This window comes from Phalacrocorax aristotelis, chromosome 5, assembly GCF_949628215.1.
Source record: "Phalacrocorax aristotelis chromosome 5, bGulAri2.1, whole genome shotgun sequence".
In the NCBI taxonomy this organism is placed as follows: Eukaryota; Metazoa; Chordata; class Aves; order Suliformes; family Phalacrocoracidae; genus Phalacrocorax; species Phalacrocorax aristotelis.
The window spans coordinates 13,603,364-13,725,259 of NC_134280.1; the positions used below are offsets into that span (position 1 = coordinate 13,603,364).

General features: G+C 45.6%; 5 protein-coding genes across 8 annotated transcripts; 3 read left to right on the forward strand and 2 right to left on the reverse strand.

Annotated features, from left to right (window-relative positions):
• Nucleotides 1–11,835: 11,835 nt before the first annotated feature.
• On the reverse strand, nucleotides 11,836–26,525 carry EAF2 (ELL associated factor 2). Of its 2 annotated transcripts, none has more exons than XM_075093049.1 (6): nucleotides 26,381–26,525; nucleotides 22,698–22,792; nucleotides 21,883–22,019; nucleotides 21,018–21,163; nucleotides 17,202–17,468; nucleotides 11,836–12,690 (listed from the first exon to the last, which is right to left on the reverse strand). In XM_075093049.1, the coding sequence occupies exons 1-6, from the start codon at nucleotides 26,505–26,507 to the stop codon at nucleotides 12,644–12,646; spliced, it is 819 nt and encodes a 272-aa protein (XP_074949150.1). In that variant the 5' UTR covers nucleotides 26,508–26,525; the 3' UTR covers nucleotides 11,836–12,643. The 2 variants fall into 2 exon arrangements, with proteins under 2 accessions (XP_074949150.1, XP_074949152.1); XM_075093051.1 differs by lacking the exon at nucleotides 26,381–26,525 and adding an exon at nucleotides 25,536–25,747.
• On the forward strand, nucleotides 25,906–46,940 carry IQCB1 (IQ motif containing B1). Of its 2 annotated transcripts, none has more exons than XM_075093048.1 (14): nucleotides 25,906–25,990; nucleotides 26,526–26,799; nucleotides 27,607–27,769; nucleotides 29,523–29,652; nucleotides 31,871–31,964; nucleotides 33,046–33,145; nucleotides 33,517–33,689; nucleotides 37,265–37,377; nucleotides 38,475–38,584; nucleotides 43,485–43,627; nucleotides 44,055–44,203; nucleotides 44,670–44,798; nucleotides 45,170–45,326; nucleotides 46,433–46,940. In XM_075093048.1, exons 2-14 carry the CDS (start codon nucleotides 26,682–26,684, stop codon nucleotides 46,660–46,662), a joined length of 1,809 nt encoding a protein of 602 aa, XP_074949149.1. In that variant the 5' UTR covers nucleotides 25,906–25,990; nucleotides 26,526–26,681; the 3' UTR covers nucleotides 46,663–46,940. The 2 variants fall into 2 exon arrangements, with proteins under 2 accessions (XP_074949149.1, XP_074949148.1); XM_075093047.1 differs by lacking the exon at nucleotides 25,906–25,990 and adding an exon at nucleotides 26,033–26,122.
• Nucleotides 46,941–52,008: 5,068 nt separating this feature from the next.
• On the forward strand, nucleotides 52,009–98,801 carry LOC142057299 (uncharacterized). 2 transcript variants are annotated; one of them, XM_075093053.1, is made up of 8 exons: nucleotides 52,009–52,333; nucleotides 82,781–82,899; nucleotides 84,514–86,253; nucleotides 92,123–92,297; nucleotides 93,069–93,273; nucleotides 93,716–94,338; nucleotides 96,073–96,218; nucleotides 97,070–98,801. In XM_075093053.1, exons 3-8 carry the CDS (start codon nucleotides 84,683–84,685, stop codon nucleotides 97,863–97,865), a joined length of 3,516 nt encoding a protein of 1,171 aa, XP_074949154.1. In that variant the 5' UTR covers nucleotides 52,009–52,333; nucleotides 82,781–82,899; nucleotides 84,514–84,682; the 3' UTR covers nucleotides 97,866–98,801. The 2 variants fall into 2 exon arrangements, with proteins under 2 accessions (XP_074949154.1, XP_074949155.1); XM_075093054.1 differs by lacking the exon at nucleotides 84,514–86,253 and having other exon boundaries at nucleotides 52,011–52,333.
• An 8,012-nt stretch (nucleotides 98,802–106,813) lies between these two features.
• Nucleotides 106,814–116,810, reverse strand: TSN (translin). The gene is made up of 6 exons (XM_075093056.1): nucleotides 116,372–116,810; nucleotides 116,198–116,291; nucleotides 109,865–109,961; nucleotides 108,948–109,063; nucleotides 108,179–108,258; nucleotides 106,814–107,826 (listed from the first exon to the last, which is right to left on the reverse strand). Exons 1-6 carry the CDS (start codon nucleotides 116,435–116,437, stop codon nucleotides 107,590–107,592), a joined length of 690 nt encoding a protein of 229 aa, XP_074949157.1. The 5' UTR covers nucleotides 116,438–116,810; the 3' UTR covers nucleotides 106,814–107,589.
• A 42-nt stretch (nucleotides 116,811–116,852) lies between these two features.
• NIFK (nucleolar protein interacting with the FHA domain of MKI67) lies at nucleotides 116,853–121,639 on the forward strand. Its single transcript, XM_075093055.1, is given in 7 exon segments — nucleotides 116,853–117,005; nucleotides 117,098–117,223; nucleotides 117,971–118,079; nucleotides 118,783–118,994; nucleotides 119,724–119,804; nucleotides 121,057–121,207; nucleotides 121,210–121,639. Coding segments are annotated over 7 exon segments (870 nt in total). The 3' UTR covers nucleotides 121,248–121,639.
• The last annotated feature ends 257 nt before the right edge of the window (nucleotides 121,640–121,896 follow it).

Here is a 121,896-nt window from a genome sequence, read left to right on the forward strand (position 1 = left end):
TGGGCAGACGTGCCCAGCCCTGCGACACAGGATTAGGGGAAACGGGTACAGGGTCACTCTCTGAGGGAAAACACCAGTTTTTTGTTATGGCAGCCTTCAGCAGGCAGGATTAAACCTTGACCTGTGGAGACCAGAACATTTGCCACCCACAGAACAAGTTTTCCAGCACCAGACAGAGCAGTCCAGGGAAACGGTGAGGTGGCCTGCAAACACCTACCTAGGCCTGAACCCACAGCCAGGAGGATATTTATCTTTCCTTTGGATCAGGCTGCAGAGGAGTAACGCACTCTCCCTGGTGCTCTTCTCAGCCGTCACTGCCTTTACATCTTTAAATCGCCGCCAAGCAATTGCCAAAGCCAACCTGGTGCCTTCAGGCAGCGGCAAAAATTTTGTCAGGGAAGGTTTGTCATGACAGCTGGGTCTAGGTGCTTGCAACAGACCTCAGGAAATGCAGGAGAAAAGATCCACTTAGAAGCAACAAAAATGCAGGATAAATTTGCTTATTTTTACATGGCTGGTTCTTTCTAAATGTTTTTCTTTCAGGGCTGCTCTTGGGAAGGTGATCCCTGGCATGCGTGGCAGTCTCTGGTGGAACTGAAGAAGGAGATAGTTCCCTTCAGAAGCTCCTCTCATCTCACTCTTGCATAGACGTACACATATACATCAACAGCAAAGGCTGATTTCTCAGAAATGGCAAACAGCATCACAAGATGAACTGAAACATCAATAGCGCTTTTAAAAAGGGAGTCAGAGATCCCAAACACCAGCATTCTTCAAAGACAGCAAAACTCTGGGCACTTCCCTGAGCACCAAGGCATGTTATCCCCACTGGAGGAGTGGGGCAGGGAAAGGTCCTTGAGTGGGAGCTGGGAGAGGCGGGGTAGCAAAGCTCACAGGCATGGACATCTGGGACCTGACGGAATCGAGCCCACCCAATACAGGGCACATGCAGCTGCCATCTGAGTGTTTGTACAGCTGTTGTCCGAGTTCCCTGGGGGGAAACACCTTCTGTGGTAGATGTTTCAAAAAGCTCCACTCTATTTGTCTTTCTTCTTTTCTATTTTTTCTATATCTGCTAGTAATCAGCTTCATCTTCTAGGTGACCAATTCCCAGTGTCTTGGTTAAAGGATCTGGCACCCAGGCAATTATTAAGAAATCCTTTACTAAAAGGTCCTGCTCTGGACTGCTGTGTAGAATAACCTTGGGAAGCCCTCTGAGCTCCGTGAGGCCTAATCAGTACCAACACCAGCTCTCATGAGGCTGGTTCCTGTCACAAGCCTCAGAGGATCTGTCCACTCTCAATCTGAAGTCGTGGAAAAACAGTCTGCCTTCCTTGGCAAACTGTGGTTGCACAACAAGGAAAGCATGCAGCATGCAAAAATAACAGATTTAAGACTAGAACACTGGGGGAAGAGGCCCCAAAACAAATTGCTTCAGATTTCCTTGCAAAGCAAAAGTCCAGGGAATCAAACTATTCCTGAACACAGGACCATCTCCTGTCTTGCACAAAAATCCCCCAGCGCCGTGTGCTGAAACACCAGTTTTAAGTAATGTTATTTATGTGATTCACCAGCATGCAAATGTAAGTCAGGGTAAGACAAGCTCCTGGAGAAAGGTGTGTATCTGCAGGAACTTAAACTTAAGTAAAGGCTTGCCCAGAGAGGGTACAAACTATACTTGGGGGCAGTCAGATCAAATCAGTTGGACTGTTTGGGATGCCAGTGTTTAGGCTTTTGGAAACCTGCAAGCACATGAAATGCAAGTACTTTCAGCAGCTGGGGTGTCTTTTAATTGCATGGGGTTTTTTTTTTTTTTTTTTTAAAAAAAAAACTGCTTGGATTTAAACTTCCTCTTTGTTGGGGAGCAGTGTGGGCTGGCTGCTCCTCATGGGCTGGGGAGCCAGGAGCCGAGCGGGATAACGCAGCTGGCAGAGATGGTGGCCTTGTTAGCAAGTTCCTGCAGCACTGTCTGGGAGACTGTCCCCACGGTCACCAGAGGAAGGGGGCACTAGCTTGGCTGAAGGCCAGGTACCAAAAGCCCCAGGAGAGGGGGTGCTCTCAGGACCTTCACACTCTTTCCACTGACAGCCCAGCTACACTGGTACGTAGGGGTGAACCGTCCTGCTGGCAATCATTAGCAGAGTGAAGTGCGGAAGGACCAACAAAACCACACAAGTCATTCAAAATCAGTTGGGGAAGGCAAATCTGGAAGGTGTTGTGCGTGTATCTAATCCCTGTACAACTTACTTTTCAGTGCCCTGAAGAATGCCACTTGGATAGTTGTAAATTTGAGTTGTCATTTTGGCCACGTTGAAGTCAGTTAGAATTTTGCAATTAATTTAAATGATGGTCAGAATTTAAAATCCATGTTACTACCCTGAGGCATTTAAAGTCGTCGTAAATGAAAAATGAAATTTATTAACCATTTCTCCCTCACACTGAACAAGTATCCTTCAATGAACAATTGCTGCGTAACGGTTGTCTTCATCCTGTTGAGGTTAAGACCAGAATCTATAGCACCAGATGCTCTTTCTTTAGAGCTGTCTGTATCTCAGCACACACACACAGAAGAGAGTTAACAGCAGGCCTTGCAGACACAAGGTTTTATCTTAACACAGCTAATACATTACCAGCTAATTCCTGGAAACTCAAAGCAGCCAGGTCTCGGACCCCCCTCACACATGTTACTTGTGATAAGAAGCCACACTTTTGTATTTATGCATCAGCTGGTCAGCGTGACTGAACAGGTAAGCTGGTTTACTGCTAAATACGTCCAGACCATCTCATTTCCTCCCAGCACAGTGTCAGCCAGCTGCAAGCCTGCCTCTCTGAAGAGTTATTTTGGCACTGCCAGTCGCTAATAAACAGCCATCAGGCTGTTGTCTGGGGGAGGCTACACTGTGGCTGGAGATGAGTAAATTTTATGCTGTCCATGCAGGGCCTCACAATTAAACGCCTAATTGTATCATACCCTGAAAGCCTCAAATAAAGACATTTGAGAAGGCAGTGCTCTGATTTCCAGTTGTTTTGTTGTTCAAGAACTAGAAATGTTAAAAGCAGGAACAAGATTCTAGTCAAACAAATGTCTCTCTGCAAATACCCAATTAATCCTAAACTGTCATTAACCCTGCATACAGCTTTACAAAGCAGACTATAAAATAATCCGAAATTGTGTCCTTGCCACATTCATCGGGACATGCCTTTTCAATACAAAGACACCGTTTGTTTGAAACAGCTCCTAATGAGTCATTTTGGGCCACAGATAAATTGTTTCTGCCCCAAGGGATTCAACTCTCCTTTGTCAGATGCAACAATAGCAACGATATGTCCCTGGTTTGCTTTTTATCATCAATTTTGTGATGTCTCCATGTAAGTCCAGCCAGACTGGATGCTATTTCAGCAGGGTGGCCCAGAATCAGAGGTCAGACGTTTCTGCACCAAGCATCACCTTCCAACACCACCTTGAGCTTCAGCGCAGCCAGATCTGTTTCCTTCAGGACAAATGGGGAGCAATACTTGCCTGTTGCTGGGGTGGGTTAGTCAGCACAGCCTCACCTAATCCTACTCACCCACCCTTTGTTTGTGACTCAAACATTTGCATTTTATGATTTTTCTTTCCTCACGGATGGTAGTGCTGGAGGCTGGTAGACCATGCAGCTGGATGGGTTATGCCCTGACAGGACTGTGAGCTTGGATGTGTGACTAACCCAGACCCAGAGGGAAAAAGACTACCCCATGTGGTTCCCATGGCTTGGCTCCCTTCTGAGATGTTATTTATTTATGCCTTGAAAGTGGCACCTTTAGGAAGACTGGGCCTAATTCCCTTTTGTCAGAAGGGACACAGCAATGACATAAAATACTACTGCATCAACTGGACCAATATAGAGTAGTAGCTACATGAAGAGTAGGGTGAGTCATGCCCACTGATTATGGACATAGGACCATCACAGCTGTGTGTCTGCAAGGAAGCAGTGCCGCACAGCTACAGAGCTCCCCAGGCCAAGTCAAGGAGATGGGGGGACCTGGAGAGGGCACACAGGTGCCCCATTTCTGTTTGCATCGCAGGCACACACCACTATGCAAAGTAACCCAGATATTCCCTTGTGCCTCCAACTTGACTTCAGCATGGACACACTTCAGCCTTCAGAGAATGCACCTGATATGGTCATTGCCACTGAGGCTGGGGGATGCAAGAGTTGTCTCCACCTGCCCCAGTCAGAGGGAGTGCAGCAGCTGTATGCATCGCAGAGGTGCTTTTAATTTCCTCCCCAGATGGAGTGGGAAGGTGGAGTGAAGGAATTTCAGTGGTTTACCCCATGAGACAGGCTACAGAGGCCTCAGCAAAACCAAGAAGGAGTAGGGGCATATTACCATTTCCCCATAACAGATACAGTTAACACACTCCTAAATACCCTTTCCCATGAGAAGAGAGGAGGAAAGCTCATACTAGCATGGGGGGAAAGAAACCTGTGAGACCAAGTGGCCTGATTTCACTGGAACCATGTTGTGTGGCAGTCTGGGAAGGCTGTAGTAGCACATCAAGCTGGCTGGGTGTTAAATTGTGCAGCTTTGTCACCTGAGCAGAGTCCAGCTGCGAGGAGTCCTGCTGCTGAGCCACCAGGCTACCTTGAACAGTCACCTCACCTTCTTGTGGGATGACCAAAATATCCCCCTCCCTGCCAAGCACCCTGCCACTATCCCTGTAATTTGGAAAGGTGTGAGAGGTGCCAAGGCATGCAAGCTTGAAATTAGAGTTTTCATTTATCTTGGAAAAAAATTTTACCATTTGTACAGCCCCTCCTCCTTGTCAAAGAAGTACAAGGTGAAGAAAACACAGCTGCGAGCCAGCCTCTTGCAGCTGAGCATCTATATCAGGCAGGAGGTCTCTGTGTGGTGCGAGCTGCTGATAAGACCCAGGATTCACAAGTTACCATGCAGTAGGGAGCAGTTTGCAGTCTCTGCGTTTCCAGCAACCAATCCACCTGTCTGGGGGTTGCTGTCAAGCTCCCAGTAAGTGTCAGATCAATCCACCAGCACCTTCATACACATCCCACGGAGGCTGGCTATTTACCGACCCCCCATCCCAGAGCTGCTCCCATTTAGCAGCGGCTGAAGTTACCTGACAGTTGTTGTTCTCCAGTACAGCGCTGACAATCTCACACATATTTTTGTTAGGTTGAGAGAGATTTGTGCAGCATAAGCACTTCTCGTTTCCAGAACAGAGGTCATTTGGATCAAAGGCTCTGATGTAACATGGCAGATTCTTTGGCTTGCTCAGCTCAGAGTCTTTCTACAGAATTATAAATATAGCCGAGACATTATTAAAATTTTAACAAGTTTCTCTTTCAGGGACCTCAATTATTCACCTGTGAGTAGCTGTTGTTTCATCACCAGGAGGGAGTCAAATGGAAAGTACAAAAGCAGGAATGGGTTTTAAGCTTTTAGCAGTCATTTTGTTTTACAAATTAACGGGGATAAAAAGTCCCCAGTAAGCTCAGTATGCTCCTTCCAGGTGGTGCTTTCTAAAATGTACTCATTGTGGCAGGAACCTCTTAAATAGATTAACGGTCTTGCCTCCTCAGTCGAATAGAGCCACGGCCACTGATCAGTATCCTTGACAAATACCATATCCTGGTGAAGTTACTAGGCAAAGTCTGGCTTGTAAGGGGGAAAGGAGCTCAGCTAAGGGAGCAACACTAGTGTAGCTGCTAATCTGCACAGAGTTTTCCCCACCTACGTTCAGGTCACATTTGGCAAACATTTTTGATGACCAGTATTTATAAAAAAAGTATTTATGAAATGTTAGCTAAATGTTTCTATTGGTAACTTTTGCACAGGGCAATTAAAAAAAAAAAAACAACAAACTACAAACAGGTTATTGTGCAGCATGGGAGTGGAAGTTGTTCCAGACTGTGGTGGGAGAGGATTGTAAAGCGCACAAGCCTTTCCGGAAGAGTTGCTGAAGGGCAGCTAGTTCCAAAATGGTTTGTCTGACCCTGATGCTCTGAAGTGGCCCATTAACTTTTGCTGCTCCTGTTGTGCCCTCGTTATTCCAGCGAAACCAGAAACTGGCACAAAACCCGTTTTTATTGGAAGGGGGAACCTCAATTGGACTGTGGCCTTTAAAATGGCCTTAGCTTTTAGGAACACCTGGTGGTGGGAGATTTTTTAAAACTAACGTAAACACTTGGATCAAAACTCTGGTCAAAGGCTAGATCTTTTCATAAATTGTAAATGTACAGTGAGTTGAGTGTAAAAAGGAATTTGGTTAAGGGATGATTTGACATCTCAGGCTGCAATCAGCTCCCGTGTCTCTGAGAGCTACATGTGAGGATGTCCACCAGTATTTGTTCCAAAAGTTGTGGCAATGAAAAGGTGCAGGGAAAAAGTGGGGGAGGGAGTTGCAGAGTTTACTGGAAACTCAATACATTGAGGGTCTTAGAAAAGGTACAGCCAATTAGGTAAGCTCAAGTTTAATTCTGCTGGTTGCTAAGAGGAAGTCATTGTGCAACTGTTTTGCAAGAGCATTGAAACTGGTAGAACAAGATACACAGCATGTGGAAGTGAAACTAAAGAGATTAAAGAACAGTTTGGGTTGTTGCTGGGTCTTCTTTAATTACCTTTTTAAGACACTCCACTTTTCTTTAAACAACAGCATGAAGAAGGCCTCATCTCTTAGAGGGAGCAAATAATCCTCTGTCATGTGTAAGCACACTTATGAGAACAAGCCAGGTCTGAATTTTCAGGAGACAAACCAAGCTTCGCAGAAAAGACAGCATATGGGAGATGAGAGATGGAGAACAGGTTCTGTAACAAGGGCCCCTGTTCAAAGCAAGTCAGGAGAGGTCTCAGCTGCTAACTCACCAGGTATGCGTTATACGTCAACAAAGCCTTCTCTGTTGAATGAAAGGCTCCTTCATCTTTGCCTCTAACCTCCATTCCTTCCTCACCACAGCAGAGGGATTTGCTTTTCAGAGCAGGAAAATCTGAGAACACACTCATTTCTTCTATGGATTCAGAAAACCACAGAAACAACTGGAGCCCAAACCCTCCCTGGTCCCAGCAGGCCAGACCCTCCACTACAGCAGATGTAGCATGGGTTTTATGAAAACCCAATATGAAGTTGGCATCTCTGCTTAGGAGCTGAATGGTTCTTCCTGGTGACACAAACCCTGAGCTCTGAGTCTGCCCTTCAGGAGCTTTTCTCTAACACCAGAATCTGCAAGTGGTGAAATAAAAGCCACGCTAACAGAGTCTTTAGAGTTTTCCACTAATTCAGCCCATTCCTGTGTGTATAGCCGGTAAGCAAGGAGCTGCTGCCTGCAAATACCCAAGCCATCATAAATTATTCTTATGCAGGGTGACCAAGATCACTCGGGACAGAACTGCTAACCAGTTAACAACCAGCAGAAGCTGTCACCACAGTTTCATTGAACTGGGCACAGTAATAGCTGAGACACACAGGTCTTTCAATGCTCCGCTCAGATGTGGATGACTACCCTTATCAATTTTTACGTCTAAACTGTGAAAGAAATTATTATTTCATACTTGTTTCTCCTCATTTCAGTACATCTTCACCTTCTTTTCACATTTCCCCTACCTCCCCCAAAGCAGCAGGAACATACATATTTTAAAAAATTGCAAACACCCTTATTTAAAACCTCTCTTTGCCTTATTCTTCTTTTTACATCTCCTCAAAAAGCTGGTCTGAACTCCATATCTATTTTGACTGTCCTCAGCACGTTATGTGGTTAGCAGAATGAACTCAAAAAGTGGTGAGAGGAGGAACTCACATGTACTGCAAGCATTCAGCCTTAGAACCGCCATGTTCTCTTTCCTCCTCTGGGCTTCTTCGTTTCTGTCCAGCCTAGGCATCCTCATCTCTTCTGTTTAATAAGAAGGATTCAGTGGTCTGCTTGGCTATTCTCAGAAACCTTCCTGTAGCAATTCTAGAGAAAATAAGAAGTGTTGGCCAGAAGTGATACAAGTTTTGTGGGCCAAAATCTTGAGAACCAAAGCTAACTATTATCTGAGATGATCTGTTCATGTTTGGTTCCCCAGAAATCAGTCAAGAAAAGACCCAGCAAATAATTCTTCTTAGAAATACTGTTGCTCTGTTCTCAGGATGATTCACTGTCTGTTAGCACAGAAGTGACTTACTAAAGTCTTTTAATCTGAAAAATGTTTATCTCCCGCCTTTCTCCAAAGTAAAAAACAAAGGTCATACAATAAAGCTGATATTATCAGGTGCCTTGACAATAAACTCTGCAATGAGCTCTGCTCCAGCTGACGCTGATACCATGATTTTGGTGAGCAGCTGTTTTCAGTAACCCATGCCTAGGCATCAAAATAGTTTTCAGAGATTATGCAGGAAATAAGATTATTACTTACCAAATAATTACAAAATGCATGGACATTATATTATATAGAGTTTGATGCTTATAAATTAGAACTTCCTAAAGGCCCATTACAGCATTAAGGGCAAGGATCTCAAGAGGAAATTACAGACAGACAGAAAATCCCAAGTAAATGGCAATTCCAGTGTTAGTCGTGGAATACAGTGGTGCCAGGGCTGCCCTGAAGAGATCACCTCAGCCTGTCCGCCTGCCCCAAGCAGGGTTCATGAAAAACAAGAGTAGGACAGAGATCTTACAAAAATTGGAAGCTGCCAGGCAAGGTAGTTACAATTGCCAAGCATACATAACCACCATTTCAGGACTCGACAGGGGTTGAATACTACAACCCAGAAGGGGCAGTTACTAGACAAATTGTGCACGTACCAGGTGCCATGCAGAGAGAAGGGCTCAGGTGAGCTGTGGCTGCAGTGGTCCTTAGCACTGCAGTAGTCAGAAGACCAAAAAAATGTTGAAGTTTCCAGCTGCATTTGGAAGATATTTTTGATTTATCAACATAAGTGATACGCAGATGGTCCTCAAATTCAGAGCATACACAATAGCTTAATTATAATGTCACAGTAAAATATTCTTCAAATATATCTGCTGCTTAGAGATATACACACACACACATGCTTTAAATCTCTGGGTGTAAAGATGAAATAGCTGAAAGCAGCAAGATAGAACCAGATATATTTGAGAAGATTACTTCAAAAGAGACACTCAGATTGTAAGAACAGCAGTCGTAGGAACCTATAGCCATTGCTGATTTTATTCATTGCTAGTTAAGTCGACATGATGGGTATAAAACTGTTTTTAAAGGATAGGAAAAGAATTTTCAAATCAGGGCCCCAAGAAAATTTTGAAGACCAAAAAGACAACCTGATCTGTTTTTCTATTGCTACAATACCTCCCTTATTCACACTTCTAAATCTCAGCGCAACCTACCACTTTGTCACTCCTGCCATTTGAGAACACCCTGCAGTAGGAGGTGTGGGGGTTCAGCACAGCTTGGGGCACACAAACCAAGCTGTAGGGCAGGAAATACCCCCAGTAAGTCACAAATGAGATCCAAGCCCGTCCCCTCTGTATGATGACAGGCTCAAGCAAGCTATCGAGAAAAGTGAAACACACTTGCCTGTTTGACACTTACATGGAGAAGGGGAGTCGGCTCACATACATTTGGGCTGGAACTAGCATGCAGTGCTTTTTTCTTCACACATTTAAGGTCTGTTATCTTTTTTCCTTTATCATAGAAACACAGAATGGTATGGGTTGGAAAGGACCTTTAGAGGTCACCTAGTCCAACCCCCTGCAGTGAGCTGGGACATCTTCAACTAGATCAGGTTGCTCAGAGCCCCATCCAACCTGACCTTGAATGTTTCCAGGGATGGGGCCTCCACAACCTCCCTGGCCAACCTGTTCCAGCACTTCACCATCCTCATTCTAAAAAATTTTTTCCTTATATCCAGTCTAAATCTACCTTCCTTTAGTTTAAAACCATTACTCCTTGTCCTGTCTCAACTGGCCTTGCTAAAGAGATTGTCCCCATCCTTCCTACAGTCCCCTTTTAAGTACTGAAAAGCCACAATAGGGTCTTCCTGGAGCCTTCTCTTCTCCAGGCTGAACAACCCCAACTCTCTCAGCCTGTCCTCATAGTAGAGCTGCTCCAGTCCTTGGATCATTTTTGTGGCTCTCCTCTGGACCTGCTCCAACAGTTCCATGTCCTCCTTGTGCTGAGGGCTCCAGAGCTGGACAGAGTACTCCAGGTCCAGGTGGGGTCTCGCCAGAGGAGAGTAGAGGAGCAGAATCATCTCCCTCAACCTGCTGGCCGTGCTGCTTTTGATGTAGCCCAGCATACCATTGCCTTTCTGGGCTGCGAGTGCACATTGTTGGCTGCTATCTCTATAGGAACTCTGTTTCAGAATCTTATCTCCTGTCTTGATATTTAAAGGGAGCCTTTCCTGAATTATCACAACTGTGCATTTGACAGAATATATCCAACTAGGTCACAAACTTTTTTATACTGGGTAGTGCCTGACTGGCTACTAATCACTTTGTACCACATGCTATACAAAATGTTAACTGAGACTCTTCCCATACTGGAAAGCTTTCAACTCCAAGATCAAATCCTAAAGATAGCACAGGCTTAGTTAGAGTCCTGAGACTCAGGCACTTGGAAATCTGCTTTACTCCTAGATCTAAATACAGAGCATGTGTACTATAAACCTGTATACATGCAAGTGCAATTATATACAGATACAGGTAGGTTGTACTCACTAGCTTTATTGCTGAAGGAGTGATTATAATCCACGAGTACACACGGTCTCCATGATTTAAACCCTGTCCTGGTCAGTGTGTCCACACATCTGCTTGCTGCCATATACCCTGAATTCACATTCAGAAAAAACCAGCAGCATTCTAGCTAGAATTAGAATTTAGCATTGGCCTAAAGGAAGGCTTTAATGCAAATAAACCCCTGGGGGCAAGCAAAAAGAGGACATTTCAACTCAGGACACTGCTTTATCATGCACCCTCTCTGTTTAGCACACAGGGCTGCTCCTTAATCCTAAGGTTACCTGCAACATCTCAGCTCCTCACATCACCCTAGCAGACTCTATTAGCAGCAGGTGCCAAGAACCAAGTACTCTGCTAGAGTTCCCATACCAACAGTAATGATCCATCAGAGAACTCAATACCCTTTCCCTTGAGAAAGTTCCAAGTATCTTATGGTGGTTATTACATAGCATCCTTCCTCAAGGTTGCTCATTAGCCCTTTTCTTCTCAAAGACCTGTTTGCCTGTGGTTATTAACTTGAGCTTTTTCCTTTGAGTATAAAGAAGAAATGTTTTGCTTCTTATGATACCAACTTTAGGAAGCTTGAAGACTAGAAAGGTGTTACCTGGTGCAGAGCAATGACCAGAGCCATAGTTTGGGGTACAGAGCACAAGGTGGGGAAGCATCAGGAAGCAGAATTTCCAATATTTCATTTCTGCCTGGTGGTACCAATAAAGGTTCCTTTGCAAGGGGTAGACATGGTTTTGGCCTCAAACTGTCCAGAGGTAAACATGGGCTGATAGAGCACAGTCAGGAGAATAAGCTAGCCTAGCACCATCTATTGTATACATTTCCTGAGTGTGCACTTTTTCATGTCTGCATAATCAGTCTTACATACAGAATTCAGTCCTCACGGTTACCACTTACCAATGGCATTTGGATATAATATGTAATAAACATTCACCAGTACACTAGCACCGCCATAAACTTTAGTAAGCTCTTATTAGAGCTTGTCTCAATGAAGGCAAAAGCAACAAACACTTGCAGATGGGGTGGGGAGCCTGTATTACCTACTGTTTCACTGCTTTCTATTTCTTTACATGACCCTTTCACTGGCATGACTAATACAGGTAGAAAGTGGAACACTTCACCAGCAGAAACAGAATCAGATGCATGAAAATGATAAATATTGCTTTATTAAATTATTTTTATACTCCTACAAAGAAATTTTCTGATTTCCGTTACAGAATTAAATGAAGGAAATTCATTGCTGTCTCTGCAGTTATCTAAATTTAGATACAAAAGGTTGTAAAAAGACCAGCCTATCCAAGTCAGGTAAAAAAGGCAGAGAATAGACAAGTTCCCTTAGGAATCTTGAGGCTCAGAAATATAAAGTCCTATAATACAATGAAATTAAGAATTCAGCAATGTGTTGAACAATTGTAAACTGTAACTGCACTAGTGGACCACATTATTCAGCAGTTTCCTTAGAGGTATGAACTGTGAGCTGAACAAAAAGCATAGCTGACACAGCAGACCTCATTTAGTTGTTCTCCCTTTCACTCCCTCCAAGTAAAAGTTGTGAGATCAGCATTCAGCATTTAAATGATAGGAAGGAAACTTGCCTCCATAAATATCAGAAATTCCTCCATTCCATAACTATTTATATAAAGTAACTTGCTGTTACAAATCAGTTTCAAGTAAAACAGGCGGCTGAGGCAAAAATAATCAAAATCAGATCATACACTATTTTACTGTAAATACAGTAATTTGAAAGATAAACACATAACCATAGCACTGACAGGATATCAATGCTGCTGTATGATAGACATGATGTGTCAGTAGAAAATTAGAATGTCTATTATCAAAATCGAGGACATTCATACCAGTCTCTGGTAATCTAATCTTAGTGCAAAACAGATGCTAAGACATGTTTAGCAAAAAAGGTGATACATTTAAGGCCAAAAATTTGTTCAGTCATCACTATCGCTTCCAGATTCGCTCAGCTGCAAGTCATTTCCTAGAAGAGAGAGAGAGTCATCATATTAGTCATTTTCAAGGAAATACTTTTCTTCTTTCAAGATACTCCCTTTCCCAATTAAAGGCATACTAATACTAAACAGGTCTGGGGGATTGGACTACATGATCTTCAAAGGCCCCTTCTAACCCAAACTACTCTATGATAAGAGAATAATAGGTGTAGAACCAAACTCCCCAGTGACAGAACTTTAGAGAGGTCACATTTCTATGATTTTAAAACATTGCCAGGGAAGCCATTAGCTGCTTAGCCACCAGTGCATTTATTTAGTATCATCAGATCACAAAGACAACACCTAGCTATCTTTGCCACCCACATTTTCATGCTTCGTAAGTGGGAAGACTGCTGGTGAATGAGTTTTGTGAAAGCCGAGTTGGTTTGTTGTTTTTTTTTTTTGAAACACATCTGAATGCTGCTCAGCTGTGCTTGAAAACAAAGTGGTGTCTCAATCAAGAAGAGCAGCTCTTTGATGTACCATTTAAAGATGTATCAGCGACCTACTATTTCAAACAGGTTTTGGAACCAGTGAACAAATAAAACATCAAAAGAAATTTTACACAGCACTTTAATTTGGTCACTATATATATATATATTATTTCAAAATGGGGAAGTAAGAAGACGGACTACATTGTGCTTGCGATGGATGTCCATAAGCTTAGGGGGTGGGAGGGAGGGAGTCTTTCCAGGTTGACAGAAAACAACAAAAAAAAAAATACAGCAGCATGCTATACAGAATCTACATCTTATCTAGCAACTTTTCCCACACACTTTTAAGAATTTGTTCCAACTATTATGCTTTTATTCACACCTCCCTTGCCAAACAGCCATTTTAAAAAAAAAAAAAACACACCAAAAAAAGAATGCATCTCAGGTTGTGCAGAAATGGCCTAAAAAGCAGAAGAAAAAAAAAAGAAAAAAGTCACTGAAGCTGAGTAGGCACACTATTTTCACATGTCCTTCCTCAGCTGCAGCACCCCTCACAGATCACTTTTGCAGATGGGTAAAAAAGTAAGCTCAAGAGCGTAAACCCAAGACACTCCGATGCAATCTTTTGTTGCGAGACGTGTGATTTCTGCCAGAACACTGAAGTCTTTAACATGGCTGCATTCAGCCTTTCTTTGTTTTCCACTATGTCATCACTAAAGCTTAGAAAGTGGTACATGATTCTCTGCAAACAGAAAACACTTTATATAAGACAAGAATAGTGCAGATGGCTGTGTCCAGCAATCTTTAACGTCCTGCTCTAGAGTAATTTTTCCAATCCCCTATATAGAGACATTTAGAGCTGTATTATTTTAATATAAATTAAAAAGCAATTTTGAAAGAACAAAATCAAGTAATTTATCAATAATTATTCAGGACAATATATTATCCTGAGAAATAATATTTCAAGGCAGAGAATGGCATTAGTAAATTAAACTAATGCTTTTATCACTCAAAGGAAAACTTACAGTGAGTTCTGAGAAATCCCAGCCCTGTTATGTGCTACCTACTTTAGGAGAGGACTGGGAGTATGAACAAGAAGATAACCTTCCAAACAGTGATTCTGCAGCCTTCAAAAGTTATTTCAACATAGTTAATAGAAATTACACAAACCCTATAGCACCAGCCAAAAATACCAGTGCTTGTGAAAACCAGCAGATGGGAAAAGCAAGAACTCCAAGTTCCAGAGTCAGAAATCATGCATTACGATTTACTTCAGGGAAAACTTTCTGCCCCATTTTTATAACCCTACCTCCAAAAAACACCTTCAGAGAGATGACAAAGTAACACAGACTGGAGCTGGTAGTTTTCAGGTGGGTTTCATGCAAGAATAGAAAGTTCATTTAACTAAGACTCTGAAGAAACATCTAAAATCTATTGTAGTTGGAAGGCAGCAATAACGTGGGGAAAACTTGAATTCAGTTTTCAGTGCCAATTGCTCATTAGCAGTATTAATTGGGGTAATAGATTGCACTGCAAATTATGACATTTCCTAAACTTTTAAATTGGTGACTATAATACATTCAGTTGAATCCTTGCAAGTTACAGGGATGGGGAAACTGATAGAAGTGACCTGTGTTTTACAGATCTTAGTGGTCACATCGATAAACTAATGCAAGGGAAAATTATTTCATGACTAGCTGCTTGTACCAGCACCAGTATCAAAAGTGAAGTTGTGCTGCATACTATGTGCGTAACACAAGGCCCCAGAATGCCCAATCTGCACTGGTTTTTCTTTGGAAAGTTACTCTATTTAACATAACTCTTGTTTAAACAAAAAGTAGACATAAAGCAACATATGATCAAATATTTATGAAGAACAGATTTGCTAGTGCCACCATTTACAAACTTTCTTATAAGACAAGTTGTGAGCCTATATAATCAGCTTCTGATCGTAGAAAGGGGAAGAAACAGTATTTTGGGGGTGAGGGGCAGTCTTGAGCCCCAGATTCCTGAGGAGATAGATCATGTGCATCTGACAAGTATTTGGTTACCATGCTCTAGACACCACGTCCTGTGCTTTCCAAGTTCCACAAAACCTCAGCCGTATGATTTCTACAAGCAAAATGAAACTCTGCTCTCTAAGCCTTCCACCTGCACACAGCAACCCGAAGGAAAACTTCACTCGTTACCCAGCAGGGCCCTGATTTTACAGAGGTGCACAGAACTAGTCATGCACATAACTGGTCAAACCTCAAAACAGGATTAGACAAGCAAACAGCTTGTGCTGACATTTGTTGATTCAGTACTTTATTTTTGTAAAACATTATTTGAGATGGAAGAAATGACTGTACAGGACCCCGACTGAGAACTCCTGCCATTCAAGCTAGAACCATGCGCTATCCATTTAGTTTCTCCAGGTTTCACTCTCCTGCCAAATTCCCTCAGCAAGGGAGCTAGAGAAACACATTCTCCTTGAAAGTAACTATTTTAATCTTTGTCTAGTTGAAGAGTATTTTAAGTGTTAACTGTACTGGAAGTTGGAGACAGAATCATTTTGAGCAGCAAATAGATCTGTAACCATAACAGAAGTAAATGGGCTTAAGGTAAATATCTAGGCAAGCTAGGATAGTCAAGCCCAAGGCTTGATGTTATGGACAGAGGTTCTACCTGTCACTGTGGTTCATGAGCACCATCAAGCCACAAACTTCCCCTGTAAGAGTTGTAATGTTGTCATGTTTTAAGCAGCATTTTCTCACTATGACTGTTGAAACTGGTGGACTTGGCCACCTGTACTTGTAAGTGTATTTCTCAGTGGAAGCTTTGCCAGATGGGATTCTGTCACCGGGAATAGAGATTAATCTTATTTTCAGAACAGTTGTATTTAAAGCGTGAAGAACGGGAAATCCCATTTGTAAATAAGGGTCGACATAAATGGCCTACTCTAAAGTTACACAAATTATAAACATGAAGACATTGTTCTCTACAGTGACAGTAAAATGAAAGCAGCATTTGCACACTAAGTCACAGGACTTTTCAGTCTGTTCTTATCTTTTATCTTATCTTATCTGTTAATGCAGTCCATAATTAAATATCTGTGCTGGTTATTTAAGTATTTAAATGCTAGCTACAGGGAAAAAACCGAACAACCAACCCTCTTCATGTTATTCATTAAGTACTGAAATAAAATTAGATCTGCCAGAGTCTAAAATTTCAGTATAACAAGTTTACATATAAATGATAAACCTTAGAGACCTTAGGCTCCAAATCAGGGTTGATGAGAATCTCTTCAAACTGGGAGCCTGCAGCTAAGCACCTAATTAAAAATGTAATAATTTTCGAAGAGTCACCATAGCTGAATACTCACTTCTATGTCTGAATACTCCCGGTATTTAGGTAGCAAACTTAAGATTCTCTACCTAGTGGGTTTTTTTTCTGTCCAAACTCTCCTTTTTTAAATGCACTGAGAATTCTGTTCCAGGCTGCGCAGCAACCACTTCCTGAAGAACATCACAGCTACTTTTCAAATTACATTTTTAGTTGCCTGAATGGGTGGAATAAGATAGTATCACCTGAAAGCAAATCGCCTCCTTCCTTATATGCAAAGGACAGTTTTGCCATGTTGTCCAGTGGAACAGTGCCATGAATAATAGTAACTGAAGTAGCTAAGAATACACCATCTCTTCTGTAATTCGGAATATTGCCAGTATAGTAACTTTCCCATAGTTCTACCCAAGAAATTATAAGGGTATGTTTTGGGAGTGCCCTGTTAGTTCAAGTATTTTCAATACAAAATTACTGTTCTCCAGTCCCAATATATGTAACTGGGAGGAAGCCAGAAGAGCTTAAGAAATATTTTCAACTGCATCAGCTTTAATTTAATATCTCTCGGGACCGAGAACCTTCTAACCCAGCATCTAATTCAGACCACTGCTGAACAATCAAACCCTAGCATCACACTTCCCACAGTTTTAATTATAACAGAGACATACTTAAAAACAATATGGTTTCCTTTCGGAATCTTGATGTCTGGAATTGTGCACTAAGAAAAGAACAGCCTTTGTACTTACGTAGTGTATTCATCATATGACCACTGCTCTCTTGGGATCTGTTAAGACTGGCATCTTTGTCAGGGACAGCCTGTTGTGGTATGGCAGACACAGTAGGCTGTGGCTGCAAATATGGCATTGATATAGGAAGAGAGGGCTTCATTTCCTCGTCTTCAGATTCACTAGAACTATTTTCACTACTTGATGAAGAGGATGAAGAACTTTTAGAGTCAGAAGAACTGTCAGAGCTACTCAGCTGGTCCATGATACTGGCTTCTGCTTTTAGCTCTGAAAAAAAATATGATTTGTTTCTTAGTAACTAACTTGTTCATAACTGAGAAGGAGGAAAAAAGTAATGTAGAAAAAAAAAAATCAACAAAACAGATCAGGTACATGCATTATAGCAACAAAAAACCCAAACAAAACCAAACCAAGAACACCAAAACTCTCCAGAACAAAGAAAAGGGCACAAGCAAGCATTCAGCCTGTCATGTGCTTTTCTTCTCTCATAGCTTGGGCACTTTCTCCCTTTCAAGCTGAGGGTCAGAACAAGGGTGACTGTGAACCCAAATGCTAACCCCACATTCCACAGGGTGGTGCATCCCACATAGCCTTTAATTTCTGCAACCAGCAAGTCTTCTGTATTTTCCTTAGCACCCGTGAAGATGCTTTTCACTGATGGAAAACTGCAGCTACAAATCACACAGATAAGTCAGCTGTAAGAGGTCTGCAGCTGCACCCAAAATGCCTCCCAGCAGTTCAGCATTACAATCAATACACTTGTTTGGACTATGTGACATTTTGCTCAAAACCAGATTAAGCATGACGAATATCCAAAGGAACCATCCAGTTTACTATTAGGAAGATTTCACCAAATCCTTGTTCTCTTTTTAGATTTGGGAGCAGGGGAAAAAAAGCTATAACATGAGGTAGACAAGAAATACTGGAAATTAGCAGATCAGTCTGACTCAAACAACTTGCATTCTTGATGAAATAACTCACCTGACTACAATAATATTTAGAAGAGTATGACATGCTGCACAGTATGCATTTTTTTAATATATACTAGCTGAAGTCCAACATTTGGAGGAAGTGAAGTTTTGCAGAAAGGGTACACCTATTAACTGTGCAAAATAGGGGTGCTGCTTCAGCAGTGAGTAGTCTGAAACAGACCACTGAATCATGGTGAATGGAGACTTTATACAGTGACTGAAAGTTACCCAGAATGCAGAAGTTCATCATTATATAAGATTGTAACTACCCAGACATTTGTTAAGATGGTCTTACAAGCACTCAGAATACTTTGATAGAACAGCTTTGATATAGCAGACTTAAAAAGCATGTAGAAGAGTGGCTCATCTCACTCCAGATTTACCCAATACAGCAAAACAGGTTGAAGATGCAAGATGGCTCAGAGCTTAATGAGACGAAGGGAGAACAAAAGAGTAGGCTTCAACACAAACTTCCATGAAGCCTTCCAATTCTGAGTTATCAAAGGCCATACTAAAGGAAAGGTACTTAGGCCAATCAGCCTTATCAAAGGCCAGTCTAAAGGAAAATGGTGTTCAGGAAAAACGGCACCTGAAATAGCGTGGCTATGGCTACAAGGACAAACTAACCCAATGCCAAGGAAGAACAGAAAGTACAGTAACAGACCATACTGGTTGACTCAAACCTAGGGAAAGGGCAGGGGGGGCAGGCAGGGAAATAACAGAAGCATCCTCCTGTTACTAAGGTCACATATAAGAGACAGCTTAAGGACAGAAAAGACGACAGAAAAGCTACAGCAAAAATTAGGATGCAGCCAGCAGAACGATCAAGAAGTTATTTAAAAATTAATTCTAGAGAAGAAAGGCCAAAAGAACCCAACTGACCTGCCACACATCTGGAGCTGTAAGGTAACTGAAAGACACCAGTCAAGTCCTATGCAATTCATTCCATTTCCTCCCTGCTCTCACCATAATAAGAGAAGAATTTTGGGTGAAAGGCTAACAGTTAATACCAAAAACTGAGGAAAAAGATCTCTGCCTTGAATTTTGATATAATTTAAATCTGACAGAATTTAAATTAAGTATTTTCAAATGGTGAAGGAAGGGCTGTATGTGTACGAGAACAAAGGTAGAGCGACCTTTCCCCCATCCAAGAAAACAAAGCTAGTAACAAGTTCAGGGTAGTGTACTTAAGCAGGAATAGTCAGTTACACAACCATGGGATGAAGAACGATTAAGTAGGTAACACTGCTGAAAAGTCTGAGAGTTACAGTGGATCACCATGCACAGTTCTACCGCGCCGTGCTGTTGCAGAAATGACAAGCATTACAGTGGGGCATGGTTCTATTTGGTCTTTGTGTATAAAGATGAATAGGGCCTGTAAGACAGTCTTCTTGCTCAACTCAGCGCTGCTAAAACAGTAAATGCATTTAGGCACTATACTTCAGGAAGTTTTTGGACTTACTGTACGGTAGCTGAAGAAGAGTGTCAATGAATCAGAGATTTAGAAAACTTAACTTTTAAGGAAAGATTGAACCAGCTGGCATCATTTTGTGTGAAGAATGGGAAAGTCATAGCAGCTTCTGAGTGCATGAAGGACTGCTCAAAAGCATCAGAGTAGTCTGTTCCCTACTTGTGTGATAAATATTAAAGTAGTGATGGGCTTACTGTCAGATTATTTATTTGGAAGAACACAAACAGTAAGGAGAGCAAAGCCCTGGAATCAATTGCAAGAAAGAACAAAGGATCTGTCACTGGAAGGCTTTAAGAACAGGTTAAAAAATGTCAGAAGTCTGACTTAGGACAGAAGGATGGACAGATGACTTTAAAACATCCCTACCACCCCTATTTGTCAATTATTCCATGTTCTTCAGTAGTACTCAAAATTGGATTGGCACTACATAAGAGTTTGATATATGCTGGCAGCCACTTTGGTGACTTCCAATGCACTTGACTCCACCACTCCCCTCAAAAACAACAGACCACCAAGAAAAAGCATCATTTTATTATTTCATGCGCTCAAGCACTCCTTCCTCTGTGACCTTAGATGTGTTCTAGTACTGTTCTGTAGTATAGATCTCTGGTCAGAGTTTAAAACCAAAATGGAAAAAAAACCAAACTACCTTCATAATGACACATCTTACAAAATCTGTTTAAAGGAATTCAGAACATCTTGGGTGGCAGATGTCAATTCCAGTCAATGAAACTGCCACCTGTCAGCATTTCAAGTAACAAGTAATTACCACCTGCCATCTTGTCCTCCACAGGGAAATAAGGCCTCCTATTAAGTGAAATGAGTGTCACACCAAACCAGAGTCTCTCAAAAATACAGTACATAGCACTGTTCAAGGACTGATTTATGCAGGTTTTTAGCTGTCTTTTTCATTGGAACCTTATCTTTCACAGGCCTTATCTGGTAACTTAAAGTGCCTTTGAGTTGTAAAGCACTGTAACTGTTTGCAGAGTGCAAAGAAAGAATGAGGACTGATGTCAAAATAGATGCGAATCAGTTGGTTTCAGTACAACCAACTAGAAACTTCATTAAAATAGCAGTGGAAGACAGAATCAAGGGGAGAGAGCAGTGAGACCCTTGGCATTATTAAGCCTAATGGTTCACCTGATTTTTCTAGCCTAGCAAGTTTTAAAAAATACTGCTTTGTTACCCCTTGAGCCAGAGTGTCATTTTCATATGAGGGTGAAGGGCTTACATAATCAGCTTCTACTGTAAATCACAAACTAAAAGAAAAAACAAAACTCCAGAACCACACAAACAAATAACACTGGCCCTTAAAACCTAGTTGCTAGTGAAGAGCAAAGTTTCTGAAACTTACATGACACTGGAGCTTACCTCGTTCAATATCATCCATAGGAGAAGACAGAAACATATTTTCTTTTGGTGGAGAATTTTTAACATTGTTTGGAACCTTAGTTGCATTTCGCATTTGTTGCTGTTGCTGCTCTATACGAGACTGGACCTTACTGCTTCCTTCAGCTCTGTGTGTAAAAGCAAAAGATTTACTCTAGAAGACAAGATGCATGGAAAAAGGCAAAAATACAGGGGATACAGTACCTTAAGTTATGGAATTATGTGTCTTGCTTTTCAAAATAGCGTTGTTAGATTTCGAAGTACGTTATTATACTGGCATATAATTATATATAAATGTATTAAAATTTGTCTTTTAAAAGTGCTAATAAAGTTTTAGCCCTTTGTCAGTTGATTTGTTTTTATACCCAGGATCATTTAATAATAATCATCTGCTGGAAATTGCTTATATGGACTCAGCAGCAGAAAAAGCATTCAGAAACTTGGTATGAGAAAAACAAACCATTAATATTACTGAAACATGTCACAGAATTGATCTTTTTATTTTCTCATTTCGGAGTCAGAAGACAGTAGGCAAGCTATTTTCCAGATTTTCTGCCCTGCTCTAAACTCATCAGGAAATAGTTATCATCTCTTTCAACAATGTTACAGTTTTTAGTTTAAAAAAAAAAAAAAAGAGTCCTATTTTTTCTGCCAGTCAAGACTCAAAAGCTGTGAAGTCAGTGTGCTCAGAAAGCAGGCTTTTCACTCTATTGAACAAGGCCAGGTACCTTCTAAAAATGACATTTTGCTAAAATTAGTAATGGGTAGTCATGTATCTTAATTTAGACTCATTAACAACTCCATTTTCACAAGTAAAGTACAGTTGTTTCTCTCGTAAATCACCCACCTGGTTTTTTTCACAGTGATGTTGCTACTAAGTTTCTCTAGGCGACATTCTCCAGTGTCATGGTTGACAATTAAGATACATTCTTTTAGGTAAGGCTTCTTTGAGCCCTTGAACACAGTCACTGGTGGAGTTGAGCCCTATTAAATCAGAAGTCCAGTAAGTGTTACTACTGTAGTCTTTTTTTCCTTAGAAACAGCAATCCATGACAGTGATGACAAGTTCACTGTAAGTGATCTTTTCTAGCCTTTAAATAGGTTATCGGTTAATTCAAGTTGGATTCACAGTAGCCATGACCAGAAGCAGCTGGTGACTGACTGTAACAGAATTTCACCCAGCTTAGTTTAGTTTGAAACTGATTAAATGCTTATTCCTCAATGACAGCATGCTCACTGTAGGACTCTTTTTACCAAAAGGGCTTTCAGTTACCACATCAGCAGAGCTGTAAAGCATGGCAGGTAGTAAATTTTCCCTTTCCAGTCTTTCCTGCTTTAGAACTACACTCGAGCAGTAAATACCAAGGGGCGACTTGCACTGCCAACATCGACATGAAGCTTTTCTGTGTACGCAACACTTCTGGGTCACCCTACAGCATATTTCCAATGTGGTGAATACACTTAAAGTTACAGCGCAGCTGTTTAACCTTTAGGTCTTTTGTAATCTTACATCCTTAGAGCAATTGTTTTTCTACTCTAAAAATCACACAAGCAGCTCTGAAACAGCACTGAAGCTTTGTATCCTTCTATATTCAGTATATACTCAGGACAATAAACTAAATCATTCCCTTAGGCCTGGCACTCTTCAGCTACCCCACTCACCTCAATATTTGGCAGCGTTATTGTCACCTGTTCACCTTTGCCAACTTTAAGGTCTCCTTCACAGGACATATCAATAGATGCAGGCTTAAAGTCATCTAAACATAAAAAATAAACTGGATTATTTACAGACTTCTCAGGAATCTTATGAATGTAGACACCTTTTAATTGCAGTTGGAGGCTATTAAGTTAAACCCTTTTTTTGCTAGTGTATCATCTACCATTCCCCTGAGCAGATCTTCCCATAAGTGAGTAGAATTCAAAGTCAAGATGGCATTTCTCAAGATTCAGGGTAAGACTTAACATCTCTTTAACATTAGTTAAAGATGCTTTTAGTTTTTAATGGCTAAAGAGGCTGAAAGAGTCATGCTATATTTCAAAAGCTAAATCCTCACATAACCGCTTTCAGAAAAATCAATAAATAGTTCTTGAAAATGTTGATCCCCAACATGGGAGACATAGACAAGTGACTGAAATGTAAAGAACAACATCAGTCCTCAGATCCATTTCTGTATCCATTTCTGATTTTACTCTAACATGTATGTTAGAAGCCAACCAAAACTTGGGTTTCAGTATATTTATTTTTGTCAAAAGTGAGATTACTTCCCAATTAAATATTAATTTCCTTTTTGTGTTTTTCAACACCTAAAATATTGATTAAAATAAATTTTAACAAAGGAAGATATAAATTTCTGGTCCTTTTCAAAAATTTGAGACATTGAAAACAAGCATGTGTTCGGGTATCAGCACTGCAGCTATGTAACACACCATTATCTATAAAGTATTATTTCCACCACAAATTAATTGGGAAGGGCTACTGCTAAAAGGCCTGCCTGCACAGATCTAGAGAGAGATAAGATGGCATCAAGAGGCTCCACAAGGCACGTGGTAACAGATACGGGTTTGAACCTGTGGTTCCAGCAAACTCAGGCACAGGGCCAGTCTCGCAGCCCGGTGATGTCCGGTGCCCTGCCTCGCACGCTGGGGAGAGGCACCCTGTTGCAGCTGACGAGAGGCACGGAGGGACCGGGCGCGTAAAGGGGACACATTAGACGGCACGCTCCCTGGCCACAGCACAGCACGCGCTCCTTGCCTCGCAGCCTGTCACGTCACCCACCACTGGTCACAGGCGGCAGCGCTCTGTTACAGCTGGGGAGCTTCCCAGTTCAATAACACTGCCTGCAACCCACTGGCCAGGCGGCACAGACCACAGCTGGGAACGCTGGCTCCGGCTCGCACGCCAACCAGGCAAGAAACCAAGCTTCAAGAGCTGGTGGGCAGGACTATGCACACAGCAGAAGGCTTTGAGCTAAGACACAGGTGACAGCCCCTGGTAACCTTGATTACGGCAAAACCCCACGCGTCATCTTACAGGGATAAGCGTAAAGCAGTTGCAAAGTTTCTCATCAAACGAGAGAATGTTTGCTTTAATATATGGCCACTGGGTCGTTAATACTTTAGAAAATTAAGGTACTGATTCCAGTGTCCATAAACAGACTTCTGATCTTTTAACCAGCAGATGTCTTCCCCTTCGAGTAAACAAAAAATTTTGTTACCAAAAAATTCAGGTGTCAGAGAAGGATATTTTCGCATGTGCATTTGACAGAGCTGATGAGTGTGCCAGTTTCCATGTCTCATTTGTTGGAAAGGAAGAGAGATTTCAAAACAGATTTCAGAATAAATAATGAAATTACAGAAGTCAGCAAGAAATTGCAAGGGTAGGAGCTACCAGACATGGTTTCTAGTACTTTTTAAAATTAGAGTAAATTTCAAGTTATAGCATTTGTTTAACTACATTTATAGCTTTTGCCTGTTCCCTTCCCTCTCCTCCCTCCTACAGTTGCAGAGGATCCTACCAAGTGCCATTCCATTTGCTCACAGAAAGCACATTACCCATCTTGCTGCACTGCATGAAAGCATACAGGACATTCTCCAGAGAATGTATACGAGACTGAATCTTGGGGATCAGTCTATAAATAATGAGACATCAAAACCAGAAGCAGCAGTCCTAAATTACCAGAACTATAATCCTGAGAGCATTTGTTTCCTAGCTACCCTCAGAATCTTTGAGCACACACCTCTGTAGATAGTAATTATGTACTCAGGGAGGGCATACTAGCTTTGTGATTAATACTGCCTTTAACCTTTGATTGCTGAATTGTACTTAACTTCTAAAAACTAAGCGCAAGGAAAGAGGGCAAAGCCACAGCTTCAGCCCGATTCGGTTTTCAGAACTGCATCAAGATGCTATTCTGGATGCAACATGCATAAAAAAAATGAAGTTAGTGCCCAGGAAGCAGCGATGAGCAGCACTGGGATCCAGCGGCCGTGCACCCCACCAGCAGCACGCTCTCGGGAGCTGGTCTGCGCCCCATCGCTCCCAGGGCCCCGGAGCAGCACCCCGGCCGGGGGGGCGGGACACCCGCTTCCCAGGCGTGCGCCGGGATCGCGGGACGAAGGCGGGCGACGCACCCCGGCCTCCCGGGCCCTGCGTGCGCAGCTGCCCGGCACCCCGGTTCCCGCCGGGCTCCCTAAGCCCTGCCAGCAGACAGCGCCTGGTGCCGGCCCCAGCGCGGGGGGGCGGGCCTGGGCACCCCCGGTAGGTTTGCCACGCTGCCCTTGTCCTCCCTCAGCGCCCGGCTGCCTACCACGCCGCGCCACGCCGCCCTCCCCTCGCACCGGTGCCCGCCCGGGCCTGCTCCCACACACCCACCCTCCGCTCCCGCCAAGCCGACACCTGCCCCCTCAGCCTTCCCGCCCCTCGGGACCCGCGGGTGTCCGTGTCCCCCTGCCTCGCCCGGTCCCACGGCCCCTGAAGGACTGCGCCCACCCCACGCTCACAGCGGACGGTGTGGAAGGCGCAGCGCGGCTGCTTCTCAAAGCTTTCGCCCAGCTTCAACACCCGCTTCTTGGGGTCGCAATGCGACGGGACCGCTCCGTTCATCGCAGCAGCGGCGCCTCGGACCGCGCCTCAGACCATGGCGAGCCCAGGCGGCCCCCGCCGCTGCTGCCGCCGCCGCCGCCGCCGCCGCACATCCCTCGCACCGCCCGGGCACGCCCACACACCCCCACGGGCGGCGGGCCCACCCCCGGCAGCGACAGGCCCTGCCCACCCGGCCTCCCATAGGCTGCTGCTGGCGAAGCCCCTCCCCTGAAGGCGGTGTGTCACGGGCATCATGGACTTGGATTGGGCGGCGAGGCAGCCCTCTGTAGATTTCCACGAGTGGAACTGTCTGCGGCGCCAGCCCGCACGCGGATATGCAAATAACACCCTCCTCCTTCAGGGGAGAGCTCTGGTTGGTGGAGAGCGGCCGCGACCACGCAGCTGGGAGGGGCGGGGGGGGTGTGGGGGAGCGGCGGGGTTAGTGCAGGCGGGTTCGGGCCCAAACTCCCCCCCCGCCCCGAAGTGGGGGAGACCCCGCGCGGCGGTGAGAGGGGCCGGAGGGGAGGGGAGGGGAGGGGTTGGGTTTCGTTTCCCTCAGGGTGGCTCCTCTCGCGGGATGCCGCTGGCTCCGTGGCACCAGGGTCTCCTCGAGCGGGTGCCGTGGGGGTGCTGGGGCGGCTCCGATGGGCGAGGGCACCTCTCCCTCGCCGCCCTGCTAGCGGGCAGAGCCTTTCCGCGGCCCCTTTCTGCACCTGCCCCACGCGTGGCTGAGGCGATGCTGCGGCCCTTAGGGAGGCCCTACCTGGCAGGCGGCGTGAGGGGCCTCCCTTGGGCCGCCCCGCCGGAGCCCTGCGCTGCCGGCAGAGCCGGTCCCGCTGCCCGCGGCCCCGAGAGGCGTCGTGAGGGAGCGTGGACGGGGCTCCCTCCATGTTAATTTCCTCCCCCAGGGCAGAGCCGAGTCGCGGAGCGGCGGCGTCCCGGCGGCGGGGCAGGACTGGGGGCGTGATGGAGGTGGTGGCTTAAGGACGCCGCGCCTGCACCGGAACAATTAAAGAGGGGAAGAGGCTTGAGTCGATGGTGTTGGGGGCCTCCCGCCGTTCCCTATGGCCGCCGTGCCCGGCGCGGGGCCGGCGGCTGCGGATCCGCGGGTGCTGGCCCTAGCTGCTCAGGTCACGGAGGGCAGAGAACAGGACACCCCCCTGCTACTTCTCAAGTTAAAGGGTAATTAATACCGTCTCTAAAATAAAAGGATGAAGTAGTGGCTTGTGGGCAGTCCTTCATCCTTCTGCCTCCTTAAATACAGAAGGTTTTTCTGAATATTTCTAGCAGGGTTGGAAACTCCGTGAGCTTTTCCTGAGAGTGGTATTGAGTGGCGTTTGGCTTGGCGACAATAAGGAGGAGCAGCTGGGGAGCAAATGGAGGGGAAGCCTTTTCTCCCTTTCAGCCATCACCCTGTTTGTAAAACCCCTGCTGATGTGGGCCAGGAGCTTACGCTTGGTCAAATAATTTCTCCCAGTGCTTTTGGGTAGAGAGCCGGAGTGGTCATTAGTACTCAGTTTTTATGTCTTAACATAGACACGCAATCTCGAGCTCCTGTGTGACTCCCCCCATCTTTCCTTTTGCCGCATAGCCGCTGCTGGTAGAAACAAGTTAGGTCCTGTTCTAAATTGGGATGTAATTACAAGGAAGCTATGTTTCACGGTGGTTGTGGTTTTATCTGGCCTAGGAAATACATACAAATGGGCTATATCCCAGGTAATGCATGTTTTAATGCTAAGTGTGTAATGAGAAATTGGCAACCTAAGTTTAGCTATCCTTCCCAATTGTCATACAATCTAACAAATGGATTGTAGCTGTAGGAGTGAAAAATGCTGACAAAATATTTTATGCTGTTGTTAGCACTTTTAGAATTACCTTAATCCTGGCTCTGTGTACACATATTCCTCTCAGGTTTTGGAAAAAGAAGACAAAAATCTTGCACATAAGAACCTTACACGCCTCTTTGTCTCTCCTGCTTTCTTCCCACAGGAATTTTAAATAGTGCTTCCCTGGGAGGTGAAGAATCAAAAAAAATTAAGCAAGATATATACAATTATGATCTTGCTCAGTACTGCATGTTGGTCCTCAGACAAGACCACTCTCAATTGCGTGGAGGCTGGGCTACTGCTGCCCAGCTAGCAGAGATACTAAGGTAAAAAAAAAAAGCTAAGAAGTTTTCTTCTTGGGTTTTTTTTTTCTTCTGGCCTTTCATCTTGCTCTTTTTCTTTTCAAGCTGTAATACATTGGCTCCCATCCAGAATAAGGCTTGTTGTTCAGGAAAGGCCAGGGTTAAAGGGCAGGGATCAGTCAAGAGCAGAGGGGTCAGGCATAGCCTAATTGGTACTGTTTAATTCATTTGCATTGTGTTTCATTGAGCAGGGTGAACTGTTTGGTGGGAACAGTTTTTGTGTTGGCCTTACCTTTTTTTTGTGAACGGTACTCATTGGTGTCACAGTTCTTACCCAGTAATCACTAATTTTGAATTGCAGTTATTTTTAAAATTTAGTTTACTTAGATTTCATCTTGCAAAAATCTTTAGCCTGGTGGACTCACAGCTTGGCTTGACTCTATTTAACTATCGATTTAATAAATATTTAAAATAGGTATATTTACATATTAAACATAATAGAGGACAGTTCATACAGACTAGGTAGATTGATGTAGTGATATTGTGAGAATGGCATAAATATGCCATTAAATAAGCCATAATACTATATATATTATACATATAATATTAAATAAGCCAATAATATGCCATTTAAACAAGTAGCTAGTAAATAAGACAACTTTAAACTCAAATCTCCAGTGATCCAACCTCAAACTTTGATGTCAGGAAAAATAGTTAGTTTTAAATTTTCCCCAAGTTGTACTTTATTTTGGCCTAACTAGGGAGCAAAATTCTAAGGCATGAAGCAATTAGGCAACTATCTCTTATTTATGCCATATCTGCAGTATGAATTTTTAATGCCAGGAATTTCACTAAGGGATGCAAGATTTATCACCAGAGTTGTGTGATACTTAAATCATCCCCTATAAGCTATTTCAGTTTGCAGAGAAAACTGAAATTTATTTTAGCTATAAAAATGTCCTTTTGTAACTAGATGAATCTCAGCTTCACACCTAGAATTTACTTTCCAAGGGCTTTGGTAAGCAAAGCTTTACGTGTGCACATTCACAAAAAGATAACAAAGCCTAGATAAGATGCCAGACAACAAAATTCATAAAAAGTTAAGAAGACTCTTTTGTTGCACTAGTATCAGTGCAGCGTATAGAATTGAAAAAATTCCCAGTTGTAAAATGTGCAGTTTCTTGTAAAAAGTCTGCCAGAAACGACCAACATGTCTGTGGTGAGTAAAATAAGAAAACTGAGATCTGAAGAACTGATTTCTAGACCACATATATTCCTCGGTGAGAGGAAAGTTGTAGACAGACTCACTGAAGATTTTGTGGTAAGTAATAGTTTTTTATACATATTTTCGTTGCCTCATCTGCACCCCCTTCATCAGGTTTCATTTATCACGTTTTTGTCTACCTTCCTATTTTGCCTTTTTTTTTTCCCCTTTATGACCATCAGAGCCCTTCCCTAGCATGCAGAATGAGCATGAACAGATCCTGTGAAGCTAATGGGCTAATGGAGAAAGTGCCTTTGATATGTTTTAAACCGAGGCAGGCTATAATAAGTAGTAATATACTTGTTGTCTCCAGCCTGCCCCTGATTCCTCTTCCTTTTGAGGCAGCTACCTTGGAGCCAGTCACAGCAGTTAACTGCTGTTCAGCGTTGAATTGTCCCATGCCAGTGAAGCATTTCTTCTCTGATGATGTGACATTCATTTAAAGCTGTTCAAATAGGCCCTTGACTATTCAGGTTGATTTTTTTTTTTTTCTTCCTCCCCCCCCCCTTTCAGTCATTGTTGTGTAGGACTAGAGGTGAAAGAAGATCCTGAGGAATTTTACAAGAAATTTCTTCCTTCAGCTATAGACAACATGCTGTTTTTGGGAAGACGCTTGCAAGCACGATTTATCCGAGCAATCAAGGTATTTAAATATAATAGTCAAAAGAGCAGAGAACCTCTGTAAATTTTCCAGGATTATGTATTATGTAAGTAGGATATTATTCTAGGGACACTGTATTATGAAAATTTATTTTCCTGAAATTACAGTATTTTTTCTTATGCCTTGGAGCTTTGAAACTGAAATCTGTCCTTGTGGAGCATTCAGTCCATTATGTGTGCAAAGCTAGTTTGTTACCATAGCTTTGTTTAGAGACTTCGCCTGTTATTTTTGCAAGTTTTAAAGGCAGAGGGAAGGAATGCAATTATAAGTAGGATATAAGAATTCGAGCAGTATGATAGAAAAAAATGCCTTACAAAAGGCAGCATCCCAGTCACAGTAGTCTCTTTAACTCTGCATATAATTAGTTCAGTCTTTGTAACAGCTCTGTTCCCACTGCTTTATTCAGCTTTACAAAAAATGTTTAGGAAGTCTTAAGACTTAAATCAGATTTATTGACATTTGTGTTGCCGTACAATTTCTGCCGTGGAATTGGCAAAAATTCCAAAAATGCTCACTGCTTCTGAACCTGCACATTGGGAACCCCAGAGGCAAACTTTGTAGAATTTGTAGATGTGAACGCTTTCTTACATTTCTCTCCCTCTTTGCAGAGAAAAAGGGGTTTGCCCAGCTGGGTTCCCTCATGCATTTGAAGCATTCTGAGTTCCAGAATCAGAAGAAAAAAACCCAACAAACGAAACCCATGAATAATTTAAATAACCAACCTCATGGATTCTGATATTTTCTTTCAACATCCCTGTTTCCCCTTAGTATCTCATTTCTTGGCTCACTGGCTTCTTGCACTTAGTCAGAGTTTTCCTACGGAGTATTGTGCTGGGCGCCACAAACTCAATCAGTTCTCAGAAAGTATCAGTAGAGTAACATCTTTTCTGTAAGTTCACTACTTTAGAAGTGCATTTAGTGCTTAAGCAGGAAGCTTCTTGAATGACATCCCAGGAGACTCGAGTCTTATCCACAATATGTAATTTCCCCCACACTTTCTTATTATGTCTCAGCCTACATGCTACTTGAGTCATACTTGTGGGCAAAGATTTCTTTTGAATGCAAATGCAGTCTACATTATAATTAGTACTTTGGCTTTTAAACCTTGTGGTCTCAGAGGTGACTGGGCACCCAGACTTGGTGCTTGCTCAGTGGAACTTTGGAAATCCCACTCTGGCAGTGGAGATTAGTAGTTTATTCTGTCCTCATTTGCTTTTTGCACAAGTCTTTGAAGTCAAGGGAAGTACTGAAATAGCTTTCAGAAACCAACGTATTGCCAAAACACAGAACAGATAATATTACAGCTTAACTTATTACTGTCATTTTGTATCTCTCATTGTCAGTAGGAACCAAATACAAAGTTAAACCATGGCTGACAGCTGGGACTTACAGTGCAGATCTAGGAATAAGACTTTCCAGAGTCTCATTTGTGGAGGCTCAGTTAATGTGGGAGATATAAGGCAGAGTGCTTTATAACAACATTTGTTAGCAATGTAGCACTATCAAAAGCCCCTTTGCTGTCCACACACCAAGATTTTAGATTTCCAGTGGCCTGTGGCTCGCACTTGGAACACAGACTCTAGACTCTGCGTATGTATGAGCTTTCACATATTAAAAATTGGATTCTTCCTAGTCATTTTTTCTACGCTACTGTTATCACAGGCAAGCACATAGCATAGTCTATTTGGCAAACTGCTCAGACTTTATCTCAATAGTGGTTTGGTGTTTGCTTCCAGACTTCCAACTAGGAGGTGCTTCTGAAGCCTCACCATGGCAGTTTTTGGAACTTTTTCCATTTACACTGTGTTCTTGGCCACTTTGTACTTCCCCCCCCGCGTTCTTTAATCTTAAATAATGTGTTTCACGCTTTGTGGATTAAATCCATGATGCATTTGTACTGAGCTATTGTTTGTCATCTTAGCCCTCCTATGCTATCAAATATTTTAAGGGGTAAACAAGACTTCTCGCTCCCTGTTATGATGTTTTCAGGAATGGATGCTTTTTTTAGAATGTTTAGATTTTCTTGATCGATCCCTGGCCTTGAAGGACTTGCAAGTTATTTTTTTGACTGTTTCCTACAGTTTCACCAGCATCATTTGGGAATTTGATGGAGTTTTGGTCTCCAAATCCCTGAAGCATCAAGCTGAAGTCCTCAGTGAAGATATATACACATGCTTTTACCTACTTCTCTTTTGTTTAGGAAAAAGAAAAACAAGATTTTTTGCACTGGTTCCAAACAGTAACTGATGCCATCTGCTGGCTGTTCGGTGGGCATATTCAACTAGCAGCCTGTGGTAAGGGAAAAGTAAACCCATGAAACACCTGAAAATGTATTTGTGGCAACTACAGGTATCAAGAATCACTCTTAAGCTGGTCTCCACCTAGTTTTCTAAATTGGAGCAGATGTTAAATCAACCGCTTAAAGCAGTCCACTCAACAGAAACAGCAATATCTAAAATGGAAAAGATCCACTAAAGAGAAATACTGAAGAGTTCCCCTTCTAGTCTTTCAGAGACAGACATTAAAAGTGCTTTCCTGTAATTTCCCTTTGTAATTCTATACCTTAAAAAAATCAGGTTGGTGGGTTTTTTTTCTGATTAGATACAGTTGTTCTTTTTACCTGTGTGTTATTAATATATGCAGATATCTGACCAGAGTACATTGCTGGCCCTGAAAAGTGGGTAAACTTGAAAACAGATTTCTGAAGTTGTTGCCATGCCAGGAAATTTTACTAATATCTAAAAAACTTCACTATATACCTCTGACCACAATAAACTTTCAATTAAACCAATGTTAATAACAGAGATTTTAAAAAGCAGAATTTGTTTGTGTTTCTCATGTAGAACAAAAACCTAAGGATCATGAGATGTGTAACTAAAAGCACACACATGGCCAGAGAAGTTACTAACTATGTAGACAGTGATACACTAGAATAAAAAAGATGGTGCTTTAATGACATCAGTGGACTTGCATTAAATAAACCTGGCATAATGAAGTGTCAAGGTTGAAGTCCTTATCTTTTCCGGATATTGTTGCCCCAGTGCTAATTCCACTGTTGTAATAAGAAACTGATACTAGTGTAACATAAAAGGATTTAAACCTCTTATTCCATTGCAACACCAGTGCCTGAGGGATGTCCAAAGGCAGAAAAACAGGGCTCAACCTGTTTTTTGGATGTTGAAGTAGTTTACTTGTTCCAGTAAGTTTCAGTGTAAAAATAATAAGAGAGGAAGTTTGTTCCAGAAACAGTATCTGGTTTTACTTGCTGTGGCTTATGTTCCATAATGAAGTTTTTTTTGGTTGACAGCATTTTCAAGTCTGCTTCTGATTGTGTGATTTCTTGCTTGCTTGGATTTTTTGGTTTTTTTTTTTCAGTACTGCAAAATGATCACTTCCTGCAGTTGTTAATAACAGATGACGTTGAAACAGCAAGTATAATGATGTCTGTTTTACACAACATTTTGAGGGTCAATAGGTTAGTTATTTTTTATATCACTGATTTTTCTGAATTTTAAATTTAAAACTCAGTTCATTACTGCTTGGTAAAATATAAATTTTTCATATACAAGAATGTTTGTGGGGTTTTTTCCCTAGTCTTTGTTGTAGAAATAGAAAAAAAATAGTTATTTTCTTTGCTATGTTGTTAAATTGAGGGAATGGGAATCAGTTGACTGAAACAGTAGTATTGCCTGGATCAGATTGCTGGTCCAGCTAGCTGGGTATGTCAGCTTCCTGAATGCCCGACATAACTAAAAATAAGTCGCAGTTAAAAGCTCATAGTTTGTAATTAACACTTCAATTCTGTTCCCCCACCTTTTTTTTTTCTTTCTTTCTTTCTTTTTAAAGTTCTGTCTTGCTTCACGTTGATGACAAGACCCTTCACTCTGTTTTGGATGAACTTGTTTACAAGCTTTCATCTACCACCAATCCTGTCATAGGAAATGCTGCTACAAAACTGCTATTGTTGGTGGCAAAATTTTGCAGGCAGCTTGTGAAGATACTCACAGCTCGCTACAAAGGTTTGTAAACATGCATGGGACCAATCACTCAGCCTCCTCTTACATTCACTGTAAAAATACAAAGATGGAGGTTTCCCATCTCGGTTCGGTAACAATCCAGTACAGATGGTAACTGCAGTGCTGTGTTGAGATTTCCCACACCCCCCCTTCTGTTAACTTTCATTGTAGCTTAAGGTGCCGCACCTCTTTCTGTTTCCTAGATTTATTTGCTTTGGTGTACTAAGGACTCTGCATGTGGCAAATAGTCTCTTAAAGCTGTTTGTCACTTCCAACCTGATGGGCTTTACTGCTTTCTATGTGATGTTCTGCATCTTTTTTCCCGTGCAGGTTGGCTATTGAGAGATCCCAGTAGCAGGGTGCCTGTACTGCCATGTAAGAGCCGTGTGTCAGACATCTGCCAGTGTGCTAAGGCTCGCTAATCCAGAAGCATGAAAGTTTTCACTTAAAGCCAACTTCTGACCCTGGCTGTTACAGGTCTGCTGATCTGATAGGTGCTGTTTTCTTAGTGAGGAGCTGACTGTCTTCTGATATCCAAGTGATCAGAATTAACTCTTTCCAAGAATTCATGAAATGAATGCAGTGTTTTGTCCTGATGCCTTTAGATGAGGAGGCTGAGTGTGCATTTAATTTGCTGTATTGTTATTCATTATTTAATGATGTGTCCCATTTAATGTTTCTGTCTCTAGCCTAGCAGGGAGCTCCAGGAAACCCCTTTGTCCTCTGTCACGCCCACACAGACTAAGAAAGAGGCTTTGATGTTTGCCAGGTCTTTTGTATTCCAGATGTTATTGATGGTCAAAACTACTTGTGAGCAGCCCCAGTCCTTTGGGGACAAGAACAGTAAGAAGTCGGTATGCTAGACAAAAAGGTCCAATTCCCTTTTCTTACTCTTGTGCTGACTACTTATTAGGCAGTACCAGCCAGATAAATTTCTGGACCAGATGGGCAGTTTTGCCACCCTTTTGCCTGCAGAATTGAGGGAGGAGGGCTTTCTTTTGGTGTGAAATTAAGTATAATGTTTCTAAGGCTCATGTCACATTGTGGCTTCTTGTGAAGCTGCTGTGATAGTCTGATCATCCCCGCTGTAGTACGCTGGCTTGTCTGAAGAGGTACAAGTCTGCATCAAAGGATTATGCTTTATTTTGCTCTAGCATCACAATATGCCACAGTCATTTAAAGACTCTTCATCTCTCTTCTGTACTTGTTTCCTGTTTCCAGTAAGAAAAAAATATAACTTTTTTCCTCTTTTTTAAGTTAGAATCCTTCTCTTAGTTTTCATTCAGGCTTTGGAATCCTTTAGATAGTTTGAGGAACAGTAACAGCACAGAAAGCATTACAACTTTTCCACCATCTGGCCGTCTCACTGAAGTAACTTGGCTTCACAGCGACTCAGAGTTGTTGCCAGGGTGAGGTACTTCAGTGTAAGCTTTCTGTCAGTAAAGGCAGCCTGATGGAGGTGAGGATGTCATCTGAACCTCACATCTCAAAGACTGGCAGAATCTTTACATCAGGTTTCCAGGAGGGCCTGGTCTTTTTGTCTGCATGGGTTGACACATCTGAGCGGCACACTTGACGTGCTCCCTGTCAGTCACTGCAAGGTGTGTACTGCACAGTTGACACAGGTGTGTGGTCTGCACAGAAACTGGCACATGGTTGTGTCAGACCCACAGGACTTCTGCGAGGGAATTGCCTTGTGCAGCCAGGCTACGTGCTTTTGCAGAACTCAGCCAGCCTTAGGGCACCCACTGACTACCTTTGGAGTCTTGCCTGTTTCTCTCCTGAAGTGTTTAACCATCATCATCTTTCCAAAAGGGTGCATGTGATAGAGCAGAGGGGACATTTCTGTTTGCACGAAGGACTTTGTGCTCCATATCCAGGTTCTGTAAGTATATATGAGTGTTGGAGTTCCCCAGTGCGTGAATATGCTTATGGACAATGATAACGGGATCAAGTGTAGCCTGATGAAGTTTGCAGATGACACCAAATTGAGTGGGGAAGTAGACACTCCAGAAGGGAGAGCTGCTCTGCAGGGAGATCTGGATAGGCTGGAGGAGTGGGCCAGCAAGAACCTTATGAAGTTCAACAAGGACAAGTGTAAGGTCTTGCACTTGGGAAAACATAATCCGGGAGTGCAGCACAGACTGGGATCCACCTGGCTGGAGAGCAGCTCTGTGGAGAGGGACCTGGGGGTCCTGGTGGACAGGAAGCTCAACATGAGCGAACAGTGTGCTGCTGCGGCCAAGAAGGCCACCAGGGTGCTGGGTTGCATCAAAAAGGGCATCGCCAGCAGAGATAAAGTCATTATCCCACTCTACTCAGCGCCTGTCAGGCCACACCTCGAGTCCTGTGTACAGTTCTGGTCCCCGCTGTACAAAAAGGATGTGGACAGGCTGGAAGGGGTCCAGAGAAGGGCCACCAAGATGACCAAAGGACTGGGAAGCCTGTCATGCGAGGATAGGCTGGGAGAGCTGGGTTTGTTCAGCCTTGAGCAAAGGAGGCTCAGAGGGGATCTTATCACCACGTACCAGTACTTAAGGGGCAGCTACAAAGAAGATGGAGACTCCCTTTTTCCAAGGAGTCACATGGAGAGGACAAGGGGGAATGGACACCCGTTGCTCTTGGGGAGATTCCAGTTGGACATGAGAGGGAAATTTTTCACAGAGAGGACAGTCACCATTGGAATAATCTCCCCAGGGAAGTGGTTGACTCGGCCATGTTGGACACGTTTAAGATTTGGCTGGACAGGGTGCTGGGCCATCTTGTCTAGACTGTGCTCTTCCTAGAAAGGTTGGACTAGATGATCTCTGAGGTCCCGTCCAACTGGTGATTCTGTGATTTGAAAATTGGAAAGTTATTTAAACCCACAGTTCTTCAGTAGGCTATCTAAACACGTGTCTACTTCCTGCCCTCCTTCCTTTACCCTCCAGCTCCCTGCAAAACTCTCAGGCTCTGGGATTTGTCTGATACAAAGCTAAAAAGCATGTGTTACTCTCTACTGGCGTCCTGTGTGCAGCACAGGCTGTGTGTGTGTGGTGGGGGAGGACAAGCGTGCTTTTTAGCTACTGCAAACCTAAAAAGCTGTTTTGTCTCAGGGATTGGATAGTCACAGTTAGACTGTGCTACACAGATAAGACATCAAAGAATTCCAGTTATAAATAAATAAATTTTATTACAAAACATATGAAAGCAGTGCTAATAAAATCTAGCACTTGCGTGGTGCTTTATATCCTTTTAGTACTTTACAATGACTTACTGATAAGACACTGAAAGTACATTGATAATTTAACTGCCAGTTATGTAGACACAATAGACAGTAACTTGGACATGCAATATTACAATCACTGTGTAATACTTCTCTGTGATGGTTGGAGGACCAGATATTCGTTGGTAATATCCTACACTGAAACTCAAAGATGACTGATGGTGTTCAGCTCTAGTGTTCCTTTGCACATAGAATCAGATTTTATTTTTTTGACTTGAAAATTTTTAGTTTGAAATCCTGAAAAGAAAACATTTCATCATAGCAGTCTCACATACTGCTTCTCTCTCTCTCTCTCTCTCTCTTTCTCTCTTAGGATTAAAAGGGCTTTTAAGCAAACAGTGGACTGGCAAAGGATTTGACAGGGATCTCAGCCAACTCTTGGACCTGCTGTACTTGGAACAGTCCAATGGAAAAGGAGAAATACAGGTGCTGAAGTTTAGTGAGACTTTTGTATGTGAAATCCTAGTTACATGTGATTTATATATATTTAGAATGGATTTACTCTGTCACTTTGATGCTTTTCAAAGCCTGTGTTATTTTTTCACGATATTAATGGATTTTTGAATTTCCTATTTATTACATTTTCTTTTCCCTCCATCATTTTTGAAGACATCAAGAAATTGTCCAGTGATTAAAGTATGGGACTGTGATTCAAGAGATTGACTTTCTGTTGCAGATTCACCATAGATTTCTATACAACCATAGGGAAAAAATAGTTTTGCTCACTATAAAACAAAAATAACCGTATCTGCTTTTCTCGCATCAGTGTTACAAATTTAGGTCTCTGTATTCCAGACAGCATTCACAGAGAATTAATTCATATAGAGAAAATGTTCAGTAAGAACACCTTCTGAGCTGTGTTCCCAGTAAAAGAGACGATGTGTATTTTATAAACTTCTTACCATAATTTTACGTGCAGGTTTCTCAGGGACAGTACTTTAAAGGAAATCAGAGATATGTTTGTAGAGATTTGCTTTCATCTTTAACAGAGCAGGGTGGTTTCTGTTATGTTGTGGTTTTGTTTTTGTTTTTTTTAAAATTCTGTTTAAGAATAGAATTGATTTTTTTGTTTGTTGCATTTCAGTGACTTTTGATCATACTGCAAAGGTAACATTTTTCCTGCTGTTAATTCTCCAAACTTGTCTTTCTGTCCTTTCTAGTGTAGGTATTTTGATTGAATCACCATTTGAAATACCAAGTGCTTTAGGTGTTTTTAAAACAAATTTCTAACATTGATTAATGCAGTTAATATATATTTTATATTTGTGCTATAGATTTGTTTACCACAGAGACCATCAATCCAGATGATCAGATTGGCTGCCTTTGGAGCAAGTACAGGTGTCATGATATTAACTGTCTCATAGGACTTTAAGTTCCCCAAGCTGTTACAAATACTGTATTTTCATGCATCTGAAAACTGATGGGTTTTGGCCAAATGTTGAGATCATTCAAAATATGCAAGCAGTAATAAAGTGGTTTTATATGCAGGGGAAATATTCTACCAACTGCTTTATTAATTTCAGAGGCAGCATCAAGCAGCTTGTACAATCCAGGCTATGTGGAGGGGATTTCAGACAAGGAAAAGGCTGAAAAAACTACCCCAAGCAGTGACCACTTTACAGAGGAGCTTCAGGTAAATGGAATGGCTTTGTAAAATCACTGAAGAGAAGAATCTAGTAAGAAAGTTTGGTTTGGTTTGGTTTTTCTTAGGTCAGAGTCACAGGAAAAATTTAGGTCATCTAATCCAATCTCCTGCTTGAAGTAGGGCCAGCCTTAGAATGGAATCTGGCTGCTTGGGGCTGTATCCAGTTCTGGAGGTCTTTGAGGATGGAGATCCCACCATCTCACTTGGTGCCTGTCCTGGTGTTGCATGACTTGCCTCGTGGAGAATTATTCCATTACAGCCAGTGGGAATTCCTTTGTTGCAGCTCTTTACCACTACCTCTGGTCCATTTTCTGTGCATGTCTAAGAATCTGGCTCAGTCTTCCTTTAGGTAGTGGAAGACAGAAATTAGATTTCCCTTCCTTTAGCCTAAACAAACCCATCTCTTCACCTATCTCTGTATATCATACATGCCATAGCCCTAATTGTCCCTCTCTGAACAGTCTCTATCCCTTCAGTTTCTCAATATCTGTCTTCTACTGGGGGGCCCAATAGAGTGTGGCCAATATTCCAGGTGTGTCCTCACGAGTGCCGAGTAAAGTGAAATAATAATCTTCCTTGACCTGCTGCCTCTGCTTTTGCTAGTGCATCCCACAATGCAACTAGCCTTAGTTACTGCAAGGGCACGCTACTGGCTTGTGTTCAGCTTGTCACCCACTGGGAAGCCCAGGTCCTTTTCATTGGAGCTGCTGTCCAGGTAGTCCATGCCCAACCTGTCCTGGTTTGTGAGGTTATTTTGTACCAGGGGTAGAGCTCCCCATTTGAACTTCCTATGGTTTCTGTTGACCCATTTTCTGAGTTTGCAGAGGTTTTTCTGAGCGTCAGCCCTGCCCTGCATGGGAGACTGTGATGACACCCTTCATAAAGTCAAGGAAAATTACATCCACTGCTCTCCCCTCATTAACAGAGCCAGTCATTCATCACAGAAGGCAATCAGGCTGGTCAAACATGATTTGCTTGTGATAAATCTCTGCTGGCTATTCCCATTTGCTTCCTGTCCTTCCTGGAAATAGCTTCCCTAAGGATTTGTTCCCATGTCCCAGGGCATAAGTTTGGGCTGACCAAGAGTTCCTTCATCTTGAAGATGCCTTTTTCCAGTCAGCTGTTATTTCTAGAACATAAAGGTAATGTAATGCCAGTATGAGCTGTTTCACTACAGATTCTTTTAGCAGAAACATCCAAACAATGTACTTTTGCAGCAGTACCAAACTGCCACTTCTGGTGCCAAAAGCTCCAACTGTCCCCTTCCCAGCTGCCAAACTTCTCCATGAAAAAAAATGTATTTCTGTGATGCTTTTATATGTTTTCAGTGTGAAAAATTATTGCATATGGAAAACTAAAAGTGTGGCAAACTGTAGCATGGGATCGCACTAAATAGCACTAGAAGGTGATGCACTGGTGGTAGAACAGTTAACTGGTTCACAGTCAACTTGACACAAATTCCAGCATAAATAGAATGCGGAGCTGTCCTGGAGTTTCCAGTCTGCCATGCCAGAGTCCTATAGAAACCAAGGACCAGAGTGCTTGCTCAGTATAGTGCTTGCAAGACCTTGTTCTTCATTAATATTTGAAATCTTTGACTCTCAGAAGTGGAGTCACTTCAGTCACCTAGAAATAGTATACTCTGACTTGGAGCATCACAGAAGAAAGAAGCTATATAAATAATACTTGTCTTACTTGAAGTAGGATTTCACCAGTAATGTCAGCACATGTTAGGGTAACTCCTGAGAAACTGTGTGTGGATTTGACATAGGTTAAGGGATCTAAAGCAAGTTCAGACTCCATAGCAGGTTTTTTTCAACCTTTTTTTTGCACATGTTGAGCACTACTGTGTCAAAACTAGGTCTTAGAAATCAATTAGTTGAATCACATTGCATTATGATCAAGGTGTTAGAAAGCAGACAGTTACCATTTGTCATCTAGACTGGCATTAAGAAGACATTGGACTGTCTAGGGTGTAATCTTTAAATTCTGGAAGATTTGCAGGGGGAAGCAGTGTGTATGTTGAGGGCCACCTTGACTGAAACACCGAGAATGACATCCTTGTCACTGCTTTTTACTCCACCATACCCTCTGAGCCGATAATCCTGCCCTCATCGGGCACCTTGCAAGCCTGCAAGCCAAAATCATAGCCCAGAAAACTTGGATGGCGGGCTAGGACATAACATTGTAAAGCAGAAGGGAAAGAGCTGTGAGGCTACCAGCAGTCACAAGATACTTGACTTTCTTGTGTCATATTTTCAGCATTGTAAGTGTTAGTGCATGCCTCTTAAGTGGTTCTTTGGTCATTTAAATGGACTTGTGAATGTGTTTGTTTAATATTAAAAGGAATGGAAATGTATTAATATTCTTACAGTTGTGTGTTTGTGGTGCAGTCAGGCCCATTATCCTGAGTACAACATAGTAACTGTACAGCTCCAATGTTGGGTTTTTTCTGTGTAGGTCAAAGCTGACATTAAGTGCTATGCTGAAAAATAGTGTTTAGAGTAGTGTAAGCTTGACTTTAGTAAAACTTGGAAGAGGACTTTTGAATATTTAACAGTGAGGGTTTGGTTATATTCACAGTTTTATTTTAGAATAAGTGTGGTTAAATACTGCTGAGGTTGAAACTCCAAACTTGTCTCACCTGCAGCTGCAGTGGAAGATCTTAAATTCTGCAAGTTATAAACTTCTGAAACTCTGTGGTTTCAGAAACGTCACCTCAGTGAATATTAAAGCCTGTAACCTCCTTGAAGTGAGTTCAATGTTACATAGCTAATTGTAGAACTGTTAAAATGGCAATAAGTTGTATTAATCGTGTCAAAAATCAAACCACTGTATTTATATAAGGAGATCAGAGGGAGGCTGATCTGTGCCATGAACTGCTGAAGGAAGCTTGGATCTTACTCTGTGTGTATTCTGCTTCTGTTCAGAGGCATTTCCCTGTCACAGTGTGGTCTTGTGCAAACAAATGTGTCTTATCATTAGGAGGAACAGAGAATGAAGAACATATGTGTTGCAGCCTACATGGGAAAGAATCAGTATCAAAGAAACATTTAAATACCTGTCAGGCACTATTGGTAGTTTCACAGATGCACATCTGAGAAGTTCATGAAACATTCTTGTAGTTTTCCATCCACTAGGTGAGTGGAGCTGATACAGATTTCTAGATAAAATTATTACTAGTTTTATCAAGAAAATGTCATCAAAAGTCCTGTTTGATGCTGTGCCATCGTTCCACTTAGAAGTATAATGTGTGCCTACCTGGATTAAAAATGCAAACATTTACAGCTCTAATTTGCAGAAATGTGCAGGCTGAAAACCTCTATTTTCCTTGAGACCATTCTGATATAGTCACGTATATTGTGGTCTGTCTCTGTAGGTCGATGTGTGGGCACACTTCAAGCCTGCATTACTGTTGTAGAAGGATTATCGTCTCTTGGATTGTGATGGAGGTGGTTTTATCAGTTAGGACCAGATCTTTAAATCCAGAGCATCTCTTACATAACAGCTTCCATCCCATCTTTCCCCACCCAGTTACAGAGACTGAGGAGAAAGTATGGTTGGTGGAAAAATTACAACTCAATATATAGTAGTGATGGGAAACACACAAATACCTCAGTAGTTATGTGTGTGAGGTATGTGATGTGCAGCAATACCAAAATTGCTGGACATTAGTTCTAGTCTACGGCTTTTTTTGCCCCTTTCTGGCACCCCTTATGCCTGTGCTCTGTCCATTTGTTCTCTTTCCTAGTGCTTAAGGTGCTCCTTTCATTGCCCCTGGAAGAATGCTAGAGGAGAGCAGAACTCACAGCTGTGGGCCCAGTGGGGGTATTCTGGTCCTGAGCAGGCAGGTGATTTTGCTGCAGCAGGAGAAGAAAAGGAGTCACATCATTACCTCATTGTGGGGTAAACTCATAAAGTGTCAAGCATTAAGCTGCTAATGAGGTCAGGTCTCTTGGGACCAGAGAGGGTAGTGAAGGGAGGCGGAGTCCTGGCTCACAGCTCCTCATGCTTGGCTGAGACCATGTCGAAGTGGTCTCAGTACTTATTAGTATCAATAATCAGTATATTTAGTATTAGTCTCTATATTAATATGTTAGTGTATATATAGTTGATATACAGGCTATTATTAGCTTAAACACTCCAGGGCCAGTTACAGAGCTTTCAGTTGTCTTATCTGTGAAACATCTGTTCGGACTTTCCCGATGCCAGGCACAGCTGGGCAACATCCTAACATCAGATTACAACTAGTACGGATGAGGAAGAATTTGCAAGTGAATTCTTTCCTAGTGTTCTGTTAACAAAGCTGATGGAGAAAATGTGTCAGTCTATTTCCTGGGTTAAAGAAAAATTCCTCCAAATATAAGTGAGCCTTAACAGCCAACATTCTGACCTACTCTTGCAGTCGGTACCAATATAGTAGTATGTATTACGGGAAGCAGGTGCCATGCATGCTGATGGATGCACTGGAAAAGGTGCATACTGGAGCAGATGGCTACTGTTGCTTTACCTCTTCCCTAGATGATGGAATCAAAAGTGTTGTTCTAGTTCGTGCTGGCTGTGAACATCCCACATGGAGCATTTTTCCCTTCAGGGTCCTTAGAACTTTATCCTAAATTATATATCAAATTTAAAAATATATCCTTTTATTTGATACCAGATTGAGTGACTGGCTCAGATTTTTTTGTGGCTATAAATAGTGTGGTAATTTGTTAGCTTGCAGGTGATTTCCCATTGCTTGGTGTGGTCCTGCAGCCAACATCTGGGATGGCAGATTATTTTGTGGATTTCCTCCCTCGATGCTGGACCATTTAACACAAAGAGGAGGAGAGTCACTTTTAAGAAATGTACAACTTTAGGTAATTGTTAATGTACTTGTGTGTTGCAGAGCTAAACGGGAACAGGAGCTGCAGCATTTAAAAAAACAGAAGGAAGACGAAGCTCTACAACTGCAAATGCAACTTCAGAGACAGAGGGCCATGAGACTCTTCCATGAACGACAGCTGGCCTTACTGGAAATAATCCATGCCAGTATGATTTATATAAAACTATATCAGAAGATTAAACTGTCTGGGTCTCCTTAGGAGCAGTTTCCCCTAATGTATTTCCTAATCTTGCATGCCTGTTTGTGCTGTAGTTTTACCGTCTCTTCTCCTGACCCAATTATCTGACAGAGAACATGCTAATTCCACAAGGGCTCAGTAACTACTGATCAAGATCTGCTGCCTTCAGAATGGTGCAGGAGGAAGGGAGGCCCACTTCTCGTGTGTTACAAAGCTCCATTGCAGCTACAAGTCTCTGAGACATGGCCCACAGCTAGTGGACCTTGGATGAGGAGGGGTTTTTAACTGATAGCACCCAAGCTTTTTTGGTACTACCTAGTTTGAGGATTAAAAATGCAAATTTTTGAGAGATCCCAACCCACAGTCTTACGACTGGATTTTTGTTACATTTGTAGGTCAGGTAAATAAGTACATGGAGGAAATGGAGGGGAAATCAGCATTAACTATCCAGAGATTCTGGCGAGGGTATAGAGCAAGAAGAAATTTTCATCAGCAGAGACAATCTCTTAAAGAGTATAAAGCAGCTGTTGTCATTCAGAGAGCAGTAAGTAAATGTGCTTTGTTCTAACATCAGATAGGACTGAGTGGGCTATTGCGATGCCCCAAAAAGCTCTGTTTATTCTCTTACTGTCGATGTAGCCATTATTTATTTAAAAAATTATTCAGAGGATGATAGTCTAGAGCCACAAGTTGCTTAGACGGATTAAACCTTGCACAGGTTACGACGCCTGATACAGTCTTGTAATTAATATATAAGAGCTGCCACTTTGAAACCCAAGGCTGGAATTTAACCACGCTACAGAATAGTCACTAATTTATTATGAGTGTTCTTACTTACTATTTAGTATTCATGCTGACCCTTGTATGTTGTCTTTGTAGCATCATAGCTAAATTTATGCTTTAACAGATGCAATACTGAAAAGTTTTTCTTTCACTGATTGATTACAAACAAAGTGAGAAGACAAACTTCCTGTATGTGATTGTCATATTCTCATATGCTCTTTACAAAGGCATGTAAATTCTTGGAAAAACGAAGAAGGAGGAGACTTCTCTCTCCTTGGAAAGATCCCAAAGGACTGACTGATGAGCAGAGACTAGCTTTGCAGCAGAAGGTGGATGACTACATCAGATTGCATCCGGTCTGTTTCTTAGTCATTCAATAATGCACATTAATGAGGCAACATAAAATACTGTAGGGTTGAAATATATTCAGCTTCATAAATTCTGATCAAGATAATCCGTGTGAGGTATGCATATAGTAACCCTGCTTGTTTGAGAGCAAGGTATGAGGATGTTGGGGATTTTAATCATTAAAAAGGGTCAAAGCAAACCATAATTGTAAAATTTATGTACTTGATGATGCATAGTTTTGGAGAGAGCTGCAGAGGAAGCAAAATTATTGAGTTAACAATTAAGAACACATTTGCATTCCTTGTTTAGACATTATTCTGCCCCCAAAGGATTTAAAATACCCAGCTCCTAATGGTAATAAACTGTTATTTTCCCCCAGGCTCCCCAAATGTCAGAAGAAATGAGTAAAGAATTACATTTGCAGGCCCAGGAAAAGCTGGCACAGTTCCTGTTGAGGAGCAGACTGGATCAGAGAGCCACACAGCGGAGAGAGACATTACTGGCTCAGGTCAACACTGATGTGGAGCTGCTAATGAGTATGTGACTGCTCTGGTCATAGTTTTGATTACCGTTTGGATTAAACTAATTTAGAAAGAATATTAGAGGGAACAGTGGTAAAGCTTCATTTCAAAACTGAAATTTCTTTCTTTCTTTGCTGTATGCTGTATCTTGGAATCTGGGCTTTGTTAGAGATTATCCAGGTGTTTCTGTAGGTTAAGAATATACACCTGCTTTTCAAGGAGCAGCTTATTCTTCTGCTAGAAGTCTCTCTCTGATATGTTCACAAGAAAAGCAATGGCCTTGCAAAAGGGATTGGAATTTCTAAGAAGGGATCTCACACAACCTCTTCCTCTGCATTTGTTTTGCTTTGTTCTGTTTTCTTGTGTGGTAAGTAAGCTTCTGGTTGAAGCACTCTCACCTCTTCTAGATAGAGGGAAATCTTTGAGCTATGAATTCTGAGTTTCATTTTCTCTGGCCTAGCTTTATTTGAAACGGAATTCGCTATTGTGCTATCTTAATTCCAGACAAGTAGCCTGGAATGAAGGAGTGAGAATAGCAAACTGCAGCCACCAGAGAGCACCCAAGCAGGACAAAATTCAGCAAGTTACTGAATTCCATTACTTAGTCTGTTATGTGCTGTGTCACTGCAGCTCATTGCTCCCTGACCAGGCAAATCAGCAACACACTTATACCATGCTGAGTCCCCCAGGCAGGGAATATATGCAGCGCTGCTGCGCCAGAGCAGTGGAAACACTACACTGATGTCACCCTGTGCCAGGAGTGCTGATCCAGCAGTAGTGGCCAGTGACCAGGAGATCCTCTTTCTCTTAGGTCATAGTTGCACAAGAAGTCATTCCAGTGGATGCCACCACTGCACCTGAATGAAGTAGTCCTGTTTTCCCACTTCTCTTCCCTCCCCCATTATGTATTTATTTTTTTCAGATCAGTCTTAATTTGGATTGCTTCTCCAGTCAGGTTTATCATGCAGCCATAAAATTGTAATGCCAATGTGGGGAAAGGAGTGACCTAGGACAGTGGGAAGTGGGGGGTAGGCCTCCTTCTTTTTTTGTTTGAAATCATAAAACTGCAGAAAAAAGAAAAACAAACAAAATACAGAAAGCTCTTCTCCTTATTCTTACAGATGCTCCAGGGTTAGCAGAGACCACAGAAAAAGATCTTGGTGTCTTTATGAGTCGATCAATCCCCATAGCTACCAAGGCAAGACAATCCCACAACACTATGCTGAAACATGCTCGCTGGCCATGGTGGAAGAAGCTTGGGGATGAGTTTGGGGAGGACTATGTCATTCCTGATGATGCCCTAAATGCAGAACTGGGAACTCTGTTTATTGGTGGAAGGAAATCCTTTTAGGTAACAGGCAGAAGAGTTTCTTACTCAACAAGACTCGTACCTTGCATTATGCATTTGCTTGCACGTGTTTTTACAGAAGCAAAACACTTGAACTGTAAGACAAAGCACTGGAAAAGACCAAAGCCTTATTTTAGTGCATTTTACTTAAGAGCCTCTTTCTGTACATCAACGGTTAGATCCTATTGATTGTGGTGTTGCAAATAGGATTCAAATACTGTAGTTGTAGATGAGGATATTTTTTTGTTTGTATCACTTTAAAAGTAAGTTTATAACCTTTGGCTTTTTGGTTCTTATTCACAGCGTGTAAAGAATGACGCCATTGTAAAAGCCTGGGCTTTTACAGCAAAACATTTTATCAGCTGATGTGTTTTGAGATAAAGATGGGTTCAGAACAAACCAAGATGCCTGTAAGAGGTCAAGCAAGCACTGGGCAGGCTGGGTGCTTACAGCAGAACAGCTAACTCCAGTTAGCGCAGGCAAAGCTTGGCCTGGGGAACTGCCACCAGCCTCTTGACAGCAACAAGGGAAAAAGCACATGGAGGAAAGAAACGCCAATATTCTTGGATTTATGTGCTTTCCTTTAAAAGCAGGCAGTTCTTTCCACAGCCAATGCAGTGCATTGTAACACAGAAGCAGTCCAAACTGTTATATGGGGTTGTGTCTTTGGTGTGACCATCTGGACCATCAGCTCTGGCTCCTTAAACCATGCAGATGCTGTTTAACCTAGAAGGGTCTCCAGCACGGGGCCTCTGCAGTACGCAGTAAAACCCTACAGTCAAGGGCCAAAGGCTGTTGCTTCTTACCAATGTGCCCAGAAAGCATGGAGAACTCAAAGCTGCAGCTAGTGCAGTAGGTGCCTGCGGTATTTTTTGGGTGAGAGGAGTCTTAAGAATTAGACTTTACCTCACTGCAAAGGAGGAAAAAGTACAGTGATTTCTGCCAGTTGTATGTGGGCAGCAATACTGGTTCAGCATGTTTGTTTTCCATTCTCTCTAGAAGGTTTTGAGTTTTAATTTTAGTGAAGATGAATGGAAAACAAATAAATAGAAATAGTGGGCAGAAGCCCAAGCCCGTTCAGATGCAGTTGATACACTGAAACTAATAACTGGACAGCTGCCAAGAGGAAGAGCTGTGCTCTATGTTAATTTTTTTAGCAGAGCTGGGATTTGGAAGGCACTGAATTGGCTCTCAGTTCCTTTCGTGAAGAGTTGCCTGGTAGAACAATCCATTAAGTATTTGCCAGGGCGCTTGCATGTGTCTGAATTACATGTTTTCCTGCACATCCCTGCTATCAGTTTTTGGCCATGCCTGTAACAAGATGGGTGCCTTATAACCCCAAGAGCGGCAGGGCTGGGGGCAGTCACCAAGCGCTCCAGGGGATGGAAGCTGCCCCCCTGCAGCTGCCAGGCTCTGGCACTGAAAAAGGCCCAGCATCTCTGGATGAGGAACAGCACACCAGCTCTTGCCTTGCAGATACGTGAGTGCTCTGTGCACATCAGAGTCTTCTCTGCCATGTAGCCACTGACCCAAAGTATTTTGAGACAGCAGGCTCTGCTGTTACATTTATTCCTAATCACCCTCATAACAGCACTTTAGGGCAGGGGGATGTTCACAAAGGTGCTTTGCTTAATGTATTTGATGTAAAGAGATGAACCCCCCTGGCCAGTGTTAAATACCAAGTGAATTATAGAGCCATCTTACCAAAAAGCCATTTGTTATACTGGCCTCTGCCACTCACTGCCATCAGAGTGGATAATAAACTCCCCCTTTGGAATTTGCTGGATAATGGGTTTTTTTTTTTAAGTGAATGGAGAGCCTGGTGGAAGGTGCAGTCTTGCTGGAGGAATTCAAGTCGCTGGGTTGTTTATTACCAGTCCAGCAGTGCAAATTCTTCTGCCCCACCACTGTCCTCATAATTAAAAATGCCTCTTCCAGCTTCATACTTGTCACCAGGATATCTCAGTCACCTCTGTTTTATGGACCAGGGAAACTGAGGCAAGAAAGCCATGAGGGAACATGCCTATGGCCATATATAAAGGCATAATCTGTCGCTTGTTCCCATTACTGTCCCAGTCAGACCAAGCCAGAAAGGAGCCACTGCAGCATGCCAGGCCAGAGCAAGGAGATGCTCTTGGATGCCAGTCACTGTGGCCAGCTTGGAGCCTGGGTGCAGCAAAGGGGATCCCCAAGCTCCCCTGCTGCCCCCCTTTGCTCATGGGTAGGAGGGATTTGGCATAGCTTGGCTCATCCTCTTTTCGGGTCCTGTGCCACATGCAAGACACGTTACTGGCGATTTATTTCACTGCAGCCCTTTCTGGGATCACAGAATGGCATGGGTTGGAAGGGACCTCTGGAGAGCATCTCATCCAACCCCCCTGCTTGAGCAGGTACACTTAGAACAGGGTGCACAGGACCACATCCAGGCAGGGTTTGAATGTCTCCAGGCAGCCTGTTCCACTGCTCTGGCACCCTCACAGTAAAGAAGTTTTTCCTCAAATTCAGGTGGAACTTCCTGTGTTCCAACTTGTGCCCATTGCCCCTTGTCCTATCATTGGCCACCACTGAAAAGAGTCCAGTCTATCATCATGACACCCATCCTTTAGATATTTATAAATATTGATGAGATCCCCCCTCAGTCTTCTCCAGGCTGAACGAACGCCGGTCTCAGGGAGGATAAAATACTCCTGCCGGAGTAATGGGAACAGACGTAGACAGCTGAACTGAAGCCATCTCCAGCCTGCTACCAGGTGAACAGTCCTGTCTGGGTTATACAATCACCCAAAAGGACTGTAGGAGAGGCTGGGAGCTGAGATGGGTCCAGTCCTGCTCCCGCTTGTCTGCCTGCCACAGATGGCAGGCATGCCCAGAATGCCGGGAGCTGTTACTCAGGCACAAACATGCTGCATGGCTGGTCCAGCCAGGTAGCAGAAGGGGCACAATTTGGTCGTGCCCAGCAGGTCTGGGCTGTGCCACTTTGGAGAGCAAGCAGGCCTGCCCCGGCAGCCTGAAGACGGACCCTGCTCACCCCAGGGGAAGTGCAGGGGTTCTGACCCTGCCAGTGGAGTGACAAACCTGGTGGGGCACGATGTGATGCGAGGAGGGGCAGAGGTGAAGCCAGAGCCGCAAAGGCAGTGGCGCTCAGGTCATTAAATATTGATGCCATCTAAGCTGGCCTGTGGGGCCGATTTGGCTGAATTGCAGGTTTCTGTTGCTGTGATAAATTGGATCAATTTGTCATGTGGCTTTGTTTCTTCCCTCCCTTAAGTAAAGCTCTACAGTGTTGTTGCTACAGCTTCAGCAGCAGCAAACAATCTGAAAACAAAATGCTATGATGGATACGGATAAAAAAGAAGGGACAGCGACTGTTCTTCTGCCAAAGGTGCCACCAGAGTCATAGAGCAGGAAGAAGGCAGTAAAAGGAACAACAACAAAAAAATCACTCAGTCCTTTTAGGGCCAGAGACAAAGCAGTGTCCTCTGCTGGCTCCTGCAATTGAGGAAAATTTCTGTTTATGCAGACACTTTTTTTTTTCCAGCTTTAGCTGTAACTGGACTCTGCAAACAACAGGATGCGCATCTCCAGCAGAGACACAGGCATGCGCTTGAGACTACGCTGCTAAATCCGAAGGCATCTCCTGGCCTTTCTGAAGGGCTGTAACAGGAGCTCTGAGCTGAGGACAGGACATAACCCCAATGCTATTTCACCTCTCGCCTCCAAGTCTTCTACTGCTGATTTCCACGGGAGCAGAATCTGGTACAAACATCTGCTCTCCACAGCAGAGTGTCACATACATCAAATACATGAAGTGAAAGCTTTCCCCAAGTAGCAGAATCGGGGCTATTTATAAATTAGCATGCATCAGAAAGGAGGCAGCTCTTTGCAGGGGGAGCTGTAAAGATCATCACAATCGGTCTCCAAGTTCTCCTTATCGTCCTTCTTTATAGCACAGTAACACTGGGTCATCCTCCAGGCATCCCTGCGCACAGTGGAAAACTCTCCAATAAAAGAGATCATCTGGTGAATGAGTGACATCTGCTAAATGACGGACCCGGATTTACCAAGGGGAACTAAGGATGGGTGCCTCCCGTCCCCTCTCCCCTGCCCTCCCTGGAGGCAGGGCTGTCCCCCTCCGTCTGCCGCCTTAGGGCCAAAGGGCAAAGCCTGGCAGCTGAGGACCAAGGTCAGGACGCTGCGGCTCTGGTGATTTTTCCCAGCTGTGCTGGAGAGTTCTTCTGTGACCTTGAGCACATTCTGCTTCTGCCTTCTCTCAGATGAGGCTTACTGCGGAGGTTCATATGTTGCATTGTCAGTTGTTCAGAGCCTTCAGTGGAGGATGCTGCATGAGCCCAGTGCCACTGAGATCCCCTTCTGCTAAGGTGAAATGGCAGTTTGACAGGCCCCAAGAAGAAAAAACCATTTGTTTAATCGGATGTTGGAAACACAGAAAGAGCTCTGCATTGCCATGCTATTAATTCCTCTCCTAATTAAGCTTTTTTTCTGCAGAATTTAGGTGTTCTGTATTTAATTACATCCTCAAACAGAAACAATGTCTTTACGTCTACTCAATCACTTAATAAAAACCATGAAAGCGAGCAATTTGGATCAGGGAAGCTTCACACATCTCGCCAGTCCAGAACCTGCCTGATCTGAACAAGATGAACAGACACACATACAAGGTGGATAATAAGACCCAGTATTACAAGACAGAGCCAGTGAACTGCGACACTTAATCCTAGAAACAATCAGAGCAACCGTTAAGTTTGCCAAGTCGTTGCTGTCTGAAAGGGAGGAGGCATCCAAGCTGGCACTGCTACCCCTAAAATGAACTGCAAATTAAAATAAAATAGTTGTAAGCGCAGGGCACAACTCAGCTCTGTGCTCAAGAACAAGGCAAAATGGAGGCATTGCCATTGCCTCGGCTTCGTTCTCTGAGCAGCTCCGCTGCTTCAAGCGAGACTGCCCATCACGTCCAAAAGCCTGTGAAGGTTGAGATGGTGGCGGCAGTCACCAGGGCCTCGGGACCGCAGAACATGCGATCTGCGACCAGGCCGAGGGGCTCCCGAGGCGGTCAGTCTCAAGCAAATCACCTGGATGTGGCAAACGAGGGATCCCAAAGCAACCTGAGGGGAAGACGAGAGCTAAACCCAAACCCCAGCTTCCTCCCCGGCCGCTCAGAAGCCCTCAGGACCACAAGGGGAGCCGGGCTGGCGAGAGCGGAGGGTGGCTGGTTGCCGAGCCGAGCCGAGCCGAGCCGCAGGAGCCGCCGGGCCTGGCGCGGGGGGTGTTAGAGCTGCCGCCGCCTCCCCTCTCCTCCCCGCAGCGCACGCGCTCGCCGCGCCCCAGCCAAGGCCACGCGCCCATAAAGCCGAAGCGCGGGGCGGCCCCACCCGCCTCGCTCCCCGCAGGGACACCCGCCGCTTTCCCCCTCACCGCCCCCCCTCCCCCCGCCCTGGGCGGGCGGGGCCCCGCGGCCGTTGCGCGGCAGCCGTTACCCTAACCGCGCCGCACGCGCCGCCGCGCGCCCACCGTTGCCGTGGTGACGGGCTAAGCCAGGGCCTGGCTGCGGCTCGGCGGGCGCAGAGGGGACGGACAGACAGACGGGTGGTGGCAGGCGGCTGCCGGGGCATGCACAACAAAGGCGGGAGGCGACGCGTCCCGGCGGGCTCCGCAGGTAGGTGCGGGCAGGCGGGCGGGTCCCTCTGCTGCAGGACGCCTCCCTCCCGCCGCGCTGCCGGGGCCGTTCTCAGGGGAGCGCGGCCCCGGACCCGCGCCGCACCTTGCGGGTGCGGGGCTGCAACAAAGGCAAATGGCTGCGCGGCGGGGCGGGCTGCGGGGCTGGCGGCGGCGGCCGCGCTGCCTCTGGCCGCCCTCCGCCCCTCTCTCGGGGAGGCGCGGGAAGCGGCCGCGGCCCCTCACGCATTTATCTGGTCGTTGGGTCTCGTTGCCCCGGTCCCTGCGCGTACGGGCCGGGAGCTCCGCGGGCGGCCCAGGAGCGCTGGGGAGCTGGGGGACACGGGCTCTTCCCGAGCTCTCCCGCACCTTCACCGGCTGACACCCGCTGGCGGACCCGCATGCCCCCCGCATTCGCTGGCTACTCTCGTAGCCCTCAGAGATGCCTCCTCTTGGCGCAGGAGCTAATGGGTGGCTTCAGAGGGGCCCCGGCTTTTTCTCTCCAGGTCCTAAAACCGCAGCCGAGAGGCAACTTTGTAAATTGCCAGGTGAGAGCTTTGTAGATGCCACGGGGCTTTTGTCCTATGCAAGGTGCAACATTGTGAGCTCGTGTGGTATTAGCCTGAGTTTAATTGTTGTAAGGGGTGGTGGAGCGGCACCTAGCTCTTTAGGTCTGTGGGGTGTGATTAATTTGTTAATTTGTTTCCATGTGATTCATAACGTTTTCAACTCCAGGATGCATTTTCCCAATTTCATAAGAGGTTTTGATACCCGAGCTAATAGCAAGGGCATCTGCTTGAAGCCATAGAGGTTGAAGTTTTACTGCATTATTGAAAATAGTAGCTACGACAGAATTCCCTGGAGGGAAATCTATAAAACCTGCTCCTACCATTTTTATTCACACTGCAGCAAAGCAGTGCTGGGTGCATCTACACTTTTGCTTTCCCTCATTTCCTAGACATTGTGGCACTGAAAAGCATTATAAACAACTCTGCATTGTTTGTTGGTATTATAGTAAAGCCTGAGGGCTTGGTTTCTTTCATTCATGGCTCTCAAAACACTTCATAGACATCAATTAAGAGTGGGAGCCCTGCTGCAAATCGGAGAGGTTTTATTGATTCCATTTTACAGATGGAGGAGCAGATCAGAGACCTAGAAAGATTTAAGTCAAATCCAGAACCTAAGCCATCATCTCACAAATCCTAAATCCTCTATTTAGGGTGCTCTTCCCCACCTCCTCTAAGAAAATTTTCTCTTAATTTCACTGGCTGCTCCAGGAGTTGTTGTGGGCACTGACAGGCCGTGTATGCTTTGGGGTTTTGAGATACTGCTCTTGTATATTGCCAAAAATTCTATGCCTTTAGGACCATACTGTTGAGAAGAACGGTTTCTGATTAAAACAAGTTTCTGATTGTTCTTTGGTTTGTACCAGGGTAGAACCAAGAGTTCTGTCATGGATGAGGGTGTATTAGCCAAGGCATTGTAGAGCCAGACAGCAAAGCATGCACAGAGCTGATGAGCCAAATACGAAAAGCCTATGTATCTGCTATGACTTCTTTGACAGCCTCCCTCACAAATAGAGAGGGTCTCTCCTCACTAAGACTCTCTTTGAAGGGCATATTTCCAAAAGCAAAACAAGTGGCTCCTGTTGTGACTAACCCAGAAGACTCCTGATCCTAGCCTGTTTTTGAGTCTGCTTGTTTTCATGGCACAGACAGGAGATGGGTCATGTTTGAGATCTGGTTCCCATCCTTAGGCATTGCTTATGTTGATCACACTTAAGGCCTTTAACCAGAGAATGCCAGCTGCAGTCTCAGATTTAAGTCTTGCTGCCCTGTCTGCAGAGTGCTGCACAAGACAACAACAGTAGATCCAAAGCATTTACAAAGTGTTAAGCTTCATCTGTGAACAGAAAGCCTGCTGTAGACCAGGTGATGATGTACAGCTCCCAGCAGTCACAGAGGGAAGGGAAAGGAGCAGATTTAATGCTTTTATAGCTTTTCTGCGTTTAATATCCACTTGCTGAGTCTGATCTAGTTTTACAAGGTCTTACAGAAATCCTGATTTCTTAATATTTAAGTTTGTAGGAGGTCAAGGGCCGTGAAAATTATCAGAAGGATGGGACACCTCTCCTATGAAGCACAGGAAAGACATGGACCTGTTGGAGTGTGTTTAGAGGAGGGCCACAAAACAATCAGTGGGCTGGAACACCTCTCCTCTGAGAACAGGCTGAGAGAGCTGGGGTTGTTCAGCCTGGAGAAAGCTCCAGGGAAGCCTTATTGCAGGCTTTCAATACTTAAGCGGGGCTTATAAGAAAGATGGGGACAAACTTTTTAGCAGGGCCTGTTGCAATAGGACAAGGAGTAATGGTTTTAAATTAAAAGTGAGTAGATTTAGACTAGATATAAGGAAGAATTTTTTTATGCTGAGGATGGTGAAACATGGGAACAGGATGCCCAGAGGGGTGGTAGATACCCCACTCCTAGCACCATTCAAGGTCAGGTTAGGTGGGACTCTGAGCAACCTGATCTAGTTGAAGATGTCCCTGCTCACTGCAGGGGGGACTGGACTAGGTGGCCTTTAAAGGTCCCTTCCAACTCAAACTATTCTATGATTCTATAAGTTCCACTTTAAATACGCTCTCCCCCAAATACACACCCCCTTTCCCCCAAACACCTCAGTGCTGCAGTTTCAAGAAGCATCATTCATTGCTGGCAGGCAAGATACAGTACCACAGTTTGTTTCCTTTCCAGTGTTTCAGAGGACAGTTCTTTTATAGAAGAGAGCAAGCGTAGCTCCAGGGCCTCCATGGCTGGGCAGCAGCCAATTACTGTCATACCAGATTAGCTCTATGGTACATTAGCACTCGTTTATGTTAATACAAATGCAGCATGATTGTTCCATAGTATTGATGGAATTATTGTATTTACAGCTCTATAATGTGACTAATTGAAAGGGAGGTTCTGATTACAAAACCATGGACTTCCAAGGTGATTGCTTCTGTGGTTTCTGTATGGACCAGTTTTGAACCACTATGAAGAAACGAACTAGTAGAAGATGTAATCCAGTTTTTATTTTGGCAAACTCTAGGGGAAAAAAATCCTGTATCACAAAAGTAACAGGAAGAACTTAAAGGTTTTTTTCCTCCTTGCCATGATCCTGACTCAGTAGCATGTGCTACTGCAGCTGCTTCTTGGCCTCTGAGAGAAGCTCTTACCTGCCTATGCTCTGCAGGAATCTAGCCCTTGAAACTGGCATTAAGATTTCCTCAGCTGTCACTGCAGCGCATGAGCACGTTCTTGTCCAGAGCAGCTTGGCAGCAGCAGTCGTGGGTGTTTGTGAGATGAGGAGGCATCACAGGCAGCATGCTGTAGCCAGGATTGTAAAGCTCTCCACAGCTTGGTGACTTTCATGCTCACATGTCACCTGCCTAAATTCAAAGGATGTGCCCATTTGTCTCTGGGAATAAACTAGGCATCTCTGCCCATGATCTCCACAAGTCTTGCAGTCCCTGCTTCATAATTAGCTCAGCCTCAGCTTCCAGTTGCTTTGCAGTTCACAGCAGCTCTAACAGCTGGTTCCTGGTGGTCATTATCACCTTACAGCACAGCAACAGCTTTAGCTCTGAGTCTTGGGAGGATGAACAGGGCTGGCAGGATCAGTGATATTAGGAAACATAATGAAGGAGAGAAAACAGGTGCATGGGCACGGGGAGGGAAGGTAGACTGAGAACATGCGTGATGAGGAGGGAAAAATGAAGTGCAGGTGGGAGGCACTGCAGATCCCTAGACTTTGTGGGAGTCGCAGACAAGGTAGGACATGGAAGGAGACAGGGAGCTCTGCAGCTGGTAGGAACAGGGTGAGGGATCTCCTCTGCTGCCAGGGGTGAATTGTGTTACTACTGCCAGCCAGCTGCCCAGGCTTCAGAGCTGTTCAGCCAGCCCTGAGCCACTGCAGAGTGCCGTGTTTGTTGTTTTCAAAACACACTGCTGCAAGTTACAGCTACAAAGAGTGACTAGCTCTGGGAACTGCACAGGAGCGCTGGGGTCAGTAGCCTTGTCCACAGTGCCATCCCTGCTTAGGGAGGGCCCTGAGAAAACCTGTGACACCACAGCAGGCACCAGCATCAGTTAAATGAGGAGCAGCGATTTGCTGCTCAAGGACAGTGGAAAGTCTGTGATTTCAGGGATTACTTATGGAAAGCTGGGACCCTCAGGCTGAGGTAATAAGAATAGCTGGAGAGTTAGGCAATTCCCATAGTCATGAGATGACAGACTGCAGTCCCTTTGCCAAGGCTGTATTAAATACACTGAGGGGCAGAGGAGTTTCCTAGCTTTGCTAACAGCTGCTTCAAGGTGAAGCACAAGGAGGAAAAAGAAAAAAAATCTCCACTGTCTGCTGATATTCATTTTGCCAAGTAACAACTCAGGGCCCCCTGCAGACCTTTTGGAACCTGGACAGTCCACTCACCCTCTAGAAATCACGTGATCAGGAATTGAACAGCACCTGTCCAAAAGACTTCTCTCCAGGAAGGAACTAAAGCTTTTGAAATCCTTCCCCATCTCCTGTCCTAGACAGGAAGTCAAGGAGCAGCTGTAAATTTTTTTTCTTACAAAGAAAAAACATGGCTTTGTGCTTTTAGCTAAAGAGAGTGCGTATGCCCTTTCCTTCTCTGCTGCTGAAATGCTTAAAGATATGTGTAAGCAAAAATCCATTTTTCCTTTGTGATACAAAGCTTCAGCAGATACTAGTGGGAGTTCACAGGCTTGTTTCTTTGTCCGTGCTTGCAGAAGCAGCCAGACAGTGCACTAGCTGTGGATGCAGTGCTAGTGCTGCCCCAGTTAGACTCTGTGCAGCCCATCTTGTGGCTTCATGGCATCTGGGAGCAGCACTGGCAGTGTCCTGTCAAAACTCGTTTGTTTGCAACACAGCAATCTGACTGTTTCTGCAGGCATGTTTAGGAAGCCAGGTAGCAACTGAAAGATGACTGACTTTGACCACAAGCGAGTGATTCACAAGACTTGGAGTACGCACAGCTGAACTTCTCATGCAAGGTTCTTCCCCCAGGAAGAAAGGAATTAAAGACCCTCAGACACTGAGGAGAGACAGATCAATTCAGACCTGGCACAGAAGTGATACATGTTAGTTCCTAGTGTTGCAGCCAGTCAGAGCTGCTGAGAGATTTATCTGCAGGCTTTGTAGTTTGTCTCAAGGACAACTTGCCTACCATTCCCTCTAATCAAGTCCTCGCTCATCTGAAGGATTGTTGCATCTCAGACACCTCACTCAATAAACCCACCCTGCAGAGAGGTCTAGAGGCAAAGCAGTGGTTCAGAGTTTGACTGGAGCAGAGTTAGCACCAGCCATGGCTGGTACTGGATTGAAGCTGAGCCCTCTGGACTAACAGGACATTGGTGCCTGGGGCTATTGATCAGCTCTGTGCTGAAGTACTCCTGTCACTCATGGTAACATGGCTGATCCTTCCAGCCTGCTTCTAGGAATAGACAGAAACAACCCTGTTCAAGAGGAGGTCCCTCTTGAAAGACCCCTGTCAAGAAAGTGCCTTTCAAGAGCCAGGGAGGTAACTGCTTCTCATAAAGGATCAATACAGTTTCACTGCTAATCTGTGCTGTGGTAGTTTAACCTGGAAAAGCTCAGGCCTGAACTGAAGTGAAACCTCTCAACTGCAAGAAGATCTGAGAACGCTCCCTCAGGAGTCCTGGTTTGCAGTACTTAACTGTTTTGCACTGATGTGCCCCATTTTTTACCACAGCTGTTACAACAGCTCTGTTCTCTGTGGACAATGTTTGGGTTTCCACAACACAAGATAACCTGTCTGTGAGCCCCAATGTGGCAGTCCTCTTCCTAGTTCAAGGGCTAGGTGTGGTTTTGGAAATTTGTGCTTTATGCTTGCAGAAGCCATGCCTGCAGTGGGGGGAACCTCACAAGTCGTTAGTTCAGCTTATCTGAAAGCTCAGCATCGTTGAGAACAAACATCAGCCAAAGTCACAGGAGGAAAAAAGGAAGTCTGAAAGAAGAAGGATTAGGCCATGGAAGCCTTCCTGATAAGCAGTCCCTAATGAACTTTTTAATGTTAAGGTGCATCACTTGCTTGCTTCATCTGCCAGTTGAGTCTAAGGACATCTTCCAGCAGGTGTGGGATGAGCTGACATCCCATTCCTGGCTCTGAGAACCAGGTCGGCTAATACACTGCCAGTCGCATCTTTCAGGGAGGATCTTTGGCCCTTTATTCCAGGTTCTGTCCTACCTGATTGCCATATAGCCATGTCCCCAGGGGATGCGGTTATTGCTTGTCTACACAGCATCACCTGTATCTCACCTCAAATAAAGACTGTGTCAAAACACAGTCCTTTTTGAGTAAAGTCATATTCAGTCAAACTCCAGTTGTGCCTCAAGCTAACACTACCATGAAGAGTAATCCCTTTGAGAATGTCTGAATATTATACAAATCAACTCAAAGTTGTTGTAATAGGAAAGGCAGATGATATAGGTATGTTAAATAGCACATTGTTAAAAGTAATGTTCCTAGCCCACCATAAAGAGAAAAATTTAGACGTACTCTTCCATCTTGGTATCTGGAATAAACACTTCCCTTTACCTGGTCATGCCTTCTGCTTTCCGTCTTGACAGTAGCCAAGGTGAATGCACCTTCTTGCATGACACAGCAGAAGCTCATGCTGTGTATTTTCGGTGGGGTGGGTAAAAAGGTGTCCTAGCAGAGAAGTCCTGGCTTTCTGGACCAGGAGAGATGACCTGCTCTTTTCAGATGGAAAGTAGAGAAATGAGGGATGTTGGCTCCTAGATAGGTACTTATTTAAGGGGCAGATTTCCAGAGGGTCTCTGCAGTCCCTGCTGAATTCTTTTGAAAGATGTGAGTGCTTATTTTTGGTGCAATGATGTAGCACATTCTGTGATAATATGGCTGTGAATGTAGGTGCTGAATGTTTTTAAGAATGAGGCTTTTGTGCTGTACATTGGTGGATCTGAATGTGGTTAGAGAGGTGGATAGGTGTTAGCAGAGTGACTGAACTTTTGAAACGCATACTGAGGCAAAGCTAGGTCAAGGGAGATGTCCACCTTTCCAGACAGTGAACAAGATCATGTTATGTCTGGTAATGCAACTCTCGGTCCATGGTTCTACCTGCAGGACCACACTGCATCAATTTGTGAAATAGCATTAACAATCCACTTTGGATTTTCTCTGTAGATTATTGTAATTATTGCATAGTAAATATCCATGTGTAGAAGTCCTCAGCGCACACATGTGTGCACACTGGAGTTTGCCACACACGGTATTTAGCAGCTGCATAATCCTGCTGATGTCAGCATTGCTTCCATAGGTGGAAGCTGTGCACAGGGTGTGGTAACAGGAGATAAAAGGTTCATAAACTTGAAGGCTGGACAGGGATGCTGAGATGCAGTCTTTTGCTAGACACAGGCTGTAGGACTTCCCCAAACTGATTTCTTCTGTTCACTGCGTCTCTCCTTTAATGGCTCTTTCCGGCCCCTGAGCCCTGTGAACTAAACTTTGGCATTTACATCCCCAGGCTTGCTGGCTGTCAGCAGCTGGTGTCACCATCAGCTGCCTTTCTGGGTGCCTGTGTAGTGGCTGTGCTCTCACCTCGTGCTGCAGAGCCAATTAGTTGGACACAGTGCTGTGTGTGGTGATGAGGGATGTGCTTTCTGTGCATCACACGTTCTCCGTCCACTCCTTGGGCATCAGCTGCTGGACTGAGCTGAGACAGACCCATGTGGGGCAGTGGGGCCTCACAGAGGGGCAGGGTACCAATGTGAGGGCAGTGGATGCTGCTTCAAGTTGAATCCCTGCTTCGTAGCACAGCTCCAGCTCATAATTTATGTGGGGCTGGACCAAAGCTGTAATGGGAGTACAGGTGATAGTCCTCTTTCAGCTCTTCTTCAGGGGTGTGGGAAGGCCAAAGGATGAGGCGTCTATAGCAAAGCACAGAAAGATGGGTTGAGAGCCCTTTCAAGCAACAGGATAGCAGAGGGTGCCTTGTGGTAGGGAAAGGAGTTCCTGTAGCAAGGGAGAGAGGGTGTAGCAGGGGTGACTGTGCTGAGGAGTGGGGATGAGAGAGGAGCTCAGAGGGAGCAGGGCAAGGCAGTGGACCAGGGAAGAGGCATGATAGGGGTGTTAGCCAGAGCTAATGAATGGAAATTGTATATTGGTATGGGAAGGCCTTGTAATCGGGGTAGGAGTCCCACGTACAAACGCCTGGAGCTTTTGAGATTCAGCCCCATCAGTCACCAAAGCACCAGGCAGGCAGTGTGACTCCAGGTGAGGAAGAGCAAGAAGCAGAATGCATAACTCCTGAACAGGTTCCCCTCGTACTCTGCCCTATCCTCTCTGCCCATTTTGCCATTCCTACTGCTATTTGAAATGCACAGCATCTGGAAAAAGCAATGCCCTTGTACAGTGCCTCTGGCTTCAGGAGAGTTCTTCCAGCACTGAATTTGGCCCATGGATTTTAATTACTCTCCACTGTGATAGTAATGAGAGCCAGTGGAATTGTAGTGATTTTACTTCCTTTTAATTTGCTATGATGCTCTGGATGCAGATTAACTTTCCCAGCTCGATACATATTATTGATTCATCTTGCCTCGTGATGTGGTAAATGGCTTGAAGAGGTAGCTGATTTTACTGTAGCTTCCCTTGGTAGCTCTGTACTGCATACAGCGTCCTCCTTGCTCTGGCAGTAGCCAAAATCAGGTTCCTTTGCTTGCATCTGATCAGGTTATTTACATCCATGTAACTAAGAATAAACTCGGGCTTATGACAGTGCCTCTTTATGCAGTAGTCCAGGTCTGCCAGCTTCCTTTCTGTTTGAGGTACTGAGTGTGAGGTTTGTGGTCATTTGATGGAGATGAACCTGCTTCTTAGGCCCAGCACACAGGGGTGGTCCTCACTGAGGGGAATTATCTTGCGAGGAGGGAGGAGAGCCATAGTCAGCAATGTCTTCCAGCAGGACTCCTCCAAGTACAGACCACTCCGGGGAGCCCCTTCACAAGGCAGTGGCCAGCCTCTTGTCCCTGTCCCCATGTGCCAGGCTTGGCTGATGGGCACATGATAGACTGTACCACTGCCCAGTTGTCCAGCAGGGAGACTCTTGGCCTCAGGGCTTCCCTCCCAGTGAGGGAACCTGACAGCAAAGCTTGTGGTATGAAACTACACTGTGCTGAGGGATCCTCCTCCACTTTCTTTAGAGAAAGACCCTCCAGTCCTTAATGCAAAGTAATTAATGTCTGTCTTCCTCTGCTTTCACATCATTGAAGCTGTAATGGGGGTAGGGACAGAGCCTGAGTTCTCTCAATACAAAGCCCTACCAGAAGTTGAGATAAGGAGGCTGAGACAATGTCTTGCTGGTTTTAACAGGGGTGGCTGCAAGATAACCTGCAGCCACATTAGCAGGAATTTGCTCCACAGGCTCAGAGACACCCCAGTGGAGCAAGGCTGGGTGTGTCAGTGTATTGCTGCAAGTGCACAGCCAGCCCTAGCCTGGAACCGCATTTTGGCTCTGCACCACAGAGCCTGCTGCTCCTGGCTGCTGGTGGCTTGCGGGGCCTGGCTGCAAACCTGGTGTTCCACCTAATCAAATTAGCTCACAGGGCGGTGCAGCATTCAGAAACAGTGGGGGTGTTTTCTGTCCCCCATGGTGTTCCTATTCTGTGCCATCTTGGACAGCAAAGAGCCAAAGGAAAAAGGCAGAAGTCAGACTCGGCAGCCCTGCATCCCCCTGCATGCCAGCCCCTTGGCACAGACTGCAGCAGGAAGCCCAGTTTGCCAAGACCCATCTTAGAAAGCTACCTTGTCCTTAGCCATGCTCAAAACCTCCTAGCTCAAAACATTGCTTTGTGGTAACTGATGCTCTAGCTCCGTGTGTCGTTACAGCGTGAGACCGCTGTGTTCCTCAGAAAGTCCAGAGGGATACTGACTGCATTGCATGAGTGATTCATGTGTCACATTGTCAGAGGCCATCCGGTATCCAAGTGCAGTCATTGCATTGCTGATGAGTAGCCCTGCAGCTTGGTGATTATTATCTGGTTGCTGGTAATGGTTATTGGTGCCTTGGAGATGTTCCCTGGAGCAGAAACTGAACTCAGGCCAGAGTAGCTTTGCCTCAACTCAAGAGTCTGAACAGTCACTTCAGATGTAAAATGTTACTTGTTCTTCTTGCAAAAAAATCCATCAGCTCTGTGGGCAATTCTAATGCATGGGAACACTTGCACTGACCGTGGAGCACTGGGCAAGCCAAGATAAATGAGATAAAAGGTAAGTATCAGTTTGTCTTGTCACACAGCTGATATTAGGACTTTGAAGCCTATATCCAATTAAAGCAGCTGGGCAATTAACATCAAAACAATTGAGCCTGGTCTTCATCGAGTGCATGTTGACATGGCTTCTGTAGCTGCAAGGAAGCCTTGGATTTATCTGAGTGGGTTTGCCCCTGCCCCCCCTTATCTCCATCTTGCAGAAATTTTGTTTCCAAACCTTGTTCTGTGCGACTTGTCAATAGCATCATGGTGGCAGCAATCTTCTGTCCATCTCTGTCTTCCTTCACCTCCAAAGCTATCCTGTGCACCTACCTGCCAACTTCCTGCTCATGCTGGCCCCTGAACAGTGAGGAACTGCTGTCACCAGCTTCCTGAGAGATACGGGGCAACAGATTGGCAAAATGCTTTTTGGAAGAGTAGAAAATAGAGCTAGGCAGAAAATCTGAGGTAAATTGGGGCACAGTGAAGAGTCATACTGGGGATTAGATCCCAAACATCATTCTAGGAAGCTTGGGGCAGAATCCTGCAGACCCTCAGCCACGGACACCCATCATGCGTTAGCCCAGTGGTGTCACAGTGTCCTTGTACCTGGCAGCATTTCCCCAGGATACGTGGCACTCATTCAGGAGGAGCAAAAGCTTTGGGAACCTAGTGATTCCACCAGAGAAGGTGCTTATGCTGCCTTAGGCAAAGCAGTACAAATAACACACTTTTGGCTTGGTTCCACCATATGTGTAGAGAAAATAAAAAAGCATTTGTCTTCTTCCCCCCACCCCGCTTAGACTAAGCCAAGTTTAACACTTAGCTGGGCTCACCCATCAGCGGTACTGAGTGCACCTTCAGCACACCACCACTGAGGGCAGAACCGAGAACCTGGAGAAGGGCCCTTCTGTTCCCTCACTGTTGTAGCCTGGGGAAAAAAAGTATCTCTTCAAGCAATTTACAGACTCTTTTGTGGTCCCAGCCCAGCCACACTAGTGTCCCCAAAGCCCTAGCCAGCTCAATTACATCCATTTTATATATTTTAGGTTAAAAAAAAAATCCAACAAACAAACTTAAGCATCTAAATTGTGCTACTCTTGATTTACACCAAGTTTGCCTTCCTTTCTGCCTGAAATAAGAACTAGGCTGCTTTGTGCCCTTCTCTAACCTTTGTTCCACTGTTTAGGCTGGGAAAGTGGAAACCAGGTGAATGTTTGGACAGGCCCCAGCCTCTACCCTTCCGCAAAATGGTTTGCATTGAAATTGACTTTTAGTATCTTCCTGAAAAAAATGGGATTGTATTGGAACTGGTAAAACTCTCATTTCCTTACTTCTCTTACAGTCCCTACCTCACAGAATCACTTGGAAGGAAACGGCATTTCCTCCAGGATTTCTTAGGGGGTTTTGTGGTGTGGTGTTTTGTTTTTTGTTTTCTTTTTTTCTTAATTATAAAATCCTTTCCTTTCACCTCCCAGCTGGAATTCCCAGAAGCACTCTCACATGAGCATATCTCAGGGATGATGCCTTGCTCAGAGAAAATGCTGTAAATACCAACTGGTCTCCTGAAGGAACAAAGCGAAGGAAGCCACATAGCAACTGCTGTTGTCTGGCAAGTCAGAGGGGCACCATGCTTCTTAAATCAGCTCCCAGAGTGATTGTACATCATCGCTACTCAGGTGCCCTTTCCAGAAGATAACAGATGTCTGAAAAAAAAAAAACCCAACCAAAAAAAAAAAACCCACCACAAAAAGAGGGAGAAAGAAACAAGAAGAAAACAATAGTGAAAGGCCAAAAGCAGCTGCAAAGACACCACCACAAGGACAGTTAATCTGGCGGTGTGTGAAGAGGCACATATGCTTCATGGACAGGACCTTTGATACCACGGGCCTGTCCTTGCCCACATACCTCCATTTCCTTACTGCTTGAGAGGGGAAGGCACCCGTGTCCTTCAAGGTAGCTAGAGCCAATGCCACCTTGTGCTCAGACAGTGGCTTGGAGCTGCTACACTTGAACACAGGTCCCAGAGTTCAGGTAGTTCTGAATAATTACACTTCAGTTTTAGGAAACCTTACCTGACTTTCCTTAGTGCTCAAAGACTGCAAGGAGTGGAAGGCTACAGTGCTTGCAGATGCTGGAAGGTAGTTTTATTATCTCCTTTTGCAGATATCAGAGCTGAAACACAGGAATTGGAGTGTCTTGTCTGGAAGGACCCCAGGAAGTCAGGGAACAGACGTCAGTCTCGCATGTTACCAGGTTACAACCTGTTCACAGCATCTTGTACTCTGCAGCTGTAAGAGTTACAGTATTTGCTTCATTCACACACTTCAGGGTGAGAAGTCACAATGTCAGTTTGTGGCTTCTCCAAATGATCTTTACCTGTGTCCACAAAAAGCTCAGGAGTGTAGATCAATGTCCTGTGACCTCCTGCAGAGAGGCTATTAAAAGATAGCAAGAGGAGAAAGTGCTGCCTCCCTTTCAAGGCAAGGGGAGTTGGCTTTAATTTTTAAAATTAACTCACACAAGTGATTGATGAAGCAGTATTTCTGGAGAGGAGAGGAAACTGGCCATCTCCTGGGGCTAGGTCAAACATCTCATGATGCCAATTGCCTGCATAGGAGTACTTCTACCAAAATACTTCACACACTGAGGCCTGGCCAGAATCATCTGCTCTGGCTGAAGTGGAATGGCATCTGGAAATAAAATCTGGCTTGAGGCAATCAAGAAGGCATCAGAATCTCTCCCTGTTCATCAGGATCTTGAGTCAAAGGCTGTCTCGTTCAACGGTCTTAATACAATCCAGAGATGATGTACCATCAGAGTATCACAAATTCCTAGGTGCCCGGTGGGGGACAAAGGAAGGCAATGCAAACCAGAGCTGGAGCTGAGAACAGTACCATCACTGGACACAGTGCTGGCCTGTGAGGCCAGTTCCCATCATCACCAGCTGGAAAGAAAGGAAGTGATGGACTTCAGGGAGGATCTTTAGCTGTGGCTAGTGGAGAGTTTTGTGATTGCATTAGGAGACCCCGCACCAGCATCTGGGAGGCAGGAGGGTGTTAATTGCATTTATCTGTTTCCTCTTTCTTTATTAACTGCAATTCCTCTGACCTCTGCAGAAGGAGGACATACAGAAAGAGGAGTATCAGCCATCTAATTACAGTGCCCGATTTTGCTGCTGCTTTTACACATTTATCAAAGGTATTACCATTGACTTCAGCAGAGTTGAGAAAGAGCCCTTGTTTCATCAAGTGGCATCAGATTAAGTTAGCAGGATTCTGTTCCAGGGCTTCTGACATGCTTTCAAAATCCAGCCCTGATGCTGCCCAGGCTGCGGGTAATTTGATTCTGCTGGTGCTGATGGAAGCCCTGAGCAGCAGCAGAGATTGCACCTTAAGATCTGCATACTCAGATGGTAGTGCCTACTTCTTTGCATGTCTGGCTGATTTATTTTCATATGTAATGATCAGAAAAGCAAGCCAACACCCTCAGACATCCCTAGCTTATGGTAATTGTTGAAATCTAAACTTGATTTCAGTAAGAATTGTGGAAAAACAGAGCCATTACATTCTGCAGAAGTTGGTGCCTGAGGCAGAATGCTTCATGCCCTGGCAAAAATCAGTGATGTTAGCCAGCTGGTTTCTGTTTGAGAGACCATGTCAGTTTTAGCAGATGGCAGCTGCATCAGTGACAGGAGTCAGGGCCTCCCACTTCACATGGAGAAAGCCCTTCAATCTTTAACTAGCCAATCTTTGACTTCATTTTATTTAAAGATTTTAGGCACTGTGTGGTGCTAAAGAGGATCTTGCTGAGCTCCTAACCTCAGCAGCAGCTGATACGTAATGAATTATTCAAGACTAGCCAGTTCCTTCATTAATTTTAATAAATCAAGTATTCCACCATGATCTAGGCAGTGCTGCCAGCTGGGATATGATGAGGTAAGCCCGTTATTTCTGGGGCCTTTTTCATTTGATCCAGGTTTGCACACCTGTGGGCCTTTATAGTTAAGAGATTTGTGGCAGATGGTGCTAGTTTGGGGTAGATCTACAGTGGGCAGAAGAGGCAACAGAACTCCCCCATCTCTCAGGAGCTGGAAAAACTCTGTCTTTACACAGGGAATATGACTTTACATGTACAGAAATGGACTCAGCTGCTACATGCTGACATCCAGGGCCTGGACACCGCAGCAGCTGAGAGAGGCACTTCCCATCTTTCATACAGACTCATTCCAAGGAAATTGTTCCTAGGTCTCTAATATTTCTCCAGAGCAGACAGACCATGGTGTTTATGAACCAATCCCATTTAGTAAGCATCTACATGGATCAATCTTACATGTAACACATGCACTCATTGGCACGCACACCTGTTAATACATATGCAAGCAGCTTCTCTTGGTACATGGCATATAACCTGTCCAGGATGCTGATAAACTTCTTCACAGCGCAAAAACTGCTACAGCAAATGCAAAGTGACTCTGGTAACCTATCTTTCCCTCAGCTTCTGCTCAAACTCAACAACAGAAAACGCTTTCTGACACTGAAGCACTAGTAGCACTTTCTGTACATCTCTTGAGTAGGCAGGAATACACTTGTCTCCGTTCATTCGCTATCAACCTCAAAATTGCTCAGTCTGTTCTTTGCTTCTGCTCTCCTGGACAAATAAAAACCAATCTCATAATGGAGTCAAAGGCAAAAATATGCTGTATGTCCCCTATAGAATTTATTTTTTCTGTATTATGCTGTGTTGCGTAAAGAAGTCACATTGACCTATTTCCTTCTTTCTCTCCTCTTCTCTAAACTGTAGGTTACTCAGGGCAGGGGATTTTTCCAGCCCAGGTCTTGTTGAGGGTTTAGCACTGATGGCCTTTTTTCTTCCTGTACACAGGGCATGCAGTTTTTACTGGAGAGAATTGGAGTGTTCAGCCCAAACCCATTTTTACTGTGGCTGCATGCAGCCCTGACTTTTCCTGTCTTCAGAGAGTTTAAATTGTCATGAGGACATGATCAGATAGCTGCATGTTATAGCACATGCAAGGAAGGCAGAAATCTCTCTAGCTGCTTTTGTTATCATGTATTTCAGGAGAGGGAAAATGAACTGCTGAGGAGAAGAGAGGCTGCGCACCAGCAATGCTGAGCATGAATTGTTTACAGCCATGGTGATAAATTCAGTGCAGGGGTTAGCCCATGAGTATCTAACCTGCCAGCATCTATGTGGTGCATACTCTCATGAATGTGCTGCTGGTAAGACATCCAAGTACAGCAGCTTATCCACAGATCTGGCATCAACACTCGGTTTGATTGATAGATGAAAGACAGACCTTGCTAAAGGAAGGTCACAGTTATGGCAGATTTAATGATTTGATCTTTGGGGAGGGAACGTGAAAGAATAGCACTTAATTGTAAGAAATAAGTGTGTGGCTCCTCAGAGTGTATTAAATAGCAATATCCATATATCTGTGTTTCAAGAAGTGGGAGGGACATTTGGAGATCCCTGCAACCATTGCACCTGCCAGCTCTCCTAGTCTGCCTCACACAGACATTGGGCTGTTTCCTGTGCCCGAGCCATTCCCATTAATCATCACAGCCCCAGAAAATTGTTCTAGAGGTTAAATATCTTCACTATGAAATCATGCACCTTTCTATATCCTGCTTTATTCTAGCTTCTGTTCTCAACCAACATCAATGTGCTGCACTTATGAAATGTATTTTCCAAACTGATCTGAATCTAAGACCACTCTTATCTCATGTTTTGGTATTAAAAAAAAAAATCCTCTCAGATTAATGCTGCAGAGCTCCCAAGACAGTTATTACTGAGCAGCTGACAGAGGTAGCTTTCTACTTACTCAACATTCATGGCACCACTACTGACTAGTTCCACTTAATTTTTGGAATGACACTATGCTGTTTTTAGGACCCAGTGTGTTTCAGCTCCTTCATGCCATCATTAATCCTGAAGCTTTTTAATTTTCCCTGTGCCTCTTTTCCCTTACCAGTTCTGTGCAATTCTTAGCCTGTCATTTTTATTTACTACCTTCTGTTTTTCCAGTGTTTATACACATAACACACTTGTTTTCACTTTACCAATAAATGCAAATCCTATTTTTTTCCCAAACCAAAATATTTACTTTCCTTGACCACCAGATTGTGGCTATTTGAACATTTAGCAAAAAAAAAAAAAGACGCTTGCAATTATCATTTGTACTTTTCTACTCAAACTCCCTTTATTGCCCAGCTCATGGTTGTTTTCAGCTCTCTGAAACTGACATTTTTAGAGTCGTAATGATGGATAATTGGTTTGCACTGGGCTCTGTTTGCACACAGCAAATATAACTGTGTAGTGATCATTGGTAACTAGGCAACCAGTTATGTTTTTAATTCTGTGATCAATTTCTTGCTATCTGTCAAGATTAAGCCTAACACAGCATGTGCCCACAAGGGATACAACAATTTTTGGAGGTAAGAACCCATCATCTGTAAGGTTGGGAGTAATGTCTGCATGAGGCCCCCTGCTTACTGCTCTGACCTCAGTCTCTTACAGGCATGTAGCCTTTTTCTCTTTCAGTGGATGTGAATATTTAATGGTCTTTTAGTCTTGATGGTTAAGATAAGCATTATCCAGAAGCAGTTAATTGGCTGCCACATATTTTTCTGTGATTTAGGCAGTAACAGCAAACACATTTTTGCCCTTTATCTGTTAAAGCAAATCCTTAGCATTCAAAGGCTCTCGTTGGGTGGTTTGCCATTCAGAAGTCAGAAGGCCACTCATGAAAGGCTTGAGTTGCTTTGCTCCTACATCCTGGAGGGTCTGGCAGTGGTTGCTGCATGGGACCTTTGAAAACTCTTGATTTTCTACTTTCTTGTTCTATGTGAACAATTATTTCTTCTGTTTAACCTGGTGAAGTAATACTTGCCAAACCCAAGGTCTTGGAAAACTCCCTGTGAGGGAGCAAGTCAGGGTGGATGTCTCTGGAAAGGAAGGTGAGATGGAGGCCAGGCAGAAGGGCAAGCTGAAACAGCAACCTTGGACAAGGGGTACAGTCCCACTATACCCAAATGGGAAGAGCAGAGTGGGCCCCATGACTGTATCTTGGTTCAGCCAACGGTCCAATAAGCACCAGAGAAAGCCATAGTCCCAACACAGCAATGATGTCACCCAAGAAGTCACATTGGCCAGGCCAGAATCAGTATATATACAGCCTTACTCAGGCAGGGACCAGGACAAGGACTTAAATGCAGCTCCCAGGCCAGTGGGTGGCAGGACAAAGGGTGGAGGTCCCAGAAGAGGCTGGTCAAGGTAATTACAGGCTGTCGTACTCAGGGCTCTGACACTCGTCAGCTAGGCCTGGATCTGCTCTGCTACCCAACTTCAGTTTCAGAGGGATCACTAGTAGACACTTCATATAAAAGAAATCCTTTTTAGCTTCATGCAGAAAAACGATGGCCCATCTGGAGCAGGTTGTAACAACTCTTCCGTCACTGTCCATCTGCAACAAATGTTATATGGTGCTTAGAAAGAAACCTTTACAAGCTCCGTCTCCAGACGCTCTTTGCAACTTCTTGCTGTTGCTGCTTGCTGAAAAGAGCCATATGGATTTTGTACTGAATGTTGCATAAATGCTAATATGTAAGTACACTTAGAGGTGGCATATGGGCAATAGTAAATGGAAATGAGTGCTTTTTCGGTTCAGATTACACAGGCAAGTTCAGTGAAGCCAGATGCTGCAGTGGGTTAGTCAGGAAGCTTCATTCACCTGGAGTCCCAGGTTCAGATCTTGATTGGGGTTATTTCTGCGCTTGGGCACTGGCTGACTTTGTCAACAGCATTGATGTTTGCTGGCAGGTGTAGAAAATCCTGAAGACTTGATCCATTGTGAAAAAAAAAACCCACAACATACAGTTTGAGCTGGGCGATATTGTAGACCAGTCAGAGACAGAGATCTCTGTCCTTTGGGGTACTATAGGTACAAATGCAGATGTTGGAGTTATTTCTGTCCATTTAGAAAAGTCGTGTTGTAGTCTAATAGCTGTCAACAGTCTGCTATAGAATCATGTAATATAACTAGTAGATGAAGGAAGTTCTGTTAGCTTTGAATCCTTGCTGAGCATGGGAAAGTCCTGGGATACAGGGGTGTCTGTGGGCTTCAGTGCCCTCTCTGTCAGGGAGGGAAATGTGATTCATTCTGCAGCAGCGTGTCACAGCTCCTGTTGTGCCTGCCCTGATCAGGGAGCAGGAGCATTCTCTGTGCTCAGGCAACAGGTATTTGAGCCACGTCTGAAGGCTCTGGACCGAGTCCCATCTGGCAACCTCCAGGCGAGCTATGTCTGCACAGTAACTGGCTGTGTTAAGAAATCTCCTACAAAATGAACTTTACTCTTTTCTATTTTTCAGTGTTTGGGGGATTTACTCGTAGAGCCCCAAGCAGGAAAGAAATCCAGCTTGAGCAGAGATGGAAATTTTTCATGCAGCTGTAGATAGAGCATCCCCTTTGATGATAATACCATAATTTTATCTGCTCTGATTAAAAGGTTAATTAGATTTAGCGCATTTATACACAAAGGAAAAATGACAGCATCCTGACAGATTTGTGCAACTTGCTCAGGGGTTAGCTTACAATAAATCCACTGTGGTCACTGCATTCACCACTTCTGTCACAGCCTGATGTCCCTTGTTTATAGCCTCGCCTGCAACATTAAATAGCAGCCATAAAACATTTTGCCACTGGTCCTGCCAGCTGATGAGTCCATTTTAAAGCCTGCTCATTGCATTGCGTGCATTTCTCTTTGCATAGGGAAGTAGTTAGTTTTGAATGTCACCCAGTCCTACGGAGGCAAGTGGGAAGATGGATTATGCTGGCAGCGATCCATCCATCTGTTCATCTGCCAACACTAATGTTTAGCTTTTCAGGCTCCCAGTTGTCTTAAATAATGCTGACCTACAGGATCTGGGGTGGGAAAGGTCATGTAGCTCATTTTGTCTTCTTTCCTTAAGTAGTAATTAAACTTTCTGAGGTGTTATAGCTACATGCAGGAATTGTTGATGGGAAGTATTTATGAAGTTGAGGTCAAATGCTTTTCTGAGATGCTGTGTTGCATGAGACTTACCACCACATTGGCTGCAGCATCTCCACTGTATCTTCTAATAATACTCCTTAAAAAAGGTGTTTACAAAGGATTCCTATCTGTTTCTCATGAGCGATTGCGTGTCTGCATAGACAATATTTCCTCTCTTTTGACTGATATTTCCAAGCTGTATCTTTAGAGTGGTTTGTCTCTCCTTGCTGTAGAGTGTTCAGCTTTGGGTAGGGGTAGGTACTTTGGGACAAGCACAAAGGCTGCAGACTTTCAGTGCTGTGCAGGAGCCAAATTATTAGAAGAAAGCTGGTTGTTTGCCTGCAGCTCAGCTGTGATGCTCTTGGTTCAGCTCTTAGCACTGCCTTCGTAATATAAATGTGCGTGCAAGGGCTCTCATCAGCTACTATGATCTGTGTCTTATTTTTTCCCAGTTACAAAAAAATTAAAGGTTAACAAGAATGTAGCAACCTTCATGAGACCCTTGGAATGTTTTGCAGAATAGAATGAAAGTAATGGCACCTAACTCCGATTGTGAGGGAAATAGAGAGTCCAGAGCTGGTTAGGAACAGCCAGCATCAGACCCTGCAGCAAGTTAGTGGCCTAGGAAGGGCATGGGGTATCTTTTGACTCTGGATCCAGGGTGGGTCTTCTTCACACTTAACGTCATAGGGACTATATGATGTAGCTAATATCTGAGATCCACAGCACGGGAAGAAGGGACCTGGCTTACTGTTTTCTCTTCTCTCTCACTTACTTAGAAAGAGCTGCAGAACTGCTGCATTTACTCTTTTCTTCACAGTCTTACATGTGCAATGGCTAACCTGCATTGTGAGATGCAGCTTACTTGCACAAAGTATCCAGTGCATTTGAGCAAACACCACCATTTTCTTACATCTGGCTCTAAACAAAGGGTCATATCCTGCCTCCTCCTCAGTCATCTTTCACTATAGAGGAGGAACTGGTGGAGCACCAAAAAGAAAGAGTCCATTGGCAATATTGTTAAGTTAAAATACATAGATGTGATTAGGAGCACTGAAAGAGCATATGCATTGGTATGCCTGTGGGGGCAGGTGAGGCCAGGTTTGGCTGTGGTGAGAAATCCCATAGATGCCCATTGTCTCCAGTCTGATCTCTCCAAACCCCATTCCTGTGCGGTCACCTGGGAGTTAATGCATGGATGGAGTAAAAGACAGCAGAGAGATTCTCTTACCTTGAATGCATCTGGTATTGTTTTAAGTTAAATATCTTGATAGAGCGGATCTACTCTGAGAAACCTTTGGTGACCAGCTGTTTAGGGCACACCACACTTGGAAAGTTGCCTTCTGGAATATGCGCTCTTCCCAGTGTGCTGGGATTTGTGCCTAAGGACATTTACCCTGGACACTTCTGCTCAGCCCTGAGCTGCTCCAGGCAGTTCACCAGCTGCCATGTCTCTGCAGTCACAAGGTCGTTAGCAGAAAAATTATAGCTGCATACACAGTAGAACAACAGTTCTCCACAGACAGATCTGATTTCAAGAAGCTATTATATACCTATAGCTTTCTCTCTCTCCCAGTGCAATAAACCAGTTTCTGCCCGTCTGGCCCCACCTGTTTGTAAAATACCTCCTTTCTTCCACCCATAGCACTCACAGCCCCCACATCCCCTTGCTCCTAGCTGAGAGAAAGGCCGGATGCTGCAGTTGGGTCTGTGCTCTCCGCCCTGGCCAGCAGCAGGTCAAGCAGAGCGATTAAACTTGCTAATTGCAAGCCACAACCTTTCCTACAGGGAAGACCAACAGGAGTCTTCTCCAGCCATCCATCTGCCTAAAGCTTCTAGAAAGAAGCTGCTTGAAAGAGCAGCCTTTGCCTCTGATAATCAACTGGGAAAAATAACATACTGGAGCATTCAAGAATATGAAACACAAGCAAATAAATGATGCTGACAGTCTGATCAAAGGGTTGCCATACAAGAGAGAGCCTCTGTCAGTGCTGGTCCGGCCTCCATGTGCTTAGGAACATTGCCCAATAAATCTGATGAACAGCTACATGTAAGGTAGGAAAAGCCAGCACAGTTTTGCTCTTGGGATCTGTTCATGTTATAAAATGCTTTCAGACCCCATAGTTCATTAAAACTACATTTATCAAAAGATGCAAAAGAGAGGGGCAGGGTAATTTTGTTGTGTTGAACTCAACTGAGCTGAACCCAGTTGCTGAGTTCATGTGGAGGCGAAGGATCTGAACGCACAAGCAGATGGAAAAGCTGACGCATCAATTGTATCTGATCTATACCAGGGCCTTTACTGGCAAAACTGTCGGCGTAATATACTGCCACTGATACTGCTCCCCTGTGGATATACTCATTCTGTAATAACAGATCCAAACCAATAATGACTTTCTGGAGTTAGAGTGCCTATCAGGTGATGGAGTGGTATGTGCCTGGAGTGGTACCACTTTTTGGAGTAAAAAGTTCTCTAGTAAGTTTGTATGTGTGTAAGGCAACCCCTAGACATAAAACGCAGCAGAAAAGATAAGAGTCTTTGCTAGGACAAAAAGCATACTCTGAAGTTTACTAATCATGCTAAAATCCCTCTCAAAACAAGACATCTTACAGTTTGTACACCCCTTGGTGGGCTTAGATAAATACCGTGCACAGAGGAAGAGGGAGTTCCACTGGAACTTTATCACTTCTTCATTAATATGTCACCAACCTGAATTAGGAATCTTTTTCCTAGAGAAAACAAGCCCAAAGAGAGAACTGGTATTTTTGGAAGATGGTTCCTGTACCTCAAATCCCTAGAACACCTGTGCAAGGTGAGAGGGCCCAATTGTGACTGGAGCGCAGCCTGTCCTTGCCAGTGGTCATTAGTCAGCTAGGATGAAGGGTAAAAGATTACTCTAAACTGCATATTGCAGAGTAGGAAGCTGTGAGAGAGCCCACGATGCCACCTTTGAAGAATGCACAGTGCTGAGTCTCAGGAAAGGAGAGCAAAAAACTCTGTGCAACTGCGGCTTTTCCATGCTTGAAACAGCTCTGGAGAGGCAGGGGGTTCCCAGTGGCTATCGTGGCGGCTGAATGAAATTGTCACTTGTGATAAGGCATCCTGAGAGCTGGGGAAGATCCTGGCTCTGTGCCTGCTGGCACAGGTCCAAGTGATTTCACCAGAGCCAAGATTTTTATTCTGTATGTGAAATGAATTACCAGGGTGAAGCTGCAAAAATAACGCCCAGTAATGAAATCCGCTTGCAGCAGTGCGCCTATGCGCCACAGCCCTGCTGCGAGCAGGAGTGTTTGCACTGGCTCTGAAGAACACTGTGTTGTTCTTGTAAGAGGGAGGATGAGTCAGGAAGTGTAAAGTGCCACTGAATTCATCTAGAATGTCACACAACTGGCCATTTGTAGGCAAACTCACATTTTCCTGGTGGATTTTTTGGACCCACTTTTTTTTTGTGTGTTTGTTTGCTAGCTTTCCCTGAATTCCCACCAACCCCAGGGACTACCCATCAATATCACCATAGCAACAAGGAGTCATTAATGGTATCCTCCCTATGGACAGTCTACACAGTGCTGAGCTGGGTGGCAAGCCATCGCCATCAGCTTCAGGGAGATAGACAACGCATCAGTCCTCTCATTCTCCCTCTCCTGCATCTCTCCAGAGAGGTCCTGCATTGCATGGTGCCAATAAGGGGCACATTTCTTCCCTTGGCAAGTTATGTGCAGTGTGTGCTGTAGGGAACTGCTGCCAGGAAAAGATGGGCCTGGATTTGCTGCCCAAGTAAGGATAAACGTGCCTCTCTTGGGTTTGTTTGCACAGGGCTGTGGCACTGAGAGACACTTTACATTGCAAATAAGCAACTTATCCTGCAAACCTACTGGGAACTCAGAGCAAAGTGGGAGGCTCAGGGGCCGGGAAAGGGGAATGGCAGGCTAAACTGTGAGGAGAGAGAAAAAGACATGGCATGTAATTCTGCTAAATGGTGCAGGAAGGGAAGTTCTCAGCAGGTGTAAATTAGCATTGACAAGCTATACTGATTTACACCCAGCTTATGGTCTGGCCCAGAGTCTAATCAGCTGAAAAGCATCAGCATCTGAAAGGGAAGGGGTTGTTTAGAGAGGCCCGTGGGAGGAGTTGGGGGTTGAGGAGTTGAAAATGTGAAGAAAGAAGAAAATAAATTCTCCTAGGCAGGGAAAAGCTTGTGATGTTCCCCAGGGCTGATGCAGAGGCAGAGCTTGGCCAGCTGCACCAGTTCCCTGTCAGGACTCTCAGTGCCCTGTAGCAGGCAACATGGAGTGCTGGACCTTCTGAGGACAAATCCCTCAACTGAGACAGCTGGTGGATACAGTCCTGCCAGATTTTCTGTAGAAGCATTGCTAAGTACCTCCACACCCAGAGGAGTGGGAAGTGTGACTGCCTGTGGCTATCCACCCTCTGGCCAGGACTGCTGACACTACTGCCATCCAGATTTCCTCATGCTGAACCTGCCTCCACCAGCAATATGCCAAAGTGCCTGACAGCTTTGAGATGTGACCAAACAAGGCATAGGATGAGATCATCCATCTCCCTCTGCCTCCTGAACACATCCTTCCTCCTCCAGGCCTTTCTCTGAGCTCACCAATGATGCATGTGTTGCTGGCTTGGAAGGACTCTGTGCCTCCACCTTCCCCTGGCTTTGGGGGGTGCTGGACTAAGTCCCAGTGCAAAGTTAATGAACTGAGATCAATAGAGGTAGGTTGGGGGGATTTTCTTACCCCACTAGTGTGATGAGAGTCAGGGTTCATATTGCCTTGTTGGCAAGACCAATGTAGTAGGCAGCTGGTGTACTCAAAGTTTGAGGTTTATGCTGTGCTGCAAAATACATCTTCCTGGTAAAAGAAAGGGAGCAGAAACTTTTGATGTACACCTTATTCTTAGAATTAACATGTGATTTCTTTCCTCTGCCCTATGAAATTTAAGGATTGGACTGGGACTCTTGGAGCAATGTTAAAACAAGGAGTTAGGAATCCCTTCAGCAACCCCTATGGATCCAACTGTATAGGTCTGGTTTTCTGTTGTCTTCCTGGGACAGGTGGAGGCAACATACTAGGACAAAGCCTGTTCCAAGAAAAGCTGTGTTTCTGAGTTCCCTGTTGGTCATGTATTGCTAGTCCAGCCAGGAGTATTTCCACCTTGGAAAAATCCAGCACCGTGATTCAGGTCCTGCACATCATGAGATTAAATCATGTGTTAAATAATTATGTTAAAAAAAAGCCTGATTGATTTGTGATTTTTTTTTCATTCGGTGTGACTTGGCCAGAGAGTGAGTAAAAACTGTGAGTTGGAAAGCCAGCTTCAGTGCATGCTGGCAGAAAGCTTGGAGCCAGGTATGGAGCAGGGCTGGGGGCTGTGCTCAGCTCATGCCTGTTCCTCATCAGGCTAATAGTGCTTGCTGTGTGTGTATGCCAGGATCAAGGTGAGTGGTGGGCAAAATCTGCTCTGCATGACCCAAAGGCATGGGAATGCTTGGTTCATGGTGTGTATATGAGGCAGGGGAAACCACCTGGTCATGAAAATCAGCTAACTGAAGCTAAACATTGCCTCTGCTTGGTTATTGCCACCATGGGGTCCTTCTCCAGCTGTAAGAGGGGAGCAGAGTGGCTCATGATGTTACAGAGAAGTGCAGGATCTGTTGATCAGATGCACCCTGCAGGTTCATTGGTTCTGTGTGTGCTCTGTCCCAGGAGAGGACTTCATTGCAAATAGGACTTTTTTCCTCCTGAGAAGGAGCTTTGTGGCTGGCCAGGGTGATGACTCACTGAAAGCTTGGCACATGGTGGGTGATGCCATTTCCTGGGGTGTGTCACAGCTGATGGTGCCAAGCAGCTCCAGCTGGTGCATGCGGTAGGCGTGTCACACTGGTGTCTCCAGGAGCATTACAGTAACGCAGATACTCAGCCTTCCTTTGCTGCAAGGTCAATGCTAGTCCTCTCAAGCTCCATTCCCTGTGCTGCATTGTCAGCAGGACTGTTGGAGCAATATTGTCCAAGAGTTGGAGTGGTGCATTGATGAAATTGAAAGGGGTACCCCTTCCCAACGCAAGGAATCAAGAGGGAATGCAGGTCACCTTGAAAGTATGCTGCACTGGAATGCCTGCCTTTGGAGGTAGACTGAGAGTGTCATGTGATCACAGCCTTTCTGAAGGAGGAACATGAGAAAAATATGCTGTGACACAAGAAGGAGAAGCTGCTCAGGCTTAGAGAGCAGCCAGAAAAATTCATCAAAGGCACTGCTGCCAAGTGCACAGATGTGTGGAGCAGTAGGGCTTCTCAGGTGAAACCTTTCATGTCAATAAGGCAAAGTTCCCAAAGAGCTTAAAAACCCCACAGAGGGGGAGGCAAGAATGCTTAAGACCTTCAAGTGATCCTATAAAATTTTGAGATTAGCTTCTCCATTGCCTTGAGACTATTTAGGAGCCAATCTGACCAAAATAGAAGTTCACGTGAAGTTACAGTGATTCCTACACTCTCCCTGGTGGAACTGTATGTACCGTAGCAGGATGACTGCATGTTGTTCAACAGATAATGTGGACAGATTCTTCTCTGGCACATCTGGCTGGGACATGAATGCCTTTGGGCTGCTCTGATCAGCGAGTCCCGACCATGGCCAAGACCTGTTCTTTTTCTGTAGGCAATGGTAATTGTGGGGATGCTTCAGAAGTGGTACCTGTTAAGCAGCAGCCATAGATGGGTTGTGTAAACTTATGTTGAATGCAGAGGGATGGAGGAAGATTGGGGAAGCAGGAGAAAAAAAAAACCTGAAAGGATGAGGATAAGACATGTGAATGGAGGAAAATAGTTAGACAATATCACATGACAAGGCAAGCAGTTCATTGCACAGCAGAAATTTAATGCCATTGCCTGGGCTCTCAGCAAGCCCCTAGACCCTGGGCTGCGATGGATCTTCAGAGGTTCAAGAGAGACTTTGTTCCCCACACCACGCTGTGTCTGAGATGGCATGGTCCGTGCTTATGATTAAGCTGATAACATAAGGACTATAAATACAGTGAGCAGACGACAAAGGATATGGTTTTCTCTATATCACCTAGTTTTGAAACCAAGGTGGCAGTTGCTCCTCTTGTTAGTGATCCTGATTTGTGCTGTGGAGCAGGCAATGAAAGCAGTGATAATACTGCAAACTCAAGGAAAGTTACTCTCAGCTGTTTACCCTAGGAAGGAAAAGACACCCAGGAAATTGTACTGGTTTAGATAGCTGCTGTGGCGATACCTCTCCTGCTGCAATTAACAGACACTATATAAGCCCCGTTCCTGTTTCAGCTGCTAGAACAGATGAAAAACCCCAGGAAATATAACTGCATTCACCTACTGCATCAACTAGTTCCTGCAGCACAGCTCTGGTTAAATGAACAGCTAAGAAAGCAAATACAGCCAAAGCACCTTTATTTTTCTTGTTAACCTTTAAATTGAAAAAATAGGTGTATCTAGCATTCTTTCCCTTGAGGTTGCTGGTGTTCTGCTAAGCCAATGAAGTGAAGTGATGTGCATGACATGGCAATAGACAGATCATGCTGTGTCCATGAGGTTTGCTGTATCAGAGAGCAAAAAATTCACAGCAGTATCATAGCTTGCTAAAATCCTTTGTACATCTCTTTGAAATGTGCCTTTCACATCCCTCTAGCTGGTTAGATCTCTGAAATAAAAGGGACACTGTACTCCAGAATAAACCAACCTCTGTTCAGCGGTGCAATTTGCAAAACCCAATGAAAACAAATTAGAATAACCTGAATAGACCTGAAGGTTAGTTTAATCTCTTATTTCAAGATGGAGTAAGGTGGTTCCAGTTACTCCCCTCCCCGGGAAACAGGAGTTTGATGTGATGGCCATGACTCAGAAGTTAATTTGCTTGTGACTGAGATGATGTAAATGTGGAGAGTGGAGAATGTATCAGACTCACTTGGTCTCTGTGATCAAGGCAGGAGAGGCCAGACAATAGCAAGCTGCTCTCTACCATCTCTTGGAATGACCTTCCCTGTTTGACAAGTCTATCAAGTCTGTCTTGCTGCAGTGAACTCTGCAAAGCAGCACTGGCAAACCTACTCAGCCTTGCCATATTTGGTGGCCTCTTTTCCTAAGACCTTGTGAGGCTTTGTGGTCCCTTGTCCTGATGTCCCTGGAGTCCTTGGACATGACTGGTTCTCTCAACATCACTTCTCACCAGCACTGAATAACTTATCCTGTGCCTGCCTGGTACATCCTTCTGACAGTTTGTCTGGTGCTTTGCTGGGAAGATCAGCCAGGCAGAACAGTTGCGTGTATGGGAAGGAGTAAGTTGTCCTTCAAGCTTTAATCCTTGAGAAAGAAATTATTTGGGGGGATTTTGCAGGAAAATGAAGGTTACTGGCAAGTCTCCAAGCAGGTGCTTATCAGAGTACTGGAGAAATTGTTTAAACAGAATCACATGGTAGAAAAAAAGCTAAGCACACGATGCCCTTAGTCTTATGCTCACTTAAGGTGTGAGGCTCATAAGGACCAAGAGCTTTTCAGTCCCTGAGCCAGGGGACAGGCAAATGTTGCACAGACAGTGTGATCAAAGAGCAACGATGTGCCATTCCCACAGCAGCAGCCAACCCTAAGCTCCTTCTTGCTATTTGCCCTGGAATAAGTTGGCATTGCCCTAGAGGATTGCTGGACTAGAATAAAGCCCTAGCTTTGGGGAAGTGTGGACAAGACTGCCTCAAAGTACCCAGGTGGGTAAACAAAGGAGTGCAGCATGAATCCACAGTGCTCACATATGCCAGGGAGCAATGAACTGGCAAGTCACTGCTTGGTTTGACTGGAAGACAACACAGGGTGCATTAGGACTACTGTGCAGCGTTAGGAGAGTGTGAGTTAGGACCCTGAGTTGGGTCACCGTGTGAGACATCAGCATTTACTTCTCTCCATTGCCTGCCACTTCTAAGGCATTGCTAGTTTCCATACCTGTGATTGGCTGCTGTAGCTATAGACTGTAATTATAGCTCTGAGGTGGTGGGAGGACAAACTTTTTCATGTTGCTGTAGTTCCCAGTATTTCTTCAATGGTGACCATGTAAGACCGCAGCTAAATATTCTGTCATGACAGTGAGCCTGCAAGAATGTGCTGAAAGATCATCTTTAGCATATCAACCATAAGGATCTTAACTCAGAGGTTTTTTTCTGCCTCCACCTCGGACTGTCCTCCAGCAGAGTGCCTAGAACATGCTTGTGGTCATGTTACTTTAGAGCTGAGTGTGCAGACACGTGCTTTATATTACAGCAGTGTCACTGACCTGACAAATGCAGGCATCTGAGCTGAGACTGTGATGCTGTTGCTGTGTGCCATGAGGAATGGAGCACAAGAACAGGGGAAGGAGGGAGAAGGGCTGAGTGTTTCCTGGTTACAGGCCATGTCAGAATTGCCTGGTGTTTTAGAGAGATACCTCTGCTTTCTTCCTGCTCTAAGCACCCCTGGGCAGTGGAGGAAGCAGGCTGTGCCTCAGTACAGCCGGTCCCCCTCCACAGGTCATGACTCAGGCAGCAGTTGGCCTGGGTGATCAGTGAAGTTAAGCTTTGCTACCTGACACGCTGTGCACAGCCCTCAGTGTAGTGACTTGCGGGAAATGGGGAAGATTAGGAGACTTCAGTAGGAAAGAGATGGTCCTGTCAAGGATGGAGTGACAGGGAAGAAAGGTGCTTCTGTCCAAGCTGGCTGTTATGAGATCTCCACAGCTACCTTGCAGGTGTGAGGCAAAACAGAGCTCACTAATTTCTGAGGCTCCCCCTCACTGCAGCCAGGGCACTGAACCTCTTTGCACGCCCACCTGTGAGCTACATCCACATGCACCTTTGATCTGAGCTCTCCTGAAAGTATCAAAGGGACGTCCTGTGTCTTAGAGCACAAAGTCACTTTTTAGAGAAAGAAAATTCAGCTCTGATGGGTGACAAAGATTAAAATAAATTATTTGGAAACAAAATTCCCCTCTTCCTCCAATTAATCCAGTGATTTTTTGTGCCTGCCTACATGTCAGCGAACTCTGCGTAGCCTCCTCTGGAAAGTCTCTGTCTCCTGCCGCCTCTCACAGCTGGCTCTGGCTGTTCTCTGTCTTCTCTGGGTCCACCACTCTGCAAACCTGCCTCTGCTGCTCCTCCCTGTCCCTCACTGTCTGCCTGCCCCACACTGCCCACAGGAGGTTTCTCCCAGGTGCTCCTTCTGGCAAAGCAACTTTTGCCACCCCACACACATCTTCTGGAAAATGCTGCCCTGGCAAAGCAGCAGCAGGTCCCTGCTGCCTGGCGGTGCTCATCATGAGCACTGGCACCCTGCATACCCACTGGGGAAATTGGCCTCTGCTTTCCTGCAAGGCAAAGGGGTACCCTCTCCTGCCAGCAGGTTTGAGGCATTCCCCCTTGTAATGGAGGGACGCAAACCCCGCTGCACGGTCTGTGCCACGCACCTGAGCAGACAGGGGCCTGTGGCCACCCACATCTAGTGTCACTGCAACTGCCCTGCAGCCCAAAGAGGAGTCAGTGCTATGGACCCTGGCAATAAGTTTCCACCTGAAGAGAGACCGTGAGGACATAAGTCAGTTGTATTTTCAGTGCTGCTCTGTCTGTTGGTGAAGGGAGCAGCCACAAACAGATCCCACCCTATTGTTTCTGTGCCTCTGTTTCCTTGTTCTTCTCATGACTGCTTCTCCCTTTGCCTGTGCGCTTTCTTTGCTGGCTGGCTTGCTCTCACACACACACACGCAGCACTTGCCAAGCAAGCATGTAGCCCAAGGACCTGCCTCACATGGACCTTGGTTTCTCTTCAGGCCTTAATGTATGTAACTCCTTGCCTTGGGCAAGGACTGCTTTATTCTGAACTATCACTGCAGCAGGGTTGTTTTCTCTTTCTACTTGGACTGAAAGCAGAGTGCAGAAAGTACATGGTGGCTTTTAGTCCCGTGGCTGTGACCAGATCACAGACCAACCAGACAGGCCATGGCATCTCTCATTAACAGCACTTTCTCACAGGAGACCTTTGGCACTACCAGGAGCCCTGTTCCCTACTCAGTGACTGGCTCTCACATCATCTCATTCTCTCTTTCTTGACAGATCATGTTATAACCTATGATCACAGAAAGTCCTGATCCTCACGTTTCTCTGCTGTCACCTGTGGGCTCCTCCAGAGCCGCGAAGAAGGGGAAACTCCAGCCCCACCATGGGAAGACTGGGTGAGAAGTGCCTATGACATCTTGGGGAACAGCCACACCTTGAGAGCTAGTTTTAATTTTTATTTTTAGCAATTGTGACAGACTGAAATAATGTTCTTCATTCAGTGGTGATCCACAGGAGCAATTCTGCCTTCTCTCTCTGGGATTAGATTAGAGATAGTTTCACTAATGCAGGAAAAGTATGTTAATTTGAACCACTCTAAGCAAGGGGTGAATCAAGCTACCAGTGAGTTACCAAGATTGGCTTCCAGGCTGGAATTGCCTCAGACTTCTCCTCAGATGGAAGATGTCTGCTGGTGCCTCACATGGTTAGATGCCTGAGGTGCCTTAGCCTTCAGGGAGTAGCAAGCCTCTTCATTCCCCTCCTGGTCAAGGTGGCTGTGCTGCCTGAATGGTTGGCAGTGTGGGGGGAACCCAGCTGCACTAAAAAGCAAACAGTCTGGGCTGTAACTTATGTGGTCCTGTCTTGCTTTACCAAGACCTCTTCCTGGCTGGACAACCTAGTTGGTTCTTGCCTGGCTATTAGAGACCAATGCCCCACCATCCCAGCTCTAAGTTGCCACGGGAATCTCAGGGTAACCCCATATCCATTTGTTCCCTTTGCCTCTGGTTGCCAGGGGAGGGAGTGGAGAGGGCTCTAGCAGGCACTGATGTCTTGTGTGACTGCTGGCAAGTCCACGAGGCCTAAATCCTTAAGAATTTGTAGTCTCTCTGTTCAATGTAAGGAGGCACCTTTCACTTCAGAGGATGACTTAGACCTACATCCTGTTGGCCCAAACTGAAGTTTTGGGATTTAATTCTTCACATTGCTCTGAACATGTGGTTTAGTCACTTAGGTTCCTTGGGCATTACAATGCTGAATGCAGATCATAGGAACAGCCATGGAAACCACAATTTCTCTTTCTGGGCCTCCGCTGAACTATCATGGGAGTGATCATTTGGGCCTGTTGCTAAGGTGTCAGGAGGGAGGACTGTGCATTTGTGAAAGTCTGTGAGGTACCTTTGTCTCTGCACTGGGAAGGCCTTGGAAATGCTTGGCTACTAGTCACTAAACCATATGCATCTTCCCTATGAAGGGTAAATCAGAGCATTAAGGGACTCTCAGGGACAAAATTACCACCAGTCAGCCGCCTTCTTCCTTCTTGCTACTTGAGCCTTCCAGGAGACCACGCTGTCATGTCATCCTTTCCTACCCCCAGCCACCTCCTTAACCCATGCACTCTTGTCTGCGCCGCATTTGGGGGAAAGAACCTCACTATCTCTCGTAAACCTCCTGTCTCCTTAGCACTGCTGTGTGAGTAAGCTGAGCCTGCAGCAAGCACTTCTGAGCATTTCTCACTAGAGTTGAGCAGTGTTATTGTGAGGGATTGCTGGGGGTAGGTAGGATAAACTTCTCTAAATTCAGATGGGTAGTGTAAGGCCACCATTGGCTTGGCTAGAGATGGAAAAGATTCCCTGCCCCAAGCCCCACAGCTCATCTCCTAGTTATGCTGCTCTGTTTCTACCCAAGCTGTTGGTGTTTGGCTTCTGCGTTCCCTGGAAGCAGACCTGCTGTTGCATCCTGCAAGTCATCACCAGGCTGCTTCAGTAACTCATCTTTCCTTCCATTCACAGGTCTTCTACGCATGGCGACTCAACCCATGTGAGAGCTCTCTTATGTGAGTACCCAGCAGCACACTTTGCTGTCTGTGGTCTGTGGACATTGACTGGCATCTAAGTGACACCCCAGCTCCCTCCTCTCCCCCTAGACGCCACTGTCTTAAAGCCTCCATGTGCATTTGCTATGACATACATCAATGTTGATGAGAGACAGGAACACTGCCGGGTGATCTTGAGCTGCCAAAATAATCAGCTCTATGCACAACATGGCTTAAAGGATTTTTCGGTTAGCAGCATGCATCCATTAAAGAGCCTAGACACTCATATTTTTTCTGGGGACTTCCACACTCTAGACTCCTGCCACACAGGCAAGGCACCTTTGGCCAGTCCTGTGGAAAACCGGATGTATCGGAGCGTGGAGAACCTTCACTTGGCAACAGTTTCTGACTCTGGGCTTTATTCTCACTGCCCGAGCCTGGATAACGAGATCATCTTTCGCTATAGAGGCACCAGTCAGTGGAGAGAAGGCTGTGTGGATGTGACCCCAGTACAGAGCACATCGGACTCTCTGAGGAACCTTTCTCTCCATGTTAAACAGACATCTCAGTCAGCACAGAATGTGTTCCTCCCTCCCTTTGCCAAAGTGCCTCAGTGGCTTTTCCCTTCTGCAGAGGAGAGAGCCCTACACGGGGATGCCAAAAAAGAGCTGAAGGAGAAGCTGAGGCTGCATAGCAGGAAGGTGGCAGAGCCCTGCAAGCCAGTGCGTCCCCAGGTGGCCCTTCCTGATCTGATGGCCCGGGAGCTTCTTGAATGCCAGATGTGCCGGCAGTACAAGAATGGTTGTGCTGTCAACTGCTGCACGGTTTTGGTGGAACATACTGCTCTCAGGGACAGCCTCACAGGGAGGCAGGGACTGTGTTTTGCACATAGGATCATCAGTCCAGAAGACATCAAGCAGGAGGCTCAGAGGAGGCTTTGGCTCCGAAGGCAGAATAGCTCCCCCAGTTTGCCCCTTCAGCGTGCCGGGGAAGGCCACGAGATGGCCAAATCCAGAACAGCAGAAACCCTGGAACAATATAGTGGGGAAACAGATGTCAAAGCCACATTGGGACAGAGCAAGAAAGGCTGCTGCAAAGGGAGGCTCTACATACCCACCTTTGAGGAATTCAAGCAAATGAGAAGTAAGGAGGTGAATTCATCTGCCAGCAGCAGTGGGCCAACAGAATGCTTGAATAAGGGTCTGCCTGCAAACCAGACCCTGGAGGAGGAGAGCAATAAGAACATCTGTCCAGAAGCTCTGGGGACCAAAGCTGTGAATGAAGCTGCTGTCATAGCGGAAGATGACAACAATGTGTTCCATGAAAACCACACCTCTGCTGGCTTTTCCCAATATCCAGCCATGTGGGATGGTTTCAGAATGAGCAGCCCTGAGGTGAAGGACAGAACCTTCCAGACCTCCAGCACGGATAGATCCCAGGTCCCCATTTGCTCTAGCCCTATTCCACGATCACATTTGCAGGCAGTAGCAATACACAGAGCTGGGCAGGAGATCTTCAGTGATGAGCAGCAGAAAGGAAAGACAAGACAATTAAATGATGTCCTCCACCTTGCAGGGCAGTCACTGGCTTCTGAAGCCCAGTCCTCTTGCTGTTCATCGCTGCTGTTAGAAGCCACAGACTTATCCAGCTATGGAGCTAAACTACAAAAAATGAAGGATGAATTCATAGGTTCAGCCCTGGAACTTATTAAGAAAAGGTAACATGATCTGTGGGGTCATCTGAAAGCAGTTCCCTTGTTAACGATCTGGTCTCTCTCCTGATATGTACATTTAACTCCCGTAGCATAAATATGCTGTTGGCAGAGCCTTTCATCTTAGGGTCTCTGGTAGCTACATGGACATGTCTTTAAACTCTTGAGTTTAAACTCCATCTTTGCGTGGGATTAAACATCAAAAGGCATTTTTATCTAGACTTTACCTTTTTGTACACCTTAATCCTGTCCAGACAGCATCAAGTAGTAGTCCTGACACCCAATTTCCCATCCCATTTTATTTCTGTAAGAAATTGTTGAAAGATCTTTTTTTTAATACCTGTGAAAAGTAGAGGACAGCAGAGGGATACAAAGTACTAATATGATTCCTTTGAAAAAAGATGTAGGGTCTGTCTCACCACTGCAGGACATCAATTTAGGTAGTGTGACATGCAGCAACAAGAGCTTTCACTTGCTGCCTGTATGTAGTGAACTAGCAAACAAATGAGGGCAAGATGGCTGCTATGAGTCTTTAACCACCCTCTAGAGACCAGCACAGGCAGCAAGTGAAAGTACTTGCAAATACTGTCCTGACAACTCAGACAGCGAAGCAGTGACAGAAGATACTTGTGTAAAACCTTTCTCCCTCTTCTTCAGCCAGGGTTTTCCCCTTCTCTGGGTAAGGTGTTCACAAGGACTGCTTTCTCTATCCTGGTTTTAGTCACTGCAGTCCTATTACTTCCTGCCTGCGAAAGAAGGAATCCCTTTCTATGCAGCAGGTGGCCCAACAGGAATTAGCGAAGTTCTGGAAGCTAGGAATTTGGGGCAGTTATCTCTGTCTTGTCACTAGATAAGACTGATGGGAAAAGGAGGGGTAAGTGTTGGAGGAGTGATTTGTTTCCATATGCTTCATGTTCAGGACTGGCTTCACCAAGAATTACATTTGACTCGGTTCCTGGCTGCTTCTGACATTCACAGATGTGGTGTGTGAAATGCCAGGGCATCAACCTTGTACACTGACTTGGTATTTCTGGAATGCTCTAGCTCTGAGACTGGACTCTGGTTTTAGACAAGATGATAGTGACTTCTGCACAGGAATGCAATTAGTTCTGAAAGAAATTCTGTGGAGCTGAAGCTCCCCATGTAGACAGAGCCAGAGTGACGAGCAGAAATACTTCTGCAACTTTATAATCCAAAGGGAAGTAGGTGGTGTCAGAGCCCTGAATGCTTCCTTCAGCTGTCCAGCCCAGCCTTTGTGCTTGTGTTCTAGAGTGTGAAGACCCAATGAAGAAACAGGTGAGAAAGTCATGGTATGCAACCATTTTCACTGAGTAGGCTATTTTTATCATTGGTGTAAAATCAACTATGCAGAATGGCACAAAGCGTGAGTGGGAGTGTATGAACAGCTGTCTCAGGGTAGATCAAAGGTTTGACTAGTATCTGAAGCCTGAGGTGCATGCATAGCAAAGTACACAGGGGCTACATGTGCATATGATCTTTCTTCCTACTACTCTCCCAGCTTCCAAACACTTTCTGCCCAGGGCCTTTATGGTTTCAGTGTGTTTTCTGTCCTTTTAATATCTGCAGTGGGTTTTGTTTCTGTGAATGTGTTCAGTCTCCCTAGCTGGATTTGTTAAAACATGTGAGGTGATTTTATTAAGACCAAAACAGTAATGGATCTTAAAATGAGAATGACAGTAGTTCCAGTATTAGAGAGGTTGTTTCATGTGAAGGACCCACCCTGGCCTGTTTATTTTCCATGGTAATAATAATTAATGGTAAAGGTTGTAATTTCTTCAGGATAGCAGGAGGAAGACAAATCTGTTGGCAGTGCCAAAGTACTGGTTAGTGGGAAACTCCAGTTTCCTTTGTCTGGAAATCTCTCAATTTTCCATAATTTTCTCCTGAATTTCTGCCTGAATATTCATTTATAACTCAACCTGATTCTCATTGCAGAGGTGGGATACATTTTGTCTGGATGTTTTGGGTTCTAAATTATTATCACTGACATCCAGACCACATTTTTTATAAGTTTCAAATTAAATGAGTTTTCTATGTTTCAAAAGAAATGAAAGCTGGGGGTGTGGTCCCACTTCTACAGATGCTGAACTTGGCAAACCTTTGATGGAGATGTTGTGGTGGTGTATCACACAATAAAATACCTGAAATTGTCTTCTCTTTCTAGTGTTTCTGTGTAAGTGTTACAGTTTCAGAAAGCAGTTTTCTTTGGTAAGTTAACTGCCTTCCTAGTAATTAATAGTTAATTACTTAAGACTCATTCAAATGGCTTAATATTTAATGAGTGAAGATTTGATTTTCAGCTTCTTAATTATGGCTGCTTTAGCCCCCTCATAGGTCACTGGATACCTTTAACTTAGCTTGTAGTTTTGGCAGGGAAGCGGTGTTGAGATCTAGGTGGAAATCCTGTATGCATGTCAATATATAGTCTACTTTCTGAGCTTGTTTAAGCAGCGAATTGTTCAGGATAAGGACAGGTAAAGACATGGAGTTCCTGTCTGTGAAATGGGGGACAAGGTGACAACAAAATCTGCACAAGGAAGCAAAGGGCAAGACTAACAAAGAAGGTTTCTGAAAAGAGTGATGGGGTCTATCTGGGATGACACCGGGATGGTGGGTACAATAACAGCTTTCCATAACAGAGAACTCCAAGTCTGAAAGGCAGGTGCCAGCAGGGAAGGAGCAGACACAAATGTTTCCATTAGTCAGAAAGAGTTTGGAACATGCGGGAAGGGTTGAGAACTGCTGGCCGGGACAATAACACAACCATGAAGAATCCCCTAGAGAATGTGAAGGAAAGCAGGAGCATTTCCAGTTGTACACCATACACCCAGTGCCTCTGCTTCCATGAGATTCAGAGATGATGGCCCAGAGGTTTAGAAGGACATTCAGAAAGAACTTGTCTTCCCTGCACTGGCCTAAGCACATTATCTATCCTGGAGAGAACAGGGAAAACTGACACCAACCCCAGGCAGAAAACTCCTATATCAATACGTGATTTGATCCCACAGAAGGAAACATGCCAGAGTCCCCCCTTCTGCAGCTCTGCAGGAGAGCAGAGGGAACTGCTTGAGCAGGCATTGGTGTAGACCTGTTGGCAGCCCAAATCTCTGCCAGGGGAAAGGGACTGGAGGAAGGGGCAATATCCCTTTTTCTTGGCAATGTTTCCTCTTTCTCCTAAGCCAGGGGCAAAGGTTAAAGGAGCAGCCCTAAGCTTTGGTTCTGCTTGAAATCTGCTTGTATCATCCCTGTTTTGTCTACATCCCTCTGATCACCCTGGTGGTGCGGTGCACAGCGACTGCTCTGTGGAGCAGCACTTACCCCCATGTGGCATGGCCAGTACATCATGCGGGAGGGTTCTAATCAGAACTAGAAGTAGAGCAGTCAAACCAGGGATGAAGAAATCTCCTTTCACACAATGTGGGCTCTGCATCATTGCCTTTCTTACCTCTAGCTGACCAACCATGGGGTGGGATGAATTTCTCAGTCTCCAGTCACACCTTAGCGCAGCTCTCTGGGTAGTATTGGCTCTTATTCCACTGCAGGTCACATCTGGAGATTTTTTTAAAAATATCCCTATTGGGTTACAGAAACCTCAATAGGCAATGGCATCTGGTCTGCAGACCTTACCAGCAGAGAGCTGCTGCCAGCTTCACTCAGAGAAGCAGTAATATTCTGGAGTACTTGCCATGTTTAAGTGGATGACCTTGAAGCACTGTAAAAATGACAAATGAAAGTTCAGCTTTTCTCTGAGAGTATGGTCTGTATGGTGGGTTGTGGTATGATCAAGAGAAGACAATATTCTAGTTCTGAGCTCTGCTGTGGGGTGACACATCCTGCTGCCTCTGTGTGTCAGCATGGTCCCTTCTTTCTGCATGTTACAACCAGAAGCTGTTTGAGCAGGAGCAGCTTTTGGAAGTGGTGGTTTTCTGACAGTGGCAGATCCACTTCAAGAGCTTTCTTGCTCCTTGACCTCTGCCTTCCCTCCCACAGGTGTGCCCAGCTGAACTGTTCATGCTTTACTCGACTCAGTGAAATATTGATGAAATGATGTGGCTGGGAATACCTGAGGGAGGATATTTTTTTTAAACCCAGATCATTTCAAGACTGGTTTTAGATCATGGCCCCACAGAAAGTTACACTGGACTGCTGAAGGAGTCATACCCCAAATGTGGCTGTGGACAGGAGGGAGGAAGGAGATGGGAACCTCTTAAGCTGGACCAGACCAGGACAGTAGCATAGTAGGACCATGGCCTTGCTGTGTGCCTGCGCTGCTCTTACTGCAAGCCTGTAAGGGGGATAATGCAGTCTGTACTACAGACTGCTTGGTGACATTGCTGATGTTGGTATCCCCTTTCTACAGGCTGGGTAAAAGAGGCCTGGAGGAGTGAGGTGACACTTCCAAATCCACCTGGCAGGGAGTTAGCACAGCAAAAGGTAAAAGCTAGGAACCTGCTGTTAGCACTGTTCTGTTGCTGTGCAGCCATGGCTAAACTCTTTTTAACTTGGTAAATCCTCTGGTAATGTCAGCTGGGATCTGGAAGCATAAATGGAGGAAGATGAAAAAGCATCAGCTGGAAAGTTGCAAACCAACTTTTCTGGCCTGACAACGGAGCTGGTGTGTGTTCTGGGAGATTTGTTCCCTCTTCAGAAATTTCAGTGTTGGCTGATGGTTTGTTATTGGAGCCAACTGTCATTCATTGTAAAGAAAATGCCCATCTGTCTCTTGTTTGCTTGTTGCTGACAGTGTTGGAATTGCATATTAGCAGTATGACCTACCAGCGTAAGTTCACAAGTGAAGCCTTTAAGAAGCAGCAGATTTTTGTCATGGGAGACTTTTAATAAGCACAAAATACATGCATAACCTGAAATATATTCCAGACATGGGCTTCCTCTGTGTAGAAGCATCCATATCCAATCCCAATAATGTTTTTTTTTTAAAGGAATCCAAGCCCATAAAAATCAAGTAAACCCAAAATGAAAAAAATAATATTCTCCCAAGCAGGCTTCATTATGCATGGAAATAAGGTTTCTTAGAGAGTCTGTTAAAAAAAATGTATCACAAGTTGTATCACAAACTACAGCTTGTCAACTGCTCTGTCAAGTCAGTGGTTTTGCACCAGATTCTGTCTGTCTGGAGAGGTGGTGGTGTCTACAGAGAGGGGAACGTGGGGTTGGAACAGGCTGTCTGTATCAGCCAGGCCAAGCCCTTGTTAGGACCAGGCAGCTGTGAATATGAACACCCCAGAATTGCCAAGTGAGAACAACAGACTCTGCCAGTCTTTTCAGGTCTCTTAAAGTACACCCAAAGGCCTGATCCTGGGTTCACTGAAAGCAGAGGGAACCTTTCCAGTTGTTTCAGTGGGTTTGGGATCATATGAGATGAAAAACAGAAGGAAAGCTCCTTTAATCCTCTAATCTCTTCAAAGTATTATGGTTTTTAGCAGGTGGTTTTCTTCCAGATGAGCAATATGGTTTCTATGTTGACAACGTCTCTTTAAATAGTAGCAAATATGGATTTGGCCTGCTTAGAAAGAGGTTTTTCTGGTCCCTGTGGGAGAACGTCATGTTTTATGGACACAAAAAAAACATGTGAACACCCAAGACTTGATATCCCAGGCTGATGCTGGCATAAGTGCAATTACCCAATTTGCACCACTATAATTGAGCTGTGTTCAGAGCCCCTGAAACACAGGCATAACCATTCATGCCAACCAGTCTAGATTCCTGCCTGTGCTTTCGCTGAACTGTTGAGGCTGGTTGTTTGAAGCTGGGCTTGCTGCTCAGTCACATCTGTGTCAGGAACAGCAGGTGAACTGCATACGTGATGTTCATCAGTCTGCTTCTTCCCCTGCAGCTGCAATGCTGAGACTGCTGCCAAATCCCCCTCCAAGGGACAGTGTGATCTGAGGGAGGCTGATATCCCACCTCTGGAGGACAGCCAGCAGCCCACAGCGATGTCCATGGCAACAGAGGCCTGGGAGGACAAGCCAAGCAATGAGACATCCAGCGACACTCCACCTGCAGGGAATGTAAGGGAGAGGAATTTCCCTCTCATCTTGGGCATGTGTTCAGGATGTTTTTCTTGTCAGAAGTGCTAAAGGATCCCTTCGTTGTAGGAGCTGGGCAGGCTGGGAGCCTGGGGTCTGAAATCACACCAACTCCGATGAGTGATTAAGCTCTGTTAGAAGCATTTCTAGTGCCCTTTTTATTACAGTTAATGAAACAGGAGTCAGTTTTGTGCCCGCGCCTATCTGCCACTGCATCTTTTGCAGAGAGTTCAGCAATCACCCCTTCATGGCCTTCAGTGTGCCACTAGCCCCTTATTGCTGGACCGTCCAGGAGATCAGATGGACTGCCTCCTAGTGCCCACTTGGTCAAACCACTAATGTAGGCAAGGCGTAGAGGCTGGAGTTCCTGATCCTGCAGTGCTGAAATGTTCACAGAACAGAGGCAAGCTAGCTCAGATCCCTGGAGGACAGGCTCAGCCCCCACTTTAGGCCCTTAGCCAGGGCTGTGCTGTTGACTTCTTCACAGTTATTTGACAGCCATAAACCAGCCACCACAGAGCCACTGTACTCAGAGCTACAGAACAGCAAAGGGAGAGGGGTCCTTGGTGTTAGGACTAAGCAAGAGGGGCCTGTGGGGACAGATTTCCTAATGATCATGTAGCAGAGCTGCATTTACAATCCCACTGCTGATAAGTTTCCTTTTCTCTCCTTTGGCAACTAAAGTCCAGTGGCTGCAAACCAGGTGCTGCTTTGACCACTGCCTTGCTCCAAACCCACTTGCCTTTCTTGCAGACCCCCAGTCCTGGCTGCCGCCGATCCAGCTCTGACATCGTCCATGAGAGCATGGATGGTGCCAAGGCCCAGCGGGAGTGCCGGCTGCGGCCGCACTTCAGTGACCCTATGCCGACAGACTCAGTGAAGAGGAAGCAGCTGGAGCTGAAGATTGCAGCTGCAGCACGGCAGCATGCACAGAAGCGCCGGCAGGAGCGAGACTATGGTAGCCACATTCTGCACACTCATAGGGGACTGTTCGGCCAGATGCTGAGCCCCGCTATCCTGGTGTAAATATGGAGTGACCCCAATGACCTGGGGGAGGGAAGCATTCCGGGTTTAACCCAGGCATGCAAGAAATCAGGATCTACTCTGCTGTGTCTCCCAGGATCTCCCTGCCTGGCAGATGGCAGGGGAAGAGAGAGCTCAAATGAGTTCACGTGTATAGGCAGTGCAGGGATGACAGGCCCTGGGCTTTGCATGGGCACCATTTACTTCTGACTCTCACCAGTCTCAGTGGCAAAACAGGAGAGGGGACAGCTAACAGCCCTGCTTTCTCCAGATCTCCCCCACCAGGGTTCCTACCACTCATGGCTGTGCCAGCTTGAGCTCTTCAGGTGAGCTCTGTGCTGCTGGCGGTGTCTGTAATGATTTGTGTCTCTTCTCAGGTCCAGTGGTAGCAAAAGCCAACCTTGGCCATGGTGGCAGCTTTGATGAGACCCGCCGCACCCCACGTGGCTCCCTCCGCTCCAGACATCACTGGAGCAATGTCAGCAGCCTTAGCACAGACAGCGGGATTGTTGGCGTGAATGATGTCCGGGATGACCTGGATCCCAGTGAGGCCACCCGGACCAAGTCAGCAGATGTGGAGAGGGCAGACAGTGGCATTGGCCAGATGCCAGCCAGAAAGTGGAGGAACAGGGCATCTGAAACGCTGAGCTCCCTGCAGGCCTGGGAAGCCCACCGTCCCTGCACCGACTGTGGAGAAAGGGACCTCCCAGTGGAGACGGATGTTCAGAACTGCAATCAGAGGCGGGCTGACCTCTGCGAGAAGTGCCACAAGCGCAGGACAGAGCGCAAGGAGTCTGTGCTGGAGTTTGTCAACACGGAGGCCAGCTACGGAGAGGACCTGCGCATCATTAAAGAGGAGTTCTACCTCCCCATGCAGGCAGCTGGGCTGCTGAGCCAGGAGCAGCTCCTGGGCATCTTCAGCAACATCCAGGAGCTCATCGACCTCAATGAGAACTTCCTGGAGGTACTCCAGGAAGAGATCGATCAGGCCTTTGACCAGGTATGATGCTGCGTGCTCTACAGGGGCTGGACCAGGCAGACAGGAATAGGTTTTGCGTTAGTGAGGCAGCATAGATAGAGCACGTGATCAGGAGGGATCAGACTCCTGGGTCCTGGTCATCTGCCCAGTCCCTGCTTCCCTCAGCTATTATAAACCAGTGATTTCCATAGGCCTGTGCCAGTTCACAGCTGCTGGCCTTGCTCTCTGCTGTGGTAACACCGCTGACATTAGCAGGCCATCAGCAGTCTAGCTCATTTATCCCATTAACAGGATCTAACTGTCCCATTACCAAAGTTAGCTTTAAGCCCATTAGCTTGGACACTGATAGGTGTGTGACCATAGGGACACAGAGCTCAGCTTGGTCTGGTCACCAGAGGGATGAAGGGGACCAAGCTCACAATCGTGCTCTTACCCAACCCTGAGATGGCTTGTTTCAGGCTGGCTTGGGTGTATTTGCCTTGGGTTGCAGTTCATTGCAGCTTGCCTCTAGGCTGGCTGCAGGGCCAGGCAGCACAGGCTGCTCCCTGCTCTGGTGAGAGTTGGCCGTTACAACTCTGTGTACCATTTGCTTCTACTGATGTGCTCTGCCTTGCACAAGGGATTCCCTACCCCATGAGCATGGTGGTCAGAAGGCAGAGAAATAGAAATGAGGGTCTAGAGCAGCAGGCAGTCACTGCAAAGGACACATAAGCAGCTCCAAGCCCTCCTTTCTTCAAGAAACCAAACACACGTGTTGCTGTATCAGTCTCACCAGGATGTTTTGTTCTCTAGGAAACACACCCCTCCTTTCCCTCTTCGAAACCCTGCATGTCAGACTGAGCGACACACCTCAAAAACTGGCAACTTTGACAACCACTCTCATGCACCTGGCACAGTGAAGACAGATGTGCACTGTGGGTGTGATGTCCCCTGTGAATAATTTATTGAGACAATGGCTTCTACAAACAGCCGTGGGTTTCCCTGTCTTCTCCTCCATGTTGCCCTTTGCAGTTAGAACTCAGTACTGCACCAAAAAGCAGCCAGGAGCCAGAAAGAGACCTGCTCCCTCTCTCGCTGCGCAAATGAGTAGTGATTGCAGAGCATGTCAGCATACACTTAGACAAAGCTAAGAGCATTATGTGGCACCAGGTTCTTACTATTCCCTTATTTTATTACACATCCAGAAATCAGAGAACAATTTACCATGAAATTTATTTTTCACTTGTCTATCAAAGTAGCCAGTAAGAGCACAGCTGAAGGAGACTCCTTCCCAGCCAGACCAGTGGCTGAGAACAACTGCAGAAGTGCGGTGTCTGTTACCTGAGTTACAGGCCTTCTCTGCCCATTTGCTCCTAAAAGCTCTCTGTTCATTTTTGCACTGCTGCGTAAGCCTGCGTAAGCAGACCTGCCGGCAAGAAGGGCCCCAGCACACCCTCCTGACTAGCAGGCTCACTCTGGCCTCTGGCCTTTGAGTCCTTGCTCTGGTGAGCTGGCCAAGCCCACAGAAGCAGAGAAGACGTCTCTTTATGTGTAGAAGAGCAAGCAGTTAGACTAGCTTTCTTTCCCCTCCCTACACACCACTTCCCCCTGGACTTGCAGGGACTGCCCTCCCACCAGGAAGGGTGAGCCCAGTTCCACCTTCGGTCTGGTGTTCACCAGGTCCTGCAGTAGGTTCATGCTATAGGGCTGAACGCAGGTTCCATGCTTGTGCCTCTCCCGAGCTAACCCAGCAGGGGCTCTATTGCATGCTTGCAGGGTGATGACGACCTCATGACCGTGTGCATCGGTGAAATATTTCTAGAGTTTGTCAACATGCTGCCAGCCTTTCAGACCTACTGTCTTCAGCAGTCCTCCTCTGTGAACATGCTCAACACGCTGGAGAAGGAGAAAGAGTTGCTCAGGTGAGAAAAGGGCTGAGCGTATTCTTCCACGCTTTGGGGATGGGAAGGCACCAAGCTAAGGGCGAAGCCTTTGTCAGCTCAACTAGATCAAAGTTTTGAGGCTAATGTTCTTCAGTGATGAGCTGCTGTCTCTTGGTGTGAGCATATTAATTTACTCTCCAAAATATATTAACCTCTTGATATCTCCACTGAGGCAGCCAGTTGTTCCCCAGCTATATACTGTATTTTGTGGTACCATTTGCCCACTGACCACTGGGCTGAACTGTCACCGAATAACACCCAGCTGAGAACAGCTCTCGGTCCCTGTGCCAGAGCACAGTTTGGATTTCCACTGGGGAAAGCCACTGTGTGAAGCATGTGTGACTTGAACTTGTTCCCCGTTCCTAGCCCTGGCCTACTGGGCAACGTCAGGCGAGTCACTTCTCTCTTTCCACTGCAGAGCATAAAATGATGACGGTACCAAATTCTTGTTTAAAGTGCTTGCTAATCTAATGATGAAAGGAGCTACAAATTAATGTGATCTGATACAAGCTGATGTATCTGCCTTTGGCCTACATCAGTGTGTACCAGAGAAAGATCACACCCTCTTTGTTTTACAATGATCTAGTAGAAGTCTGCCAGGATGTTACGTGCTAGTGTCCCAGGCATCTCATCACTGTTCTGCAGCTGAGTGCAGCTGCAGAAATTGTTGTTAGTTTTTGAGAAGACAGAATTCACAAGGCTGTTAAAACCAGAGTGGGGGCTGCAGTGCCCAGCAGCTGTCAGCACCACACTGTTCATTTGCATTTAGGATTGCAGCACCTGCTGGCAGAACAACCAGTGTTTCATCCCCTCTTCTTAAATCCCTGCAGAATATTCCTCAATGTCTCCCAGAACGACAACACAGCACTGCGGCGAATGAACTTGAGGTCCTTCCTGATGGCCCCTTTGCAAAGAGTCACCAAGTACCCCCTGCTGCTCAGCAGAATCATCAAGGCCACCACCGAGTACCACCCAGATCATGGCAGCCTGCGGGAGGCCAAGAGCCGCATTGAGTCCCACCTGGAGCACATCAACATGAAAACCAAGCAGGAGGGGAACACATGGACCCTCCGCTCCTTTCGCCAGGACAGCAAGAAGAAGAGGGAAGTCATCAACATAGAGATGAGAGAAACTGCCCTCAAAACTGTAGGTTGGCTGCGGGAGGAAACTCGATTTGTGATGGAGGGGTCTCTGCAGCTGGCCCAGCCCCCCGATGGCCAGTGGGTGAAGAAAGGTAGCAAGACCCTGAAGTTCCAGAACATGCAGGTCCTCCTCCTGGTGAACATGAAGCGTGTGTCTGAATCCAGTCTGGAATCAGCCGAGCCAGGGCCGGTGAAGGACGCCGTGCTGGTACTCATCAGGGACAAAAATAATGGGAAGTTCCATTTGCTCAGGGAGCCCTTGAGGCTGAGTAATTGCATCGTCTCCACTGATCCTGACTGCGATGATACTTTTGAACTCATTGAGATCAGGCGGGAGGCGTTTGTGTTCCGTGACAGCGACCGGGCACGGACTCACCACTGGTTCAGGCAGATCAGGCGGTACTCGAGGGAGCTGGGCTCCTGGAAGAAACGTCGGAACGCACTGCCCAACATCATGATCAGCACCCCTCACACCAGGCCCTGAGTCCTGCACGGGCAGCATGCAGGGAGGCTTGGCTTGACCAGTGCCATTTGCAAAGAACCATCAAGAGCCTCGGTGGCTGGGACTTGCTGTGCTCCATGGACAACACAGGGAAGACCCTGGCCCACGAAGACTCTTAGCAGTGCTGGAAGCAAGCATTACAGCCTGCTTCTGGTCTCCAGCCTCAGGACTCACAACCTGTTTGTGTCTGATGTACATAGGGAAGGGCTTCCCTCAAGGAGCAGATCTCTGGAGGAAAATACCGAGTTTAACTTGTTAATATTGCACTGCGGGAGAATGATGTATGATGCTTGCCATTGCATGGATTGTGTTGAAAGCCAGTCTTGACAACATGAGAGAGGTTTCCACTGTTGACTGTATTTCATCAGCATTAGGTAAAGTCAGGGTCAAAATTAGGTGCAGTATTATGCAACAGGGGAGGAAAGCTGGAGAAAATGATGGTTTTCCACTGCTGCTCCTAAGGATTGTATTTCATTATTCACCTCTGTATATTCAGTCAAAATACTTGCTTAAAAAGAAAGGTCTTTCAGCTTTAATCCAAATCAAGTAGGTATCAATTTGCTCAGATTCAGCTGCATGCACACGGCAAAGAAAAAAAATAAAAGCAGGCAGAATAAAAGGACTTCTTGCTCTCTGCCACATACACCCCAAATACGTGTAGAACCTGTGGAAGACTGGTATACCCCCGCTGATTGTCTGTTATTTAACTGACGTAGGGACTGGAACATAATGCTGCATCTGAAATATCTCAGAAGTGTATGTAAATACAGCTCTGCTACCACTAATAGTGAACTTAAAAATTTGCGATTATTTAAATGATGTAATCTAGTGTATTTCAAAATTTAACTGAAAGGAACAATTTACATTGTACTGTAGAGTAACATAAAAGGTTTTAATAATTATGTTTCAATGACTTTAGGTGGGTATTTTTTAAATACTTGTTTTCTGGAGTAGGTACTTCATTTGGTATGGGTGGCATTCAGGTGAACAATGTGCCTACATCCGCTCTTTGGATCCCCTAAACAGAATTCTGGGGCTACTCCTAATGAGACTGGGAGAATGGGACAAGCCTGCTACCCTCATTCTCACTAGACAACAATAGACTGGCACAAAATCTTGTGATCTGGCCTCAGTCCTGCTGGGGCAGGTCAGGCCCCAGCACACCAAACGTGAGAGCTGAAACTGAGGCCACAAAAGCGCTCCCCCATAAGATCCAGCCTCTCTCAGCTCCACAGCGGGGAAATGACTTGAAGCTGAGCAATGGTAAAAAGGCAAACAGGGTTTAACCTTTTCAGCCTGACATTACTACTGACCTGCAGCCTTGCAGTTACAAGGCCAGCAAAATGTCACACTCTGACTTACACAGCAAAGGCCAGATTACAGCCCTAGAGGCTGAATTATAGGAGCCTCAGTTTTGGTCGGTGGGTCTCAGAGGACAGCCTGCAAATGTTCTTTCAGCCCCCCAGGTAAAGACAAAGCCCATCAGTGTTATTCACTCCCAACAAAATATTTCTGTTACAGGCATTTACTTTACAGGAGGATTCACATAAAGAAGCATAACAGTGCATTTGTCCAGAGGTCAGTCAGCATCAGTGAGTGCACAAACGAAGGCAGACAGAGGCTACCTTCATGTAGGTAGCCCTAGTCTTGTACAGTCACTGCTGACCTAAGGCCTGAGCAGACCTCCAAGCCATGCCCAGTGCTTTGTTCTCCAGCCACAGATGCTGGGGCTTGTCACACTGCTCCAAGCGCTGAGGCAGACACCAGCAGTCAGACATGTGCATACTGGCTGTATTTTCATCTGCACTGCCCAGCGTTTTTGTCCTTGAGGAAATGGGAGTTGTTGATTCATCGGAGGCGTTACGTACCCAGGACGTGAGGGTGGCAGCACACAGCTGAGCGCTGTAGCAAGCGATAGCTGGCAAAACACTTGTTGGGGAAGCAGCCTGACTTCCTCACATGAGTTGGAATTCCCTCCAGCTATTTCTAGCCATTAGACAATAAATTGTTTATTTCCCCCCAACACGCACTGAGCAGCCAGTGACAAGCACAAGGCATTGCTTTTGTAAGTTCGTTGCTTCTTTTTCAAATAGATGGATGCCTAAGCAGAGCAGCTGCTGGAGGAAGATTTCCCTGACGCTGCATCTAACAGCCTTCAAGCCCCATTCACCTAACATGCAAAAAGCAACAGCTTGTAGCACTTTAGCTTTCTCTCCCACGATCAAAATGGCGCAGCTACCTTCTCTTTATTACCACCAGTGCCCACTTTGATAAGGGAAGGCATAAGTACAGTGAGTCTAATAGCTTAATTTATCCAAATAGCGAGTGGCTTTCACGGCCACAGGAAGCTGCTGCTTTCTGGAAAGTTTTCAATTACTTTCCAGCACAGTGGTTTTCTCCACACCAACTCACGCTCAAAACCAGCCGTGGACTGTTTGTACAGTCACAGCTTTAAATCAAGATACCTTCAGTTACCTTGACTGTTCAAAAAGACTAAAGAACAATAAGTATATATAAAAGGTCTGATATTTAGCATCCATCTTGTGTTTGGGTGATTGTTCAATTTGTCAGATTCCGGGTTTTTCTAGGTATCGCAGGAAACACCTGCCTGCCAGGCTCCTAGTAATCACGCCTTATTTCCTCTGAACCAGGCAAACTCTCCCCAGAAGAAGTCCATAAATAACTGCCGGTTGTTGAGTTACGAGCAGGACGTGTACTTGGGGCTGTAGCCCTGTCCTAAAAAACCTGCGGCCAGGGAACAGTCCAAGCTCTTTGATCTGGGACAGCCTGCTACAGGAAGTGACAGCCCGATTGTTGAACCTGTCAAACTAGACAGAGGTTGTGCTTCCAATGTTATTTACCTTTTATGTGTCCGGTGTGTACTCAGCTGCTTGCCTGCCTTTAAATTACAGGTGTTGAAAGGGAGTACGATCACAGAACAATCTCTGCGGCTCCGCGAGCGCTGGCGCTGTGAGGTGAGCCTGCACAGGAAGGGTGAGGAGTGTCGGCGCACTGACAAGGCAGTAGGTTTCCATAATCTCCAGGCACCCTTCTGAACTGGATGATCACTCCTGGGAAGTTCCAGATCTTTCAGTATCACATGTACACATCTTGCTTGGCAGCCCCGGAGATTAGTTGTGCTGTATTTTTCCATTTCTGATTAACAAACCTGACAAAATGCTATTATAATCCAGGGTACTTGGGAACGGGATTGTCTATAAGCCAAGAAAGCAATTATTTGTTCCAAACTGGTGTCCTAGGGCTCTGTAATATTTTTATGCCTCTCAGAAGTCACCACTGACAATACTAAGATTACTTTTCAAGACTTCTGCCCACTGAACATACCCGGCTAGTACAAGCAGGCCTCTCTGGAAGTACCATGTTAGGGAAAAACCAGAAAGTCAGATTACCCCCTTCGTTTATCAGAACTCATAAATGACCTTTAACAATAATTTAGAGTGAGTCTTGCTGGTCATTTACCAGGAAAGCAACAACAAGAGGCAGTCTTCATCATAGAGTCTGTGTAGTTTTGAGTGTAAGGCAGACACAGAAGACGACACAGCACTGGATTATGATCCCCCCGTGAGATCAGGTCCCAGGGAAAGAAAGAATGGCTGCTTTAGGAGTCATCAGCCTGGGTGGGAAAGCCTGAAAAAACATGGGGAGATGAAGAGCAAATACGTTAGAGGACGGAGGCTTCTCCTTTAGTGAACAGAGATCTTCTCTTTTATGGTGCTCTTGTACATTCCTGGCTGTCATTCACAGAAGTGAGGACAGAGATGGGGTGTTCAGTGTGGGTCTCCACTGTGATCAAGAACACATCTGAAAGGGAGCACCAGCTTTGGCCTGGCAGCAAGAAGCTATTGCAGCTGTCATTGGAGACTGAGAGATTAACCTCGGCACATCCCAAATCCTGGAGAAAAAGCTCTATTGTAGTGAATCTATTATGGAGCTAAAGTCTCAGGAAGGCAGACCTCCAGAAGGTGATTCTGATGAATCTTTCACTCTCTTGTTTGTCCCTGACATCCTCAGAGGGTGGATAATTCAAATCTCCTAGCACCATGTCAAAGACATCCCTTCAGGGCTCATGGATGAGGCAACTGCAGTAACTCTCTTTTCAAGATATGAGCTGTGTCTCCTCTCAGATATACGCTGGGGAACCAGGTGAGATTAAGCTAGAATTAGGCTGACATTCTCTGACTTGAAATTGGAAAAACCTGGAACCAAAAGCAATGGAGGAAACTGTCCTGATGTAGATCAGATAAATGTTCAAAGAGCTCACTGTCACTGTTGAGTGACCTTCTGTCACTGGAATACAACAGAGCAAAAAGCCTTACCAGTCAGGCAGACAAAGAAACTGCTTTATTTCTCATAGAGGCTGCTGCAGAATATCAGTATGACTAGAGACAGGTACAAGCAGTTAAAAAAGAAAAAAAATTTTTGACAATAACACTGCAAAGCCCCAAAACTCCAGGCAAGCCCCAAGGGCACTTGTCAGAAAAAAAGACATCTCCCTCAGAAAGATGAAGGTGGTTCCCTAAAGGTCCCCTTTCTACAACATGGATGGAAAAGTTGAGCAATAGGAGCATAGAGGGTCCCCTTCAACAGAGAGTGGAGAATCCTAATGAGGAGTGGGAACACAGGCAGAGCATCCTCCAGCACTGCCCTCTGCCCAGGCTCAACTGGGAGCAGTTACACAGCTGGAAAATGTTGAAGAGCTGGCGTTAGGCTCTAGGTCCATTCACAGGGATGAATGCAGTGATAATTTGCAACTCTCCAGCTCAAGCCCTGCCCCAGTGCGATCACCAGTGCAGGCTTTGCATCCCTGAGAAACGATCTCAGCTGCAGGTGAGATGACCCAGACTGTGAACACCCCTCCCAGGGAAGGTGCCCTGTGTAGAAGCAGGCAAAGGAACCCCTTGTTTCAGTGGCGCTGGAGCCCCAGGTGGTTTTTAACCCTTCCTTCCTAGTGGAAGGACCTCCCTAGCAGTGCCGTAGTCACATCCTTGGGAGGACCCACATCAAATGTCTCTCTGGGTGTGTGGGGAGGGCTGGCAGATGACAGCAGGAAGCCTGGAGGTCACAAGGAAGTCACAGAGCGGATCCCATGACTGATGCCGGGGGTAACCAAAACATGCAAAGAGCCCAAGGCCTTTATAGCCCTGACTGTTTCACATGGGCTGAAATCTCAGGCTTTTTCTTCCCTTCAGGCTTTCTGCAGTCCCTCTTGAAGTCTCCGACAGACTGTGGTGGTTGTCAGACTTCACAGAAACCCACGCAAGCTGCACAGGGCCCCATTGCAGACCCAGAAGCAGCCAGACAGCTCTCCCTACCGGGGTGGGGGCCAGCAGGCACCCTTGCAGGGCCCAGGCTCTTACATTTTTCCCCAACAGAAGCAGGTTAGGTGTTTGTACACCCGTAGTGTGAATGTTCAGATGAACAAGCATTCTGACAAGGAGTGTATTCCCCCTTCTTTTGAGAAAGGATTGGTTTTATGACAGCCATTTTCCACTTGGGCAGGGCAATGCTCCAGTGACGGCTAACCAGTGCAAGCCAGAAGTGCCACAGTTTGAAGTGACAATAAGCAGAGAGGCAGAGAAACCTGCAAGCAGACACCCATCTTCAAGAAATCCATGCCTGATCCACAACATGCATACAGGAGATACATACTGTAAAGGACTATTCCGTTCAAAATCAAACACTTGCTTAGTGATGCTCCATGAATTCAGCAGGCAGGAGGCTCTCTGAACAGCCCCTACCCGTGCTTTTGTACAGTTGCACTGCAGTATCCAGCAACAGAGAGTACTTTAATGAGCGAAGATGGGCTGCTGGTGAGTAACGAACGGGTCAATATCCCCACACAGACCCTGGGAGTCATCCGTGTTCACTTTCTGCACTCGTTAATTGCCTTGGTGTGTAATGAGCTGAAAAAAGCACGTAAGGCTCTGTAGCACAGGAGTCACCATTTTGCAGTGAAATTAAGGCAAGTTATTTACCCAAAGAGAAAATCCTTGACGATCCTAACAGAACTGGAAGCAGATAAATTGCTGCAAGAAAATCACACAATTTACTGCGTAGCGTTACAGCTCAGTGAGCACTTAAAGCTGGCACCACAGAGAGAGGAAGAAGCCTCCCTCCACGCACTGGGGCCGCGTGTGCAAGACTGTGCAGTGAACTGGACCGGGAGCAAACGCAGCTGAAAAATAAAGATTGTTTCAGCTAGATCAGTTCCTTGTTCCAGTTCACTGCACAAAGACCTGTGCTGGCAATAGAAAAGGGCAGTCTGGGGGCAATAACGTGTCCTTTAAGGAGTGCCAGTTTAAAGAGGTTGTGGATCTCAGGCTGCCATTAATCAATTCCAGCAGACAGAGCTCAGTTCAACAGCCAGTCCCAAGGTCTAACTCTGCATCCTGTGCCACGGAGCCCCGTTCACCCCTATTTCCCAAACGGTTTCAGGTCAGCACTTTCATTGATGTGCAGGGGTTGAATAGGCAGTGCTATAAATAAAGAACAGTTAATCAACTATTTAAGGGCCTTTTTTACTGAAACAAAGAAAGAAATTACATCAAGATGGGGAAAAACCCCACCAAACCAGCGAGTAAATACAAAGATGATCCAAGTGAGCACTTGCTGGAACACACTTCAGGCCGAAGTGGCTCAGAGAATAGCTGTGCTGGCTGTTGAGTCAGACTCTCCAGTGCTCCTGCGCTGACTCACTGCCTTCCCAGCTGCCAGTGCACACCGCGCAGCCTATTCAGTACCAACAGGAGTTATTTGTTCAGAGTTTGAGTGCATGATTCATCATGAGCCACCAAGCTTCTGCAGTCCCCAGAGCTCTGTCCCCCAGAGCCTCTCCCCATCAGCTAACCTGCTCCTGCTCCCCCGGGAAAGGGAAGAGTCAGAGAAGAGAGACCCCCCCCCTACTCAAGTCCTCCTGGGCCTTCCCTTCTTCCCTCTGTTCCCAGCTCTGGGACAGAAACGCAACTTACCGTTAAGGACCAGAGTAATGTGCAGATTCAGAGTCAAGGCCGAGGAAGCCACAAAAAGCACGTCCCCAGCTTTCATTGCTGTAGCCTGGGGAGAAAGTTTGTGGTTTTCTTTTCCCTTCCCCAGACCTGGCTTGGGAGTGCAGTGCACTATGCAGCCTGGCTCTTGCAAATGATGCTTTTCCAGAGGAAGGTGCTAGGCTCTCCCAAAACCTAGGAACAGGAAAAAACGAGGTGTTTGCTAAACACCCTCCAGGAACACAACACTGGTGTGTCTCTTAGGCACTTGCTCTTCACAGAGCCTTAGACAGAAGGATCCCACACCTTGCAGACTTTGTAAACCCCTAGTAAGAGACTTGCTCCTCCAGTTGTCCCTCCCACAGTATCTGCACCTCGGCACCTGTGGTGCAGTGCTGCTCTACCTCCACCAGCTCTAAGGAACCGTGTAAGAATGCAAGCACTGGCAGATCTACGATCTACTGAAAAGCTGCATTAGGCATATGGGATCCCATGTCAGGAAGCAGACCTCTGGCATGACCAAATGCAACTGGAGCACCTGGACACAAGCCAGCACAAAGCCTTGACAAACACCTGCCCTGCAACCAGAAACCTGCCCTGCCAAGTGGCCTCACATCCCTGGCCCACATGCCAGGAGTCCTCCAACCAGAGAGACATCAGACTGACGCTCAGGAAGCCCTTCTCTAATTCCCCGGCTCCCACACGTTTCCTGCGTGACCTTGGTCTGCACGGCTGTGTCTCAGAGCCCTAGGGTGGTGTTTCATGAGCCTCTGGTTTTGGCAGTAGAACTGGCTTAAGCTTCTTCCTTCTCCCACCTGCGTGGGGTTAAAGCGAGAAAAAACCAACTGTGGCACAGGGCGAGAACAAAGAACAACTGTGAAAGCTGGTCTCATTGCCATGTGGCTCAGGAAATTACACCTTCACGTTCTTCAGCTGTGCAGGAGGGGTATTACCATCTCCCTACATTATGTGACATCAGATACAAAGGATGAGGACAAACATTAAAGATTATGAGATGTTCTGGGGACGAACCTTGCCACATCTTGGATTTGGTAATGATAAATTCCCCCATGCCTCTCCTGTTTTACTTGGTGAAATAGATCAAAATCAGAAGTAAAATAAATTTTTAAAAGCCTATGAAATCTGTTTGCAGCTTGAGCTAGGCTCCAGTCGCCAGCACGTGAGAGCGTGCCATGGAACGGCATACAGCCAAAGTCAGGAATTCTGTTACTGCCCAAGTACAGCTGGAGGCTGAACTGAAGTTATGATATTTCAGAGTAGGCTCCCATGAGGGGAAGCAAATAACAACAGATCATCAGACAACAGGCAGTTACCAAATGGCCAAAATAAAAGAAAAGCTGTTATTGGCCAAAATAACCAAGAAACCATTTTCTTTCAATAAACAAAACAAAAACGTAACTGAAACAGTGGGAAATCTTTGCTAACAAAATGCATCGCTAACAAACCCCACAAACTTGACTTAACGTGTTCATCCTCTGGAAATACTCCTCCCTCCTAAGTAAGCCTGTTTTTCTCCTTACCCCTACGGTACCACCAGAAGTAGGAGAAGAATGGCAAAACTCAAAGCCATTTAGGACAAGAGGACACACACCCCGGGAGGTATGAGTCTGTCCATTTACGCAAATGGAAGAGGCTGTTGGTGTTTGCAAACATCTCACATGCCAAGTATCTGAAACTAGTGATTTCCCTTTTCTGAAGATACATTTTATTACATGAACTATAGTTTTGGTGTGGTGTTTTTTTTTTTTTAATCCCAGGACACGAGTACAGGTGTGGCCTACACAGGTTGTTAAAACTTGACACTACCTGCAGTTTATCAGTTAACACTTCTCTATTTGGAAACCTTGGTAGTTAACAAAAAAAACCAACCAAAAACTGGTTACACCGAGTTCTCAAGGCAAACGATAGTATTAAAACTCAACATTTACTTATGTCAGTAAAACAAATACCAGCCATTGACAGCAGATGTTTGAGAAAACCTTGCTCTCCCTACTACAGAAATCTTGGAGGAAAGGAAAAAAACAAGAGAGGGAGAAAGAGCGATGTGCCCGGGTGCAATACATGAGTTCCAATTTAAAAATTCTCAGGAATATTTTCACCAATTTATCGATTAAGGGGGATATATTAACAGAAGCCATTTAAAAAGATCTGGTTACTAAACAGTTATGCAAATCTGTTCAACTCACTGACAGAAATGAAAATTTAAGAAATAAAAAGGCAGACCCCCAGTGTCTTAAAAAATGTATAGATATTTACACACTGTGTTTTTCAAAACATCCCATGTATCCACGCTGAGCTGCGTGCTGTGCACACATCTTTGCAGGTGTGCGAGCAGAGACAGCTGAAGCACACGACTGCCGGGAGCAGTGATGGAACACTACACAACTAATGAGAATTTCAGCTCATGGAAGTTACCGACTACTATTGCTGCTGTGCACAGAACGGCACCGTGTGTCCTGACAGAGGAATTCCACTGGAAACAGAGAACCTCCCACCCTAATCTAGACATGATTTTACAAAACATTTTGAGAGCTAACACCCGTACTACACCTTCTGTAAGAAAATAGAGAGCAGCTTTCAGCTGCAGTTCTTCTAAACTACTGTAGGAAGGCTTTGCTAGCATGCTTCCTAAATTGGCAACCATCTGAGGTAATTGATGATGCTGTTAAAACAAGCATCCTTCATTTCTCTCCACCCGCACCAACTGTTGCCTCCTTATTGAGTCCTCTGATCGACAAGTCATAAACCACTTCCTCAATTTTCTTGACATCATATTTCAGGCCATCGTAACGTTTCCTCAGGGAGTCATTCTTCAGGTTGAGGAGACGGAAGCCAGAATCCAGCTCGTTGATAAAGGTTGAGATGCGGAGAGGGCGAGAGTAGTCACCAGCCGTGACGCTGTTCACTGCCAGCCTGGCCTACGAGAGGAAGACACACGGGAGAACCTCAGCAGAAGAACCACCCAAATCACGTCACAATTCCCATCACTCACACTACCAAATGAAGCAGTTTTGTTCCAGGCAATCAGATTATTTATACTTAGATCTACCTTTTTGTTGACCATAATCCTGGATTTTCAATCCAGTGACTAGTTTAAATCTTAAAATATCAGTGAGGAACAAAACTCTGCCATACAGAGGCAGTTTGCCAGAAGTTCAGATCAAGGTGGTGTTTATCATAACTTCCGGGAGCACCTCGGGAAAACTAGAAGACACGTTACTTCTTTTAAGTCCATTTCAATCCAAAGATATGCATGAACGTCTTCCTTACCAGCTCACTGGCAAGAGTTAATACACCAGACAGATAGTCTTCAATGTCCAGGTGAAAGCCCCGCTCTCGATCAGCTTCAACTAGGATGAAAACCAGAGTGGTAATCAGGTGGTACCGAGCGTGAGCAAAACCAGCCAGTAGAAATTGCATTTGTTTACTGGAGCTAATTTGAAATATCAAATTTATGAAGCATTATTACAAATTAAAAGCCAGCCTTTTCCTGTACGTGATGTAATTACTGCCTCTTCTCAGGGTTTTGATTTAGCATCTCGTACATCCTCAACAGGTTGTGATTGATCCACAAGAATAACTGAGTTTACATCATTTTACAGGAGAGGGGTCTGCAGTCAGTTTTTGGAAAAACATTTTCCTGATTTTTTTTCAAATCCTTTCCTCTGGGGGGACACAATTCTCTCACAGCATAAGAATTTAAACTGTTTTCCACACTTCTTAAACACCAAAAGCAAAAAAATGAGAAAAATAAGCTCTCATCTTTGTATTATTCTTTTGGTAGAGTTATGCCATTTGAATGAATTATCTTCATTGAGGAAGAACTGATTAGTGAATAAATACTTTTGTGCATGTTAGGTTTGCTGATTTCTACCTTCTAAAAGAATTTGTTGTTTATATAATGAAATCAAGCACTAGGTAGGTTTTGGGACCTATTCCTTGGGAAGAAATGAAGTTCTGCTGTTTCCCTGTACCTCTGTAAGTTACAACGTCAAAAAACGTCACAAGCCTTTTCTCTTCAGTTACAGCATTAACTTACTCCCAAGTATTTCTGCAACAGCTTCTCGGGTCACTAACGTTTCTGACTCTAAGTAGACTACAAACGCTGCCAGAAACACCAGCCGCTGAAGCACAAACCTCCAGTGCTCATGAAATCTGTTGAGGAAAACACCAAGTCAAGGTATTAATAAGTAACATTATTATTGGAGAGTCAGGCAACAAGCATACATTATGTATACATTATGTTTTCCACCTTCACACAGAGCACTTGGCAATATTTTTAGCTTATCACAACATCACCAGCTTAAAGCCATCTCCTTGGCACTCCAGAAGTGCACCCCCGCATACTACGCTGGGCGCTAGCATCCGCTTGTGCCTCTCATACCCCTGCTTGTTCACCGAGCCTTGCGGGTGGTTGCGCCCACAGACAACCAGGGCTTTCACTCCCATCTTCCCCCAGCAGATTTGAGCTGACAGGATTCTTTTTCTTTGAAATGTTCTTGCTAGACACTGTCCCCTTCTGGCAGCAAACAAAACACAAGGTGACAACTTAATTTAGCGTCTGCAGTATCAAAAAGCCATTTCATGACAGACAGAGCTCTGTTTTCCCCAAATCTAACTTAACTGAAATGAATGGAGCAGCAAATGCTCTGCTCCCAGAAACAAGGGCTGCTCCAACAGAACATCAATTTCTTAAACTTTCCTTTCTCTTTTTAAAAAAAGTTTCTAGAAGAATTAAATACTAGATTTTTCTAGTGAAAAGTTATAGAGTGTTTGAGCAAAAGTACTTTTTTATCTGTGCTGATAAAAGCCTCACACTTCTCCACCATGATTTACTTTTCAAACAGAAGGAAGCATTGGGCCCATAAAACTTTAAATCATTCTTCCAAAGTAACGATGCCAAATATCCCCAGGCAATTCCCATATCTGTGTCTGGCTGCATGTGATCCCGCACACCTGTAATACTGATCAGTGGGGAACTTGGTCTTCAGAGACTCCATCTGTGTTCTCACTGTACCAAAGTGTTCACGAGCCTTCTGACATTTCTTTGGTACTGAAAAAGAAACAGCGCAACGGTCAGTACTTAACCGAGAACAGGGTTTTGCAAACAGAGTTTTCTAATGCAGACAGTACTAGGGCTCCCTGGGCGTCCCAGGTAGTCTGTTGACATTTGAACCAAACTAAGAAATATTCACTGTCGCACCATGAGTCGCGCAGGTCTGGGCTGTCTAATCTGCTCTAGTCCTTAGTTTCGAACTTGAGACAAGATGCCCCAGTGTTATTTAAGAATCACTACTACTCATGACTAATAACTGCTGCTATAAAACCCACGTAGTGGATGAAGAACCCATTCTGTAATGGGCACTGATAGAAGAAACCACTGGAAAGGTCACACAGCCTACAGACTGTGAGGCAACAGGGGATACAAACAGACGGAGGAACACCAAATCAATGTGGTGTCTGCCTATCGACTGAACCAACGAGCAAAGGAGCCTGGCGACGTGCTGACCAGGGTGACAGACAAGCAATGCTGGAGGAGAGATGACAAGTAGAGATGGAGAAAGGCTGAAAAAGGTGTCAGGTGTTAAGACCTCATCTGTGGTAGCAGAGGGGCAATTTTGTTCCGGGGTCTGTAAATATAGAAGAGCTGAGACCATGGCAACAGACCCTGGGGGACACGGGAGGGAGCCAGCAAGAGCAGAGGCGGGGTTAAAGCCCCACGCTACAAGCCAGCCCTTGTAGCAGCACTCTGGAGCAGCTGGGCTATGGCTGGCACTGCAGAAGGAAGGACGCAGCGGAGATCAGATGTGAGGCGATAACAGGACTCCAAGTTTTAGCTGCATGGACAGAGTAAGAGACAGGGTGGCCAGCAGGGCTGTACAGGCGCTACACAAAGAGAAACAAAATGTTCTGGACAGCGCCCTAATGCAGCGGTTCAGAAAAAAAAGCAATGGCCAGATCACAAGCAACAGAACAGCACTGTGCACAGCAGCTGGCCCGAAGGAAAGCGCACACACCAAGCAGCGCTGCCAAACGACTTGCACAGTCAAAGGAAAAGCAACTTTTCCTCCTCCATTTAAAAAATCTTATAATATTTTTTTCTTATTGGCCAGAGTTAGGTTAGATGAGGTGCAACATCCCTTCAGGAAACTGCATTTCCTGCTTTAAACAATGTATTTGAAGAAACTGGGTTTTAGCCTGTCCAATGCACATTATACCTCTGCAGAGAAACGGTCTTGTTTATGCACCGCCCACGGCCACCTCCCATTCATTGGTCCGAGTTACAGCCACGCTGCACCGGGGCCCAACAGACCTAACCGAACCAGGACGACTTAACTGCCGCCTTCTCAGAAATCCTGGTTGCATCCCAAAGAAGGAGGATCAACCTGACAGGCTCTCCTGCATTTTGATGTATAGAATCTAGCATTATTTAAAGAAGATCTATAGAAACTACATCTGAAAACTGTGAAGAATGACTTATCAAACAAGCCTTACTAAGAGTCACTTAAGTGTGTTTAGAAAGATCTTTCAGTTAATAAAACAAGACTTCTGTTAAAAAAAAAAAAAGAGGCACTTAAAAATAAAAGCTTCAGGAAGCACAAGGTGAAAGTGCTCCGTGTGGCAGCTGTAACGAAAGAAGCACATGAAGCTGACAGACAGCTGCCCTTTGAACAGCATCCTCAAATCATGGTGCCTGCCTCAGTTGTGTGAGCTGTGACGTGGCAGCTGGGGACAGAGTCAGGCAAAGATTTGCACTTTGGACTCTGCCAAAGGAACCTGTGACAAAGATAAACAACCTTTACTGTAGAGTTTCAGACAACAGCACCCAATGGTACACATATAACCTCCCAAATTCAAACTATCCTCAGGCATCCTTGGGTATCACCACTGATGTCTTGCTAAGCTAGACACAATGTGTTTCATAAGCAAAGACATACTAAGTTGACTTTCAGCCTCCGAAGACCCCACCTATTATGCAGACTCACATCAGCTAACAGCAGGCTGCAGCACACGCTGCCCCAAACAGCTTTCTGAGCAGTTCCTGAACTCCATTTTGGACAGGGAGCAGAGGAAGCTGAGAGACCCTCTATCCCTGCTCTGGAGGCTACTGGCACTAGGCTTTGCTGGTTTTCCTTCCCTTCCCCACAGCGGAATAAAGGCTACAACTGAAAGCGCTTCTCCTGCTGCTAAACACAGTCTCATGCTTGGTGCCAGGAGAGACCACAGAGAAGCTGGCACTGTGAAACAGCTGTTGTCCATGGGTAGGTGGCTGCCGCACAGTAAAAGGTTAGATGAAAAACTCAGTGAAAAACAGGTTTATCCAAGAGGTATTTCAAGTCCCGGGAGAACAGAGGAAAGGCATTGTGCAAGATAACGTTTGAAATACCTCAGACTAGGACAGGAGACTGCCCTCCATCGAACTTCCAGCTATCCCGCAGCTCTATTAACAGAGCTCGTGCCACCCCTTACCCCTCTCTTTGATAGGGTGGGCTGCTGAAGTGGTGCAAATCCCTTCCCTGCTTTCCCTGGTTCTCCCTTGTCTCCTTGAGTTTTCATCGCTCTACCTCAACTGCTGATGCAAGATTAATTACAAAGGAGCAACTGGCAGGCTGGGAGCAGGAGAGTCAGCCATCTCCCACTTAGGCTGGCACAAGGGAGGAGGCACAACAAGCAGCAGCACCAGCTTAAACCATCCACGGCCACGCAGCTGCGCTCACCAGGCATCATTAGTTACTCTGTCACCTGTGAACTTGTAGTAATTAATAGTACTTTTGCTTTTTTATTAAAAAGTTATTAGTTTATATAATTTATTTATAATTTAATATTTGTATACTCCAATATAGTTTATTAATAGCATTAATAGTTTTTCTTACAGCTTGGAATAAAAAAATACAAGGCTAAAAAATCTTGATGCTGCAAAGCCTAGCCAGAACTCTGTTGCAGTGAATAGCCCTCTCTTTCATAGTTATAAACGTCATCATTTATCCTATTTTAATCTACGCAGGAAGAATCATTCTAGTTTCTTGGTAAAAATGCAGCACTGACTCCAACAGCGAGATGCTGTAGTAAGCCAAGCAGCTTTTAAACGCACTTCATGGCAGAACTAGAACCATTATCAAATAAAACTGTAGCCTAAACATGTGACATCTGACAAGTGCTATTTATTCCCTAACAATCGTTCTGTTAATTGGCACAGTGTCATTCTGCTGTAAACCTTTATTAATCTAAACCTTTATTGACTTTCTCTATTATACTTGGAATCAACAACAAACTGACAGGTCTATTATGAATTAACTCCTAAGTTATTAAGCATTCATTACCTTTGATATTACAAGAATTATAAATGGAGCTTCCTCCCCCCCCCCCCTTTTTTTTTTCCCACTTTGTTCCAAATCTCTCCTCAGACTCAGCAAGTTCCAGGACCAGCTCTCCCCCAGAATTAAAAATCAGATGAAAATACACTGAGCCAGATACAGGTCTCTACTGTTAAATGCTGGAAAGCAACCCCTGAAGATGGTACCCATGCAAAACAACTGTCACAACATCCACAGGTTTATTCAGCTTAGAAAAATGAGTGTATGCTTGTGTAAATTAACCAATTAGCAGCTCTAATTTTTAGCACTGCCAGATTTCCTAATTAGGTAGAAGTTGCACTTGCCAGCAGAGGTCAAACCTCAGGTATTGCAGGTTGCTGAACCCATACCCTCCCAGGGGCCAGAGAAATCCCGGGCCTCCAGCTCCAGTATGAGTGTGCTGGTGAGCGTCACCAGGCTGGTAACAACCAGTCAGCTCTGCAGGTGGATAAAAGAACACCTGGTGAGGCTTTTTCTTCTGTTCACCTTCAGAGGGTGGCCTGATGGATTTCTCCCCTTCTCAAATTCACAAGATCACAGAATCACAGGTTGGAAGGGAACTCAGGGATCATCTAGTCCAACCTTTCTAGGAAGAGCACAGTCTAGACAAGATGGCCCAGCACCCTGTCCAGCCGAATCTTAAACGTGTCCAACGTGGACGAGTCAACCGCTTCCCTGGGGAGATTATTGCAATAGTTGACTGTCCTCACTGTGAAAAATTTCCCTCTCGTGTCCAATCGGAATCTCCCCAAGAGCAACGGGTGTCCATTCCCCCTTGTCCTCTCCATGTGACTCCTTGGAAAAAGGGAGTCTCCATCTTCTTTGTAGCTGCCCCTTAAGTACTGGTACATGGTGATAAGATCCCCTCTGAGCCTCCTTTGCTCAAGGATTAACAAGCCCAGCTCTCCCAGCCTATCCTCATATAGCAGGCTTCCCAGTCTTTTGATCATCCTGGTGGCCCTTCTCTGGACCCCTTCCAGCCTGTCCACATCTTTTTTGTTTATTGGGGACCAGAAGTGGACACAGTACTCCAGGTGTGGCCTGACAAGTGCTGAGTAGAGTGGGATAATGACTTCTTTCTCTCTGCTGGCGATGCCCTTTTTGATGCAACCCAGCACCCTGGTGGCCTTCTTGGCCACAGCAGCACACTGTTCGCTCATGTTGAGCTTCCTGTCCACCAGGGCCCCCAGGTCCCTCTCCACAGAGCTGCTCTCCAGCCAGGTGGATCCCAGTCTGTGCTGCACTCGTGGATTACGTTTTCCCAGGTGCAAGACCTTACACTTGCCCTTGTTGAACTTCATAAGGCTCTTGCTGGCCCACTCCTCCAGCCTATCCAGATCTCCCTGCAGAACAGCTCTCCCTTCTGGAGTGTCTACTTCCCCACTCAATTTGGTGTCATCTGCAAAATTAATCAGGCTACACCTGATGCCGTTATCCAGATCACTTATGAAGATGTGATAATATTGGGCCCAAATGTCAATCCCTGGGGGACCCCAATTGTGACAGGTCGCCACTTGGAAAAGGAGCTACTTACCGCCACCCTTTGGGTTCGGCCTGTCAGCCAGTTCCCCACCCACTGCACAGACCACTTGTCTAGGCCATAACGCATTAATTTCTCCAGGAGGATGCCGTGGGGAACCATATCAAAGGCCTTGGAGAAGCCCAGGTAGACAGTGTCCACCGCCCACCCCATCTCAACCAGGCAAGTCACTTTGTCATAGAAGGCCACCAGGTTTGTCAAGCACGATCTGCCTTTAGTGAAGCCATGTTGGCTTTTCCCAATCACGTGCTTCATTTGACTTGTGATGGCCCCAGGAGGATTCATGTCATAACTTTCCCAGGGATTGAAGTAAGGCTGATGGGCCTACGGTTACTCAGATCCTCCCTCGAGGCTTTCTTGTAGATAGGGGTAACATTTGCCTTCCTCCAGTCCTCCAGGACATCCTCTCAAGAGTGTCCCCTGAAGGGACATTCCTCTCAAGTTTCCACAAAAGTTAGAATGGTTGCTTCTTCTCAGGAGATATTGATTGACTTGGAAAAAAAGCTTTCAAGTCACATATTTATGGGGAAAAATCTCTTTATTCCAGTAGCTTCACCAGTAAGTCTAAAAATGAGGATGGGGGAGCAGAAAGAGCACATGCAGCATCTAAGTATCCAGTACCATTCTCATGCCCTGGAGGAAATGGGTTGGCCCAGAAACAGTGTGTCAAATGTCTTAAATAAATTTGGATTGCAAGCAAGGAACCAGGCTAGCTGCAGCCCAAACCTCAAAAACAGTGGAACAGTTCCAGTTATCACTTGAACATACATCAAGGGCAGCTTCTGCTCTACCAGCCTTTGCACATTCCCTTTATACCCTGGAACATTAAGCAGATTTTATACACACACACAGAGTCACTCTCACACAAACCAGACTAAAGTCCCCCCTTCCCACACCACCCTGAACACCCCCAGAGCATTCAGGATCACAGCTTTTTGGGGAGTGGGGTGAAGAGGTGAGGAGGGAGATACAGATGCAAAGGCCCAACAGCTCACGTTAGAATCAACAGAATATAAAATCTACACGCAGCTCTCTTAGTGGGAAACCTGTGAGCCAGTTCAACAACCCAGAAAACGAGCAATTGTAGGAAGAACACGTTCCTCTGCGCCGGGGTGGTGAAACACCAAGCTAGAGGGGCGGGGGAGAGAAAGGCGAAGACCGGCGTTTCCCGAGAGTGAACAGCAGCTTTTGTACTTGTCCGGCCTGAAACCGCCCAGTTGCCCCCCGCAGCCTCCGGGAAGCCCCCGCAGGAGGGGACCCAGCGGCGCCCACACGCGACTGGAACCTGGGAAAGGGGCGCCAGTGAGGGGGGACCCGCATGCTCCGGGGGCGTATTCCCCCCGTCCCGGGCGGCCTCTCCCCGCTCCCCCGGGGGAGGCGCAGGGCGGGACTCACTGTCCTGGAAGCCGGGTCCCTGGTGCACGCCCTGCAGCAGCGTGAGGATCTCCCGGGCCGTCTGCTCCAGCGCCTGCACCTCCTTACGAATCTCCTGCGGACACAGGTCGCCGTCAGCCAGGGCGGGACACCGCGCCGCGCCGCGCCGCACCCCCCACCCGGCCCCGGCCGCACCTCTCGGATGTCCTGGTCGGCGGTGAGGGCGCCCTGCAGCGCGATGAACATGTCGCTCACCGACATAGTGCCTTCCGCCGCCTCCCGCCTCCGGGGCCTCCCGCCTTCACGAGGGGCCTTCTCTGGCACCGGCGCGGGGGCTGCCCCGCGCACTGCCTGACCACGCCGCGCCGGGCTGCCCCGCGCGCTGCCCGAGCGGCCGAAGGAGCTAAGGGGTGGCGGAAGAAGGCGGGGCGGGCGTGTCCCCGCGGGGAGCTGCTCGTTCCGGGGCGGGTATCTGCGTGTCTGTCAGTGTGTCCGTGCGTCGGGGCCTCCATATGTCAGGGCCTCGCTGCCGGGCGGCGGTGCCGCGTTGCTACGCGATGTCGTGCGGGGGGCGGGATCGCCTAGCTCCGTTGCTAGGAGACAGCGCCGCGCTGATCTGGGCCTGCGCCCCTTGCCAACGGCGTGACGCGCTTCCGGCGGCCGTAGGGAGGGCAGCATGGCGGCAGCGGTGGGGCCTGAGGCCGAGGCCGAGTCGGTGGCGGCCGCGCCTGCGCCAGTGTCGGCGTCGTCGTTGCTGGCGCTGGAGCCGCGGCTGCAGCGCGAGTTCCAGCAGAAGGTGCAGCGGGTCCGCAACAACCGGGCGGCCCAGGTGAGCGGGGCCCTGCGGCGGGGCGGGGGTGGCCTGGCCTGGCCTGGCCCGGCCCGGCCCGACACGCCGTTCTCTCTCTCCCTCCGCCGCAGGAGGAGCTGACGCCGGGCGTGGTGTACGTGGGGCACCTCCCGCGGGGGCTCCGCGAGCCGCAAATCTACGAGTATTTCGAGCAGTTCGGGAGGGTGACGCGGCTCCGGCTCTCCCGCAGCAAGAAGGTAATGCGCGGCCCCGCCGGGCGCTGGGGGACGTGGGGGCTGCCGGGCCGGCCCCGCCGCCCCCGAGGGGCCGCTGCTGCTCGGGACCCCCCCGCAGCTCCGCCGTCCGCCCGCCGGCCCCGCGCACCACGTGCAATGCTTTCGCTGCAGTGTCACGAGTGGGCGGAGGGGGGCGCCGGGCGTCATCCCTTGTCTCGGCGCAGCCAAAGCGAGCGACTGGCAGCGTGCGGGGCGGTGCCCGGGGCTGCAGCAGGCGGTGTCCGCGGCGGGTGGCCTAGCCCCTTTTTTTCATCATAACTAAATACAGTTGTGTGAGAAACTGTTGTCAGAATGTACTAATTCGAGGTGGGGCCTGAAATGTCACGGAAAAGACTCTGGTTTAGCTTTCTTGGTGCTTTCTGCTCAATAAATTTAACCTCATTTCTGATTTATCTTCGCATCATAATGTTGCTATTCAAGCTTGGTAATAGCAACAGAACAGCAGCCACGCAGGGCAGGTTTCTTTTTTTTTTTAACAAACAGGTACTGGCGAGCAGTTTGTTTCATATGCAAATACACACTTACAAATAACGTTGTACTAATTTAGGAGTAAATCTGATGCTTTTCATGTTTTTACCAAACTCTATGAAATTACTTGTGTTTAGCTGAGAATGAGCTGTGACTCTGGAAGCATAAAATAATTTTAATATAGTTCTTCACGTCCACATGTGAAGAACTATTTCAGATCTCTTTTTGTCGTTGCTGCAGACTGGAGGTAGCAAAGGCTATGCGTTTATAGAGTTCGAGTGCGATGACGTGGCTAAGATTGTTGCAGACACAATGAACAACTACCTGTTTTCTGAAAGACTGCTTAAGTGTAAGTATAAGCTGAAGTGTAAGTCCCCTAACTTGCGAAGGCAAGTCCTAGTTGTTTGTGTTATTTATTTGGACTATTTGGCACATCTTAAGGTTTTTTTATGAAGTTTTGTCCTTCGTCCTGTTTTTGAGCTTTTTTTCCTTTTCTTCACATGTAAAGAACACCCTCAGCAGCCTTTTTGTCGCTACTGCTGTTTTTTTTCCCCCTAGGCTGGTAACGCTCGATGTATAATTGTGTACCACAACGTCTCGGGAGCGGGGGGGTTTGCTGTGGAGGCCGTTCCTTTGACATGGAAGTTATTTGTCATTTGTAACTGTTGCAGCTGCTCCCTGTATAGTTAGACATAAGGGGTTTTTTTGATGAAAAGATTAATGAAATTAGCAAGTTTCTCAGACATGGCGATAGCAATGTTTCTTTGTAAAGGATTTTGTGCTACGTATGCATCAACTTTTGAAAAACCAGTTTCTCTGACTGTTTTCTGGGTGACACTTTTTCAGTGTTCTTTTCTTCCGTCCATCCATTATCAGCTCTGTTACTAATGAGTATTTTGTTGCTTTCCACTTTCTCTGTTTGTAAACTGCTGTATGGTTGCACTGCCGTAGCAGCGTGTGATATTACAAGGAGAATGGAATAGTGTTCTGTGAGTACGTCTGGTGAGAAGGGTCGCTCTGCTGTAACTTCATCTCATGTGTTGCTGATACAGGTCAGTTCATACCTCCTGAAAAGGTCCATGAAAACCTCTTCAAAAACAGCAACAGGATATTTCTGAAGCCGTCTCAGCCCGCGGTCAGGCGGTACAATAAGATACGTTCCCTCGTTCAGAAGGCGAAGATGACAAAGCGACTGCTGCGAAAGGAGAAGCTTTTGCGGAAGAGGCTGGCTGAAAAGGGGCTCGATTATGACTTCCCAGGATTTGTAAGTTTGGCATCATTTTGATGAGTGTTTTATGCAAAACGTGTTCCTAAGGTTGTGCTAAATACAAGAAAATTGTGTGTGTTGTGTGGAACTGGTAAAAGAGCTGGAGCATGAGGGAAACTTACTTGCATTAAGAGCTGTATAGAAGTTCCTGGAAATTAGTCTTGTGCTCTTGCTGGGTGATGCGTTAGTACACGTGGGTTTACCTTAAGAGAAGTAAATAGGTAACAGCAAAAGGAAGACATTCCTTTTCTTCTGTTAGTGTAAACAGTTAGATATCCTGTGGTTTTAGTATTTGTAGGTCACAGAAGAGTGATCTACTTTTCCCAAGCCCCATGGGGGCCTTTGGCAGGGTAGGTATTTGAAGGCAGGTCCCAAGGCTAGAGCTTCCATCCCTAGACCTTGCCTAAGCTAGCCAAGTGTACTGCTTGTTTGCAGAGTGCTCGGGTGACGTACTTGAATTTTGAGCAGTACTGTTTAACAAGGTTTGTTTTTTTTTTTTTTTTTTATAAATGGACAGTAGCAGCTTTTGTTACTTTGCTTTGGGTGTTTTTGTTCAAACCAGATCACATCTGTGGGACTGTAAGTCATGTTATTAATTCAGACCTAATTGCTGTAGCAAAAATTTTGGAATAATGAAGCAAAGAAACCTATAGACTGTTAAGTGACTGTTTGCATCTTCACACAAGGAAGTTTATAGTGATCCACCTGATCTGTCTTCCTTCCTAGGCTGCACAGAAGCTTTCCATAAAAAGAAATAAAGTTAAAATGTCCAAGAAGTCAAAACTGAATGCTTCTTTGAGCAGCCAGGTAAGACCAATGAGTCCTGGCGGTGACCAGCACCGTGCCCCACCATTCACACTGGGGCAGATGTTTCAAGTCTGCAGCTGGTTTCTCTGCATTAATTTCAACACCTGGATAGTATCTGCTGGAAGGATTTTTGTGCCAGAAGTAGCTCCTTTGAGATGGGTTAACATTCTTGAATGGGGGAGGGTGGTTGGATCCTCTCAGTTCTTTCTCCTGTGGGAGAAAACAAAAGCAGCAAAGGCCTCTGCTCAGCACATCAGGAGTAGCAGTACTTGTCCTGAGGTGCATGCAGGCAGCAGTGTGACTGCTGTCAGCCTCCACTATTCAGTGCTAACTTGGGGCAGGAGAAAGGCAGGGTGCTGGGGACAGTCACCTGTACACCACCTACATCGGGGCTTTGAACTGGTACAAAACGAGCTCCTTGCTGGCATCCTTCTGTTGGTCTGCGCTATGTTATAATGGCAACCTGTTCTGATGAAAAGGGAGTTAACCGTTAAGAAAGTGTAGTGCTGTCTGTCCCCACTTACATACTCTGCTGTCCCTCCTCGCTCATCCTCTCCAGGCATGGTATTCCAGTATCTTGAAAACTAATGCCAGCTAGAACTAGCAGTAGGATGAGAGGAAAGCTCAGGTCATCAGGGCTGAGATTTGGGGCACTGACAGTCTGAAAAGTTTGTCAGGTATTAACATTTCTGTTTTGTGTTATCACTGTTGCGCATTTGGCTTTGGTGGGGTTTTTTGATGTTGCTGGATTTACATGCGATAATTGGGACAGGGCTGGTTGTGGGGAAGATGGGATAACTCGTACATTCAGTCAATTGAGTTCTGAGAGCTTACTGAGATAATGAAGCTGGGATGTTTCAGCTCTGCTCTGGGCTTGAAGGTAGCATTTCTTGAATGTGGCTAGCCTCAAATATACTCCCCAACCCCCCCCAATTCTTTTTCTCTTGGCTTTCTTAGTGCTTTGAGTCAGGAAGTACAAAGTTTAGAAAGCGAATATGCATAATGGCATGTTAAAAAAGTGTGATTTAATTTGCATTTGCCTTTCACGTATACTTTTTTGAAGATGACGCTTTGTCTGGAAAAAATACTGTCTACAAAAATAGCTGGTTATAAAAAGAAAAGAGTTTTCCCTAACATGGAAGTTCCGAAGGAGAACTGGACTGAGGTGCCTTGTCAGAGGTGCCACAGAGGCAGTGACAGCTTTCTCTGGCAGAAGCTTTGCAATGAATTGTGTTTTTTCTGCTCTCTTCAGGATCCTACTCCAGTCTGTACTCCAGCAGTGCTCGAGCGCCGGAGAGCTGCTCAGGTGGATGATGACGCAGAGGACAATGAAATAACGCTCCGACTGCCCCCTGCCAGTGTTAAGAATGCTGTGCAGAGACAAAAGAAGCAGCCAAGAAAAAGGCCAAACCTGAAGAAACAGAAATAGACATGAAATTTTGATGGCTACAGCCATGTTTTTCCTTGACTCAAGAACTGGCAAGGCAGAGCTTCTAGTGGTTCTGCTGCCCTGGCTTGGTTTGTCTTGACTGGACTGTTTCAGCCTTTCCTAGGCAAGGGATCTATTCACAAACCCTCCCCCTCCTCTCTAGCCATCAGTGGACCTACAGTTTTCTCTGAAGATATTCTTGCCTTTGTGCTTACAAGTGCCCATGCTGTGACATGCCTACAGTCATGCGAGAACCTTCAGTCAGTTCCGTAGCTTGTCCCTAGCGCTCACTGTTTGGAAAGAAAACGTGAGACTGTCCGTTCAGAACTTCCTGATGCAGGCTGTATCTTAAATTTATAAATAATGATGGGTTATAAAAGAAAAAAGTAGCGATTTTTCAACTGTGTTGGCTCTTGGTAGTTGTTCTTCTGTCTGAGTGTCTGTGTTTCATGAGAGTTCTCACATAGTTACACAAATAGAGGGTGAGGGATTTTTTCCCCAAGGAAGACTTACCTTGAATTTCATCTCCTGTTTGCGATCAGTCAAGATTTGCCTGTACTGTCCAGGACAGGGGCAGAATACTCCACTGCCTGAGCCAGCCCATGCCTTTCAACCCTGCTGTCAGCAGTGCCTGGGAAACAGCCTTTGCCGGGATGTGGAGTG

Bases quoted from the DNA above. Each gene is read 5' to 3' on its own strand.
- LOC142057299 (XM_075093053.1), top strand. From the start codon at position 84,683: ATGACATACATCAATGTTGATGAGAGACAGGAACACTGCCGGGTGATC. The intron at 92,298-93,068 runs GTAAGGGAGAGG...CCTTTCTTGCAG, and splicing joins ACACTCCACCTGCAGGGAAT to ACCCCCAGTCCTGGCTGCCG. The intron at 96,219-97,069 runs GTGAGAAAAGGG...AAATCCCTGCAG, and splicing joins AAGGAGAAAGAGTTGCTCAG to AATATTCCTCAATGTCTCCC.
- EAF2 (XM_075093049.1), bottom strand. From the start codon at position 26,507: ATGGAGGGAGCCCCGTCCACGCTCCCTCACGACGCCTCTCGGGGCCGC. The intron at 22,793-26,380 runs GTAGGGCCTCCC...TTTTATGTTTAG, and splicing joins CCCCTCACGCCGCCTGCCAG to ATGACTTTAAGCCTGCATCT. The intron at 17,469-21,017 runs GTAAGCTCCAGT...ATTTTTTTTCAG, and splicing joins TATGGATGATATTGAACGAG to AGCTAAAAGCAGAAGCCAGT.
- TSN (XM_075093056.1), bottom strand. From the start codon at position 116,437: ATGTCGGTGAGCGACATGTTCATCGCGCTGCAGGGCGCCCTCACCGCC. The intron at 116,292-116,371 runs GTGCGGCCGGGG...CTGTGTCCGCAG, and splicing joins CCGACCAGGACATCCGAGAG to GAGATTCGTAAGGAGGTGCA. The intron at 107,827-108,178 runs GTAAGGAAGACG...TTCCTCTCGTAG, and splicing joins TAACTCTTGCCAGTGAGCTG to GCCAGGCTGGCAGTGAACAG.
- IQCB1 (XM_075093048.1), top strand. From the start codon at position 26,682: ATGGCCGCCGTGCCCGGCGCGGGGCCGGCGGCTGCGGATCCGCGGGTG. The intron at 33,690-37,264 runs GTTTGTAAACAT...TTTCTCTCTTAG, and splicing joins ACTCACAGCTCGCTACAAAG to GATTAAAAGGGCTTTTAAGC. The intron at 44,799-45,169 runs GTCTGTTTCTTA...ATTTTCCCCCAG, and splicing joins ACTACATCAGATTGCATCCG to GCTCCCCAAATGTCAGAAGA.